Genomic DNA, 144,179 nt, shown 5'->3' on the forward strand with positions numbered 1-144,179 from the left:
AAACACACTTTCCTAAGAGTATTTTAGACATGCTTGTCATAATCAAAAAATTGAAATTGAAACCTCCATTAATTCTCACCGCACACACAAGAAATTGAAAAAATAAACCACACCAGCAACTAATGTTGGAGAAAAGTTACTACTGCAAGTAATGTGTTAGTCTTAAGTATATACAGTACACTCAATATATTTATATATCTGCATCCAAACTCAGTCAATTACTATACATCCACTACGGCAACTCAAAACTTTATTTATAACCCTCTAATAAACATAAATGGCATCTTAAACACACACTCTACAATGTTTGCAGCAGTATTTGTAAAACCAACTGTGGCTTAAACAGTTCACTACTTACTCATTTGCATTTTCACACTCACACACACACATCTAAAAATAGCAGCAGGCAGTCAGTGCATTACTGACTCGACACACAGAGATCTCTCACACCAAATTTTCTTATTCTATATTACAACGACGTCTTATATTTACAACCACTGTCAGATCTGTCAGCTTTAGCGCCTACACAATTTCGACAAATTTAAAATAACCGCCCAGCGGATAAACTCCCTGAGTTTTTTGCGACCAATTAACCAGTATCAGACTTTAACTGTTTCTGGCCTCATCTCTAAAATCCCTAACTCAATTTAAAAGCGTCAACCAACCCAAACTTTGCCTGAAGCTCTATTTTTGGCGTTTCCCAGCCAAGGCTTTCCCCGAAGTTTTAAGTTAAAGTTACACGCCCGAAGTCCAACTTCTTCTGACCAAAAAAGCGCAGACTACCGTTCCAAACGGTAAGGAGACTCTAACTCCTAGTTATTCTGGAGTGCCCCAAGCTCCACAGTGACCAACTGACTATCCCTCTTCGAGGACAATGCCTAAGCGTCCTTGGCATTGGCAAGCGTTACCTCTGAGCACTGCGCTTCCTAGCAGACTCGAACTGCCGTTCTAGAATAATTTATAATACTTTGAAACAACAATCAACACCCAAAACAAGTGTATGACTGAGGCAGATCTACCCTGATGGACAATGGGGACTCTAACCCACAAAATGACCAACCAAGGTCTGACCTAATGACCAACCGGGACTTTAACCCACAAAATGACCAAATTTCCTACCAAACTACTTGAGACTCTAACTCAATTTCTTTGGGACTTCAACCCAGTATTTAAACTTTTCCTGGCAGACTCTAACTGCTTTAGCAGACTTTACTGCTTTCATTTCTTCTTAGCAGAACTCTAACTGCTTTAGCAGACTTTACTGCTTTCATTTCTTCTTAGCAGAACTCTAACTGCTTTAGCAGACTTTACTGCTTTCATTTCTTCTTAGCAGAACTCTAACTGCTTCAACTCATGAGATTTTTCATCAAAATCAAAACAGACATCCACCAGTAACTTCAGTGAGTAGACTTAAATTTTATCATGTCCAATTTGGCACACTCTGGAAATAATTCAACAGGTAGTGCCTTACCTTTTGGATAAGCCGGCTTATGCCCACTCACTTCGACCACTGGAATTCATGTCTGCCCATCAGACCACCTCAGAGACCACCAAATTTCTCCATCTAAACCTCCAATTCTCCCTCCTCAACCACCGGACGAAGCCCCCAAATGTTAAGGTTCAAAATTGAGGAGGGAGAGTACAAACCACCCATGGTCCAGGAGCTCTTGGTCAAACAATGATTTTAATGACTACACACGTGTGGGAAGACACTCTGTATGCAGACAGCAAGTAGTCTTCAACTTAATCAAAGCATGAACAGATATTTTATAGCATCAGGGTTTGATTTACTGACGCCCCTTCATGCGTCACAGATACATTTTATACATAGATCAGATCAACACCACAATGACTTTTAACCCAGAAGATCATCTTCTATTTTCATGGCTGGTAGTTTCCGTTCTTGTCTTAAAGTGAATTGTTCCTCTTTCTTGCCGAGACATGACTAATCTCTCCTCTAAATAAATCTAACTCATGTGTGTGTGTGTGTTGACCTCACATGCTCTTTGTGTCACCTCTTCACCTACTAACTGTCTGTGTCTCGTCCTCAAATGCTCTTTCTCAATTCACCTGTTGCACTTCTGACCTTTCACCAGACCAGAGGCTCACTGAGACTATATGTATGTCTTCTACTAAATAAATGTTTTAACCAAGAACCTCTACTAAAACCTTAATATAAAATGACCTGATATAAGTGTTTTGTAAGCATGTATTGCAATTCCTTCTATGGCTCCAAGTCACTTGCACAATAGATTGTCCGGACATCGCGCCGAACAAAGCTTCCAACCCCCAATTAATTGACCGAGCTCCAACTCTTTAATAAGCACAGATATGCACTGTGTATAAAATAGTCATAACTGCACCTGAAATACAAGGTCAACATAATAACTGTATGCATAACATCTTAAGGCCTTCTTAAAGCTATCTGTTACATTGTTAAAGCCTTGTCTTAGCCTGCTGCTCAAAATAACTTCCTGCTTCTGCAAACTCTCTGCAAGCCTGTTTCCTGTCAGCCTGTGACTTTTAGCCTTTCTGAAAGACACACACTGTTCAACCCCTGAATGCAATATAAACTCCAGATTATATTATTAATGCAATGGTAATAATGATGATTATTTAACAATAGCAGTAAAATAATTTCCCTGCTCCACAATGGTAAGGCAGATCCTTATTTGGCACTACTGAGCTACAGAGCATCACCACTGGAGCATGGCAAGTCACCAGCAGAAATATTAATGGGAAGAAAACTACGGACCACTCTTCCTTACACAACAACCAGGAAACATAAACAAGTGAGAGACAAAATGAAACAGTTGCAGAAGAGACAAAAGGTCAACTTTGACAAGTCCTCAAAAAGTCTAAAACCACTCGCACCCAATGAAGCAGTCAGAGTGGAAGATGCAAACATCTGGGAAAAGAGAGCAACTGTACTGGAGGAGGTAAACCCAAGATCGTACAATGTGAAAACTGAAGATGGACTGATATTAAGGAGAAATCGGAGGAGTTTACTGTACACTCAAAAGACAATGGGACCATCGGAAGAACAGTGTGATGACAACAACACACCACCTGAACCAACAACACCCGTGAAGGACAGTGTGGAGCAAAGAGACCAGTCACCCATTGTCAGAAGATCAGCACGCTCTATCAAGCCACCTGATAGACTAAACCTTTAAGCATATATATATATGTATATGTTGGTGTATACATATATAGCTAGATATATATGCATATATCAAAAAGGAACTTTCTGCATTATTGTGTGTTCCGTAGTTTACACTGTCACAAGTGTTTGTGATGTTATTCAAGCTATGCAATGTTAGGTATGTTTCCATAGTGTTGTTCAGCAGATAACATCTAAAGAAAAGGGGATGTGTTGATAGGAGTTATGTGGGTAGTTCAGCTTCACCACTAGGGGGCTGTCTAACCAAATTGTGATATATACTGTGTCGTAGAAGCAGCGGCAGGTTATGTTTACGTACATGGATGTGAGCCACGTTAAAATAAAGAAGCTTGCTAACTACTACAGATGTTTTATTGAAAACACGACACTTTCCAAACCCTTTCAATTTCCTTATAGTATCTTCAGCGTACACACAGTCAGTCAGTGAGCTTCACCGTTCCATTTCACATATTAGATGACAGGAATTCCACCCTTGACAAACCTCACATATGTTATTGCCATTATCTTGGACAGTTCAGTGTAGATATTTCCATGGAAAAGGCTCAGTCTGGGCTAAACACTAATGAGTGCCAAGAATCTTATCTTGATGTCATCCATTACACTCTGGTGCTGCTAACCTGACTTTAAAGACTTTATGAACACATGTTCTTTTGTTTCCAAGGCTAAAAAGTTAATTCAATAAGTTTCCTAAATCCTCCCTATTTTCTTTGTTACTCATAAATTCAAATGGCACTGGTCAGGTCTTGGTTTACACAATCATACCATCACTGCTTTAACCTGTTCTGGTTTTGATGGAAACCAGAAAGCAGTCCCCTTCCATGACCAAAATTAGGCATTCCTATGTCTCATGTGTTGGATGAGCACTGTGAACCTTTGACCACCAACTTGTTAGCCTTGCTTTGAATTCCAGGACACCTCACATGCATTTGCAGAAATATAAGTGTGTCATTAAAGTCTCAGAGCCAATCCAGAGGGTGTCCTCCAAGCAGATGAGGTCATGTCACATGCTGTTTATTGAGTTGAGATGGGCCTGTGGTGAGCCAAGACGCTTGCTTCATCACTTTCTGCAGGATTGCATGGTCATGCGTACAAACAAGTGTAAGCAATAAGGGTTAGAAACCATAGCTAAAGATACAGATGTTGTGTATTTCAGCTCACGTAACAGTTCAGCCTAAGTCTGCTGTCAGGCTATTTGCTGTGAGAGTCTTTAAAGTAATTCCCTTCTCCCTCAGGGATCTTTTGGCTTTAAGCACTGTTGCACTTAATTGGGTAATTTGCATCACCTCTCTCTCAAAAATGTATTTTGTGTGGCTAAATCATGCAATTTAAAACAGAGTTTTGGTCAGGGAGCACATATGGAACAAAAAGACAAGTGTCAGGTCACTTTGCATGGCAGTAGGAGAACTTATGGTTGCCTGAGGCATAATGAGAGTACATCTATTCAGGTCTGCTGACTTGTCTAACAAGGAAAAAAACAGAAGTAATCTAATGGGGGAATGTGCAGTTTAGAGCAATCCGACAGCACTTTTTATTGCATTATGACCTATTCCTTTGAAAAAAAAAAATCAGGTGTCTATAAATCGATCCCTGTGCATCAATAGCATTAAAACAGCCTATACAGCCATAACTTTTAAAGACCTCACTGGTGCGTTCTCCTTCAATTTCGCCCTCATTTTTTATTGCTTGTTTGTTAATAGATCTGTGTTTGTCCCAAAGTCTCAGTGGCTCCCATGTCCGTCCCTGCATCTCTACCTTATCTCCGTTTGGACTCATGGGTATAGCAGTGTCTTTTGTTCTGTCGACAGTATAAACGAAATTGAAACGGCAAATTGAAATAGGAATCTTAGCTTACTGTGTTACCCAGGGAGCTTTGCACTTTGATAAGCTAATTTAGGTGCTTTTGACTGTCAGCTGGCAGTGAAACAGTGATAAGGGGTAGAGTGAGAGTCAGTCACTGACAGGCAGAGATAGGAGAAAGAGAAGACACAGGACTCTTAGATGAAAACTCGAAAAGAGAGCTGAAAACCTGAAGTTGTCCAACCAATGCACAGAGTAAAATGATTCGCTAGTTTTGCACTGCTGTAAAGAAACAACTTACCTTATATTTATGGCACCAGGTTCCAACATTTGTTAGACATTTAGAAACATATGTAGAAATGACCAAGAAAGTAGAAAGCTGTATATATTAAAAAAAAAGTAAAAGTGCTGTATTAAAGGACGTCTTTAATGTAATGCATGAATACAGACAGAGTGACTCCTGTGATGATTGCAGGTGCCTTTAAAATGATAAAGGTGACAGTGTTTTGAAGAGTACCATACAATACACACACACACACACACACACACACACACACACACACACACACACACACACACACACAGAGACACTCACAAAGCTATCATTTAGCTGTCCCGCTGCTGTGATAGAGATGGATTGAGTTTGTATTGTTTAATGGTGCGTGCCTCCATTACGGAGTTTTTTGCCCAGTGAGCTGCTCTCAGATTTGGCTTCAGCACACCCCAGGGTATTAACTTTGATTCAGGATGAGCTCTTCTGAAAAAATAATTTCCCCCCCAAAAACGCTGCATAAAGCAGCTGCCTGTGGACAAAATTAGTTTCTAAAGTGTTTCCACAGTGGATGGTGGCAGGCAAATGCAAAACAGAGGCAGACTGAACCACGTTTCACAGTTATTAAGTGTTTGGCATTTCACATTGTGTTTCGTTTGTACTCCGTACTACTGCAGCGGAAAACCAGATCTGGAAAAATCTGGAAAACCAGAGGAATGATTACACCAACTGGCAAACCAGCATGCCAACCTCTTACAACGCCTACTGACTCTTTCATTACTACAGGCAACAATTTTGCTGACAGAGCAGCAAAATAGGCGGCACAACAGGCAAACATCACATTGATGGCAGTAAACACACATCAGATTCCACTGGATGTGTTGAAAAATGAACAAAAAGCAGCAAGCACAGCAGAGCAGGCAAAATGGCTAAAACACGGTGCAGTTCTGACAAACGACTTAATGATGTGTTATGGCAAGCCAGTGTTGCCAAAATTCCTCCACAAAATGGCGGCATTAGTGACTCATGGCTGTACGCATTTGTCAACGGGGGGACTGACCAGTATTGTCAACTCTCATTTCTACACTGTAAATTCTACACTGTAAATTTTGAAACCTCAGCAAAACAATTTGTCAGAACGTGCATGACGTGTCAAAAATATAATGCTCAGGGAAACCTGAGACCACACAATTCATATGGATTTTATTGAACTAAGCGAATGTCAAGGGTCAAAATACGCCCTAGTGGTTATAGACGTGTTCTCAAAGTGGCCGGAAATCTATCCAGTGAAAAAGGCAGATGCAATTTCAGTAGCAAAGTGCCTGTGCAATCACTTCATACCCACATATGGCATCCCAGCTTTGATACGATCAGACAACGGCACTCATTTTGTAAATGATGTCATCACTAAAGTCTCTGAAGCACTCGGTTTCAGCATAAAACACCACTGTGCTTATCACCCTCAGAGCGCAGGCCTTGTAGAGAGAACTAACGGCACTATAAAACAAAGGCTCAGGAAATGCATGGCAGAAACAGGAAGGCCGTGGCCTGAATGTTTGGGTTTAGTGAAGATGTGGATGCGCTTAACACAAGGCTCCCATAAACTAACTCCATTTGAAATCATTCATGGCAGGCCGTTTCCACTGCCTATTACCAGTCAACCAATAGACAAAGCAATCAGAGAAAACACATTAGCAGAATGGATGTCTAAGCTGTTAGAAAACAAAGAGATCATTGTACATAATCAACAACCTGATGATGTTTCTCCAGTGTCTTGCAGACTAAAGCCCGGTGACTGGGTTCTGATCAAGGTGCTCCAAAGGAAAAACTGGAGCACACCCAGGTGGGAGGGGCCATACCAAGTCCTCCTCACTACACCGACCGCTTGCAAAATTGCGGAACGACCATCCTGGGTCCATCAGAGTCACTGCAGGCGAGTCAGTGAAGCCATCTAAACACAGCTGACGGCAGGCTTGCCTACTTGTTGTGATCTCGCCCGGTGGAGGGGTCAGCTTTCCTGGCCGGGGGGTCTACTCGCGACAGGAGGGTGTGTTCCGTCGTCATGAGGTGGTGGCTCTTATCAACTGCAGCGGCCCTGACCATGGCCGGGCTCTTCACCTTTGCTTCCATGAGGGACAACAAGTCACGCTATATGGAGAAAAGGCAGACACTGTATGACAAAGGAAAGTACACCAAGTTTCCCCATGGCTACGCCACTAACTTCTGGTGGCAGTTTATGAACACTACAGCTCATTTGAATAACAAAACTGACTGCTATGCATGTACCCATATGCCCCTATCCTCACAGACGTCTGGCCTATGGCCGTACAGCATACCTGAAGATCGCAGTTGGTGTCTGTTGGGCCTGGCAACACATCCAGGCTACGGTACTCTTTGGTCCAAAGCCAACTACAGCATCCCAGCAAAAGCAACCTGGAGGTCATCGTCACTCACAAATGTGAACTGTTCTGGACAGACCTACCTACTGACCTGGCCCCAAGTCTCAGACCCACTGCCTGATGTAATTCTACTGAACAAACTGAACGCATCACAACTGCCAGTATGTGTGATGAACAATGGATCGCGGGCAGTGGGGGAGCTGCCTACTCACCTATGTAAGTCCATATACACTTTCTGCCCACCAAGGAACGAGAGGAAGTGTATGACCTGTTCAATCAACGCCACCTGTGCCAGTAACACGACGCTGATGGGCCTAAACTGTCGCTCCGACTACAGCTACCGAATGCCACTACAAACAAAGACTCAGTACCAGACAGGATGTGCACGGACGGCACCCAGCAGCAGAGGAACCAGAGTTTTGGCTGACTGGTACTTCCTATGTGGCAATAAGGCTTATCTGTCACTCCCTGAAGGTTGGGGAGGTCTGTGCGCCCTGGTGGAATTATCAGATCACGTTTTCTTCATGCAAAGTGTTGCACATCACCCAAGCAGCCGGCAGAGACGTGAAGTGGACACCGCCTCCCCCAATTCTTTCGGCATTACCGTGGACACTGGAGTGCCGGGAGAGTTTCGCATCTGGGGAGGAGGAGTGAAATTCTTACAGAGCTTGATCCCCGGCATTGGAGTTGCCGAGGTGCGGGATCACGTGGAAATCAACCGATATGCTCTGCTACGACACATCAACTTAACTAAGACCCTGGGAACCGCCTTAGCAGGAGAACAGCAGGCCATCAGAACGATGGTGCTGCAGAACAGACTGACACTAGACCTGCTAACAGCATCACAAGGAGGAGTTTGCAAGCTGATCGGGGAAACATGTTGCACTTTTATCCCTGATGGATACGAAACTGGAGGAGACATTTATGAAGCTTTGCAGAATTTGACCGCTCTGCAAAAATATGTCACTGAACACACACCTGGAGCAGCTACAGCACAAAGCTGGCTGGACTGGCTGTTCAGCGGTTCATGGCTGGCTGCTGTAGCAAAGCCATTTTTCCTTCTAGGTCTCATCATGATAGCACTGCTCATATTAGTGTTGTGTGTGTTGCCATGCCTAAGAGTAATGATTTCACAGATGATAACAACTACAATGACTGCTTATGTTGCCGTGCCTGAAGAAGAACAACATCCCGTTGCAATTCTGTTAGAGGAGAACTTGTACTAGCTGCTAATAAATGACGTGGTGATTAAAAATGACTTGTCAAGTGATCATGCACTGATTAAAACATTAGTAGGTTATGCAAGTTTTCATGCTTTTATTTTTTTGAAGTCTTGAGTTTTAAACAAAGTTTTTCATTTTAAATATAAAGTTTTCATGCTTTTATTTTTTTTGAAGTCTTCAGTTTTAAACATAAAGTTTCCATTTTAAATATGAAGTTTTCATTATTTTACATATAAAGTTTTCAATTTAAGGTTTGCATCGTTTTAAGTATAAGGTTTCATGCTTGTTTTTTTGAAGTTTTCATTTTATAATATAAGGTTTCCATCCTTGTATTTTTTGAAGTTTTCATTTTACATATTAGGTTTTCATCATTTTTAAATATAAAGTTTTCATTTTACTTTTCACCCTTTTATTTTTTGTAAGTTTTCATTTTAAAATATATCCTTTATTTTTTGTAGTTTTAGTTTTATTATTTTTTCTTGTTTATTCCACTTGTTATTTCATTTACTATGTTTTTCTTTGTATTATTTTCTTTTGTTTTATTCTTTAGACCAAATGACTGCCATTTCTGCTATGCTGACATTTTGAAAAATTAAAAAAATTGTTTAAGATACTTAATAAATAACCTTCACAGACAATTGTTGTATACATTTAAAACAAGTTAAAACAGGAGGGAATGTTACAGGAAAAATGTTTCTATGTTTCTTTACCTTCTTTTAAATGTGCAAGCATGCCCTTTTGTCTATGGTTAGATTAGTTTAGAATTATCTTTTTAGACTTTCTCAGCAAAGACATACTGTTTTGGGACATATTGTTTTAGATTGTTTTATCTCTCACAGCCTTCTCCCAGCTCTCTGCTGACGAGACTAGCGCCACATATGGAGTTGTTTATTTTATTTGTTTTGTATTTTCTTATCCTGTTCTCACTGTCTTTCCTATAAAAATTACCAAGCCACTGTGCATGGTGTGAGTTGTTCTTAGCAGCTCACCCGTGTACACGTTTGATAAAGAAAGTAACTTTGTCTCATTGTGTCTTTATTTCTCCTGGGTTTTTTACAGAGTTTTCCCCCAACATTTCTTGGTCCTTCGGAGCCGGAGCGCCTCCATCGTGTCCCATCTCCGTGACCAGTCCACGTTGCTCGTCTGTCGACAGCCCACACACTAGGTGTGTGGTCAAAGACCAAGGGCGTTAAATTCGAGTCTTGGCCAACGTTCTTAGAAAGCGACCCACGGTGGTGGGGCCCGATCGAGGTGGACCAGACCCGGCGACACTGACCAGGTAGATACAGACACACTGACACAATCTTGCGTAAAATCGTATTTTAAATTCAGGGAATTTAAAATAGCGAAAGTAGCTCGTCGCGACTGGAAGCTCCCCACTTCTGTGGGTTTAAAGTAGCTCGTCGGCTGGTAGCTTGGAGCTCGTCGACTGGAAGCTCCCCACTCTTGTGGGTTAGGTTTGGAGCTCTGAGTAGCTCCCCCAGCTGGGTCAAGGGAATAAGTAGCTCGTCTACAGAAAGACTGGCAGCTCCCCTTATTATAAGGGTTCCGATCGCGCGAATAGGTGTGAATGTGAATGTGTGTGTGTGTGTATTGTTTTAATTAACGGAGCAAGCTGAATTTTCACGGTCCAATAAGAGACTGAGCTGCTCCTACTGTGTTTTTCTTTTACTGCTATTCACTGACGTGCTGGTGAGTTGAGAGAACGGTCGAGTTCCGTCTCGTAAAGTTCACACCGCTTTTGGAAATAGTCCGAAAGTAGAAGGGCGTGTGAGCAACCACTCTCGTCTCTAATACCAGCGAAGGTGATAGCAGCTGTATTGTGTATATATTACTTAAACAAAAATAAGTAAATACATAATTAAGATGGGTAATCAAGCAAGTGAAATTAAAACTCATTCCTGCTGACGAGCAGTGGTGAGAAAAGAAAAGTCCAGACGCCGGACAAAAACTGAGAGATTTAAGAAAACAAAATATAAACAGTCGGGAGAACAGAATCCAACTGCCAGTTTAGTAAAACCAGAAGACGAGACACTGTGCAGTTCCCACAATCCTTTTAGTAAACCATCACTCATTCCTGCAGCCGCATCTGCAGCAACACCCATATCAGGAAGAACATAATAATCCCTTATTAAGTGAAAACTAGAGATCAAAGTAGTTTGAAGTAGTTTAAAAGGGTTGAAAACAGACCCCACTGAGTAGATATAAATATAAAAAGTACGAAATAAAGATAAACAAAGGGAAAATTACAGTAGAAATGATCTTTAGGGTATTTGAAATTAATAATAGCAAGGATAACAACCTGTAAAGTGATATTATCAATGAAACACAGTTGGCATGATGACCATGCCCAGCATGTATAAAATGAATATAAAGCAAATAATTCACACGAAAATATTTTAATAAAATAAATAAGGTATATTAAGACTGTGTCACTGTTCAGCCAAGGACAGTGTGTGAAAAGGTAACTGTCTCCACCCTGGGAAAAGGATGATTCTGCAGGTCATCTGAAGCCCTTGATGGATACAAAATAAAATATAAATAATATATTATAATAGAACTGCCTGGTCCGCCATGCAACAGAGAGAACAAATGTGACCGCAGATTGGATGAATTCTAAATTATCTGTTTGCTGAATAAGATGATCCTAACTAACAAATTGGCTCAGGAGTAGTATAATGGTACACACTGATAAAATATTATAATATGCTATTGCTGTTATATAAGACAAAGGGTATAATATTAACAATGACATAATATTAATATGAAGAGGCACCTTAATCGGTTATGATGTAAGGTGGATAATTGTTAAGCAGTAGTCTGCATCAAGCTTAAGGTTTGCTGAAACTCAGTGTAATGACATGTGAGATGAAGACAATACAGAGAATAACTAAACTAATGAAGTGCATAGAGGCACTTGACCAGCTTGAAACCTATCATCCTAGAATGACACATTGCTGAGATATAGAGCACACCTATAATAACAACCAAAAAGCAAAACCCTGTAGACAACAGCTAAAACTACAGGATTGAGAAGCTGAATTAAATATGTAGACACTGCTAAGCTGATGAGCATGTTACACATTTTCTTTTCTTTTTATTTATTTGTTTCTTTTAGAGCAGAAGCTGCTGTAACACACCCAAAGAAAGACTCTAGGTCTGACCAACCGTCTCAGTCGTGGGCAAAAAGATGTCAGTCAATAAAATTCTAAAAGATAATTTGTTGACAAAAAATATATCAAGAGATAAAAGATAAAACAGTCCAGTGTCCCACTTATGAATTGTATAAAAAAACACAGTCCCAAGGCCAGAGCCAGCTATGCCACACAGCCAAGTTGCACTCCACATGTTGCCTTTAACAGGGTTAGAAGTTGTCCTTGGAGACCCACCACCCTGCAAGCATATAGTCAGTGGTCACTCAAGCCTCTGCAACCCTGCTGCCTTTAGGCTGTGGCATATAATAGGCCCTGGCCTGCACAGAGAGACAAAACAACACAGCAGTGTTTGTAGTGTGGGCTATAAGAAGACCGGTGTATCAGTGCAATCAAGTACACCTGCCTCTAATTAGTCCAACCCCATTCCAGCCATTGGCTCACCAAAAATGTGACACACACAAAACCACTCCCAACCCAGTGCAACTTCACACAATAATATGGAGCTGAATTAACACAGGCACATTAGTCTACCATGTTACAAGCTGCATGCTATTAAAAGCCAACATATGCAGACTTCTGCCTTGTTCGGGTGGCAGCATTTTTTCTTTTTTCTTTTGTGTCCTGACACGTTTATGTTTTTTTGTTTTTGTTTGATTATTTTGTTGGTTTTGGAAACGAATTTAAACGAACTTGTGACCATACTTGAGAATCACAGTGACACATAGTGATTAGGCATATGATTGAAAAATGCCTAGGTTTAGAGCTGTGAGCTATGAGCTGTGAGCAATGCAAAGTTAAATATATATATTTGTATAAATGGGAAACAACCCTAACTTGAAAGTTTGAAATGTGTGAGATCCATGCATTGTTTGAAGAACTAGAAATTATCTAAAACTGCCTTAAGTGAAAATGTAGAGTTGCATCTATTCTCCCAAACAAAAAAACAAAAAACAAAAAAAGGGAGAAGCATTCTGTAACTTAAAAATAAGGCTGACTGTTGACAACAGACTAAAACACTAATTCGCAGGTGGCTATCAGGAACAGAGAGGCGAGCAAAGTCACAAACACCAAGGCCGCAGACAGCCACGCAGAAACAGCAGATAACATAGAGACAACGCCTGCTAGAACCGTGGAGAGGAAGGTCACTTCACACGAGATTGTTGCGCATGTGAAATACACAAAGATAAACAAATAACCATTTATATAGACAGCCAGTATGTTTTCTCTGCTGTGCATCATTTTGCAAAAAATCCGGCTCGAAGGACCAAGAAATGTTGGGGGAAAACTCTGTAAAAAACCCAGGAGAAATAAAGACACAATGAGACAAAGTTACTTTCTTTATCAAACGTGTACACGGGTGAGCTGCTAAGAACAACTCACACCATGCACAGTGGCTTGGTAATTTTTATAGGAAAGACAGTGAGAACAGGATAAGAAAATACAAAACAAATAAAATAAACAACTCCATATGTGGCGCTAGTCTCGTCAGCAGAGAGCTGGGAGAAGGCTGTGAGAGATAAAACAATCTAAAACAATATGTCCCAAAACAGTATGTCTTTGCTGAGAAAGTCTAAAAAGATAATTCTAAACTAATCTAACCATAGACAAAAGGGCATGCTTGCACATTTAAAAGAAGGTAAAGAAACATAGAAACATTTTTCCTGTAACAGAGTGACAGGCTGAATGGTTCATTTTGTATTCACTACTTATTTGTGTTACTCGCCTCTGTCAGTGCGCCCCAGGGTGGCTGTGGCTACAATGTAGCTTGCCATCACCAGTGTGTGAATGGGTGGATGACTGGATGTGTAAAGTGCTTTGGGGTCCTTAGGGACTAGTAAAGTGCTATACAAATACAGGCCATTTACCATTTACTGATTTTCAAGGTTTTCATGGCTGATTTCTGTAAAAACTGCTAGATTTTCAAGCATTGTACTGGAATTTTACACTGTACATTCTGTAATCTAAATTAAATTATTATTAATAATAATTTTAATAGTAAACAAAATCTACAAAAGCAGTTTTCAAGGTATAGTAGTTTACCACTTAGTTGTGCTAAATGAGTGAATGAATAAGTGTGAGTGGTGCATTAGATGAGTTTGGGACAAATTCAAGCAACAGTGTGAGACTGAAAAAACCCTTTGTTACACTATAAAACTGTAAAGTAATTTGTTGTTATTCTTGAACATTTTCTTTCATTTTTTTTCAACAAGTGCAAAGTTTGCCTTTCCCTCATAAGCTGGGTCTTGATTTAATTAGACTTTTTTTTTCACACTAACCTGCGTCACTGATTCAAAAACCAGCATTTTATTAGGAATGCAGAATTCAAAACAGAGATTCAAAGCAAATATATTTGGCATTTTTAATAAAGAGACAAAGCCGCGCTGATTGATCAGACCATGAAAGTCATTACTTGCGGTTGGCTGGGCATTAACATGATTGATGGTTAATATCTTCTGCAAATCTAATTAAAGTGTCGGTCTCTGGCAAAGGAATGGTCCTGTGTTGGTCCCAAAATTCAGCAAAACTGTTGTCAAGAATTATGTCAGTGTGAGCGGTTATACGATTAGCTGGTGAGATCATTTTTAAGAAGTGACGGGTCCTTATGTTCCAGCAGTGGCTGAAAGATCATATGGATAAGTCCTGCAATCAAAATAAACAAAATGAATGAGCAAATCATATGAAGCCTTTGGACAGGCAATGTCCTAAAATGCCTCACTGTAAAAGGATAAAGTCTTAGAAACTCTGTAATAACCATCAACACAGAAGTGCTTGTTTGTGTCTTCATGCTACACTGAGCACAACTGTGCACGGAGCCAAGCAGCTTGTTTACTCCAGGTGTATTAGAACTGGTTCTGATTACCAGAGGATTTTAACTAAAACTCACTCGTGCAAAGAAACTTAATTGTAAGATTCAAGTGGAAAATACAAATGATAATGCTAGAAAGTACCTTAAAAACAACACAGGTCAGATGCTTCTCTTTCAAATGTGATTAGCTGGGCTACGTGTGCATGAAGAGTGCAAATATACACTTTTCTTGATAAGTGAAATCTAAACGAGGAGTTTCAGACACACCCTTTTCATAACCGTACTCCTCAGCTCTGGATGAGCCAAGATTCAGGAAGAACTACAAAACAACCGATGGAAGAGTATAAAACATACGCTGTCTTGGAACACAAAGCCATACATGGAAAAATCAATGCATGCCACAGCTCACACACTGTGCACACTTACTGAAGTAATGTATGCAGCCACAATAAGACATGTTTTTCTCCCGAGTGAGCTCCCATGCAGCTCTGTAACCAGTGTCTGATGAGTGTGTGTGTTTCATACTTCACACTGTGCAGAGTAAGCTCCAAACCACATGAATTCAGTGTTTGATTTAGCAGGAGTGAAAGAGGGAAGAATGGAGATGGCGGCCATCTGGCCATGGTGTGGGGAGATGAGAAGCAAAAGCGGTGGTTGGAGCAAAGGGTCCCTCGCATCATTCCATTCCTTCTGTAGTCAGATCCCTGTGTTTACCCTGCTCGCCACATGGGACTGAGGAACCTCCTTCTCCCTGATCTCACGAGTGAAGTTGCAGGCTGAAAGCGTGTTTATCTTTTCCAGGATTTTGGCGGGAGGGAAAGAGGGGGTTGGGGGGTAGTGATGGAGCCAAAGGAGAATAAGTGCCGGAGAGCCCTGACAGTAGCTTGGAATTGTATAATGTTCCTGGCTATGAGGAAATGCATTCCTCTGTGCTAACAATGAGCATAAAATGATGCACAACACATCTAAATGTCTACTTGATATAATGGTGCAGCTGAAAAGAGGGTTTCAACAGTGGTTTGAATATCACTCAGTATGACAGTAAAGCAGTTTTGAGGAAGCAATGTAAAAAAAAACTAGATGCATTTTGTGCTTCTTGTGTTTTACCATAATGTTTTACTCATAAAACTAAGCATCAGAAATTACAAAAAGTATAGATTTTACAATTATTGACTGCTGTCTTGTAACCACCTTGATAAAACAGAATGATTGCCTCATTAATGATTGAAAATTGTTCCTCTAAAGAGTGAAACAGTTAACAATTCTGCATATTTGCCACAGACCTTACTAATGTTATATCTCTTTGCTGATAGAGTCTGTTTTTCAGTGAATGGCTGTAGTTTGTTTTGTTTTTTTCCAACAGCCTTCCCTACGCAAAGATTCCACTCCTCTAACGTGTCTTGGAAACTTCAAACCACACAAGGGGAACCTGGAGGATGTGTCAGTCTCTGTGGTGTGTCATGCATCCAAAATTTAACCTCAGCATCGAATTGAGCAATGAGCATAGCCAAGGTTCCGACATTTTCGTTGGGCAATCAGTCTTGAGGCTTTTATTGAAACCTTGTCGTGGTTCAATGCTTTGCCTCTTTCATCAGAGAAATTCACTGACCAGGCTTTCCCTGGAGAGACTCAAGTGCCCCAAATCCCAAACTCAAAAGCAGGAAACTAATGCCTGCTAATGCCCTTTTCACCCTCTCAGCTTGTGTGTGTGTGTTCTCATATATATGTGTGTGTGTGTGGATCAGTTTCTCGCCCTTTGGCCACTTTCTGCTTTTTCCTCCACCTGGAAAAAGGGAGTCATTACATTAAAAAGTGTTTACTCATGTAGGAGAACACAGAGTGTGTGCAGGGCAGTGTCAAAGTACCTTCTTGTACTTGTCCCAGGGGCCTCACAGCCACAGGAGTCAACTATTCCCCTTTCAGATTACAATTTATACTCAACAGAAGGGTCTCTGTAACAAAGTGGATGGTCACAAGGTAGCCTCAGGTAGTCTCAGAGGATCAAGAGGGGTTTTTGTTGTTTTTTTTCAAATTCCACATTCCAGAAATGAACTACATGTTGTGCCAGATTGCTAAGCTACCTGCTGCAAGGAATAACAAAGCCATACAAACAGTAATACGATCCCAAGGAAGTTTTGGGAACGTTCATATTTAATTACTGCTGTGCTGTTTGCCAAGTGAAAATGTCCTCTGTTTCTGCATGAAGCAGAGTAATCTGACTATCAGCTGTACCCGTTATCAGTGGAATGATAAATAAGTTGCATTCTTGAATGAAAAACCGATTGAAATCTGCCATAAATACAGTTAGACTTATATTTCAAAAAATAGCATGTTGTAGTAGATTCCTCAGGCTCCAGAATGTAAAGCCAGGCAAACTCCTGCAAGTTGTTTTCAATGATTTTTTCCTGGACAAAACAGAAACATGAATTTCTGATTACAGCGTTGCTGTTTTTCCAGCCACAAGTGGTTTTCTTATCATGCATTTCATCTCATAAAGCTGACCTAAGGACATCTGCTATAGTACAGCGGGTCCTCTGCTTATCGTGGTAAGTAAGGATAGCTTAACCGCTCAACAGCTCCCTCCGCAACATGTTAACGATCAAATCCCCATAGGCAAAAAAACAGAAGCACATAAAATATGAGCTATCTCAGATGAAGCAGAGGTTTCCAAGTTTCTTCAAAATGAAGACAGAGCGTGTAAAAGAAGCCAGATCTATCAGGAGAGGAATTAGGGATCTGTGGGGAACATGGATGACTCACAACCAGACAAAACCATCCACTGTTTGTGTGTGTGTGTTTGTGTGTTTGTGAATTCCCATGGAGCAGATTTCTGTTGGCAAGGTTGTAGAAAAACAAAAGATGATGGTCCTGAACATTGACACCTCCCACACGTCCGGCGGGGCGTTATTGGAAAGTGTTCAGGTAGAGTAGGCCTGTCTAAACGACTAATTCAAAGAACTTGAGCTTCTTTTTTAGATGATCTTGGGAAATGCCCTAGTTAGCAGTCATAATGTGGGAAACTGCCGTATAACCACAAGTCTGTAATGTCTGCGCCACAGGCAGCGTGATGAGAATTGTTGTATAACACCATTATATGCTGTTGTTTTCTCATGAGGTGATGCTATTAGAACTCTAGTAACCTGTTTCAGGAGGGGAGACATGTCCAAACAAATGTGTAAAGGTGGATAAGCTTTTCTTTTTCTTTTTCTTTTTTTTTAAAGAGAACTTCCTTTACAAGACTTCTTGAACAGTTACTGTTCATGAACTCTTACAGGGAGATATCACATACTGTACTTAAAGTCTGAGTCATACAGACTATGCAATAAAACCTATTGGTGTCATAACTGCCAGTATATCATCAGAGGGACTGTGAGGTTTACCTCACCAGGCACTGTAATCCTGTCCAGGCTAAGACCAGGCTAAATTAGTTGTAGAAGATATTTTGTAGGCTAAATATGATAATCAGTCTTCTTCAGTGTTTGAGACATAGAAAAAACAAAAAACAATATATATAATTTCTCCACCACTACACTCACAATATCCTCAGAAGCCAGAAAGCTCTTTTTTATGAGCTCAGCAACCTTGGTAGTGCCATATTTATTTAAAGTTGTAACTTGGGGAAGTCCGAATCACTGAAGAGAAGCTACTTTCTGTTTTTTTTAACCCCTATAAACTATTAGTGTTTCATTCATTCACAGTACATTTCGGGACAATTTTGACACGGGCCACCAACTTCAGAAGCTCTCTCTCCTCTAGCTTACCTTTTGTCTCTTTTTACCCTCTTCTCTTTCCCCTCACCCCCACCTGGTTGCAGCAGATGTCTCTCCTTCCCCGAGCCTGGTCCTGCCAGAGGTTTCTTCCTGTTAAAAGGGAGTTTTTCCTTCCCACTGTTGCCAAGTGCTTGCTCACAGGGGATTGTGTATTTTTTGGGCTTTCTTTCTAATATTGTGGAGGCTTTACCTTGCAACATAGAGCACTTCCTGTTGTTGTGAATTCCATATAAATATAATTGAACTGAATTGAATAGGTGTCTACAACAAATTGACTAACTACAGATTAACTTGATTTTAACTTAATTTTAGTTTAATCTCACCTTAGAATTAAGTCGATTCTTATGTATTATAAATGTAAAAATGTAAAATCTGTTGGTGCTTGGTATGTGTTAGGGTCAAGGTTAATCCTGGTAAGTGCTTGTTGTACCGAATGATCATAGTTTGACACATTTCTATGAAGTATCCTTTTGCTTTCACTTTTGTGTTTGAATATTATACATATTATGACTTTTCAAGAGGCAATAAACATCCAGCCACCGCCTTCATTCAGCCTGGGAATTTTCTCCGTCTCGCGAAGCGTACAGACTCGAGGAGCTCACGACGTGGTGGTGTGATACTGTACGTGATTGGCGGGCGGGTGGGTTTGGTTTGTGTGTCTGGGAACCTGCTACTGGTCTCCCATCCATACACACTCACACACAGAGAGAAAGAGAGAGCCACGGTCAGACAGACTGGCTCTCCAAAACCGACAGCAGGGGGAAAAAAACTCTCCTCTCGCGGCTCAGAAACCAGCAACTATCGCAGAAGTGAAGTCGACGCGATGTTAACCTCGAAATGCTCTCTTTTATTTTGAGAGGAAGGCTAACAATAGGGAAGAAGCTGTTTAAAAGTAGGTGAAGTGTGACAGCTGGAGACATTTAACCCAAGGATTTGTTGACTGCACGTGGAAACTGCTCGCTCAGACGCATCGGTGAGTAGTCTCTGCGTCCCGCTTACTTCCCGCAAACAATCAAAAGTTGGGCAGATATTTTACACAGGCGTACGGGGGGAGTTTCTTGTTATTGATGAACGACTGGAAGACTGCGCCAACAACCTTTCAGCCACTTTGCGGTACAATCAATATAAGCGTGCGCGCGCGCTTGTTAATCATTAACTAGCGCACGCGACGGTGTGACTTACTTAAAAAAACAACTTGTGTATTTTTTAAATTATTATTATGTATCATTCTCTCGGGCTTTCTGAACGGATTTCTTTGTCAACATTGTTATTATTTGAATTGTTTTGCTGTTAGAAAATATATATATATTTGTATCCGCGGTCACGTTTTTGTGCTTTAAAGTGTACGTTTGATGCCTGTGTTGTAAATTAAAATTAAATAGCTCACATAGTTTCTGCCAAACGTTTAATATTTGAGCGCCAGCCCAGCATATACAAATATTCCAGTGAAATTCCTTTGAGCCCAACGTGAATGTGGGGAGTTGTCCAGCACGAGTATTATGATTGCAGGGTGTGCTTCTCTGTCGTTTGTTTGCTCGTCTTCATGTCACAGTGGCAAGTTAGAGTATAAAAGCCTCCAGATATTATCCACATGCTAATGCACACATGTTAAAGCTGCAAAGGGTTATAGTTTGAATTCCTTCCAGTGAACCGTACAGAGCAAGATGTTTGAAGGCTAAATATGTTCACCTCTTAAATCTAAAGCGTTCAGTGTTAATATTTGGATAATTTGTGCAATATCCAAAACCAGGTTTTTGGCATCTTTGTGCTAAAACAAAACAGTCCAAATGTGTATGGAAACTGTTTAGAGCCCCAGGGGCCACCTCAGAGCTTTTAAAAAGGGAATGATGAAATAGTGTTTTTACTTAAAATGTGTATCAACCAAATGGCCGTTTTAAAGGGAAAAAAAGACATATGCTTTGGCTTTAAATATATCTTAAAAAATCTCAGGGGTGGCTCTTTACAAAGTCCAACACATGCTTGTATTTAAATACTACTATACCAAATCCCAAAGCAATTCCCACTTTTGTATCTCCAGGACATGCTGCAGACCTTGAAGAATGTTTAGTTGGGATTAGCTGTGAGGCTCCTTATACTGCCCCTATGCTCCTGGTGGCATTAACTAACCCACTTACATTAAAATATTGCTTCTTGCTGCCTGAGTTCAGGGTTTAATTTGCTCTGGCATGCCATAAAAGATAAGCTTATACCTTTCCCCATAATTCAGTGTCCAATTACAGTCATGATGTAAACTGTTGAGCCGGCTCCCTCCCTGGCTTCTTCTTCTGCTAGACAGCAAATATCCTCGAAGGCAGACATAAAGAGATAAAGATCCTTGTTTCTGCGGTGCATCTCATATAGTGAACAAATACACTCTGCTGCCAGGGTTTCTGGTAAAATGACATTGAAGTCTGGAGTCTAAGGCTTTCCCTGAATTGCTCTGCTCTATGCTGTGTTTTAATATACTTAATGGAAAGGTAATGAAAGGAAGACACAAGAAAGATATAGGGGTGTGTCCTTTAAGTGCCTCCCCCCCCATTGCCAATTGTTAACCTGCTAAAATTTGGGTAAAATACTGGCTGTCGTCCCTGTCACTTTCCCCAGTCCAGTTAGCAGACAGCAGAGGAAGGGCGTGACAATCCTACTGACCAGCTGCCACATCCTACTTCTGCAAATCTTGAATGACTAAACAACAGTGAGCCTTATCTGCACTAGATGACATCTAGAACTAACGCTGTATTAATGTGAAAAATACTACTTAAAGAAATGTCAGCTAGAGTGAGTTAATTCCAACACATTACGTGATATTCTTTGTCATGACAACCAACTCAATTATTTTCAGAAGAGAACCTGATGTTTTTTGGCTCGCCTTCAGATTTTTAGTTTCTTTAAATTCAGAAATTTCGTCTTGATGCATGCTCAATCATCCAGGTAGGTAAATCCACAAAATTTGATTCAGTTCATCTGGACGTAGCGTTTTCAGTGGGAGAAACGTTTCAAGGAACTGACCTCACAGCCCATTGTTCCTTCAGTGGTACTAGTTTAAGTGATACTGTTTATAAGACTGGGGACACCTGCAGTCAGCTGAGACTGAAGAAGTCACTTGGGTGAGTGACGAAATGTTTCTCCCACTGAAAATGCTATGTCCAGATGAACAGAATCAACGTTTGTGGATGTAGAATTTCATGCCTAACATCTCTCTCGGCCCATCACAGTTCACTTCAACTCATTGTTGCCAACTTAGTGACTTTGTCACTAGATTTTTTTTGTTTTTTCAGCATCCTGCAAAAAAAAAAAGTACTCAAAACGAAACACCCCCGCCCAAAAAAAACTTCAGGCGGTACTCCTTCGCGAACGCTCTTGTTCTCCCGCTGCTGGCGCAGTTTTTTCACCATCTGCTCTGTTCAGCGAGTGACACCGAACAACAAGGTTTCAGCTAGTGACAGACAGCTGTGCAGCTTATGAGAGGAAAAAAACCCATCAAGTTGCATCTGTTTCTCTCAGTCATCATTTTACTTGTAAACGCAGACAAAAATCACAGCACAGCCATTATATCTAACTTTGGCTTTTGCAAGATGATGTTGAAGGGCAGGCGCTGCGTTTAAAAAAAAAAAAAAAAAAAAAAAAAAAAAAAAAAAAAAAAATCCGAATTTTGCATTGAGGGATTGTTGCTCTTATTCAGTATTTTGGCTGTATGGAGTGGCATTTTTGTCTTTTTACCTTGATGTATATTTACGTCTGTACTGTTATGCAATGTGTCATGCCATTGGTCCTCTAACAGTCATTATGCTCGTGATCTCTGCAGTGTTTGAGACATCTCTCATTAAGTGCTCTCTATCTGCTTTTCTTCTGTTTTCCCAGCCCCCTTCTCAAATGTTTTATTGCTAGAGGGCACTGGGCTCTAAAGAATGAGCTCATTTGGGGGCCTGGCATGTCATTCATTGATTCATGGTTAGCCCATGCTGCCCTGGCAATATATAACCTTCACTAACAGCTGACTTGCACAGGAAAATGGATGGGACCTTCCATATCTTTCTGTTTTAAGGGGAGAAAATAACATCCTATTCAGTCTGGTTGATCTATGGTGCTCCCTTTTAACACAAAATGGCCATTAAATGGCATGTGCACTATTCGTTCTCGTGTACATTGCTATATACACATATGCGCGCCATGTGTATTGTGACGAGAAAAAGTTTACAACTCATTGAATTAACAACAGAATTTAAAAAAAGATCCTTATGCAAAAGATGTTCCTTACCTGAGTAAGAGCCTACAGTTTGAGCTTCTCTTAGATTATGTATGCAGACACGGATGTCTCTGTTTATTTTCTCAAAATCTGTGCGATGCCTCTGCTGAGCATGAGCTTCTCAACTATAAAAATCTAGAATGTGTGTAATATAATTTCTTGCCTTGCTGGCATTGTTACCCACGCAGTAAACGGTTGTTTAGGTTTGCATTCCTCGAGTCTTACATGTGACAGCTCTTCATTTGGATTTGGTTATAAGGAATTTGGAAATTTTGCTGCGTCAAAAACAAAACAAACAAAAAAGTGATACCTCAGAAGAGAAGATATGGCAGTTCAGAGCCCAATGTGCTGGATGCAGATTGGCTTTTATTTTTACTGGGAAAGTCTGACAAAGCTTTCAAAGCCTGGTGGATATTGTTTAGTGTCATACTTTTGATTCCTTCTCAACAGTACTATTGTTTTTTCCATGTAAAGTACATTTGACTAAATAGATTATATCTAAAGTGTCTTATCTTGCACCACTTAAACAAACCCCATTGCTATTGGACTTGGTTTTTATTTGGCTTTAAATGAAACTTTTTGAAGAGAGAAAAAAAAGATTTGATATTTTAAAATCTATTTTCAAAGTGGCACTACTATAGAGAGCAAACTATTGGATTCTCCAAGCTATAAAATGAGTCCATTCTAGGATCACTGACCCTCTTTCATTTGCTTGTCTAGGTAACAGCTAGGTGCTAATAATCAAACAGAAGTTTAGGCACTGGAACATTGAGGTGGGTCATAATAACACAATACCATGATGTTCCGATCCCAACAAATTCACTCCAAGGACATAGAATTTGCAAAAAAAGGCAAAAAAACTCTACAGGCCTCAGCTAGCATGTTAAATGTTAAAGTTCATGATTGTACAATTAGGAAAGGACTAAACAAGTATGGCGTGTTATGAAGCGTTGCCAGGCGAAAGTCTCGTCTCTCTAAGAAGAATATATTAGCATTTGTAAAGAAGATTAGGCTAATATCCCTTTGGATGAAGAGAAGATGGATGAAAGTCAAATAGAAAATAATTGCTTTAAGTTACTTGAAGTTGTTCTACAAGGTACTGAATCATGGGGTCTACTTGGTTTTTTTTTTGGTTTTTTTACTGGACTGGATGGAGTTCTGAGAAAAATCTTTCGCTTTCAAATGACTGTACATGTTTTTGATATATTGTGTATGCGAAACTGATTTTATTTTTTGTATTTGTGGTGTAGTGCTGCATTAATACAACGCAGGCTGGCAGTAACACCTCAAAAACAGCAGGATCGATGTCGTAATCTCTCAGTTATTTTATGAGAAGTAACATTCACCATCTGTTCGCGTGGCAGTGTTGGATATCGCTCAGTCAGTGACACGGGTGAATGACATCACTCTCTAAAGATCTAATCTGTGAACGTAGGTGCGCTATGGAAGGTTTCTTTTTTTCCTGTTAAATCGAGGCCCTGAAAAGAACCGCGAGTCGATGTGAAAGATGTGCATGAAAGACTGCAGATGAGGGAGCGTGTTTTTATATCTTTGAGATATCTCCCACAGTGGAGTGTGGAATGAAAGAAACTATTTTGTTTCTGAACATTTCCAAAGCCAGTCAAATGTGAGTGGGAGGAGTAGATATGTACTTCTTTTGAAGGTGGACTTATTAATTAGTTATCGCGTCAGATCAATATATGCGATATTCCCAGCTGTACTTATTTCATATCAGTTCAGCTGAGGTTCAGTCTGCACTGCATTTCGTATTGTTGGCTTATCAGGAATAAAAAAAGAAAAAAGATTGTTGGCACGCCACTGCAGTGCACCTGTATGTTTAATTCTCAAATATGGCACAAGGGACTTGTTTAACAAACTGTACACTGTGTAAAAATGTTTGGAATCTTTTTCTGGATATTAGTTGTGGATTACAACTTTCCATAAAGCTGAGTAAATTCCCCAACGTTAATTAACCTAGATTCCCAAATACGGCACCAGACTATATGCTTAGATTATTAAAGCTGTCAGTCTAAAAAGAAAAGTCTTAAGAGTTGGATATACATCCAGACTATACTGCTTTATATCAGTGATAGATAATTTACTAAACTTTTTAATTACACATACAGCAGAGTAAATATATTTAGTAATAGATGGATTTCAGATGGACTTGGTTGATGTATTTTTTTAATTAATAATCTTTTTTTTTAGCCTGTGCCACCTGCTGATCTGGCTTTGAGCTTTTATGCCTCTCCAAAGGAAACTAAAGACACACCTTTAGTTTAGCTTGACAAAGCCTGTATCATCCACCTGTCTTTTGGGCCCATTTTCTCAGCTCCTGCTGTTTCTGTTGCGGTGGAAAGAAGTTGCGGTTCCTGTGTGCTTGTGAGCACAGACTGGAAAGTGGGAGGACCGTGTTGATGCTTAAAGAAGATGTGCATTGTGCAGGCTAGCTCAAAGACCGCACTCCAATGAGGTCCCAGGAGAGCACTGAGCATTGACTGAACACATTTCACATTAACACAAGAGGGGAGCAAGGGAATGAGCAGGAACAGGGCTGGTCCTTTTACTCCTTGGCAATACACAACCACAGTTAATGAAGTCTTTTTGAAAGGTTTTGCTTGAAAATGGGGTGATAAGCAGCCGTAAAGTATATGTCCGTCATTTTCACTGCTACAACAGCTCCTTGGCTGTGACTGCTCGCACAGCTCAGAATTGCATAAGACTGCTCAAAGTCAGACCATAAGCTGTGCACTGGAGCTGGCTACATTTCGCTGCCTTGAGGCTCATGTTTGCTTCCTTCTCCTATTTCTGTTCCTTATTCTCTTCCTTGCATCCCCCATCTACTTATCCCCCCCTTCCCGTCATGCTTCAGCGGACCACCTGAGGGGGGCTATGTGCTGGTGACAGCTTGAGGGGTGATGTGGGCAGCCTTCCTTTATAGCTAGAAGATAGTGTAGAAGAGGGAGAGGTGCTGTGGAATAGGGCTTTGAAAGTGAACAAGTCCACTGCACTAAAAAAAAAAAAAAAAAAGTCCACTGCACTGATTTGCTACTAGGTAGCAACGAGACCAAACAGTTGATGCATATTTTCTGTATTTGCTTTGCAGTGTGCTATCTAGTTAAACAACAAGAAAATAAAATAATTGTGAGCAACTGAAAAGGTTGAACTAATTTAGAGTGGTGCATGTGGAATTTAAAGAAAAGCTGTGACATACCCCCAGTATTGTTAGCTAAACATGCACATGCTAAAAATAGAAATACCGCATCAATATATTGAAAAAGCTTGTTATATTGGGAGGATTTGATGCATAACTCTGGAGAGCTGTACAGTTTGTGCACATTGAAGTGGGGCTTCTGTCAGTTAATGAAATTAATTTTGTGAAGATTGGGTCAGTGTATTCAAGGGGGGAGGCTAAACCGTGGCAACTACTCTGGAATTCCTGCTAATGGCCTCGAGGCTAGCTCTCAAAGCAGGTCAGTCTAAAAGGATGTTGGAATCATATTGCAGTTATCTGGCAAACATTATTTTCTGTGTGGTAACTTGCACTAACTTGTTTTGGTATCTCGTCTGTGCCATAGATATAACCAAGGTTGCTAATGCTATCTTGAATGATAACTTAGCATTTCATCCTTTCATCAAAATGTGGTCACTCCTGACTTTGAGAGATGAACATGCAACATGCAAAAATGCAGAGGCCATAAAACAGCTCTGGTCTGGTTCTGATTTTATTGCTCTAAAAGCTGTATTATGTAACAGTTGCTATCGTAATGCAGTGTATCACCACATGGCGGCGCCTCCTGTCTCACGACTGGTGTCACCCCCTTTTTTGTTCTTCTTCGCACTCCTCCTGTAATGGATGCTCCCGTGTGTACGCGGTCTAGTGTGCTCTTCAGTAATGTGTGGTAGAGGTAGCACTTATTTTTGATATTGTAAATAAATGAGTACTTTTTGGAAAGTCAGAAGCTGTTGCTCATTCGCTATCCACCTGCACACCTCCGCGGCTGGCTTCATCTCCACCGCACGTTACAACTGGCGCCCGAACTTTTTCCCCTTGGACTTCAGACGATTTTTGCATCCCGCCGAGGATTCTTCTCTTCTAGCACGTGAACTGTCTCGGAAATCCCCCAAGTTTTGCGGACGCTCGGACGTTTTCTCCAGCCATGGCCGCAGCCTCAGCTCAGGTGGGACCCGACTAATTTCTGGATACCGCGGTGTGCCGCTGCTCTGCTTGGGAGAAAGAAAAAGAGAGAAGCTGTCTCCGCAACGCGAATGGACTCCGTGGATTTGTTATTTGGACGTGCTGTTGGTTTCGTCTTCTAAGGATTAATTCTTCTGTGGAGAGCCTGGACATGAACATTTCTGCTGGCTTTCCATTCCCCTTTCCCTCTGCTGAGACTGACTGTAGCACATGTAAGTGAGAACTTGGCCGACTACAACCGTTGGTGCTGGTCTTCGGCTCAGTATAACGAAACGATTTAAAATTAATCTTTGCATTTTTGTCTTTCTAGTCTGATCTGACTCTTTTACTACTATGTCAATAACTACACTGTGCCCTGGAGCGGCTTAATTTTTTTGAAATCACAATGGCACACTGCCCAGACGACTCTGACTCAGACATGGAACTTACCTCGTTACCTATGTGCCAGATAGTTGAAAATGTGACTCCTAGCCTTAGCCAACAAGTGGTGGAGTTAAGAACTGAGGTGAATAAGCTTAGTGATTGTTTACGTGACTCACTGAACATACAGCAGAGTTTACTAAGGCAGTGGGACCAACTCACAATGGGGAGCTCTCCCCCTCCTGCAGTCCCACAGTCTCCTGTTTTCCCAATGGCCACATCGACACCTCATGTTCCTGCGAGAGACAAAACTGAACCCACCAACAGTACCAATCCGTTCCTGCCCAGCAACCCATTTCAACCTACAAATCCTTTTCTCCCATCTCACTCACTTGAGCTCAGCAGCACTTCCAGAGTGATTGCGGCAGCTTTACATCACGCAAAACTGGAGCCTCCTGTGTATGCTGGGGACGGCAAAGTGCAACCTGAGGACTGGTTAAATGCAGTTGGCACATACAAAGCCTCATTGAACCTAACCGATGGGCAATTGCTAAATGAACTGCCACACTTTCTTGCAAAAGAGCCCGGGAAATGGTTCAAGGCATTGAGCTCCCACATCACATCATGGGCTCAATTCTGTCAACTGTTTAAGACAGTTTTTCTGCCCTCCGACAACCAAGAACGCATCCTGAGAGGAATTTTGGATCGTGTTCAGGCTCAGGACGAACCACTCCCAACCTTTGTTGCCCACATGTTGAGTGAGTTTGACAAACTGAAGAGTCCTCCACCTGAAAAAGACAGAATCGACCTAATTAGTAAACATGCTCTTGAAAAATACAGAGTTGCCCTGTATGGCGCTAATGTCACTTCTGTAATGGACCTGCTGCTACGTGCTCATGAGCTTCACTCAGTGCTTGGACCACAAAGACCACAGCCTGCTTTATGTAGCAAAGACAACTATAAGCCTGAACCTTACTGCTTCAAATGCTCTCAGCCAGGGTTCACCACACGCACCTGCCCAAACTGTAACACCCAACCTCATTTGCCACAACAAGCCTCGAACACCGCTAGGCATGGCCCAGTCCAGCCATTGCCGGCACCTGGCCCCTCTGACCCTGGCCATGAAAAGGTGGAATTAAGCAGCACCACATCCCAGCCACAATACAGGCAGTCGGGAAACTACAGGGGGGGGAGGACATTTCACAGAGGCCAACCTTCCCCCAGTTACTAACGGAGCCTCACACGCCCGATTCACTACAGGGTGGACACAGTCTTGGACACTTGGAAGACAATTTTTCACAAGTCCACTGGAATACCCCACTAAGAACGAAAGTGAACTTCAATGCTTCATCTGTGGATGCTACCCTCGACACGGGTGCTTCCCTCTCGGCTGTACGAACAGATCTCATTCAAGTAAATGACTCTCACCCTAGAAACACAAGTGAGTGGAATGGTCCTGCAGTTAACCTTGCCAATAATGCTCCCTGTATCCCTGACGGTGTTATTTGGCTCAATATTGGATTCATGAACAAGAACTTTTACCAGCGTTTTGCAATAATACCAGATTTGTCCTCTCCTTTCATTCTGGGAATGGATTTTATGGCAAGAGCTTCTGTTTCTATTCACATTCCCACTAGAACCGTCTACATTGAGGACATCCCCTGCCCACTCGCAGACGATGAAGAGGACCTTCAAAATGATTACTCACATTCACCTGGAACACTGATGTCTTTGGACTTGGTTCGCTCAGACTTAACAGCCAAACTGTCTGAAGCAAGTCTCTCAGAGAACAACAAGGATGCTTTACTCAATCTGCTCAGCAAGTTTAGCTCCTTGTTTGATGGTCAACTTGGTCGAACGGCTCTCACTGAGCACGCCATAGAGACTGGCAATGCAACACCTGTCAATCTCCCACCCTATCGCACGTCACCTGCTAAGAAACGTGTGATTGAAGAACAAGTACAACAAATGTTGAAGGACAACATCATTGAACCTTCCACAAGCCCTTGGGCAGCTCCTGTAGTCATTGTAAATAGAGCGGCCACGGAACCAAGGTTTTGTGTGGACTTTCGAGGGCTCAACCAAGTTACCCGAAAAGACTCTTATCCCCTGCCTCGTGTAGATGAGTCTTTGGACTTTCTGGCAAGAGGAAAGTTTGTCTCGACATTGGACTTAGCGCGAGGCTATTGGCAGGTTGCTGTAGCAGAGGACTCGAAGCCTAAAACTGCCTTCATCTCTCACTGCGGTCTCTTCCAGTTTCGGGTGCTGCCCTTTGGGCTCTGCAACGCACCTGCAACTTTTCAGAGACTCATGAACTCTGTGCTTGCTGGCCTCATTTACAAAACGTGCGCAGTCTACCTGGATGACATTGTTATCGCCTCACCTACCTTTGAACAGCACTTAGTGGATCTTGAGGAGGTGCTGGGCAGACTCCAGGCTGCTGGCTTGTCATTGAAGCTCAAAAAGTGCCAATTCTGCCTCGATGAATTCACCTTTCTCGGGTACCGCATCACATCATCAGGTGTTAAGCCCGATCCAGACAAAGTAAAGGCGGTTAAGGAGTTTGATACCCCAACCTCAGTGAAACACGTCCGTCAGTTCCTTGGCTTGACTGGCTATTATCGACGCTTCATTCAGAATTATGCCCGCCATGCCGAACCTCTTCACGCCATCACCAGAAAGGACAATGCTTTCCACTGGGACGACAGCTGTCGAAGGGCCATGGACACTTTGAAGGATCATGTCACATCAGCCCCGATCCTGTCATTTCCAGACTTCAACCGTCCCTTTTCCATTCACGCCGATGCATGTGACATTGGTCTTGGGGCAGTGTTGATGCAAAAGGATGACAAGGGTCGTGAGTACGTTGTGGCTTTTGCTAGTCGCTCCCTTCACAAAGCTGAACTCCCCTACTGCACTTCAGAGAAGGAGTGCCTCGCTGTGATATGGGCTCTGGAACACTTCCGCCCGTATGTTGAAGGTGTTCATGTTACTATCTTCACTGACCACAACAGTCTCAGGTGGCTCATGTCTCGTCAAAACCCAACGGGCCGACTCGCCCGCTGGTCACTTCGTTTGCAGGACTTTGATTTCACAATAGTGCACAAACCTGGTGCACAGAACAAAGTTCCCGACGCACTGTCACGCAACCCTTTGCCTCTGACCTGTGACAGGCCGACTGATCTTTTACCAGATCATGCTGTTATGGGCAGCCTGGACATTCGTACTCTGCCCCCCGTCATTCTGGCTGACCGTTCACAATTGAGACAGCTGCAGTTAGACGATCATGTCACAGGTCCACTCCTCAGAGACATTGAAGCAGACTCTCTGAACAGCTCGGACAATGCCACCTTGTTACAGTATGTTGTGTATGACTCTCTTTTGTATCACAGAGAACCCAAGTCCACATGTGCTTTGCACCCTTTGAAAGAGCTGAAACTGTTTGCCCCTACTTCCATTAGAGGCACCTTGCTGGACTATTACCACGACCACCCCACAGCAGGTCACTTGGGTGTTTCTAAGACATTGGCTAGACTGCGTTTTAGGTTTTTCTGGCCCAAAATGGCAGCTGATGTGAAACACTATGTGATTTCATGCTCAGTGTGCCAACTCACCAAGCCAAGTCAAAAAAAAGCAGCCGGTCTTATGGTTCCCATTGTCCCCCAGAAACCCTGGGAGTATGTGGGTGTGGATTTTGTTGGGCCACTTCCCCGCACCCCCACTGGTAATGCTTATTTGATCGTGTTTGTTGACTATTTGACTAAATGGGTTGAAGCCAGTGCTGTCAAAGAAGCTACATCTCAGGTAGCAGCTGGTAAATTCGTCACTGACATTTTTGCTAGACATGGTACACCCACTTACCTGATTTCTGACAGAGGGTCTCCTTTTGTGAGTGAGCTTTTTGAACATGTTGTTTCTGCATTAGGCTCGGTGCACAGACTCACTACGGCATATCACCCTCAGACAAATGCTACTGAACGCGTCAACCGGACTCTGAAAACTGCAATCCGCGCTTATGTAGGTGATAAGCACACATCATGGGACAAGTTTCTCCCTCAGATTTGCTTTGCTCTGCGCACCGCCCCTCATGACAGTACAGGTTTGACTCCTGCCATGATGCTTTATGGTCGTGAGTTAGACACCCCGCTTGACCTTATCACTCAGCCTTCTACAGCAGGTGTTGATGAACCGGGTGTGCCTTACCCTGAGACTCTGAGAGCCTCCCTGCAGGAAGCTCACGACCACGCCAAAGCAGCTTTGGACTATAGCCATGACAGACAAAAACATTACTATGACTTGAGACATCGACATGCCACGTTTCGTGTTGGTGACCTTGTGAGAGTTAAGACACACCCCAGGTCAGATGCTCAGTCTAACTTTACTGCTAAACTTGCACCACTGTTTCAGGGACCATTGTGTATATCTCAGAGACTCAGTGATGTTAATTACAGGCTCACTTGGGTGGACTCCGGTGTGGATGCAGGTGTTTATCATGTTGTGAACATGCAACCGTTCCATACCTGGGACTCTCTCACTTCCAAAGAACATTCTGTTTCATCGCCTGCCGAGAGAGAGTCCGCAGAGGGTCTGAACTCTGACTCTCAGGCCCACCCTGGCCCCCCTGCAGACACTGACATTGGCTCTGAGCCATTCCCCTTTGATTTACCGGACATTGACTCTTCTTCTGGTGTGGGCGCTGTTCCAGAGAGTGTTTCACCCAGATCTGTCCAGCACCCAGCTGCTGGTGGACATTACAATCTCAGGCTCAGACGTTGCCCCAGAGTTACGTCTGGCTGGAGCAACAAAAGATGGACTAATGATTTTCACACAACCAGGCTTGATCTGAAGTGAAATGTTCTGGTTAAACCTGTTTGATGCTGTCTTGTTGCATTGCTACTTTGAGTCATGATATGTAGATGTTTCTGTTTGCTCTACTTAATCCAGTTTTATGGCTCTTTAGTGCGTTAAGGTTCATTCTTGGCATTTACTTTAAAAACAAAAAAAAGGAAAAAGTGAAAAAACTAAGAAGACTGATTTTCCACTGTACATGTTCGTCTTATTTTCACCAATTTCATTTTTAAATGGTCTTTTGCCCTGTGTGTGCACTAATCTTAGCTGTAACCTCTATGTATAGGGTACTGTTAGGTGTGGTGTGTGCTTTTCCAGCTGTGTATGGCTGAGGACAGCCTTTTTCTCACCAGGGGGGACTATGTAACAGTTGCTATCGTAATGCAGTGTATCACCACATGGCGGCGCCTCCTGTCTCACGACTGGTGTCACCCCCTTTTTTGTTCTTCTTCGCACTCCTCCTGTAATGGATGCTCCCGTGTGTACGCGGACTAGTGTGCTCTTCAGTAATGTGTGGTAGAGGTAGCACTTATTTTTGATATTGTAAATAAATGAGTACTTTTTGGAAAGTCAGAAGCTGTTGCTCATTCGCTATCCACCTGCACACCTCCGCGGCTGGCTTCATCTCCACCGCACGTTACAATTAGCAGTATAGTAAGAATTATCAGTTAATGATTTTATGAATTAATTGGCAGATCAAAGACTTTCCGAATTTCAAATGGGACATAATGAATGAACAAACAGGCTATGGATGTGCTGTCTGCATATGTAACAGTAAACCGTCACTGGGGACAGTGTCAAATCCATGAGGAACAACTGTTAATGTGTGTTACTCCTGTTGTTGTTGTTTTTCTTTTCCTTTTTTCCCCTCTTGTTCAATTTGTCTTGCTCTGTTTTCTTTAAAAGATGTCTTTTCAACCAGTCAGTGTTCTACCTACACACAGCATCACAGCTGTTCAAATACTCCCAGTTGGAATTGATTGGGTGCACACAAACACCTCTCCCTTATTGCATACCCATAATCCTTTACCCAGCCAAGACCTATGCAAATGGGCAGGATCATAAATCCTTTATTAGGAGAATTTGCAAGTCAGAAATTTTATTAAATATGTACATTTTATGTGATATGAGATTTAGAGTTAACAGGTATGTAAAGTAATAGTTAGCGCTCCTTAATGAATCAAAGGTCTGCACATTGTCAGGAATAATCTGAAGACTAAGCTCTAGCTAATTCTTTATAAATAAGGCTGCAAGTTTTTCAGTCGGTGCCGGAGCTCAGAATGGCAGTATACTGTGCATGAAAGGTCTAAATTGAAGGAGCTGTCTTATGTTGAATGCAAAATAGTCCTGTGCATATTTTGATGGGAAACTGTGCTGTCTCTTAGCCAAAGTCTGCGGTTGTTGGACATCTCCAGTTCCAAAGAGAGACACATTTATTAGCCTCTTTAATTACTCTCCTGGCTGAAGTTTTTGTTTACTTTTAAGATTTGCATTGCTGAAAGAGCACACAAGAAGATGGATAGAAAGAGAGAATGTTTAATAAGTGCTGGCTGTGAAAGATTAAGTTGGAAATGTAGAATCACTACTACTGCTCGATTGTTACTTAAGCTTTCTAATCTTCTGTGATGAAAGTAGTATGTTTACCTAAAATAAAAAACATTGTCAGCACATGGTGATTGACGTTGACATTTTAATTTTAATTTGTAGTTTTAATTTTTTCAAAGAAAAAAAGTCAAGGCCATATTACCATCTTCAGATTTTTGTGGGAGGAGAATATGGTGACCTTGGAATACATTATATCTATGCTGAACGTGTTGCATTTTTGTGGGTGAGGTGCCTGTGACAGGGAGATGATTCATCTCATTTTATAGATCTTCTGTGTGTGATGTAATTCAAATGAAACCAACATAAAAGGATATATTAGAAATCACTTGGAGTGTGATGATGGGCTCCTTCCTCCATGACTATTTATTAGATTATCTTATATTGTAACAATGCTGTTGTGCTTTTAAGTTCCACTTGTTTTGAAGTATTTCTTTTGGTATGATGTAATCCTGCTTTAACGCTTAGACCAGAGAACACTGAGGGTGCTTGGTAAAGTTTGTCCTTCTGCAGGTTTGCTTTTGTGCTAATCAGTCAAAACACCAAACTGTACTTCCACTAAGCTGCTGAGCACTAATTTCAAAGCTTGTTGCATTGTTACAAAAGACTTTACTTTGTGGGCAGTTGTTTTTATAAGCAAGTCAGTTTGATGAAAATGGTGTTTTGCAGTCTTTGCCTCGCTGTAGAGTAATTCAAGCGCTACTTGAGGCTGACAGATTAGTTCATAAGCAGCAGGGTGGCCTGTGCTGGCCTGTGATGTATGCGGTTGTAAGTGGTCTGTGTCTGAAATGAATGTGTGTGGCTGAGAAAATGATTACGTTTCAGTCCTCATGAGGGGGTTTGGGCCTAATTAACCTACTTCTTTATGACTGTTTCTTGTGCTCACTCACGGTTAGGGCAACTAAGCACACCCTCCTTTGACACCATCACACGTAATGTTGTGTTTACTGTGGTCTAGTCGCCGTCCTCCAGAAAGAGATTGACTAGTAGAAGTTGGCTTGTTGTAATGGAAATATGATTGCTGTTCTGTATCTGTGAGACTAGCAGTACTCTTAACAGCTTCAGCTGAAGTCATTTCATCTTTGTGAGTGGCAATACTTCCAAGGAGAATATTGCCAAAACATTTAGAGATATGCAATGCTAAGACTTACTGCAAGGGAAATGCAGCTATAGAGGATTTTGGAAATAACCTAATGAGCTGTGCACTGTGAGCAAATTCAGGTAGTCTTGTGTGGATTTTTCTCTGCTGGAAAACAAGATTAACTGGTCCAAGACTAGGTTTGTGCATGGACAAAAGATCTAAACAAATCTGCAATTAAGTACCTCAGCTTTGTGCTACCATGGTACAAGGAAGTGTCTCCTCTTCTTTCCGAAACCATTAGAATTTTGTGTATAGCACAAAAGATAAGAGTTCCAATATTTAAAGAGCGCTTATAAAAAGTTACTTTAGGTAATGTAAAACTAAAATGTTTAGCAGTTATTTTATACTTTCAGTTTTTAGGGAAAAAAACTACCTGGGTTCCTTTCGTGTGTACATTTGACTTGTGCTGTATATTGCCCTCTCACTGCCATTACACAATGCTGCTTGCACCTTGTTTCAGTAGATTCACACTTCAAATTAGGATCCGTGTTATTTATTAGAAAAGAAGAATGGGAAATGCCCTTAATGTACTTGCTAAATGAAAAATGTGTGTTTCAGGATATGTGAGATCTTTGCTTTTTCTAAGCACAGTCTAGTTGGTCCTACTTAATTTAATTAGCTGGTTTTCTTCACTCTCTTCTCTTCTTCAGTGAAGCCTGGATTGCTCCACTTTAACTGGTGACCAGCTGTTTACGTCTGCCTAAATCAGAGATGAGTGCCAAATCTGTAATCAACAAGGAGGTGTTCATACCTCACGATGAGAAGATGCTTGCTGCTGTACAGGTGAAGCGGAGGACAAAGAAAAAGATCCCCTTCCTGGCCACCGGTGGTCAAGGAGATTACATGACATTCATCTGCGTCTCAGGTCAGGACAAATTAAAAACCTCCTTTTGTTTGCTTATGTTTAAATGCATTTTATGCTTTTTGCCTTTCTATTTGCGAGAGCGCACCAGTTGCGCCTTTGCAACCCACAGTCACATTTCCGCATGTCTCCCATAATTCTTCCACTAATGTTCACACTGATGAGCATGTTTACGTTTTCCCCTGCCAACAGAATGACACACTAAATCAATTTGCTGCAGGGCTTCATGTCAATCTTTTTAAATAGATTAGATTTAAGCTGAAATTGATTAATTGCTTCACCAGAAATTCAGGTTTCAGTTGTTTCAGTTTGGGGTTTTTCTCCCTTATTGTTGGAACATTAGCTGATGTATTACTTGTTAATTGAATTACCCAGGCAAATTGTTCATGAGGAGAATATCTAGATCCTCCTTAATTCTCGTGCCAGAAAAACTGCTTGTGAAAATCTGATACATTTTTCATTTTCTGTCTTGAACGCTGCTCTGGCAGCAGTAGATTACATGACTGAGGGTTATAGTTAATTTAAGGATGATTATGAGGAATTTAAAGTATAACCAAGCAGCTCAAAGCCAGTAAAGCTCTGTCTATGTTGGATTCAAATTCAAGGTTGCCTTGCAGCAGGCAAGTTACTCAACAGTCAGCCTCTTTATTTACACCCTCAGATACATGTACATGAAAGGCAACTGTAGCGAGCGCAAGCCACAAATTGTCAGAGAGTGGAAACTGTTTTTCTAAAGGGTTTATAATGAGTCATTTCGCCTTTCATGTGGAAATAAGTATTGCTTGATATTCACTTCTTGTAATGCCAGTCTCGTCACGTCCCTTGCAGCAGCGTTCACCTTTGTATCTCATTTGAGCTTGGCCACTGTGAAATATTAAAATCACTTGATGTCCTAATTGCTTATTTTGCATGGCAGAAAAATGTGGTAATTATCCGATGTTGTAGCTTTTTGTTAAATTCAAAATTACTTTGTATCTGAAAATTGGGTATCTATGTTGTTCCTTTGCCTGACCTAACGTCATGTGTTTTAATCTATGTCTTAATCCTCACTGACTTTGATACTCCTTGTGTCTGCTCTACTTGTTTCACAAGAGCAAAATAAAAAAGAAATGCATGTCACCATGGGCCAAGGGAGTCCACGCGTTTGTAGAGACATTTGATTTAGGTGGTGAACATCCGTGTGTAAGCATCAAAGCCTCTTGCTGACATGTTTTCTAATGACTCCACACCTCCGATACTGTGTTGTTGTCTAAGAAAAAACATGCTTGGTGTCATTAGTTGGCTTCCATTTGATTTGCTGGAATTGCTGCAGTTGTTTGTCCTTTCTGCTTGGTAAATAATTTTAAGTTTGACTGGATATTTCTCCTCATTATCTTTTTCTGCATTCATTTGTTGCCATCATTGTGTTGCTACTACTTTATCTAAGCCAAAAAATGCCCACTACTACACATTTTACAACAGTTGCAATCGGGGCAGTTGAGTAATTGGTCAATTCACTGACCATCATATCCATAGATGACGGGCACATAGTTAATTAAACAAAAAATACCTCCAAAATTTGATTACTGGATATTTTTTTTATTCATTAGCTGAGCATTATTCTCAGATTCTCAACTCGGTGTTCCAAACATAATCTTTACCCACATGGACCTCCTAAGTAATGGTAGTCAAAGTGTATTTGGTGACTTATTTTAGCATTTTTAAACATCCTCAAGTGATTTATTAGTGGACAGTCTGCCTGTTGTTATTGCAAAAGTTTGGTGGTTTTGCATGCATGTGTCCAGGACTGGGGGAAGAAAATACTTTGGATTTATAAACCCAAGATTAATTTGTGCCACAGTGATTGCAATAGAAATCTATGGAAAAGAAAAGCATACCATATCATCTGTCAAACATGGCAGAGGCACACATACATGGTCATGTCTGGCTGCCAGTGGAAGTAGCATTATTGATGATGTGAAAACTGATAGAAGTAGCAGGATTAATTCAGTCCAAATGGGCCATCCAGGCATTTTGCAAAAGCAACCCAAGAGTTTCTCGAGGCAAAGAAATGGGATGTTATTAAATGGCCAAGTCGTACTCCCTATTCCAGCCAAGTGGAGCATGACTTGTAGTTACTGAAGACAAAACTGAATGCAGAGACCAACTGAAGATGGTTGCAGTAAAGACCTGGCAGAGCATCTCAAGGCAATGTCTGTGGCGAAGGACTTTTACTCCCAATATTAAAACCAGTTCTTATACGTAAAGCTGGTAGTTTGTTAATTCAGAACTGAAATTGGGCTGCGTATAAAAATGGTTGCAAGTACAAAACACTCAATGCAGTCATTTTGTTAAAACCTCTTGAATTACACCAGAAAGTATGCACTTCACTCTGGTTTGATTTGAAATGCACTGCAGAGATGTACTGAGATAAATATTTACAAAATCTGCCCTTATTCGACTGCCTTTGCCCCTAACTGTACTTTTATAGAGATTTTCTACAGTCATTGGCTCCAACCTTGGTCTAAGGATGGATAGGAATGCTGTTGTTGAGTATGAGTAAAAGGACTGTGAACTGTTGCATTCCCACTTCTTTTATTATTTTTTGGTAGGTTTTTGCATTGGTTTACACTAAATTTATGTGGACATAAGAAACGTTTCACATGCTGTCATCATTTTCTTGTATGTAGGAATGCATGTTGTACCAAAAGAAATCCAGAGAATACACTGTCTGAGAATTCTGCTATCACCACCATTGCACCCATTTATCTTCCCCTAGACACTCTGACTGTCTGCATTAGTGGTCTCCTGACTCGGCTGATGTTTTGTATCACATGTGGGAACAGAAGTAGTGCCTTCACTACTTCTGTTTCCACAAGTCATGTGGCTTTTAAGCCAGCACAGCATTGTTCTAGATTTTATGTGCGTTTTCCTATGAATGTGCTGCACAATAACACCACAAGTTTGAAACTAGTCAGCTCATGGCTCCCAGGGCATTTTAAACAGAGGGCAGCTTGTGTTGCTTACGTGTTCAGGATGTGTGTAACTGTAAAAGTACTGTGTGTGTGTGTGTATAAGGGTGGGGGATGGTGCTTGTTGACAGTCTCATGGCGACAGTAGCATATACTTGAAGCCTGGGGGCCAAGCAGTGGCAGAGTTATGTAATCTGTGGGATGTCATGGTTAAAGGAAGCCTAAAGTACCAGAAGCTGTACTGTAGAGACAGCCACAAGAGATTCACTCTCAAACTGAGTAAGGTAGCAGAATGAAACCACATGACTTCTGCACTCACTCCAGGATCATATGCTTTTGTGTTGTCAAAAGAGGAGTATCTGAATACGTCAACAATCAAGATGTTTTTGTAATAAATCACTAACCACTCAAGTCTTTGACTTGTGTGTTTGTTGAGCACATGGCTGTTTGTCTTAGGTAGAGAGCTACATTTATTAATGGAACAAAAAAGCCTGGACACCTGCCAGTTGGTGAGCAGTGCCGCTTACTACAAATTACATGTTGCTGGAGGAAAAACGAAACTAGTTTAGCTCACTTAGCTGGCTGTTGTTTGACTTTAGAGTGAAAGCTTGTAAATTAATCTTATGTTAGCAAAGAAGACTGATAATAATCTTAAATTCCCTGCAGCAATAAACTGATTTCTACTAGAGGAGGGGTTTTTTTTGCCCACAAGGTCTAGCAGAGAGCTCTCAAAAAACACTTGACTTTTTGGTGTGCATGATCATCTTTCTCTCCTAATTTGTTTGATGTAGTTCTCTGCATTTTTTTTTCTGTTTCAATCACAGTCTAGATTTAGTATGTGTATATACACAATGTAAAACTAAACCAGTGATATCTGTTATTCATATTACTGCCTATGCTAGTTGTTATTCAACTTAATGTGAGGTTGCATAATTTCTATTCTTTCTCACTATTTAATTTCCTAGCTCTTTCAAGCACTGTTGGGGTCAGTGCATTGTGATTGATCCCTGTTCACATGCCAAACCACAGTGTCATCACAGTTTAAGTCACTGGTGGATCATTAACTTTCATAAGGGCCTGAATGAGAACAAGGTGTGTTGTGGAAAGCTCCATTAATATGATGAACTCAGTTCTGCTCAATACTGATTTTTATCTCTTCATAAAATTCCACTTTTAATAGTTTTTATAATTAGGCCATGAATATATGCAGTGGGCATAGTAAAATGGCAACAATTTATAATTTAAGTTTTGCAAAATTTCAGACTTTTATCAGTACTGTTGGCATTTTGCTTGTAGTCCAATTGCTTCATCTTTAGTTTTTCAGTTCCCCTTTTCTTGTTCAGAGAGAAAAATGTTAAAACCCAAAACAGACTACAACTGCACAAAAGTCTGGGTCAAAGTCTGTGTGGAAAATCCAAAAGACAGAGGAGAGGAGAGAGAGAGAGGTGATTGTCATTGAGAATGGATCTGTAACTGGATTTGTTAAACTGTGGATATTTGTTCTCGTAGAACGGTGGATCCAAAGAGAACCAACATCTTTACTGTTGGCATGCGAGTAAGACTGTTGCTCTCAGGCTGGCTTGAAAGAAACTGCATTTCATCTGCAGATAGGCCTTTGTCCTGCAGTTTGGTATTTAGTTCATTAGTGCAGTCACATCAACAGCAAATGCATTTGAGGGCTCTAGAGTGTTCTTGCATTTCTTCTCACAAAACTCTTAAGTATATATGCTTTTGGGTCCCATATTTTTTTTTTTTTTTTTTTTTTCCTAAATGACATCAGAAACAGCAGTATGCGACATTACGTGATGGCAGAGCTTCAGTTCATCCTTTGTCATTTTTTTTTTTTTTTTTTTTTTTTTTTTTTTAATAAATAGGACAGGGGGAATGAAGGAGAGAAAGAAAGAAAACCAAAGGGGAGAAGAGACGGTGAGAAGGGGGGGGAAGAGAGAGAGAAAAAAAAAAGAACTCCTGGGTCACCTGTATGGAGAAAAAAAAAAACAAACAAAAAAAACAAACAGAGGAGACAGCAAACAACAAAGAGTAACATAATAATAGAGAAAACAAAGCACCATCACAATAAACTAGCTAGTCATAGATATCAATATTTACTAAATAATAAACGATATTGTGCAGCACGCAAGATAGACAGCGCACAGTGTGCTTTGAGGTAGCAGCCAAGAAAGCTTTAGTCCGCGTCTGTGAATACCCATGTGTGCATACCTGTGTGGATCAGCATGCTTGCATTCCAAAGGTTTCTCCATGTAATGATCTGCTAGGGAGTGTGGGGGGGCCACAGCCCCGTCCTCCAGGGTGTGAAGCGGGTATGGAGGAGATCAAAACTCCAGACATCCAGAGGCCCCCAGAACACAAGAGACCATGGAAGACCAACAGAGGGGCAGCCGCGCCACTGTTCCAGTAAGAGCTGAGGAGAGTCCCAGATGAGGGCTCGCCCAGCAGCCGCGGAGCAGAAGTCAGGGGGAGTTGCAGTGACGCGCCCGTGAGCTCCGCCGGCCCCCAGCTGTGCCTGAGTGACCGAGCCCCAGGCCGAGAGGCCGGGGGCACCCCACCTCCAAAGGGGCCCGAGCGAGCCCCAGGCCCCAGGCCCCGACAAGCGGCCGCCAAGGAGTGAGCCGGTGTGTACCCGGACGCCCACCCCCAGACACAAAGAACCACCAACACACCGACACCTGAGGGAGTCCGCCACCGGCAGGGGAAGTGGTGGTGGGTGGAGATAGGCCTCCAAACCTTGGAGGGCCTGAGGTGTCCCCAGAGAGGTGGCGTCTGATACCCAACCTGACATATAGACACAGACATACAGGCACACACAGACACAAACATCCATTCCCACCCTCATGCTCTCATATGCACTCACTCCACACTCAACCAACGTGGAGACAGACATAAAGAGACGCTGTACACACAATCACACTCCCCAAGCGTACTCTACAAACCGGGTCTAGGTACCCTTGCCCCTGGAGGGGGGAATTGCACCCAGACCCAGGTGGTGTTACCCTTTTCCCTGCGGTGGGGAGAGGCAGACCACCCCGACTCCGCAGCAGCAGGGAGGCCCCACACCCCAGACCGCAGTCGGACGGCCAACTCCTCCTACTAGCCCTCCCGCTCCAGCAGGCCGCAGAGAATGGGGGTGGGAGAAGACTCCAAACCTCCCTCCACCCGCTCATTGTAGTGTTGATGCATATGTGTTCTAAGGTGCAATTAAAACCCAGGAGGGCATGGAGCTACCTGCCAAGGAGCAGCAGGTAAGCGCATAGTCCCTCCTGCTAGCCCTCAATGACTAAGTGTATTTAAAATTGAGAGGTGGGCAACGACGTCAGGGGTGAGGTATACACCCTGATGGTAATTTGGACTCCGTGATTGTGCCCACCCCCAAGATCCTATATGTATGTGTAATGAGAGTGTGAATAATGTGAATGTCTAAGTTGTGGGATAAAATTGAGGCAGAGGCAGCCAGAAGGGGACGGGGGGGTAGCCTCCTCTGCACCCTGGTGACATACCCCCACTCCAAGGCCCTGCATGTGTGGGTGGTTGTGGAGGAGCGGGAAGAGGGAGGCAGCTGGAGATGGGGAGGGAAGGAAGGGAGGGGCAGGTAACCCCTCCCTGGGGCCAGCTCCCCCGCTGACCCCAGTAGGCACTCCCACCCTCCGCGACCCGCCAGGGAAGGGGGGCCCAGGCCCATCAGACCGGGGCCCAGTGCAGTAGCGCCCTCCGGCTCCACAGAGCCCTGGACAGTCCACCCAACCCCACCACAGAGAAAACTGCACCCACCCCACCATCCACACATCTTCCAGACTACATAAGACGGTAAACGCCCAGGCTGAGATCTTCCTCCACCTCTCCTGTATCTCCCCCTCCTGCAGAGAGTTCCTGAAGAGAAGAAAGCTACTGCAAGATGTGACCATCCCCCCCACCAGTTGAAGAGCCCCCCAGGCGGCTCGACGCACCGGCGGCACCCTGCTCCAGGGCCGGGCCCCCATGCACCCACCCGCCCACAACCCCGGCAACACACCAACCAGGACCCAAGCCCCCGAGGCCCGGCCCGGGCCCCAGCCCAGAGACGGAGCGCCCCCAGAACCTCACGCCCATCCCGGACCCACCCAGGGACAGCCAGGTTGCCAGGTCAGTAACCCACGTCCGTCAGCACAGACCCTCCCCTAGCCCCGCTGCACGCAGCCGCGAGGAAACAGTCACCTGAGAGCCAACAGAGCCCCCAACCGGACGTGACCGCTACCCCGGGTTGAGCCCCCCAAGGAAGATGCCTCCGGGGAACCCCCCGACGCCCTAAGCCTGTCCCTACCCCCTCACCAATCACAACAGTGAAGGCGGGACCAAACTATGACCCCCCACCCCCACTAGGTGATGGAGCTGATAAAAGGGGCCCAGAGCAATTGATCTAATGTGGTGGCAGAGGCTGTGTCAAGACTAATGTAATCTAATAGATAATTTCTATATTGGTTAGAATTAAGATTATTTTTATTTTTCCAGTTCATGAGGACTGTTTTCTTGGCTATGCATAGGGCAGTGAAGATCATATGGGCTATATTCTTTTCTGAAGTGACATTATCTAAGCTGCCCAGTAGACACACTAAGGGGGAAGTTGGAATGTTACATTTCAGACACTTTGATAAGTCTTCACATATCTCGCGCCAAAACTTTTGCACTGGTGGACAGAACCAAAGAGCGTGGATGTAATTGTCTGGTGTATTGCCTTGACAGTGTGAGCAGTTGTTGGAAGATGTAAAGCCCATCTTGAACATCCGATGACCTGTATAGTGCACTCCATGAAGTATTTTGTCCCATATTCTTTTTAACAGTTTGCCCAGGCTGAGCCACCTGACAGCTGTGTGGTAGCCTCTGTCACAACGTTTAGTCTCGTGCTCCTCCGAAACTGCGAACAGACTATCTGTGATTCAGCGCTCTTGCCTTGACCAAGTTAACTATTCATTAACAACATGGTTAATTTTTAGCACTGACTTAGATCACCTGGAGTATAATACAGTGTAAAAATACCAGTTTCTGGGTTCGTTTCAGTCTTTTCATCTTGCATCTGATTCAAAAGTCCAACATTTTTCCCTGTCACATTTGGACAACCATCGGGTAAAACGCCCACGAGTGTGTCCCATTTCAGCCCAAGCCCATCAAAGCACTTACCTTCGTGAACAAATCACTCCCTGTCGTAGTCCCTTTCACTGAGTGCATTGCTGTCAGCGCCTCCATAATCTCAAACTCTTTCATTATCCCACGTACAAAGATGAATAACTGGCTTGTGTTGCGGACATCACAGCTTTTGTTCAGAGCCAAGGATAAAAAGGAAAAAAAACAGTCTGCTCGATCTGTCTTGGTACAGTTCTTCTGAAGAAGAGTAGAGTACATTCACTCGTGTTCATTTTCTTCTTCCTCATGGCATATTAGCATGGCAGAGTCCACCAAAAAGTCTTTGATAAGATCTCCATCAGAAAATGGCTTACTTTTTAAAAAGTTTTTATGGAAAATCACAAAAATAGTCTTGACTGCTCTATCCCTGAATATGTAAAGCTTGATAAAAAAGTTCTTGTTGCTTTTCTCTGTAATTTCATTTCCCATGAAATCCCAAAACAGTAAGTCATTCTGTTGGAGTTTATCCAAAGAGAAAACACTGTTTGGTGGCTGAAAAGGGACAAACTGGGTGATGTATATTTGTAGCCTGTTTTTTGTTTTGTTTTTTTGTGCATATTAAAGTTTTCAGGAGAACATGTTTGCTGGAACGATTGCAGAACCTTAACATTGACCAAGTTGGTTGGTAACTTTTTGTCTTTAATCACTGACGAAGCCCAACCAGCTATCAGAGTCTCTGACACATCCTTTGTGCACTTGGGAGCTTTACATGAATTTCCATTAAGACATTCAATGGCATGGTTGTATTCATGAATTGCATTTATGCAGGCATCTTATTTTGTGGGTTGGATTACATGTTTAATTTCATATGTTGGCTGGCTCTTACACATGTGCTGAGGCTAATGCTGGTCTCCTGTTTGTGGTGATTGTTTTTAAAGTTTAAGCTTCTTTTTCATCACACCAACTTAATTAAATGTTGAATAATGTAATGCAGTAACACTCTAGTTAATGTTGTAACACACAGGGATCATTTACTTTGAATACTGTTAATTGGAGCCAGTGACTTACGACAAGTGTGTTTATACATTAATGTTGCTGTCATCTGTCTTGCATCCTTGTGGTGTTAAAAATGATCAAAACTCTCATTTACCACACTTTCTTGCGTATTGCATTTGTGCACTTTCAGCTTGACTCCATTCATCATCAGTGCCCTTGTGATTATTGATTCACTGGTGAGATGGGGCGAGTGGATTGTGTAGCGCAGTGGTACATTAAGCTGCTCAGACCAGCTAAAAAATCAGATCAGGTATGACCTTGGTTACCTGGTCCAGAGACATAGAAGTCTGAAATTCTCTTTTCATATACATACACCTTAGTTTCTGTCTCTATTTGCCAGGGTTTCTCTAACTTTAGCCGGAAGGGGATAGCTTAGGATAAGAAATGAATACTATCCTTAATAAATTAGTCAGCTGATTTCCAGCAATGCCTTTGTTCACTTTTTTAAAAATGTTTGCCGCGGCCTATAAAACAGACCAACAACATTAAAATGCGACAACAAGACTGCACATACCGATGATATTTTGTTATATTTAATTGCACCTTTAAAGGTGTCCCTCGAGTCCTACCTCCTATTGGTTTAACCTTTCCCCACAGAAATCACAGAAACCGGATTACTAGGATTACTAAAATGGAAAAACATTCAGCAGTTCCCCCATAAAGACTCATTTCAAATTAAATGTGTCAATTGTTTACAATTATTCAGTCCTCAAAGGAAAATGTAGTTTGACTGTATCACGTTTGAAGGACTACTTCAGGTCAGTTGAAATTTGACCACTGTTAAATCTGAAGCCTATAACTGAGGCAGTGTTAGACAATGTACAAAACATGCAGTATTTATGACCTGATTTTAAGATATTTTGGAATAGATTTGGTTTTATTTATTTAAAAAAAAAAAAAAAGCAAATTGATCTCTCCCATCAAGTATGTTATGTATAAATGACAGAGGGGAAAGTAACCATGTTAACTGCTGAAACATGTTTTTGAGACCAAAAAGGGAAAAAAAATCAATAGTATATTGAAACTGTTGTGGCCTTAATGTCGTTCTGCAGAATCAGCAAACACCTACAAGTCGCTTGACATGTCTTTCAACATAGACTAGCTGGAGGACTCCCACAGAAGCACATGTCTGAGGAAAAAGGGCGTACGAGAAGAGCTCTTCAGACAGCACAACTGAAATCAAACAGAAGAAAAAAAATGCACTGCTGTGCTTTACCTGTCCGTTCGTAGAAAAAAATAACCGAGATACTACTTTGTTCATTTTAACTTTAAAAACAAAGTCATTTCTAGCTGAAAATAAGCCATTCCTACTTATACTTTTAAGACAAGAAGACAGAAAATTGTGCCTCTGGGGATGGTGCAAAGTTCAGTTCAGTGTACTTTACAGAGTTTTCTAGTTTGCTGTAGCATTCCTGCTGTATCTGACTGATATAACTTCTTTAAACATCTTGGGGAGTCTGGACAAATGTTTTTTAACGAGGTTCAGCCAGACGTGGGTGTCTGGATGACCTGGGTTCTATTCTGAAGATTGTTACCTCTGTGGGTTGCCAGTGGAGCAGCAGTGACTGATGCTAGTCTCCCAGTATTTACTGAGAGCAGAGACATACAGCCCACTCACGCACAACAGTAGATACATCAGCATGGCACTAATAACACAATCCCTGTAAGGAATCTGTGTGGTTATGTTCATCCATTTGTGTGTGTGTGTGTGTGTCATCCATACTAGAGCCTCTTTGTGTCAGTGTGCTATTGTGGGCTTATCTAGACTAATTAGGTTCTTGTAGTTCAGCTCATTTCATGGTAGGTTGACTACTTTCTTAAACATGAACTGGCTTCACCTTTCACTTTGCACCCTTTTTAATGTCAGCTTCCCCCTTATTTCTTTGCCTCTTATCTCCCCTAGGCCCTTGATGAAGGCTTAGGGGAGATGAAAAGTTCTGGTCCTCAAGTGTCCTGAGCTGAAGGTAATAAGCAAAAGAAGTGATAGGTAGATGAGGTAAAAAGATTAAGGAGATGAAATGGCAATATTTTGTGGAATAGTGTGCATAAGTATGCATGCACACTATTTCCTTTTTTTTGTTGTTGTTGTTGTTGATCTGAAAAAAAAAATGGTTCGGTCAGATGGTCTGTAAAGAATTGCTGGATAACAGTTTTGCTCATGCAGAAAAACAGAATTTATTGGGATGGCTAAAACTCACTTGACCTTGATGCTCGATTGCTAGCAGACCTGGGGTTGTCATCCAGACTGATGAGTCTCCAGTGCAAGTTGAGCATCCAGCCATGGAGTGAGTGTGATTTGGGAAGTCTTTGTCCTCTTCTGTGACCTAAACACAAATCCTGATATCCCAACTGATTTCTTTTCTTTTTTGGGGGCCAGAGTATTTGGATAAAATGGCTTTAATCAACTTCATTTTTTTGGTATCCATCCATCTTCTTCTAGTGATGTGGTGGTTAGCTCAGCAACCTTACAGCAAAAAGGTCCTGTGTTCCAATCCTCTCCACACCTCTTTAGGGTGTGTCCTCCCTCTTGCCCTATGTCAGCTGGTATGGGATTCAACCCCTTGCATCCTGATTTATTGTTACACTTGTTGAAGTTATCACTTTTTAAACTAAATATTTCTGATAGAAACACAGGGACATAATCACGCATACCCATAATGCAGCATCCTTATGTTTTGTTGTCTAATACATCTTCTCACTCATACAGGACATACACATGGATGCAGCAGGTGTAGCTGATAGATGAAAGGCTTAGGTGCTCTGCAGGTTGACTGTGCTGTGTTTGGTGTTGTGCATACAAAGCCATCCCCTGCAGAGATGGCCAGCCTGTTTGGTCCAAGAAAAATAGGAACATAATAAGCATGGGTTGGGTGTACATCTTTTTCTAACCAGCACATACTGCTGAAGTTCTGAAAGCTGTATTTGTTGTACTTTTCTGTAACTAAACTGTTTATGAGGATTTCATCATCCAGCAGCTTCTTTTGTCCAAGATACATTTTATTTCATGTTCGTTCAGTTTATCATCCATTTATTCTTCATAAGCTTTTTTTCACAGGAATCTGATGATTTCTGTGGTGGAGGCAGTGTGTAGCTGGCTTGGAAGACTCCCTTCAGCTCCCTGTAACTCTTCTCTCTTTGGCTGCTGCTTGTGAAACTCTGCTATGTTTAGGGCTCTTTGTTTAGGACAGAGTGTGCTAACACGTAAAGCAGATAGGAGATGGGAAACGAGGCACTGTGCAGGTTTTTTTTTCTTTTTGAGGAGGGAGGTTCACTGTACCTTGCAAGCTTAGACAATACATTTGACTGCTGCAGTTTATTTTTGCTGTTTCTGAATGTTGTGGAAGTGTTGGTGGCCCAAATACGCCAGAGATGAGGTGATGTGGCAATGATGTGGCAGGTAATTATTTGTGTAGAGAACCACACAACACATGTTTTTGGCATCGTGTGCCCTGACCATATGTATTAGCTCTCTAACACAGCAAAGATGTCAGTGCAATTTCCTGTGTACATGGAAAAAGTAATCTTCATGGTGTTCTCAGCTTTTGTTTTGTGCCAACAAAGCTTGTACCCCACATCCTTCCTCTCATCTGTACAGTGTGAAATGAAGGGAGAAACGCAGAACGGAGGAAAAAAGAAGAGCTGTAGCACAGGAGTGAGCTTGCCCTCATAAAAGTCAACCATCCGTATAATTAGCTGATGTGCTGTTTTTGTTAAAATCTGAGCTTTCACAGGTATTAATAATCAACTTTAGTTACTGAATGAAATTGACTTTCCAACAAGTTTATGTGGCCAAAACCTCCATCTGAAGATACTGAAAATAGAAATGCTCAAAGGGAGAAAAATACTTTTACGGCCTGTATCTGGTCTGAATAATAAGGGTCGTTTCAGTACAATTCATTTTCATTACACAGCGTACCGACACTCTTTGATCACTAAAAAGTCTGCCAGTGCGTTATGATTCCGGACATTTCACAAAGCTGTGTTTCTCAATCTGTCACACCAATTTGTAGGTAATAACAACCCCCCTTTGGGGTAAGGAGTTGCCAGATCAAATGAAAAAGAAGCCAAGCACTGTCAGTGATGAGAATAATTGATCTTATGGAAATGTGTTATTTATTTAAAAAAACAAAACCCTTTTCATAGACGGATCAGTTCATGATTCTTTAAAATCTGCCCCGACTAAAGACGTGTAATGTAATGCATTACAATCTGTCATGTAATCGGGTTTAGAATAAGAGAAGGCAACCAGGAAATAAGCTGCTCCCGTTTTGTTTTTAATAAAGCCTGACCAATAAATCTGCCAGGTCCACATCAGTTCATTGCCGTTACATTGGTGTCAGCCTGCACAGTATATCATCATTGACATGAAATTGAAGTAGAGGAAAATCTTTTCTTTTCTATAATCGAATGTGTAAAAAAAATTCAGAATTGCATCGTGACATGTCCTTCAAGAAGATTGCTTTTCAGTTCAGGAATAGTCTATTCTTCAAGCACTATGGACCAAACAGGAGATTGTTACTATAGCCTTGACAGTTATAGACTAGTATTTTTTTCACCTTTTGAGTCCTACTGTAATGGAAGCCATCACAATGAGTACTGTGGATGGATTTATATAACCTTATTCTATAGACAGGCTTGTCATGGTATATATTTATTGTACACGTGTGTAATTAACATGAACGACTTCACTTATTGACTTCTCTTTAGTTTACTTCATGTTTACTTTGAGGTGATAAACAGTAGTTTCTTAGATATGTAGTGGCTGAATGTTAAACCAGAGTCACTGTAATTGCCAAGAAGGCCTTGAATTAACAGATCATTTTTGTAAAGAACTTTGTGGTTTTATCTTCAGGGACTCATTTGTATATAACAAGAACAGGTCAATGCACCACACACTTCTCTGCAGGGGATCTCTGCTGTTAAATCCCTGGTTGCTTGATTCTGTACAGTTCCACCTGTTCTTTGTTGGATAAAAGTCATCATATATGGACGTACTAAGGTCACTGTTGGCTGAATGCTACACTATTATCCTGGCTTTGTGCCTTCTCTAAAGTTTATCATGTGTTTGGCTGCAAACTTTGGCACATCTGCAAAAAGTATCCAGTCGTATAAAAACATATGCACATAATGCTGCCAGATGGCATATTTTAGAACTGTGGGTGTAGTTAAGCTGCTTTTACGAGTTCAGTGATGTTCTTCGATACATTTTCAAAATTAGTCATTGATCATCCTTTTTTAAATGAAGCATATTGTTCTATTTTATCCAAAATATGTCTTATGTATTTTTTTTCTGTGTTTGAAGTGTTAATGCAAATTAACACTCCCAACACTCCCTGAAATTCTTGGCAGCAGACTATGGCTTCAGTATCTGCAAAAAACAAAAACAAAGATGCTCTGCTAGGTTGAGATCAGGTGACCGACTTGGCTGTTGAATATAAGTTCTTTATCTAGAGAAACTTTTACTTTGCTTTTGCAGTGTGTCCTGCATCTTTATCCATTTGCACTGTGAAGTGGCGTCAGTTTTGCAGCAGCCGTCACACTATCAATAAACACTAGTGGCTCAGTTCTACTGGTCATACATTCCCATGCTATATTATTGGCTCGATCATTTTAGACAGAGGATGTGGTATGGTTTGGATCCGTCCAAAGAGTTAGGTCTTTTTCCCCCTAGACTCTACATCCCCTAATTGGTGTTTCCCTGCCCAAGTGTAATCTGGTTTTCCTGTTTCTGGGTGCAGACAGTGGTTTAGACCTTGTTGTTAACTGTGTTTACATTCATGAAGGCAAGGATCTCTTGATTGTATACTTTGATAATCACATGCCTAACATTCTCGACTTGATAGATGTTGGGAAGGTGTCTTTTTTTGTTTGTTTGTTTTTTCCCTTCTTCTTTCCTCTTTTAAACCAACTATGCAATCGTCCACTTTAGTTGTCTTCTGTGGTCTTTCTGGCCTTTCACTGTTGCTGAGCTGGCCAGTGCATTCCTTCCTTTAAAGATTGTTGATTTGGCCACTTCTGAAGTTTTTGTTATCTCTGCATAAGGTTTGTTTTGTTTCAGCCTAATGATGACTTCCCTCTCTTGTGCTGATATCTCTTTGGCTCTCATATTGAAAGTTTCACTTAAGGATACAAAATCAAGTTAAGCACTTGGAATAAACTGTAGATCTTTTATTTGCTTAATTTGTGATGTAATCCAGTGTGAAGAGGCCTCACCCTGCCATGAACCTGCTTTTGAGTCAGTTGTTGTGTTACTTTGGAGTATTGAAAATTTGGGACTATGGATAAAATCAACCGTAATTACCAAACAGTCGATGTAATACTTTCATTAAATCCCTCAAGTTAAAGTGTTCAATCAAAACCTGATTGTTTAATTTAAACTCCACTATAGTGGTTCACAGAGACAAAATGGTAAAACTTGTAATTGTACTTGTACTCGTAACTGCCCGGAGACTTTTGGATCTAATTGCAGATGGCTTAATTATTTCCTTGCCACAGTTGATCCTTGAGTTGTGCTTGTAGGATTCTTTGTGATTGTTTCACTTTGTCTGACTTAAGACTTCAATAAGCTGGTGATATCTTTGCATACTTAAGGTCATATAAATTGAAGTGTATTATCTGAAATTGGATGTTTCCTCCAGAATATTGTTATCTGTGGAGTCCTGGTTTTGTGGCAGTTAAGAGACTCGTTTGTTCTACTTCCTCGTGCTGCTCATGTATGTCTTCCCTTCATTTACAATTCCTTTGATGGTCAGAATAATTGCATAAATAAAACATCTGTCTGTGCCAAATGGGCTGATCAATTTGTGGATGTCCACTTGTACTTTAACCTTGTGTGCACACACAACGAAATGCATCCAATCTTCAGGGTGTCCAGTATTTTCTTTTAATTCCACCACCAGTTTGTAAACTTGCTCCAGAGACAGATAATGAGGCAACATCATGAAAAAGTTCTTAGTACATTTTTTAATTTAGTTATATTTACACAGTATAGGATATACAATTTTCTTTATATTCGACTTTTACTATTCCATTTCTGAGACATCTGTTGTCATCTTTACATAACCTTTTAAGTGGATGGGGAGTTAATAAAGCCAAAAGCATGCTGTATTCGAGCTAGCATTACAGACAAATACACACACATAAAGAGCTGTAAGAATGAAATTGCCATGCGATAACCCCGGGGGACTCGTCTGCCTGGCTGAAAAACCTTAACAAGAAGCATGATATTTCTTTTCTGCTTCAGCAGGCCCTTTCTCTGGAGCTGTCCAATTATCTTTTGTTTAAATGTCTTTACTGTATAGTAGCTTGTGTGTGTGTGTGTGTGTGTGTGTGTGTATTTAAATTGTGTAAGAAATTAGCTAAGTGTAGGATTTCTGAAAAATAAATGAAACTGGCTTATCAATGAGACATTAGAATGAAGCGTCTGGCAAGCAAAGATATTTTTATTATATAATAATACTGTTGTGTTTCCAGTTTAGATCATGTTTGAAAATACAGCTCACCTCACTCAAAACTAAGACATTAACGTATGTGATGTAAAAACGTCTACTGTTATTTAAAAACGGTAAATACAGCCAATAGTTATATATTTTTTTGGCTGTTATTCCCAAATTAATGCAATTACAAGATGAGTCCCAGATGTACTGCTGACCCCATTTTTATGCATGATATGAATATTTTAAACCCTATACTGGATATATAGCTTTTCTAGAAATTTAAACTTAATGACCACAAGAAGTGCTGTTGATCTCATTAACTTTCCATCTTTCATATAAGACAATGTTTTAATAGCCCACAGCTAACTCTGTATAACTGGGCAGATGTCATAGTACACTGTAACATCCACACATCTCTTTGCATTGTTTTTAGTCCTACTGCTTCTGTGCTGGACTTTCCCTGTTGGTGCAACTCATGCAGCTCCTTCACACACAACGACTGCAGACAAAAGTAGTAACACAAAGTTTGTCCAAATGGGATTATTTCATATTCAGTCTCAAGAGATCAGCTGTTGAATCATTAACCTTAACAAGCCATATGCTGACTTTAGTTAGGTTAGTGGCATCTAACCAAGAAGCATAATGTGCAGCCTAAGAACTAAATCACTCTACAAGCTTTTTCTTTGTTTTCTTTGCCTGTTTTCTTAACTGACAAAAGTGCAAAAGGTTGTTAATGTTTTGTGCATGGTACCAAATGTTTTAATTACTAGGACTGCAACTAACTATTATTCTTTTTTTTGTAGTCTGCCCATTTTTCATCGATTAGTTGATGATTATTTCAATAACTCTTATGTCCACTTCCTATGGGGAAAACCTCCAGTTCTAGGCTCCAGTGCCTCACCTGCTCAAGTCTGCCCATCTGTAAATATCACCCTGTTTCTCGTCAAATGAAAATGATGACCCAGGAAAAATTTTAAAGCTGCATGAGCCTCTTTACAGGACAAACTCATCTATATGCTGGTGCCTAATACTAGTTCAACAGAACACAGCAGAGGCTCTGAAAAAGATCTTGCATGATCCATGAGAAGTTTCTGACAGGCAAGCTAACTTAACTCTCTAAAACTGTTTGTGCACTACAGTAGTTGTCGTGGAAGGAAAGCTCCACTTTACACAGTCTGCAGATAACTGTTTTATTCTGTGAAATGCTTTCACATTTTTTAAAGTCTCTTTCTCCATTTTCTGCCATCCTCCTGTTTTGTCGTTTGCGCTATTTTTCTTCTTCATTAGTATTGAGTGAAGTCTTGGCAGACAATGTAGGCAATACTCTCCCCATAGCTTCCTATAGTTACAAAAGCACATTTCCGGGGTTTTAGAATAGGATGTGTCGACAATAAAATTCTGCGTTGATTAATTTTCATAGTTGACGATATCTCTTATGGTGGCAAGTTGTTGCAGCCCTTTTAATGACCTTGTGATCACGGCCTGGTCTTTAATGTATCAGCCTCTAGAGAAACAAGTAAAATCCTGGGACTTCTTTTTTTTCACACTTTGTTGTATCTTTTCTTTTTTTCCGAGAGGCCAATATGTTTATCTTATATTAGATGTTCCATTTCTTTGTACATTCCCTCACATCCATTCTGGTAGTTTTGGCCAGGAATTTGCTGACATCTGTGAATCTCTGACTGATATTGAGACTTTGAGACATACAAAAACTGCAGTGAAAAAGTAGCCAGAAAATGGGAGCCGCAAATACTTTTTGACATCTAAAATGAAGATAACACTGTATATATTGTTTTTTACCTTTTTGTGAACAACTAAGGTGTGTTGCTTATGAAAACCATGAAGTGCTACAGAGAAAATTACATTTTATTTATGTAATTAACACATTTTGAACTCTTAAAGAAATATAACAAAAGGAAAGACACCCAGCTGAACTAAAATGATCCATGTAGCAAACAAAAACTGTTGTGAGCCTCCACCCTTATATCGCCTTTGGACTTTTGGAGCCTTGACCTGACACCCGCAATCACGCCTCGCCGCCTTAACGTCTGTGCTATCTGTGCTGTTGTTGGTATATGTCGGGCTGTGCGCTGAAAAGCTACAGCCAGCTGTGTGTGTACAGCAACTGTGTGTGAAAAGTGGTCAATAAAGAGATGCTGAAAAGCATGTTGATGGAAACATCATTGGTTCTACCGTGATATCTTTATAATGGGACTTCTGCTCGTGAACCTCTGCGCACAGCGTCTGCAAATCGGGGCTGTACGAAGTCACTTTCATCTTTACGCAGGACTGTAAGCTGTCATCTGTGAGGCGTGAGCGGTGTTTGTTTTTAACATAGTTCACGGTGGAGAATAGCTGCTGACATAATGTGGATCCGAAGATCCATAACTGGCCTACCTGGGGTTGAAAGTCTCTATAAATGCACGGCGTTTCAGCGGTTACACCGGCTTCCGCGAGTGTGACGCTTGAGCGATGGAAAAAATAATAAAATATAATTTTATTTTCATATTTCAATGTCACAATAATCTTCCAATTTAGAACTACAAGTTAAAAAATAACTGACACAAATAAAATACACTTCAGCTAAATACTTCTAATTTATTTTCCCAAACCGCGCAGAGCCGCACTATAAGGACTAAAGAGCCGCATGTTGCCGACCCCTGGTGTAGGGTCTCAGAAGGGTTTGCTTTACCTAAGACTTTGGATTTATACTTCTGTGTTAAATCTATGTTAGGCAAATGCGTTACCCACTATACCTATGAAAAAATAAAATGCTGCTATCAGCGTCTTCTTCTTTTTTTCCCCCAAACTGTCGGCTGTAAAAATATGTTCTCATTGCTCATGGAGAAGAATTGGCTTGTTAACCTTCTGTAAGTGATTGAGGCTGGGACTGAAAATTATTGATTAGTTCCTTTTGCAGAAAAGCCCTTTCAGCTCTCACAGTAAATATTTGGTTGGCTCTCTCCAGCCAGCCCTGAGTTTAGAGAACAATGCATACAGCATATGCTGAATAATGCTGTGGCAAAGCAAATATTTAACATTCGGTCTCCGTCACTGCCTCTACACATAAATAAATAGACTTAAGTAGAACTGCTGAGCTATTCATTCCATCTCTGTGAACTGTAATCATTGTCTCAAGTTTTACCTTTCAATTTCCTTTCTTCTAATGCATAGCACGGTTGATACCATCAGATGTAATGAATTCGGAGGCGAATTTGATTCCATGGTCCTATGCTTGCTGAGCCTGATGTTTCTTACATAATTTTAAAGCTGCTAAGTATTGATTTTGAAGTGAGGCACGTGGAATTGCTGAGCCAGTACATTTAGAGTTAACTCTATCAATCTCTTTAAAGGGAGAATGGATTTATCTTTGGCCCCAAAATAGAAAAGAATTTTGCCTTTTAAGCACGTCCGATTGTAGCTACAGTCTTTGAGAAGATGCAAGGTTGAATTTGGAACTGTGTGGTGTTATGTATTTTTAGCCCTTGCTGCAAATTTTCTGTATGTAACAAGGAATTGCACCACTTTATATTTACAATAACGATGCACTATTTCAATCAACAAAATTTATTTTGAACATGCTTTGCTAGGGAGGTTAACATGGAGAATGATTTGTACTCCCTGAGTAATATGTGCTTAAGGCTAATTCTACGTGAGCCAGCTTTAGCTCTTAACAGTGTGCAGTGCTTATGGCGGTGATTGGGACAGTATCCAAAACAGTCTCCTAGAAATTCTAACTTAGTCCTTAGTCTTTCTAATCCTTTAACTCTCGAAGGCCACAAATGAGCTGCAGACTGAGTGAGAGAGTGTAAGCAGGAACAAATGCTGGAGAGAATGAGTGACGTTATAGAGCAGTCATGCTATGCTAGATTCAAGCAGCGCAAGAGCATGGGATTCTGAAGTACTGCAGGTCGCCAGAGGTTTTGTGCACATATATCCACTGTGCTCCTTTACTAATGTTTCTAATGCTGGAGTATTTGGGCGTTGGTACTATGTTTATTTGCTTGTTTATGAGTCTATCCTTGTGAGTTCATTGCAGTCAGCCCATTAGATGTGGATCAGCTTTGATGCAAATAGACAGCACTGAATCTACTAAGCTTGAGTAATTGGACCTTGTGGGGAACATCAGACCCACTTCTGGAAAATGCACACACTCATTACAGCACAATCACACTCATGTAAATGAACTGCTTCCCATAATATCACTCTTTGTAACGGTTATCTGACAAAAGGCTAATCTTTTGAGATTAGAATAATGGCTTTTTTGGACAAGCACTTTCTTTTTTGCAATTGCAGAAGACACAGAGATGTCAAGGTCATTGAGATTGCTTTGATACATGCTTAGGGAGTGCCATGTTGTCACAGAAGGTGAGCAGGGCATAGTCAAGTTCCTCCACTAACTTTCAACTTATTTAAACATTTTGTAATTGTAGAATTTTTATACAAGGGCTGCACAATTATGGCCAAAATAAATGCGATTGTGATTATTCAGTGATTTGATGGTAAAAAAGTTACACAAACATTACATTGCTCTCACATCCACGTGAATCCAGATGGAATGCGAACGGTTGGTTATTTCAGTGCATTTTTGTGAGCTGTGCAGCTCTATACAGTGTGCAGGCTCAGTTTTGTGGACATTTGAGTTGATGTTAGGCGATTCAAGTCTTTATTCATTAATTATACTGCAATTTGTGCTGTGTTTTCAGGTAGTTGAATTAAGTTAGCTGTGTTTCTTTTGTGGCGCTGATTTCTTCCTGGTTAATGTCCCTTCTGCTAAATCTGCTGTATTTCCAAACAACAGAACATTCTCCACTTTGAGGACCTATCTCTGTGGCTTCTGCTCTGCTGCACATTTGAGTTTTGTCTGCTTTTTAATACAGTATTACTTGTCCAAGCCAGTCCAGGAAACTTGGTGAAGCGTCATGGTGAAGGAAGCCGCTGGGATTGACTCATGCAGGCGTGTTGTTTGGTGGTGATTTTGGAAGTGCTTGAATCACTTTTGCTTTTATTTTCAGTATCACTCAAACGTGTTAATCTAATTGTGGGAAACCAAAATTTTGATCAAGATTAAAATGTGATTACTTCTACAGCTCGGCTTTGTATTATATATTCCACTCACCTCCATCATAATGGATAGGTCAGTATTTACTGGGAAGTAATTAACTAACTATTTAACATAGAAGAGAGCTAGGTTTGTGTATGTATTGTTCCATGTAGTATTGCTCTGAATGTGTCTCTTCATTATGCAGAGGCAAAGTCAAAAGCAGAAAATATGCAAAAGGTTTCAGAAACCTTATTACTGTATATTAGTGTCAGAATAATTGTGGTGGGTGCACAGTTGCAGTTTCTTAGACCCATCTGTTTAGCCACAATTTCCTTTTCTAATTCTGACTTCCAATATTAGCCCCATAATGTTTTAATCCACTCTGTTGCATCTGGAACGCTGAGTTTTTATTTAATTGGCGAATTCTAATTACATTTGAAAGTTTGAAAATAAGCTTTTAAAAAGTGTTAGCATAATCTATATGAAGTTGGGGTTACAAACTTGAAGCATATAAAGGAAAACACCTTTTTTATGCTCTCTCCTCCTAATAACTAGCACGCTTTACTGTGTCTAACATGCTCATTTTTACCTTGCTACTTTTGAACAAGAATGCTCTATAATCAAGGCATTTCGTGGTGGTTGTGAAATGACTGAAATGTAGAGTTGCCAGAGAAAAGCATGGAATTGGAATTTGGCCTTGTCTCCTGAACTTATCAGAGTTGCAAAATGAAATGGAAAATATAATCGAAACTAGGCTGTTAGTTTTCTTTTCTGCGATTATATCTAACAAAAAGGCAGAACACCTCTGGGACATTATGACACAAAGCTGGTTTTCTGTTTTCTGTTTTTTGTACATGACGATTATAACAGTTTTATTTCCAAGAAACTGTGATGGTTTCTTTCTAACTGAGCTGTCGTGCTCATACTCTAACTGAACAAGCGGGGGTAAAAGGAGATAGCTAACCCTCGTCGTGTCTTTGATCACGTCATATTGAGTTTTCCTTTTCTGTGATGGCTCTTTGATCGTCTTCTTTACTCTCCCCACCCATACCCTGACATCTTTTTTTTTTTAAATTTTTTTATCTTTGACCTTCTTCTTGTATTCAACATCTGTTGGCCTTCATCTCTCGTTTATCCTTCATTCAGAACTTTCTCACTGTGTTACTGAGGAAAATGACAAGTCTTTTGATGTAAAGCAAAAACAGGCTTCCCTTAGAAGCACAGTTAGACCACCCGTTAACTTTTGATGAATCACAGATGAATGATTAGAACATGTTTAACACTTGAATTCACTTTATGAAATGGTTTAATTGTCTCGTGATTAGTCAATGATTAATAGAAGGGGTTATAATACATTTAAATTGCTGAAGTCATTACTGAAGATGCAGAGGTTATAGGGCATGCAAAGTAACTGTCAGAAAGCTATTGTAGATTTGCTGTAGTACACCCTTACACCACTAGTTGAAGAATAGCTATTAAATGATACGGAGAACTCTTGCAGTACTCTAACTGCATCTTGATTTCTGGAGAGATTTACAAGTTTTTTTAAAATGAATCTTGAAAGGACGGTGCTCTTCTAACTAAAGTGCAGTAAGTTGGGTACACACAGCATCCTCTGAGCAACGACTAGCCTATGAAGTTGTAGCAATGAGCATATTTTAGGTGTAACAGTATATACAAGGTACTCAGTAAGCTAATAGGGTTTTTTTTTTTTTTTTTTTTAAAGGTAACAAGCTTCCAAGTCCAGTGTAATGTTGAAGGTTGTTTGACTGAAATTGCATCTCCACTTCAGCCAGTTGGTTATGGGTGAAAACAGCTCTGTTTCTTAGCTCCTAGTTAAATAAACTGGCGACAGTGAACCCTGTGAGCTCTCTCTTTGTCTTGTGTTTCTTATTGTAAACAAAAGCTGGTATGCACATGATATTAATTTATTATATGTTGAAATGATGAGAGACTCAGAATCTACCAGTGCACACTTGCCTATATTTGTATGATTTCTTGGTGTAAAACTGTATCAACTGAATAACTACTACTGAGGAACAGAGCCTCATGACCAAAGCAATACAACGACTTCCACCATGATATTGGTTTTCCATTCTAATGAGACATTGAATCCAGCTTGGTATGTGTATAGCTCCTGACATTAGCAGACACTGCCAGAATAACAAAAACAGAAGAAAATAATAGCAATAATAGCAATCAATCAATCAATTATTCAGCTTTCCACATTAGCAGCAGAGCTAATGTGGAAAGCTGAATAATTGATTTCTACAGCCAAAAAATATACATTTCTGTCACAACAGGATAAAGAAGGAAAAAGTTTCTCTGTGCCTGGTTCTGCTTACCAGTCACAGGTTTATTAAAACCTTAGCGTAAAGCTGTGAAAATTCCTTGCATTTCTATATAGTGATGGTCTGCTGTAGGGAAATATCTGAGACATGCTCATCCCAAAGTTGGAGTGACTTGGTTAATACAGGCTCAGAGCTTGGTGCCACCTGTTTTTCTTATCTAACTATACTAATACTGAACACTGGCCTTACTCCAATTACACATTCTGCTAACAAAATAGAAGCAAAACTGCCGACCAGCTTCAGAAATGCTTAAAATTTTAAGTATTTCACATCAAAAGTTATTTTGTGTGCAAGCTTTCTTGATCTTCAGGATTTATGATTGATGCCTAAATGTTGGTTTCACCTGAGGTGCTAGTTCATGTGTCTGTTACACATGAACTAGCAGCCAGTTGCATGTCAATGAAAGCTTATAGGTCTAGTGTGGAGACAGTTAATGTAAACCAGAGATTTGTTTGGCATCTGACCTTGTGCTGCTACTTATTGCAAGCCAGCTTTAAACAAACTGACACTGAAACAGTATCCTGTAAATAAGCAATTTTTTCAGTACGAAAGTATGTGAAAATATACAGTGTATACAATGTAGGGCTGCAACAATTCAAGTAATTTGACTCTAAAAGATTTGCAACACAAATGCTTGCTTTTGAAACATTGCTCGCCATGGAAACGCAAGCCACATTTGTGACTAAAACCAGACATGCAATACAAACGTATTTAGGAGCAGCATGTGAATAAAAAGTTTGGCAACATTAAGCCCACGCACACTGATAACTCAACAGCAGCAGTGACCATGACACTAGCACAGTTCAACTTGGAGTTGGTTTACAAACACATTGCGAAGAAGCGGCACCATTACTGAGAAGGTGAGCTCAGACTGAGTGATAGAAAATGTGTTTCTCATGTCCAAAACAACAGTGCTGTACTGGGAAAAGCCTGGCTTCATCAAATCACCCGATCGACCAACGCTGATGTGAAGAAAAGCAAACTTTGTCGTGTGATTGTGTGGTGACCACTTACAGAGCCAGTCCTAAAATTGCCCCTTTATAATGTCTTAAGAGTTAGCTGGCCAAATCAATACACGTGAGAAGTTGGCTGCTGCAACAACAAAGGAGCCTAGCATTGCTCTGTTCTTGTATCATTAGAAATGTGACACTATCACTGACCAATTAAGCTTTGTTTTTGTTTGCCTTTTCCCTGGAACATGAGAGCTGATGAGGCATGTAAATGAACAAGTCTGTTGAGAAGGCAGTGAAAATTGGAAGGTAATGGTCTCTGTTTTCACTTTGCTTTGATCGATTAGCTTTAGAATAACAAACAAAAGTTCCTGAATAAAGTGCCCGTTAGCTGTTGTGCAATAAGCTGACTGTTTTCTCAAATTGATTTTTTTAACATCCAGGATTTTTGACAACAACCAAAATGATTTGTAAATAAGATTGTAGCGCTCTCAGATGACCTTCAGCTCTAGACACAGAATGATGATGGCAGATTTGCATCAAGACGTTAAAGCCAATGCCAGAAAAATCAGTGCATATGTATAATGGCTTTGCAGCTCCATAAATATAGTTCATTATTCATTTATTTTAATGACTAATATAGACTGAGTGGTTTTGAGTGATACACATAGGCAGTGATAGGCAATATAAGACCTGCACCACCTTGCAATCTTAACCTTTAAGAAGATTCACCAGACACAACTTTATTATTCTCAGAAAGATATTTTTCATTCACAAACATTAAGGATGAATTTGATTAATAGCATTGTTGTTGAATCCCACCATATTTATTGGTAGCCTGATTTTATCAGCAGTTTTCATCTGTTTTTATCAATGTTTATAATGGCCATAAAATGAGAATTCAAAAAGTAAGAGATGAGAGAACCACCCTTGAACTATGTTATAAGTGCTGACGTTACCTAGTGCACTTCCAATGTTTGCAGCTCGTGTTTGGAAAGCCACAGATGCAACAACTAGTTGACCCAAGTATAATCAGACAGGCTGTAAATGAGTAAAGACATTTATTATACATAACAAATGTTAGGAAAATCTGTTTGTTTTGTTGTTTCATATGTCTGATAATGGCATATATTCAAATAATATAGATTATTTATCTGTTATTTGAATACTGGTGTAGCATTTTTTCCTGTTATCCACCCAGTTTTTACATCTAGAAAATATGCAGCTTAAAAGGTGATGTAGACTACAGTTATGTCAAGTAAAAATGAGCTGACTTGAAAAACAGTGGAAATTCCCGATCAGCACAAATTTTTTATTTTGTGTATGTGACATAAAATAAAACATTTTATGTCAGTAGCTTCATTATAAAGTTAAGCTTGTAACAGCCTATATTTAAATGCTGCTCATTTTGTCTTGATTTCACTGATATAAAGAAAGGTATTGCTTGTTTGTCAGTGACGGCTAAATTAGTAAGATTGTTGGACTTCATTGCATCTCTAATTCAGCAGCTGGAGGGGGACTCCAGCTTTATGAATGCTTTCATTTATATGATTGTCTTTTGCAGTGTTTTATTGTGGAAATAAATATTGCAATAACGCTTAAAGAGACAATACAGTTTTGTCTTCTTGGGATTTCAAAGTTTATGCAGCAGAACACCGGTGAGAGATCTTAATAAAACTAATGACACACTTACCCTGAAAGCTCAAGTATCTAATTTGACAATATAGTTCACTCTCTTAAAGATTAATGGGAGATGAGCCTGATCTATTATACAGTTTCCATTTGCACTGTGGCTCATTACCATAATATAATCTAAGGAATACACAGGGTATAACCAAATAATGTTAAGCACTGAATGATACCACAGTTTCAATTGTTTGAATAAATACAGTATAATGTAGTATTAGTTCCCATTTCATGAAAATGCTTTTTGATTGTGTTCTGTGTTTTTCTTAGTAATTCAGTAAAGCAAACACATTTACATTTTTGAGATGGCCTCTGTGGAACCTGCTAAAACTACTTGTATAATTATATGCTTACAGAAAGAATGATTTGCAATGTATTTTAAGTTCAAACACAAAAAGGTGTTCAATATGATGTTTATTGTATATACAGTTCTTTATGTAACATCTTAAAAAACAACTACAGAAGTAGAAATTGTTCGAAACACGCTTTTCTATTCTACCTGAACACTGAAAATTCTTTATCCTTCCAAGAAGAAACGCCCAACTTTAGAGCAGAAACAAGCAAATAAAAGAGCATGGTACAAAATAATCTGAATTACAGCATCTGTCTCAAATCTACTTTGGGTTGACTTCACAGTCCACAATGTCCATCTTTTATGTACAGTATATGGAACAGGCATGTCATCTTGTTCCAAAGGTTTCTTTGTTTTTTTTTTTAAAGATCTTTTTATCAGTTTTGATTTCCTCCCATTTCGATTGACCCACTTCTTAAACTTTTTTTGGCTCTCCACTGCCCAGCTGTGTCAGGCCTTTCGGCAATCCCTTCTCTCACTGTGATTACAGTGCAGATTTGACTGCAGTATAGTGTGCTTGTGAGTGGCATGCATGTTAATTGTGATAATGAAGGTCACCTAGAGGAGCAACTGGAGTCGCTCTCTGAATTTACAGTACTCCCTGTAGGGAAGTCGCTGCCCAGTGTGAACCTCACCAGGATATCGAAAAACACCATATGCTCCCCACCCACCACCTCACACCTTTTCCAGGCCTGCCACTGAGAAATTCAATCATAGAGCCAAGAGCCTTTTGAGATATGTGTGATATTGTGAGCTCTACTGTCCAAACTTGCATCAATTGAAACAAAGAACAAATTGAACTAAAATAAGCTCTAGAAAGCTTGCCCTAGTCAAAGTTGCAGTCATTCCATTTAATCATGATTTTGCCAAGTAGGAATAGAAATGAATCAAAGAAACGCCACCTTGAAATCAAGCTGCAGGAGATGTGGCAGAAATGATCTCGGCATTTAATTTGTACCTAGCAAACACAATCAAAATAGCTCAGAGTAATCCAGATTGTACACCTGCAACAAACAAGTTAATATTGATGTTGGTGGAGCTCAATAGCTAGGTTTCATTTGACGTAGACGTGACGTCGACGTAAAGCGCGAAATTTGACTGGCGGTCGGAAGTGAAAAAGATAAGCGCAAAATCACAGACAGACAGTACGCAAAATGCCTATGTCCTGTTGTGTTTACGGATGCTCCAGTAGGTCGACCAGAGAAACTGATAAACGGTATTTTAGGGTACCAAAAATAGCCCAACGAAGAGGAGAAAAATGGAAAATTCTAACCGAAAAACGTAGGAAAAAATGGATTTTAAATTTACGTTTACAGTCGGGAGGAGCAGAGTCTGCCAATGCCCGTGTCTGCAGCGACCACTTCGTCAGAGGTAATGTTATGTTTGCAAACGAACTTATTAGCATTAGGTAGTCGTTAAATTCTCGTTTACTTAGTGCTTTTAAGTTAGTAGTCTAATATTGACTTGATTGGGACTATAGGCTGCCCAAGTGCTTTGGATGACGAAGAGTCGGAGGACTGGGCTCCGACGGTCAATCTCGGCTACGAACGAAAACCCAGATCGGAATCCGTTCTCAAACGAGAGAAAAGAATGAAGCTTAAGGCAGAACAGCATCGATGTGCAGAGGCGATTTTGGATATGCAACAGACGGCTGAGAGCCCGGATTTGAGCCTAGTGACAGTGGAGAACAGGCTACTAACCCTGCCATACAATTGCAATGAGCTGCAATCACTTCTCCATCCTCCTTTGCAATTACCCAAGTCTTCAGAGGTGTCTCGTTAGACCGCTGAGAATGGTTTACCTTGAAACAAACAACTGTCACTCTAACGAAGTCCTAAGGATGTGGCATGTTTGTTGACGTTAAAGCCGCTACCGCTAACTGTTAGCGTGTTTAAGATAAAGCAATATAAGAACAAACACTCACCCTTGCAAACACCAAACTGTATCCATCACGGAGACGTTTTGTTCCAAGGTTGTGGACCCACCCGCTGACAAAAAAAATTGTACGCCTCCAGACTCTTGAAAGCTTTCATTTGCTGCCTAGTGTAGTAAGAAGTCTGGAGGACCAAGTAGTTGGTGATATCCACAGCCTCGATAGTAGGCAAATCCTTTACTTCTGTGGTGTATTCGGACATTTTCAAAGAATACGGATCACGTCCGATATATTTTTTTAACTATCTGTTTATATCTCTCCCGAGAAACGGGGTCTAAAGTTGCACAATAGCTGCTCTCCTGACTCTCCACAGTGTCCTCCATGTTTACTTCCGCCCTCCACTCAAAAATCGCGCTGCCTCCGCACGTCATCAGAACCACGTGACCGCAACCCAACTATACAGACTCGTGCTGACATTCTTGCCATAATCACCGTTTTTGATGTGGATCCAAGTATGTGGGAGGGTTTTTTGTTGTTGTTGTTTTTCTTGACTTCTTTTTTCATTTATTTTCTCTGGCGGAAGAATCCTCTCTGTATATGATGGAAAAACTCCTGGGATGAATTTGTATCTAATTTTTTGTTTTCTCAGATCCAAAAGTAGGCAAGAATACCTTAGTATGCACACAATGGGCATGCAATATTGAGATAATTCACCCCCCCCCCCCCCCCCCCCCAAAAAAAAACAAACAAAAAAACAAAACAAAAACAAAAACATTGTACTAAAATTCAAATAACAATGGATATACTAGCTGGTATATTGGCTGCATTGAAACAGATTTGACTTTTTCTTCCCAGCGAGGGGAAAGATCAATGTTTGTCATGAAAAGAAAAGTATAATAAAATGCATGGATGTAATAATGTTAATGACTTGTAATGAGAATACTATTGTACATTCTTTGGATTTGCCTTCTGTTTAAATCTATAAATGTTACTTTCATTTAAAACAGTATTTGCTTAACACGAGAGATTTGGTATACTAATAATATATAGTGAGATATCTTCTGTACATCAAGTTTTCATTGCATGTGTTAAGGCCAACACCTGGCAGTTAGACAACTTGATGTTTAGTGCTTGTCATGAGTCAAAGGTTAAACAGGATATGGACTGGCACTTTGTGTCCTGTCACCAGGCCAGAGATGCCAGTCTTCTGTTCAGACTTCCTTTGTCAGCCCTGGGTGGTCTTTACTGTGGTATTTCACATTAAGGGCATGGCATAGCACCCCTGCAGGCTCCCTGACAATGCGGTATCAATACACACTGTGTCAGTAGTGGGATGCCAAGCACACACACATACAAACAGGAGAAAATGCACATTTGTTTGGTTTCTCATATGTTTCTTAAGTAGAATGTGAGAACACCTGAGGTTACTTTAAAGACATGTTTCTTTTTAGTTGTTAGGGTTATAAGATTCTCTCTTTTTTTCCTGCATGACTCCATGCTAAACATGGAAGGAATGATCTCATACTTTAATACCAATCTCACAACCCCCAGCTGTTTTCCTACTGCATGGAACATCATTCATGGGAAGACCAGATGGAAAGCCATTGACTGCGGAAACAAATGAAACTTTTTCCTGCATGCTCACGCAATCTGTGCCCTTCAGTAACACCATTTACATGTGTGGGTGTTTGTGACAAACCCTCCTCCCCCCCCAGGGTTCATATTCACTGTGTCCTTTCACTCAGTGCTCTGGAGTGCAGCGTCAGCCTTTGCTCTACAACTGCTATTCAATTGGAGATGAGTTTCAGCTCAAGATGCGGTACAATGTCATAACACTCCGATTTACTCTTACAACCTGAGTCATACTATAAAACTATCAGTTTCAATTAGATGTGTGTTTGGTTTGAGACTGTGAGCTGGAGGAAAGCTGTTTTCTACGTTGGACTGAAAGTCAAAATAAATATCCAGCGTGTGTCGTCAAGCCTAATGGATACTTTGTATTTCAGGTCTGCTGTTGTTGATAATGTCCCAGTATTCACCCTGTTAAGGGTCTCCGATTGATTGATTTGTAATGTCTTTATTACACTTGTGGTAAAACAGTATGCTGCTTGACTTGAATTTACTATTATTTTTTTTAAATAACTCAGAGTACAGACTCTTTTACCTTGGTGTTTTCATTTTCTTTAGATTTACAGCACTCTCCAGTAAAGCTGTGCACCTAATTTATTCTTTGGGTATATCTCATACAGATCTAGACTGTATTACAGAGCTGTGTGTCAAGCTGAAACCTGGTTTAATGTATCACTGCACACATGTTCACAGTGTACTGTTGTATGTGTTTATGTGGCCAGATCACCCTCTGTTTCCTCCCTTGACACCTCTGTTATGAATCCTGCATTATTAATCTTTTTCTCCACTCCTCCTTTGTTCCTGAGAACAGGGATGATGAATTTAAACGGAATGAAGGGAAAAGCAATTAATTTCCTCACCCATGTAATTTGAATAAACTTTCCCTTTTCAATTGACTTTAACTACCGAACAAATGGGCGAATTATTTTATCATTTTGAGACTCCTGTAGTTAATTGTCTATTTCCATTTTCAATTTGGTGGTCAGATTTTGGGTCAATTAGAAAGGAGCATTTGTTTTTTTGTGTTTTGCATGCCCATTTCCAACAATGGTCTGCAATTACTTGCAGTGAGGGCCTATATTTAAGTGGAAAAAAAAGTACTTTGCAAGCATTTGGGAACTGAGAAAAGCCGTTGTAGTTCTGACAGAAAAATTCTTTCTCATATTTGCTTGATACAGAATTTTAGCTGCTCAACAGTCTGGGGCCTCCTTTGTCATATTTTTCTTTTCATAATGCACCAAATGTTTTCATAGGATGATGGATCTGGACTGGGAGACTAGTTTAGCACAGGGGTTCTTTATCAGTGGAGCCATGCTATTGAAAATTCTTTGTAATATGATGTTGGAAAGTGTTATTGCTATACTCTGCTTCTGAAATGCTGCTTCTGTAACATGTCACTTTGGACACAATTGTGTTACTAATTAACCTCATTAGATGTTTTGTTGCCACCGTCCTAACTTTTCATTATAAATGACAATATGTTATCAGATTAATAATAATTTTTTAATGACTATCAACATACTGAATGTGTTACAATATCATGTTCCAAGCACTACAAACTGCGTGGTGACTGTAGCCATATCTTTTTATTGGAGACTAACTTCCTTTTAGTACTCAAAAAAAAAAAAAAAACAGAAGCTTTGATCCATTTGCTTCTTTTGGACTGCTCGATTATGGCAATTTTTTTTCTTTGTTATTTGTCCTTAAATTTCAGCATCTTTAAACTTTATATTAAACGGGGGCAATAAAATTGGTGGAGGTGGAGGACATGGGTGGGGGCACAGGGTTGTCTAGTCGGTGGTTAGGCACAGACAAGGCGTAGTTTTTGATCATTAAGCTTGTCTCACAAGGGCAACCACCAGTTCCTGTCAGTCACAGTGTCCACCACCTGAGGTGTATGGGAGCATAAAGGCGTAATGGAGGCTGCCGCAGACTTGCACGCCATGGGAAACCAGTGTGAAAGCCATGGGAAGTGTGACATGGAGCTAGGCTCCCACAGAAACCTTGTTAAACTTATTGACTTTCTTTAGATAAATCTCATTTCATCACCACATAAGGTGAACTAAACAGTAAGTAAGTCTGGACTTTTAAGAGGGCCAAAAGCATGTGACTGAAGACAAAATGAATTCTTCTCTTCTTGGAGGCCAAAACCATAACTGAAAATAAAATCTGATAAATTAGGCAAACTTACTTTTACCATTATGGAACAATGAAAATTGACTTTAATGAATAAGAAAGAGAACAAGAAGCATGATTGAGCAATATTTTAAGAATATGTGACATAATAAAAATACAATTATAAAAATGTAATTAAATTATTTAAAATAATATTTACTACTCCAGGTTGCCTTAATTTAAAAATGCCATTTTAATAACTCATGAGCTTTGTTGTACATACATAATGGAGCCTTCTGTTCTGCGCAAAGTGCATTATTTGCTAATTGTTTAGTTTCTTTAGCTGTGTTTATGACAGTTGTGGTTACTACAATTTTCAAAATTCATCTATGGTATTCATGCAGTATAATAAGCCCCACTAAAATATATTTGACAGTGAAAATATTACATGTAGATTTACATTTTCGACTTTGTGGACATGTACTGACCTTACTCTGTAAAACCTGTAGCCACATAATTAGCAAGGATCCTGTCTGCATCAGTACAAGCCAAATCTAAACTCCTGATGTATTGAACCGCATAAATTCATGCACACACACACAGATCCAGGTGTCACACCACATCCGGATTCACATACAACTTGTAGATATGCTTGTACATAAGATTTATACTTTTGAACAAAAGCCTACACACCCTTTTTAAATGGGAACATCAAACAAATGCCAATCCCTTTTTTGTTAGCTTTAATCTTATAACAAGTAAACGGTGTATCAAAGCAGAAAGAAATAACCTTGTGGCATTGTACTTGGCATACTTGTACTTTAGATTTAAAAAAAAAAAATAAAAAAAAAATCAGACAAAAATCATCTTTTGAATGTTGTCTTTTCCTCTCCTTTTTCTCCTTATAGCTTTTTTAAAAGTGTACGAAGAGTGAACAGTATGGGTTCTTGGATATTTGGAGGAAGTGCAGTAATGTGTACACCTGCTTTTCAATGTTGCACACAGTCAGTGCTTTACTAAACCTTGTCTGAAAGAGAACAGATGGGCTGGGAAATGAAATCTGGCAACAAGCTTGAAAAACACTATTTTGATTCATTTGATTTCACTTTTTAGTGCCAAAGGTAGAATACACTTGCTTGACTCACTCATATTTAATCCAAATCAAACTGTCATTTCAGCTGTGAGCAACTTAAGGAGCTGATGGACAATCACAGAATAGAAAGTCAGACTACCCAGACAAGTAATAAATACTCTAGTATTTCTAAAATCAGTGGATAAAATTATAGCAAGCTGGACTTGCTATAAGAGGACGATTTACATAATAAAACTGGTGGTTTTACAGCATTTCCTCAAGAGGTGTCTCAGGATCATAAACAACATATTTGATTTCAGCTGAACGCACCGTTCATCTGGGCTCACAACCCGGTTATTACTAAATAAAGAATTTTGTCAGATCTTATTGAACCCAAGTTTGACACAAGATGTTTTTACTTTGAGCGCATATTTTCCAGGGAAATCATTTTAGGCAATCCTGAAGGAGTAAGTGTGGAGGAATGTGCCTTGTTTTGACTGTTTGATATACCGGTTCTTGCTATTGTGTGACGATATGCAGATTGGGTTGCGATGAGGTCTTTGCCTATTAATGTGCACCAGAAGGTTTGGCACATGCAACTCATTTCGTATGCGTTTTATCTTTTTCTACACAGAGATATGAGAATGTATTACAAAACCTGACGACCTTACTTTATGATCTCCCTCACTCTCGCTGCGCACTTCTTACTTTTTCAGCAAAGTGGAATAATGTGGAATAATTTTTTTTTTTAAATCCCATAACATCACCACTGTAGGTAAGGCCTCATTGTAATAAAATGTTTCCTTGTATCCCTGGTTTCTGGCTCCAGAGGAATGTCTGCTATGTGGATTGGAGCCTAGCCTGAATAGCGGAGTCCTTGGAGCAGTGGGTGGTGGATGAGCTCAAGGGAATACAGACCTCACAAGAGGCTTTGGTTTTTTCCCTGGATGTGTTCAGGAGTAGGAGAGAAGATGAAAAAGACAACTGCTCTGATCTGTCGCTATGGAAAGTAAAATGGGTTTCTTTTACTTAATATTTTTTGATAATGTTTTTCTTTTTCAGTTACTTTATTGGAAAGTAGTACACAGAAAGTACACTGTGTACTACTTTCCTGAAATTGCTTCTGGAACAACATGGTCTTCATGGTCTTTGGTGCTCTTTTGCGATCATTTTGAAGCATCCTCTCTGCAGACACAAGTGCATTCAAGGCATGGCAGCAAAATGCTCTCACAGCATAGCAAATGCACTGAATCGCTTCACTATTAAGTATCATTTCCCCAAAATGTGTTCATCTGCGTTCGGTTTTCATTTTTCTCCATCCATGCAGTTGACAAATGGCTCGGTTACAGCGTAGTTCACCCGGAATGGAAGAAGTGTGGTAAAAAAAAAAAAAATCAAAGATTAAAAATACAACATGAAACGTACAGACAGTGTCTGCAGTGGAAACTCCTGATTTCACTCTAGGTTTTGTATGTTTGATGCTGCTTCCATTGACGGCAAGGACACTGCAGGTAGGCGGGATGTCCATGAATGCATGGACTGCCTTTGCTCTACTGCCGGCCAAGCATAAAACAATCTGGTCAAATGTTTGTTTTTGTTTCGTTTGTCACCTGCCTGTATATCTTTGCGTGAACAGAAAAAAACTGGCATATATTACACACAGAAGATGATCAATTTCTGTAGTCTTGCAAAACAAAAGGGGAGCCTAAAGTTCAGCCATACTCATGAAAACGTCTTCAGTGGCTTTGATTTGAACTGAACTAAAGAAGTTTTGGTGCTTCTGAAGAGAGTTTGAGGTTTGAATAGCTGACACACGATTTGTTAAGCCTCCGGAATCCTTTTAATGTGTTGTCCTTGGGTAAGTGTTATAACTGGCTGGATAACAGATGCGACTCCAGGCAAGAAGCATCTACAACAATGTGCATTTTTTAAAAAGCTCATTTGGCTTTGAAATTCTTAGCTCAAATGAAAGAACAAGTTGACTTTCAGAAGCTCCTTCTAACAAGGACACTTGTTTTATTTCAAACATATTGTTTGAACATGATGGATGCACACATTTTTATATAAATGCTATCCATTCATTCTCTAGTTAACATTCAGTTTAAGCAGACCTGAAAGTGGTGCGCTGTTGTATTTTTTTCCCCAATATAAATGCTGGTCTCCTGTTTGCTGTTTTAGACAGCAAGGGACCCGACACTAGCAGGTATAGACATATCAGATACCTATTCAGAGTTGTTTAAAAAAAAAAAAAAACAAAAAAAAACATGTTATTGCATTTCTGCTATTGTAACATCCCAAGCAATAAAATATTTTCAGTCATACAAGTTGCTTTGTCACTTAAAACTGAATCTGTGTTGTGATTAAGGGCATTATTGTAATACTATTGTCATGGGATGAACTGCTTTATTGTTTGTGCGATGTTAATCTAATGGTGTCTGTATCTGTTGTGTGAGAAACTTGTCACTGATAAGAGTCGAAAGCTAATCTGTATAGCCGATATTCATCATATGGTCTCCCTTTTACTGTTGGTGCCTTGTCACTGCTATGGCACCGTCATGACTGAGAAGAACTTGTAAACAGCACTGACTTTGTTTTCAAAGCCATGAATAGACTATAGAGGCCTTTGTTTCAGGCTGGTGTTGCCAGTCTAGCCTGTGCAGTGGTTCACTGGCGTGACAGCTTCTTTCTCAAGATCACAGTGTGTTCCAACTCGAGCAAAGTGGGGGCAGCTTTAAAATAGACCTGTAATCACGGACCCAGATGGAGAAAAAAGTCTTAGACATGCCCTCAGACGACAGCTCTAACAAAAAACAACAAAACTGAACCTGTTGACCAAACTGCTTAAATGTTTACCTTTCATTCTTGATACCAAGAAAGAGGATGGTCCAGTATTTGAAACCCCTAATCTGCAAATATAGATCTTCTTGTTATGAAATATGTAGTTCACGTACACTCATGAGTCACTTTATTAGTCACAACTATTAACGGCTTGTTAACGCATTTATAAACGAATCGCATGGCAGGAACGTGGTGAATTTGCATGGTCACGATGGACTGCTGAAGTACACACCATGAGTACACACCAAAAGTGTAGAGAATGAAGTGAGAGGAGCTTGGTCGGAGAGCTTCAAGCTGATAGGCAATACCTGAAATAACTGGTCATTACAACCAAGGTATGCAAAAGACCATCTCTAAACAGACAACACATGAAACTCTGCAGCAGATAGGCAACAACAGCAGAATGTGGTCTGAATTGGAAATTCACATCATGAATGTGCAGCCAACAAGTCTGCAGCAACGTCAACCTTTTCCAGAATCTTTGGGGAATGTTTCAGATACTTCATTAAATCGCTGCCATGAAGAATTAACGAAGTTCTGAAGGCAGAAGAGGGGAATGAGCAGGGTGTATTGTAATAGACAGTTTAAAGGTGAAATGAGCTAAACACCCAGCTGAAAAATGCCAAAGGTTAATTGCTGAGATAAATGAAAACTATGCGTTTAAACAGTGATAAACAAGTTTTGAACTTTTTCCCAATGTTTTTTTTTTTTTCTTAGTTGCCTTGGGGTTTAATAATGACTAATGTGGCGTCATATGTTTAGTATATCATCTATCCCTGGAGAGCACTCTTTTGTTACAAACAGAAAAGCCCCAAGCCAAGACAAACAAACTGCTGCGCTGTATTTCTTTGTAGTCCAGCAATTAGCATCCATTAGCTTTTCTTACTGTATCAATGACTGTGTCAAAAACTTGCACATGGACATCTAGAGTGTCTTTTCTTTCTTTCTGCCATATAAATGTAAATCGCTATGGCAACTGCATGTGCCTAACGCTGGAGTAAATAGACAATTGACTGCTGATGGAAAGAGCCTCATTTTCAAGAGGTCTTTAGCCGACCTGTTTGAGATGGATGCTGCAATGGGTTTCTTTGAAGAAGGGAAACAAAGAAGTGAAATAATTAAAAACATCATGACATTGATATAACAACTATATAACAAGATGACTACAGCCTCTCAGTACAAAGTGAAGTAGACAGAATTTTGTTTATGGACGAAGCTGAGTGTCTCATCTAGCTACACTTTAGATTCTTCTTGGTGGGTGAGTGATGAAACACTCGACTACAACACAGCGTTTCCCAGACTGTGCACATTATCTTCCATATCTGATGTGATCTTTTGTTATTCTCAGATTTTTTAGTTTTCAAAGCTTTGCTGTGCTGGGCCAAACTGTTGATGCTCTTTGCCTTTGGCTGCACGCTTTTGATAAGTGTCAGTGTTGACATGAAGATGATGCTGTGTTTTTATAAGGGAAGGAAGGTTTTAATTTTATGCCTATGTGGGTGGCACTTCGTTGTCTGCTCTTTTCATTTTCTCCAGCTGTTATAATGTTGTTAGTTTACCAAAATATTTCTGGATAACATTTGTTTTCATAGTACTCTATTTGATATTTCCAACAATGCCAATATGCAATCGGTAATGCACACAATCATTGCATGATCTGTTATGTCGTTTACAGCCTGTGCCAGAACACCACCTCATGCTCACATTTCTATTAACAACCACAGCTGGGGTCATGTTTCCTTGAAGTTAAGTTGATTCCAGGAATTTTTCCTCTGATCTCTGCAGTCGGTGAAATGTACAGTACGGGTTTCCCTTCAGGCAGCACTACTTGCACATAGCCAAACACAACAAGGGATCCACTGGAGGAAGTGAAAGCATGTCACCATCAGAGCATGAGAAAATAGTCAGACAGGAACCTCAGCATGGCCTTCCTCTGATAGCCAGCCCACATAGAAACAATGTGTTTGGCTGCTTTTCAGTGGTTGTGGTCATCTCTTGGCTTTTACTTGCACTAGTTAGTCAGGTGTTATTTGTTCGGTCTCAGCTTGTGATACAAATAATGTTTTAAGGGTGTGACTCCTGCAGTAAAATTGAGAGAAATGGATCACATTACAGATTGTTCATTTTATGTTCAGGAAGGGATAATGTATTCATCCATCTTTGTATTATCACAATAACTCAAACTCAGTGAACAGAATAATTGAGAAACCCAACATAACCACTCATCTAAAAAATTCATTTTTTTAGTTTTATAATCAGCAGAACAGTGATACATGATACTGTACAAAAAGACAAGCTTACTGACACTGGATATTAAGTATTGATAAAATGGGTTCAACATGCTTCATAAATTCCTTACTTTTTTTACTTTGCTAAAGTGTGCTGTTCTCCAGACTTGGTGTCTAAGTGAATATATTTATTATGAGAGCAGTTTAAAGTTCATTTATTACAAGAGCTTCAGTATAGGTTTTCTCGTCCTTGATTGCTATTTCAATAACGCCAGCTCTTCGAACTTTCAGTAATTGTTTTAATATTCCAGGGAGCCACTCAGACAAGGTGGGAGTCAACAGCTGAATATGAAATTGATTTGAGAGGCTCAAAGGTGTCTGGCAGTTTGATTAAGATCTCTGTGTTGATGCCTTGACAATTTAGCTCCATGGCCTTGAGACAGCGGCTCTCTTTCACACATTTCAGTAGTTCAGTCACATTGCAATGTCATCGTACAGTGCCACCCAATTAAATTTGCTGTAATTTTTCTCCCCTCTTCATGTGAACCAGGGATGATTAAGTATGCATTTGGTGTGCATTTCTCATGTGACATATAATTTTTTTTTCTGCGTTATTCTAATCCTGGAGTCAGTGTGATTACTTTGAAAGCAGCCTGACTAGAAAAGCCAGTGATTTGTCAGTGTATATGCAAGAATGTGTCAGTCAGAGCTGCTCAGGCTTGAGGGGTCGTACTCATTCATATACATGATTTTATTTTTATCATCGTTTGTGTTCTACACAGTATGCTGTGGGTGCAGAAATTTACAATCAATGAGCCTTGACATCAGTGGCTGCTTCAGTATATTGTAAAGCTACTGTTGGTGTATGTGTTTGGTGTCTTTTCAGCATGTTGCATTCTCCTGCTGTGACTGACTGTTCAGCTTTGAGTCAGAATACATTTTGTGAAAAGGATTTCTAGTCACATTTCATTGTGGAGCTTGGCATCTTCAGCCAAATAAAGAGACAGATCATGCTTAACATTTGATAGATTAGTAATTTATCAATCTTGAGCCAACCTTAATTTCTTTGTATTTGCATCTAAAATTCAAGTTTAATAAAAAAATCTTTTGAACATTGGCTCAATTTTAGTCCAGTCCTTGTAACTCCACTTAACACTGACCTGTGAACCATCCATCCATCCATCCATTCGCTTCCGCTTCTCCTTTTCAGGGTCGCGGGGGGCGCTGGAGCCTATGACCTGTGAACCATTCAAGCATAAAAAAGGCACCTAACTCAAGGGAAATGGACCAGTGTTGTGTTCACATAACAGAAAACTTGACCAATTTTGAACTGTATCTATTGCAAAATCACATTCGTTCACATTTCTTTGGTTAAATCTATTGAAAATGCCAATAACAACAAAGAATGTTTGCACTAACAAATTGATTCTGAAAGACCTGTTGACCTGTGTCTCAGCAGGGTGTGCATTGTGTCCTTAAACAAAATAAAAAAAGAGAAAGAGAAATGAAAGGGAACAGAAGAGGTGGCAGGCCTGAAAAACTATTTACAGCAGGTGAACAGGATTTTAAAAGTCATACCCTTGAGAAATAAGAAAAATATAACAAAGACCTGACCCAGGACTTGAGAAGATGCATGTGACGCTACATGGGGAAATAACGAAATTGATTAAATTAGAAACACAGAAGAGATTTTTATTGTTATGCAATGCTATCTGTAAAATATCTGCTTGGCTTCATTTTTCATCATGGCAATGAGCCCAAACACACTGCCAATGCAGTAAGTGAGTACCTGGATAGAAAAACGCACAGTGGAACACTAAGTAATGCATTGACCTCCCCATTGACCCTGTTGACCTCCCCAGACTTCAACATTATCGACTCATTGTGGGATCATCTAGAGAGAGAACAGAACAAAAAGTAGCCAACATCCAAAAAGGAGCTTTGTCCGTCACGAGGTTCGGAGAACTATTCCTGAAGACTCCCTGAAGAAATTAAAAGAACACTTTCCTAAGACAGTTCAGGCTGCGTTGAAGGCATTTAAACCAAATACTGACTTTCAAATTCATTGCCATTGAATCTTTGCCCAATACACTGGATTTCAGTGTATGTTTCACATTTCAATATATCATTGCACCATTCCCATTTTCCAGCAGAGCACAGAGAAATGAAGAGTGGCTTAAGATTTTTGCACCGTATTAATCAAAATGCTGAAAAGATAAGGATAACCCACTTTTCCCCATTTTAAGATGGATATAAATTTGAAATTACATTTTTTTTAGAAAGGACATTTGAATTAATTCGGGGGGAAAAAATGACATTCATTGATAATAGAAAATAAGGATTAATTCCTGCGCCATGACGAGTAGGCCATTTTCTACAATTTCTACTTGATAATTTTGAGGAGAGTAGTGGCTCTGTATTATAGCCTATCATCTGCCACCAGTGTAAGTAAAAGATAAATTATTCTCGCTGGGAAGTGAATGACCTTAGGTTCTGCATTTCTACCCTTCAGCACATTGGTTCATTACACCGAGCCTGTCGTCTGCTTTATGAAATTTTCTGCTTTCAAGAGCTCCTATTAGCCTTCACTGTGACACAAGACAGATGTGATCATTCTGTTCATCTGTTAATCATGGTTGTGATTCTTTATCTGATTGAAATTCTCAAAGAAAAGATGAGGAAGGTGTTGTAGGAAAGAAGAAGAAATGCTTGTCTTCATCTATCTGTCTGTTCCACCCGGGCCAGCAACTCAAGTATGAACTGCAGCTGTCTAAATGGATACACAAAACGTATCCAAAGATCTCTCATCTCATGGGAGTTTGCTTACTGGCCTGACATTCAGCCCTACCTTTATTTTCCATTTCCAGAAACAGGTGTGGAAAGTCTTTCAAAAAGTGAACCAGAACAACAGGGAAAATGGAACAGCATAGTCTTGGGGTTTTTTGTTTTTTTTAAAAGAAGTGTAGGGTAAAAAACTGGAGAGAATGCAGAGAAAGTGACCCACACACTTCCATCTCTCTGACATGACACAATGGAGGATATGAGAGAGCGGAAGCAGACCTTTGCTGCCTGGGTTAAAAAAGCAGCGCAGGACCAATTGTCCCTGAGAATGACACAGAGCTCCAAAATACAGTCTTTTAGTTTGAACATTTTGTCCAAACTAAAAGCCTTGACGCGCTACAGAAATCTGGTGGTCTTATTCTCAAATGCCAACCTACAGTTAAACACAGAAGTGCAATATAAACATATGTTCTGCAATGCTTGGATAACTGGAGGGGAAGCTGAGGACAGGAGTTTGAGTGAAGCCTTAGTCATATATACTAAACTACACATAAAATACCTGAAAGAATATGCTATCAACCAGCTGGGCAATTAACTCTGATTTGTAGATACTAAAGTTACTGATTAAAAAATCCCCAGCACCTAATAAGCACTTTTAGATTATATTTTATTCATTTGTTTTTGGCGAGTTGTTTAAATGCCCCTCACCCCACCCCCACCGAGCTCATATTATGTCTTTCAATTAGTTTTAGTCAGCAGTGCAGAAGAAATACATCACATCAGTGCAGAGACCGGAGCTGTGTCCCACACTGTTTTCTGGTGACAGAAACAATATAGCCAAGACTTTATGTTTTTCAAAGTAGTGTAGTAAAAAATATGGCATTATGTTGTTAGAGCACAACAGAAATTTATAGCGCAGTTTACTGTATATAAGATTACTGCACACAGATTGGTATGAATAATAAAAAAGCCATGTTTACAGGGCGTATCTGTTCAGGGTTAGGCTGTGTCTTCTAATAGGAAATGTTTATCATGGTCTCTGTTGCTGTTGGCTCTAGAAGCGAAGTAATCATTGTTAATGGATCCCTTTGTTTCTGCCGCCTACAGAAAGGAAGCTCGTGACTTTTGCTTGACTAATATTCCACATGTGATGACCTGAGCTGTCCAATTTTCCTAATCAAAACTTGTCTGGGAATCATGTGCATGGGGTCTACAGGTTACACAGAAACCTCGTACTCTGAAATTTAATGTTGTTTTAATTATTGCTCCATTAGGCCTTACTCTTGTTTGGCTTTTGTTTCTACAGTGACGAACAAGAAACCATCCCATGTTTCAATCACAAAGGTGAAGCAGTTCCAAGGATCATCTGCCTTTGTAAAAAGGTCACAGTGGACAATTGACCAGCTACGGCAGGTCAACGGCATTGACCCCAACAAAGTATGTAATTTCCCTTCTCCTTTCCCAGTGAACACAAGTATTGCTAATTCAAAGCATGTTGCTATGTACTCCGTTCTCAATTTTCTTATAGTTACTTCTTGTTCCTTTTCCCTTACTACACACTCTCACTTCTTATTGGTGTCTCCCTTTCACTGCTGTTCCAAGGACTGTCCGGAGTTTGACCTGATGTTTGATACCGCTTTCGATCAGTGGGTTGCTGGTTCATCAGGGGAGAAGTGCACCTTTATCCAGATTCTCCACCACACCTGCCAGCGTTACAGCTCAGCACGGAAGCCAGAGTTTGTCAACTGTCAGTCCAAACTGCTAGGGGGTAAGACGAAAAAAAAAAAAACTTTTCAAAATCCACTGGCTCTACAGCGCCAGACTCGCTGCTATCATGCTGTGCTGTAAGCCAGTCTGAATCTAATTACGTATGATGACAAACAGCACCTGGTGTGTATGAAAATGCATGCTTATTCCTCGTACACAGCATCTGTTGGGCGCTCTGCTGACGTGAGGTCAAAGAGGATGTCCAACGAAATATATCAGTTGTGACTCAAAGCGTCTGGCACAGATCAGCTGGTTATACAGCACATATAAACACACACTAGAACACTAAATAATAATTTTTCCTATTTTAACACATTTTGCTGTGTGCCTGATGAGAATCATTGTTTTTGAATGATTTTTACCCTTTAAAATAACTCTGACACTGGTATTGAATCAGTGAGCAAACACTCAACTGAACACTAACCTCTGTTTTTTTTTTTTTGTTTGTTTTTTTTAAAAAAGTGTATTTCATGCCCAACTAACAAGCAAGGAGGTGCTGATCAAACGAGTCATTGCATAATCAGCTGCCAAATGTTTTCACCATACTTGGTAATTTCTCTGCCGTAAGAGGTTTGTTTACTGTAGGTGGGTTGTGGTGATGGTAACAATGCAGCATCCTGGGTGGCTTAATCAGATATTGATCTGTTTTTGCCTCCAAGTTTCATCTTTGAGAACTGCTCAGCCTATTGTATTATTCATAGAAATATTTATGAAAACGCATTCCCCAGCTGACCCATGTGTTGTGTCCTCCTGCACAACCCATAAAGAAATCTGCTACCGGAAATAGATATTTCTGAAAAACAGGACTTTTTGATTGTGAATCTTATGAAAAATCTATAAATAATAATGACTGAGAGTTCCTGTGATTTGTGGTATTCCTTATGTACGTCGCCTCATGATATGAAAGGGCCAGTTTTGTGAATTTGTAGGTTAAAAGTTAAAAAGTGTTATCGGACATATAGTAGAATGTAGGGACTAATGACTGAAATATAAATTATGTGTATAATGACACTGTAGTTAATTTCAGATTTGTATTGTTCCCATTTTTCTTACTGTGCGTGGGAGCCCATCATCTATTCATTGATGACAAACCTGCCAGTTCTTCTCAGCATTGTTATATTGCCATGACTTTCCTCCTACTCTGAAATATATGCTCATATTTAGCTCTCTTCAAATGAACTTGGGATGTACTTTGTATGTGTAGGTGGGAAGGTAGTGGTGTACCAAAGAGCATTAACCCAGGGTTCATAGAGTAGGATGCATTATGTACTGCAAATGTTGTATATCAAATACATGCCTGCGGTGTTTTAGAAAATTACAATGCACTGTAGCATTGATTTTACCATACAAAGTTTAATAAATCTGAGGAGTGTAGCTCTGATATAAATAGTATAGTATTCATGATATAAATACTTGTAATAAAGTTTTATTTCAAATACAGTTTTGTACATGCCAAACTGGTAGTTGTAAAAGAAGCTATTGACCATGAAGCAATCTGATATGTAACCATCATCTGTAGAGGAAGCTTTAGCGTGATGGATCAAAAACTTCACCATAACAGAATGAACAAAGAGGATACTGCCAGTCCTGTCCACTCCAGTTTAAGTCTCACACCAGTGCAAAACAAAAATCATGACGCTGCTCAGGTGTGGGACCATAACTGTGGGAGACTAACTACAGCAATACCTGAGATGGCAGAGTCCTATAAAGACAAAGGTAGAAATGTGAGGCAGATAATTCCAGTGTTGCTAGTAGTTAGTAGCAATCAAGCTCCAAAGCAGTGCATATGCAAATATATTGATTTGCATTCCTGCAGATGGTGTGATGTGCTGTCATTAAAGATGGCAAAGGTAAAGCATGATATTAATGCACAGTAAAAAGTGTTTTCTCATGCATACCCCAAATGTAAAAGGTAATGTCAGGTTGCATTTGAGCATTGTTTAACATCTTCTTGATGATGATTACATGACACTACAAAAGTTCATTGAAAGTAACAAACGGATGTAAATACTGCTTATCCATGCAGTGCCTTTTAACACAACCATCATTTCAAATGATGTTTAGTCTGATAATGATGTAGTGACGAATTAAAGTGATTGAAAGATTTCATATCATGATTCATTTACATTTGCATTTTTTTTATTTGTTATTTAGATCTTGAGCAACTTTGAACCTTAGCCTGTATGTATATTTATATTTTTGTTAGATGTTTTATATTCTTTTTTCGTTTCTTCCTATCTTTTTTAAAAGCCTTCTCTCAGAACATTACGGTTCAGATGCATGGGCATATGTTTTTGATCCTTGATGAGGCATGTAATCAGTGCAGAAATAAAAGCAGCCAGTGTGCTAATTGAGTTGTTATCAGTGCCGAGTTGGGCTGTTGCCCACATTGTTATACGATGTTGGACTCCAATTCCCACCTGTCTAACTGGCATGTATTCGTGAGTTGATTCTGAATTAATTTTGCTTCTCCTGTTTTTCCACTTAATGTTTAATGATTTCCCTTAATGAGAAATGATGGGTTAAGACTTTTCTAGAGAGACGCGAACACCTGGTGCCATTATGTGCAATTTCTAAGAATGTTTTCACCTCAAAAACCAAGCATATTTTCATGAGAATGAATGGAAATCTTTTGCAGTTAGCCTAATGCAGTTTCGGCGTCAGTGTTTCTTCAACATTTGCAGAGTTCAAACCTAATGCTTCCTCTAACATGACCTTTGCAACTCGAACAGTGTTAGGTATTCATGCATAAAAAGGTTCAGTGTCAGAGCTGTTGTGTTGCACAGGGTGAACATGCAAGTTCCATACAGAAGAGCTTTAGCCATTCATCTGAAACTGTTCACAGAGATGCATGAAACTGTCAGTGTTTCTTTGTCTTTTGTTTGCCCTGTGTCAGTATTTTATGACTGAGCCATGATTTACACAAACAGTTTTTCCTCGAAAAAACCAGACTGACAGTAATTTGAATTTTTACGCCTTAATTGTAGCCGGGGGCACTGAATTTTTCCAGCTTGGGCTGCTAATAATTATGAAGTACAAATGTTTGTGTGTCATTAGTTTAGGCAAATTTGTGTTAGTCTATAATTGTGACTTGGACAAACATCAGACCACATTTTATGGCTCATTAATGATCAGTGCTGAAAATATTTGTAATTCCAAAGTGTTTCCAAACCTTTTCGTTAAACTTTATTTCTTCAACACTAAATACATTTTATACAGGATTAATTGTGTGACCCATTTATACATAACCAAACTCTAACTGCATTAGTTTATTAAAAAAAGAACTGAACACTTGTGTGCTTAACACAATAATCCAGTCCCTCTCATCCAATTCCAACCTGCGTGTTTTAACAAAGCTGATCATGACTTTTGATATTCTCTTGTCACAGAAGGCCAAGATGTAGGTTCAGTCATTTTCCGTTGCAAGGTCTTTTTGAACAGAAGGAGGAAAGAATTTGTTTCACATCAAGGTCATCTGCTAAGACGAGGTAAGCGCTAAATTAAAAGTCCCGCCCCCTTATAGTTGAATAACTTGCTCCACCCAATTCTAGATATGACCTAGACCTCAGAAAAGATATCTTCTATTAATCAGTGATGAGTTCCACTTATCACCAGGCTTGAGGAACTACAGTATCTTGTCTTCCTCCCATCACTTCCAACCGGTCATGGCTGATGGCTGCTCAGGAAGGAGCAGGAGGTTTCATGAAGTGGGGAGTTTTTCCTTCCCACCATTGCCAAGTGATTGATCAAAAGGGGGTCGTTACCTTACCATATAAAGGCTCCTGTTGGTCTCCTTGGTCTCATGTCGACACAATAGGAGTGTGTTTTCATTTTCTTGCTAATAACTGAACAAATGGGCACAAATTGAAGTAAAAGCCAGCAACGCAGTCTCTTAGTAAGGTGCTGCACCACTAGATGAGTAAAGTGATTCAGCATGTTTTTACAAGTCTTACAATTCTGTCCAATTTTTTTGTAATGGTGGAGATACAATTTAAGGCTTGTGGTTTTAATTTACCATATGTACAGTGTAAGTATTGATTAATGTGATAGAAAACATTTTCATGCTCATTAAACCGCACAGTTTTACATTTAAAAACACAAAAAAACACACCCAGTCAGGAAAGAGATGTGTTGATTTGCAAAAACTATTCCCTCCTAGGGGAGGGTTATTGGAAGTTGGGCCTAACCACGCCAGCAAATTGCTTCTTAAAGCACAGCAGTGCTACTAAATTAACTCAAGAGTCAAGGATTCAGTTTTTTCTGTAATTTATCATCCCTCTGCTGTAGTTACACTTTGAAATCTGACCACAATAAACTGTTCATTCAGACAGGAATGAGCAAACTTGTAACTCGTACTTGCTATTTTTTTCCCTGAAAGCCGTACAGAGAGCCATGTTTTATACATTTCAAGTGAGTACAAAGACATTGCTTTCAGTGGCATGTGTCCCTGTATGGAGATGTACATTGCTGGAAGGGATTTTGAGTTTATATCCAAAGGTTATATGAGTTATGTTCGCTGTCCTTGGCCCCTCTAACAAACTGTGTACATGGTCACTAATGAAATCTGTGCAGAGGTGCAGTATGTGTATTTAAAAAATCATTACAAAATGTTGGCTTTTTTAAATTTGTTTGAAATTGTTTTTCTTTGAAACAGGGCTCACTGATGAGGTGATATACTTGAACAGCATATAGAAAACATGAGCTTTTGGAAGTTGAACAAAATATTAACATTTTTTATGAAAAAAGAAAGCAGACCCCCTGGCCTCAGCCCCTTTACCAGAAAACGCCTTGCAGGTGTTATTGCCTGCAAGGTGTTTTCTGGTAAAGGGGTTCTTTAACTTTCAATTGATAAAACTTTGATAGTGCTGATAATGAAATGTTTGAAGCGTTCCTTGCATACACTGCCCACAACATTGCAGTCTGAGCATTTGTGTAAGCCATTCTATAACACATTTCATCTTTTCATAGTCTTAATGATGTATTAATAACTCACTGCCATAATTTGATTCAGTGAAGTAATCCCAAACCCTGATACTTGAGTTGGTATGAGGTTCTGCTGAAAAGTTGTCTTTGGTCAGCTCCAAGCTGTGACCAGTATATTTAAATTAAAGGTCCTTGCCTGCACTTGTAATTTTATTCAGACTTTCGTTTTAGACTACAAAGACTTTTCCCTTGCAGATCTCGTAATGAAATTTGGGAGTTCTTTAGAGACAAGTAGTCTGTTTTTTGGCATACACAGCCCCTTTTTGCCTTAGAGATTCCTTTAGATCACAGTATGATGACACCAGTCACGTTGGTAGCAAAGATAACAGCACACTCTGGATGTCAAAGGTTGAAATAAGACATGTTCCCTAGGTTGGTCCCTATTGAGATACTAATCTTTTGCCCTTAATCTTAAAACCCTTGGATTGAAGGATTTGGTTGTGATAAATGGCAGTGGTTTCGTCAATTTTCCCGTTTGTTTGTTTTTTGTAATCACTTAAATGATAAAAATGTAAAATCTCAGATTACAGTGTTTTGTTGGAGAATGTCAGAAAAGCCAACAGTTTTCATATGATGTATTTCTTTTCTTCAAGAGTGTAAATAACAATCTGGGGTTCAAAGGTAGCACAATGACAAAGTGCTTCTTCCCTAATTGTTTCCTCAGTATAGTCTCCACTCCTGTGAAGCATATTACAAATTAGCATTTAAGCTTAGTAAAGACTGTAATCATGGAAATTATGGCTGGTAATGCATTGTGTGATGCTAACATTAATCTGCTGATTAATGCTGCTGCGAGTAGGCAGTTCATGAATACCTAGTAGCTGTTTTTCTGTCAGTGCTGGCGCAGCTCTGTGTTACATTTAGGATTTAGTACTTTGCTGAAGACTTTTTAAACAGCTTAACTGTGACTAACCTAAAGGCCAACTGTTCAAAGGTCTGTCCTTTGCCTTCATGAAAACAAGTTGTGGCATCATTCAGGGTTCACGTCCCAGAATTAATGCACACATCTGTAGGATGCATACATACTGGTAATAAGATCATTTTTTAAACTCATGGACTTGAAAATTAGGAGAACGTAATTGAGTTTACGTAGGTTGAAATAAATATTGTGTGACTCTAAACAACTTAAGGTTCTGAATTCTGGAGAATAAATAAAAAGCAGAAAATTTTGGAACTTGAAATAAAGTGATGTTATTTGATATGCAGGGTATCCAGTATGTATTTTATTGTAAGTAAGTGCTGCCTGAGGTGGGTGGGAAGTCGGGTACAGATACTTAAAGGAGCTGGAGGGAGTGAGTATGCTTGATTAAATGGAGATTTGGGGGTGAAAATTTAATAGAAGAAAGTAATTTGACCATGGGGAAAAGGTGCAGGATGAATGTGTGGAACAGTGATTGGATTAAAAAAGAAACTGGATAACTGGCTATAGAGAAATAATAAGTGTACATCTGGAGCCAAGGGGATGTGCCCTTCTTGTTTGAACCTCAGCTATATTTTCATTATGTTGCGGTGGGTAATGTCAAGATTTGCATTAATTAAACTGCAGCGGGGGGTTGGTTATCTTGGAGTAGGAGCAGCATAGCTGTGCCTTTAGGCTCCTAGGAAGTCTGTTTTATGATTTTAATCCATCATTTTGTACATCATTCTTTTGTGTCTAAATCATTTGGTATGAGGGCTTTACCTGCCATGCTCATTTTCTACACAACAAATGTAACCTTTGGGGAAAACATTGACAGGTATTAAGACATTGTTTGACTGATCCACATATAGAAGAATGTAAAGTATTTAATTTTTGGAGCATTTTTCTATTTCTTGGAAGCTTTACTTACTCTGTTTAAAGCTTCTTTTGGCCTTTATAATGTATTTAGCTCTTTGATTTAGTTCTCTCCACTGGTACACACACAGACACACAGACACACACACACACACACACACACACACACACACACACACACACACACACACACACACACACACACACACATCCGCAATACTCTTTTTAATCCAAAAAAATAAATTGAAAGGTGTCCTTTTATCACAAAAACATTAAAATTGTTAATACATTCAGTTTAAGATAAACTATTATCAGAAAATTGCAGTTACAATAGAAAAATGCATTTTATACTCATAGCATCCTTCACACACATCCTTGTTTACCTTGTTTTACCTTTTTGCTTTAATTTTTAAAAACAGGAGTATAGGATAATATTGGTATCGGAGTTAGTTTTTTGTATTATCAAAATGGTTGTATTTGTATTTTTTAGTTGTTCTCATTTTTTTCTCAGTCTAATTCCAGGTACTTTCTACAAAGGGTTTGCTCATTTCAGTTTGAAGATGTTTCACCTTAGTTTAGTTTCAGTGCTACTTTGAATGTTTTGTGGTATTTTTAGATTTGGGCAAATTTAAGAAGTTTAGAATGAATGCTGTATTACAATACAAATGTAAAACATTTTGAAGATTCAGTCATGAACATCCCTAATGCCAAGGATCTTCTTCAAGCAGGTGTGATGCAAACATGACCAAATTAACAGAGTAAAACTGAAGGTATTTGCTGTTTTTATTCTTATTTTAATGTTGTGAGTACACAGTATTGTTTAAGTTTTTGTTAATCTGCTTTTTACTTTTCTTTGAATTAGTGAAAATTTTTTTTCACATATTACTTTGTTTTGGTAATTGTGATTAACACAATAGAAAAATGCAAAGAAGCTCTATGCAAGATGAAAATGGGCTATTCTGTACTTCAGAGTCAAAATGCTGGTGATAGAGGTGAAACTGAGCATTAAGCATTGGCTGTACTTACCAACATCCTTGACAGTACATTTTATATTTGCATGAATAACACCAGCCTCATTCATAATATCTCATTGGAGCTGTTATGCGCACGCTAATGCGTAACAAATGACTGCAAAACATTCTCTCCCCTAAATCACCCGCACACACATTATACCCTACAGCTTTATTCTAACAGACTGACAGCCTGAAATATTAAAAGCACTCCAGCATGGATCTTTTGTGTCCAATCTTATCAATCCCATGTATTGTAATAGTAAATGTGACTTGGCTGTCAGCATCTTGTGAAGTGTATCTGACATGCTCTTGTTGATAACTATCAGGTTATTTTCTTTGCCTCACAGCAGCGCAGGCTGTAATCTGCTGCTTACAGACAAAGTGGAAAAGGAAGGGTTGACTTTGAATTATCCCACCACCCCACACCCCACTTCCTTGTTATGTTTGCCTTTGCTTGTAGTTTTTATTTTTCTAGAATATTTTGCCAGCAAACAGCTTGCCTTTTTTAGCCTCCATTGTTTGAGAAACCCTGGCTGATCATGTTGATTTCTGTGAGTAAAATAACCAAATGCCTTTGACATTGTCGAGACAGGCGCGTCATGGGTTTAGCAGATTCAGCGCTGTCACAGATTGACAAATCTTTACAAAAAGCTCCTCTTTAAGATTTACTAGTGCGACATCAGTGTCATAATAGGAGATACTTTAAACTTCAGCTTGAATTAAAACCCATATAAGTTATCTTTTTTGATAACAGTGGCTGATCAGCTTCCACTTCAAGTGCAGACACTAGGCTCAGAGCAGCACAACGATGGCACCACATAACATAATCTACTCCTACACATTTCATTTGGCTTCTGATACTGCACCTCCTATCAAAAACCCTCCAGAATATCTCCACCCTGTCTTTTATCTGAGTACTTTCTACAGCCTGTGTTGCAGCCTGCAACACATCTCTGGGAACAGAGGAAAAAAAGGGACGTGATATTGGTGGGGAGACAAATAAATAGATATATTTATTGAGTCTGCATGGTGTTGGGTGGTTGCGAGTGTTGGGGTTATATTGAGGATGAAGGGAGTATTAGTCCCAGGGCTTCCCTGGAGGAGGAGAGGATTAAGAAGAATCTGTCTGAAGGTGAAAAGGTCTCATCCTTTCTAGTGAAGAGAATATATTTCCTAGGAGAAAGTATATTTTCAGCAAAGTTTTTTTTTAACTTAAAAAAAAAAAAGGAAATCAAATGGGGAGTGCATGATAATGACAAAGTGTAGAAATGCACTCTGGCAGTGGACAGAATTTAAAATGTAGACATTATACTAAATAGAAAAAGAAGAGGTATGCGGCTCTTTTCTTCCAAGGTCCAGATGTGTTTGCCACATTGACTGTGCTTCATTTACTGTAATTTAAAGAAAATTGAAGGGAAAACTTGTGTGTGTTTCCATTTCATTTAGTGTGCACACGAATGGGTGTAAACATCTATACTCACATCCATCTGTGTGCTGCAGTACTGATACATCTCTACATAAATTGCTTTGACTGTCAAGTTAACTTCTTTTGAAGGAGCACCAGCTGGCCTCACTGTCTGCTTTTGGGCTCTCATATAATCACTGAAGTAGGTGACTACCTGCCTTGATGCCAGAGGATGTACACTACCTATATTGCACTTTCCTGTGAAAAAGATAGAATCAGGCTTATCAGAGCCTAATTACATTCAGTACTTCCAAGCTTTACTCTGTGCTGTTGGCTCAACCTGATTATATGCATATTTTTTAATATTATATATTATCATTTTATATCTGTTTTTAATTAAGTTCACTCACCTGACCTTTTTGATGGTTGCTAACAGATCAATGCCCAAAAAAGACAGAATGATCCAAAGTTGTGTTATATGTTATGCTACAGTAAAGCTGCCTTTATTGTCGTTTCCTATTTTCTTATTGTTCAATGATGTTTGGTAGTGGACTGTCTCACCACAGAGTGGAAAGTTCCATTTTAACTCCAGGAGAATTGGGACAAAGCAGTATGAGGTGAAAATGTTAAAAAAAAAAGTGCAGACATTTCCCTTAAATTACATCAGTATAAAATGACAAATTATATAGCAGTGCAACTGTTCCACAAAAAGAAAACAGCAGGAAGATTGCTGTTCCCAGTCTAGTTGTTATAGTAGTGCATAATGGCAGCACTCCCAATGTGTGGTAGATTAATGTCTTGTCAGAGGAAACATCCGCAGGGCTGCCACAGCTATCTGAAGATGTGCTCTGTGTCTTATATCCACTACGGGTCTCCGGGGTAGCCCATGCCGCCGAGCACATATCTGTTCGTTATTATATTGTAGTTTAGGGGGGAAAAAAAGGCAGCGCAATCACAAAGCTGTCCACGAAAGTTTCAAATTGAAGAAAAGTAGTGCTGAATGTCCCCAAGAATAACCCGCTTTCCTGAAGGAAACATTACATTCGGAGTTACTTGTGTTGCAGTTGCATTCTTTCAAGTTGGGGAAAGGTTAATTTCCCTTGATCCTACCTTGAAGTAAATCAGCTTTGAAGAAAATTCATTAGGCACCTTCCCACACTGCACCTGTTTGAAGCCATTTTGTTTTTCATGGTTTTGTCTTCCACAATTAACACTGAGGCTTAGGGTCACTGATTGCACAGCCCTGAGCTGATGTCGCCAGTTCTTTCATGACAGCTAATCTGTTTACATTATTTTTTCTTCTCTTTTCCCCTTGTCTTTTCACTCCTTTTTTGTTGTTGTTGCATTTGCTTGTCTTTTTCCTCCCTTGCCTACGTCTTGGCTTGCTTCTTCTCTCCTACCCTTATCTGCAGGTAACAGTATACTACACTCAGCTGCAGACAGTGTGACGAGTGCTGTACAGAAGGCCAGCCAGGCTCTGAACGAGCGTGGTGAGCGATTAGGCCGGGCTGAGGAGAGGACTGCAGACATGATGAACAGTGCTGAACAGTTTGCTGTCACTGCACACAAGGTGAGTCCATTTGTTACTAAGATGCATTACAATATGTAACCGCAAGGTGGGATTACTATTTTAATGTAGTACGCTGGAATTCTGACTTTGAGATGTTGCAGAATTACCAGTCATTATTGATGAAGATGAAACCTTTTCCAAAACCTGAGCATGTCTGCTCTGTGAAGATAATCATTTTTTCCCCCCTTCACTGACTCCATTTCATAGTTCTCTATAGGGTGTTCCCTCACTCTGCCTCAATCCCACATCTCTTCGTCGTCAGGAAAACTAATTGCATGCTGTTTAATGAGGCTATTAGTGCATGATCTTTTATTTTTATTACTTCAAAACAAGAGCAAATATTGTATTGCTTTGTAACGAGCACACCTGATTGTGATCATCATATATCTAACAACATCGTAAATCAGACGCCTCGGGTTTGCAGCTTGCTGTTCAACAACACCATTCACTGACAGGCATATGATTTCTGGCCATAGTGGGATATCATTGACTTTAATAGTAAAGCCATCTGCTACCTTTTGAAGTTGAATGATGCATTGCGCCTTGTAAGCCACGGTGAGATAATTGAAAGACATTTGAAGAGTATTGCATGGCCCTCTCACAGCTAAAAGACGTGTTTCCCTGCTGTGAGAAATTACAAAAACTGTAATAACCACAGGGGAAAAGCAGGGAAATAGCTTTGGTGGTTTTAGAGCATGACTGCACAACCCCCACGAAGAATTTTTCATTTTTGTTTCCCATTTCACTTGATGCCATGAGCATCGAGTAAAATGTGTTATGAAATATGTTTGAAATATGACATGTTTCAAACTTGTCATTTGTCTTGCACGTTATCAAGATTCATGCCGTTCCCTGCCTGAAATCCTCAGTTGAAAGCGCTTTGGTAACCTTAGAGACGGATAAAAAGTCTTGTCTTATTCTGTTTGAGGATGACTTTGAGAATGGATTGGCTGGCTGGAATGTGAAGGATTTGGGTTTTTTCTTCCTACATTTTAACATTAAGCATCTGTACTGCTGCGAGTAGGTCACCTTGACTCTTCGTCTGAGTCCACTTCTGCAATCCCTTGTTGACAGCTACATAGCTGCACTCTTCAGCTTTAATCCGAACCCCTCATTTTTGTGTGCTACTTTACTGCCCCCACTTGATGGATGTGTAGAATTCTCCTCATTATTTAGCACCAACCTGTAGTCTTTCTGTGTGTGCGTCTTCCACACTTTTCTTGCATTCTCTCACTTTATTGTCTTTCAACCCTACCCAAATGTTTCTACAGCTTGCCATGAAGCACAAGTGTTAGACCACTGCCAAAACCAACTGGGCTAAGGGAGGGTCAGCAATCGCCAGTTGCTGTACAGGAGAAGGATTCCAGATTTTATTCTTTGTAAAAGTTTCAATATGATTAAAATTTGTTAACAATGTTAACATTTTAATGTTTTGGGTTACTGTACTCCGGTGCTTCTCGTTCCTAAAGACGGATCGTGCAGGGGACCGAAGAGAGGTAAACAAAACTGCTTGACACTGTCAACTGAATGTTTCATGCTTCTGTTTGCCAAAAAAAAGTTACAAGCCACAGCTATGACTCTACTTGATAATGACAGTCACTCAAGACACTTCCTCTTTTCGTTCGCTCACACACAAATGAGAGCGTACACGTGTTGCCAAATCATCATCGGCAATTACTCCCTCCTAAGGAACAGCTTGGCTCCCATTTATACTGGTTATTTATGAGAGCTGCGGTAATTATGAAGTCTTAATTTATGAGTGAGGGCGCCCTCTGATTGCTCGGCTTTGGATTGGCTGCCAGTATATAACATATAAATAAGACACATATGTAAAAATAGCCTAGATTTGATGCCTAAGTTGTATTTTAATAGATATTTGTGGGAGTGGGAAGTCGAATGAAAGGGATGATCACATTTCTGTTTGACATTTAATGTTTCCTTTTCTGCTCTGATTTCTGGACATTAAACTCGGACCATAATTTCAAAATCTATCAAAACAGTATTAGTTAAAAAAAAGTTTAAGATATGATTTCATAAACTGCTGATGAGACTGAGTGATGAGTGGTTTGGGTGACAAGATATAAAAATGTTGAAATATTTTTCCCTCTTGTTATGTGTCCGTCATTGAAAAACAACCTAAACTACATGGAATAGATTTTGGGAAGTGTACTTGAAGATTTCATTTAAAGAATAAGCTTTTAAAGTATATGAATTACTCTGTCTAATACTTTATGTTAACAGGGGTAATTCAGTAAGCCAGCTTCTGCACTGTAAAAAGCAACATGTAATTCTTCTTCTACTATTATCTTGGTGTCTGTAGAGCTAATTTGTCCCTGAACATGGGGATGCTTTGAAACTGATCCTGGCTGTATTTCAACTCTAAACTCTTCAGTAGTCATACACAGCAAAATCTCCAGTGTTAAATTAACACTGGAGAGTGTCTATATGGGTCCACACCTCTGAGTGTTAAATACAACACTGTTGAGTGTTAAATTAACACTTTTGACAGTGTTATATGTTTAAAAGTAACCTAGTCAGTTTTGAAGATTAACAATGGCTAACACTGAGCAGTGCTTAATTTTCTAACACTGGAAAATAACTCAAAATGTTAGAAATATTCCAGTGTTAGAAAATCAGCACTGCTCAGTGTTAGTCTTTGTTAATCTTCAAAACTGACTAGGTTACTTTTAAGCATATAACACTGTCAAAAGTGTTAATTTAACACTCAACAGTGTTGTATTTAACACTCAGAGGTGTGGACCCATATAGACACTCTCCAGTGTTAATTTAACACTGGAGATTTTGCTGTGTACCTTGTGCTTATTGTGTAACTTGGGTTGGTCATTATAATATGTATGCTGATAAAGGAGAAAATGTCTTCAATAACAGCAGTGGCGTGTGGTAGTTTTCTTCTTTTAGTTTTTTCTTTTTCGTTTGTTTCTTTTTTTGTTGTTGTTGTTCAATCCGCTCACTGTTCGTAACGTTGGCTTCTTTGATGGCAGGACACCGCCCTCACGCTTGAGATGTATTTGATTCTTTTATATTTTCAGTTTTGTAATTCATGATGTTACAATGCACTGACGAACCTTATCTTGCAGAACACAGAGTTCACTAATGAAATGTGTGCACTTGTGTGCTTTTATTCCTCTAACACTTTTGATGTTACTTGTTTTAATAAAAAAAATAGATATAAAGACAAATTTATATTATTCTGTGTCCTTTTTATAGCCAACTCGAGCAGTTCAGTCAAACAGTGGAATCAAAGTCCATGATTTTATGGACTGCTGTTTACCGTTTTGGATTTAGCTCACATTGTTGTTTCCGGCTTATAAACAGAACACTGCTACAAAGTTTAGTGTCTCAGAGGTCTTTATGCCATTTTCGCTGATGTTCACAGTTCCACCTCATCTTTCATCATCTATAATACTGTAAGATATGAAATAAAGTCCACTCCACAATCACAGTAAAATGCTTCCTTTTTTCCTTTTGTGGCCTCTTTTTATGTCTCTCACCTCAGTCTGCTGAGGTTAAACTCCAAACCCTATAAGCACATTGCAAGCACTGAAGAAAAAAAAAATGCATATTTTTATATTGTCTTTGCATTATATTTACTTAAATATAGACTTTAAGTCAAACTATTGCATTCTGTAACAACCCACCTCTTTGGAAACAGAGTTGTGTGGTTGTTTTGCTACACGTTCCCAATTAGGTAGCTTCCTTTGAAGGTGACTGAAGAAGATGTTTGTAGCTTTTATTACAACTGAATGAAATAATCTGTATTACAAGTCATGAGGAGGTATTTTAAAATTTTAAACAAATGCAGTGATGCTCCAAAAGTTTAAAATAATTGATTGGAGGTGAAGACGATGCTTCCGTGAGTAGGGAAACTTTTGGCATTCATTGGTGTTTGCCGTCACTTTAAAACTAATAAATATAATTTTTACATTTGATTCATTTCTCTTGTTTCAGTTGCAAAGGGTAAGTTGACCATAATGGCAGAAAGTCTAGACAGTCTAAGGCTGATAGAACTAATCTTTAAAATTCACTGACCCCAGTCTGGAACATGGGGTCAGAAAAATGTGATGGAAATAAATGCACCGCACTAATAAATACATCAGAGGATGTATTTAGACATTTTTCACTGCAGCCATTTTAACATAAAACAGTTGACATGGGTCTAATCAAGTGGTTTTCAAGCAAACTGCTAATAGTAAGTTTTTATAATTCTTATTTTAGAATTCTTAAGCATTACTGATGTTCTGTTTGGACTCTAAGGTCCCCCTATTGGAACTGCTAAGCATATTTTAATGACCTTTAAAAAATAAGTACATATATATATTTTTCTTTGGGTGGCAGTTTGGGAATAAGTTTTGAGTTTTGGGAGGACATTTCCAGGATAAAACCATGAGGGAGATGAGAACTTCAGAAAGAAACATTCAGCTAAACAGGTGGAGGTGGTTCTCCGAAAAGGAAGAAAGGAATTACACTAGGCAGGTGGTGATGATGGATGTAAGGTAGAACTGTAAGGGGGTGGATGTGGAATGGAAAGGGGAGAAAACAGGTGAACATGTGGGTAGAGAACAAATTAAAGGTACAGAAGCGATAGAGGTGGTGTGGAAAAAAATTTGGTGGGAGTAGAGGAAAGGATAGATAGATAGATAGATATATGCACAGCAGAAGGACAGATGACAGTTAGTGACAGAACAAATACCTGATCTATAGCTTTAGAGAGAGCAGTAAGTGTAAGACTCACTGAAATCTGTGCACAGGACTATTACTCACTCTGACAGCACTGTGCATCAGCCCAGATTTTTGTCTTGAAACCCACCATCTCTCCTCTCTCTCCCTCTGAGCTCTAGAAACAGTGAAGTTCTTGGAATTGTCTACTGTTTTAGCTAAGATTACAACCCGGTTCATTTGAATACTGTTTTGGATTCCATACTAATTGACAAAACATTAGGACCCTGTTACTTTTTCCACATGTTGTTTTTATATGTTGAAGTTTTATATCTACAAAATTGGCATTATGCTCTTTGAAAAAGATTTTTTTTTTTTTAGTTCTTTTTACCTCTTTGTCAAATCCAGGAAAAAAAATCAAATACTTAGAAATTGTGAAGACATTTTACGTTTGATTAATACACCAAGCACAGCTGAATTTCCTCTGTACACCACTAGATGGTGTGCCAGCCTTGTTGAAAAACATCAACTCTTATTGGTTAGCATTGGAAGGGGATCAGGTGGTGAGATGGAAGAAATGACTGAGACGTGTTCAGTATCTGTAAATGCTGGTTACTGACAAATCAGAGCAAATCACTAACCTGAAGATGGGTCGTGATTCATTTCCAGTAACAGATACATTATCAATGTAATTATGTAGGAGGTTTGTAGTGTAAAATATTGTCTTGCTTTTTTCTTTTATTAAAAAATATAATCCATATGCTGTTTTGTAATAACTGCTTATTACAAGCAGTAATAGAATAGAATAAACCTTTATTATCCCACGAATGAGAAATTTCAGTGTTACACAGCTCCTGTAGCAAGGGGAATACAAGATATACAAGGAAGACACAAAGTGGTCCTATACATAAGCAACTGAGGTTTGTATATACAGGTAACGATGTACAGAAATATGTATAGAAAAAACTGTACGGAGATACAGTATGTGTAAAATGTACAGTGAACAAACAAGCTGGTGAGTAAGATGACCAAAGGATGTTAAACTGTGTTATAATGGACTGTTAGCAATGGTAGAAGTATGCGTAGATGCTGCAGTGCCACGTTATAAAAAAATACCCCCTTGCAAAATTGTGTTTACAGCATAGGTGTAAAAGTATGAGTAACATTTATTTAATTTATTTGGTGTATTTCCTCAAATATAAAACCTCTGTGTGTATGTTACATGTTTAATATACATACATATAATGCTGAAGAGTTTAACTGAGGTCAGAGTGAACACATGTGCTACTTAGAAAGGCTGTAGACTCTTAAAAAATCCTAAATTTTCCTTATATATATTGTAGATGAAAGAAATCATAGAATTTATTTTAAAATATTAACTGAGACTCATCTCAGTTAACTTTTTTTTTCACATGTAGTGAACACTGGTGTGCATGTAACACTTTAGTAATGTATTTCTTTAGTGATCTTGGCACAAGACGGGAGAGTTTGTGCAGTCAGGTGTCACCTTGAGAGCTGCATTGACATTCCTGTCAGCCAGGGAATTTGTGTCACTTCAGCAGAGCCTTGGTGGCTGTCTGACTCTTTAACTGGCTGGCCAACCACCCTCAGGGCAACTTCTTTTTAATCTGCCAACCACCCCATAGCCGCACTGGAGTAATTACAAGTTACACCCAGAGGTTAGAAGGATGAATGAATTGGGACTGCACCTCTACTTCTCATTATCGCATACAAATCTCTGCAACGATTCCTGAGTAGACCCATTAGCCAGGACAGGATTTTACCTCAAAGTTAAAGTTTAAAATTGACATTAACTGCAGCTTTAAGGTATTCAGGATAGTGAGATGCAAAGCCATGTGTCTGGAAAGGACTTTTACCAACTGAGTACACCAAAAGAAAAGTGCAATAAAAACTTTTGCATTGCTTTCCTGACCTAATTAGTATAATTAATATGAGTAATTAGTTTGTAATGTATTTTTGGTTATAGTTTACTTAAAAGGATTAATAACAATAATCTACAGACTTTATCAGTATGTACGCAGATATAATGAAGAGTTCTAAATCCGTTATTACAAAATACAAAAATTAAGCACAGAAGTAGCATTAAACTAATGAGCTAATATTATTTGAAACTAAACTTTAAGTTTGTGTTTTCTTTTTATCTTTAGAGGAGGGATGAAAGCCAATTTTATACTGGCCTCCAAAGCCCAATATATTAATATTAATCTGTGTTGCACCTGGTTGGTGAACATGGCACCCCAATAGTTATTTCCAGTTAATTGATCTGACATACTGTTATGGCAGAACCTACTGTTACAGTGGCCTTTTAGCTGTTGATTGGCATATGTGTTATGATGGCTTTTTGCTATAGTGCTTATTTTTTGTTTGTTGTTTAAGTTAATATTTACATCAATCCAACTGCCAGGTATCCAGATGATAAGTCATGTTCCTTGTTCTTTAGGGTCTGTATTTCAAAACAGTCAATGTAAATTAAAATAAAATGCACTGTGCATTGTTAAAGTATGTATTGCTAATATTTAATTGCAGTAGTTTAGTAGTAGTCTAAGTCTAGTAGTCTAATAGTAGTAGCAGCAGCAGTAGTAGTTTAATGATGAACACCATCATCATCTGCCATTATTTTAGGTAATGAAGTAGATGGTGCATAACTGTTTGCTGTCTCTGACCTGTTGACATAACCACATGCTTTATGCCTTCCTCTGTTATTTTATCCCATACCCTTAATAGAGCAGCCCTCAGCTCTTCCTTGTCGGAACCAATGCAGCTGTTCAAGCTGCCTTAGCTTTCCTGCTGTTGCTGTGCTGCTGCAAGCTGCTTTGCAACCCATCTCCACCCCAGCCCCTCCTTTCATGCTGTATCTGACTTAAGTGGGCGATCGTGGCTCAAGAGTGGGCAGTTTGTCTTGTAATCGGAAGGTTGCCGATTCGAGTCCCGGCTCGGACAGTCTCGGTCGTTGTGTCCTGGGGCAAGACACTTCACCTACCGCCTACTGGTGTTGGATAAAGGGGCCGATGGCGCGATATGGCAGCCTTGCTTCTGTCAGTCTGCCCCAGGGCAGATGTGGCTACAACTGTAGCTTGCCTCCACCAGTGTGTGAATGTGAGAGTGAATGAATAGTGGAATTTGAGGGTCTCGAAAAGCGCTATATAAATGCAATCCATTATTATTAATCCTCATTTGCTGTCACTGATTTCTGCCCCGTTTAAGTGTACAGATGAGGAAATACCAATTGTTTCACTTAATACAGTTACTTTCAACACTAAGATATGAGAACAGATACATACGGCAAAGCAGCTAAAAATAGACAAAAGGTTAAATAGCAGCAAAATAAGATGATCTTACGCCATGAAGCAGTCAGTCAGAATACACTGTTTACCTTGGCTGTGCTGAGATATTCATAGTCACTTGTCTCCAACAAGGAGCTGCATCTCACAGACACCGAGTCAGCACATCTGATGGAGAGGAGGAGGAGGAGGGAGTTCACAGCTACAGTCCCACCACTACTGCTGTCCAGACCCGTTAATTATTAGTGCTCCTTGTCACATGCAATTAACTGCAGTACTGTGTGTCCTGTTCGACTGGGGAGTAAAAGTGGGAGAATAAAGATTATGTTAATTGGCAGAATTAGGATTTTATGTAAGGAAACGTCAGAGACCGGTGCAGCTTGGGTCACTTCAATGATTGCCCACAGTGACTTGGCAGATATGTAGCGAAGTAAAGTGCACAACAGCTGCTTGCTCTAAATCAAGCAGCCTATCCTCCCAATTCTCCTCTCTGCCTCAGAGTTCCTGTGGAGTGCAATGTCAGCTATGCTGGAATCATCATTCATTATGCGGACATGCATTCACCTCAACCACCCCTTTCTTCCTTTTTAAAGATCAGTACTTTTATTGTTCATACGAGTTTGTCCTCACTTTACTCCTTATGTCTCCTGGATTGCCAAATACTTGGATTTGTGTCGGCTTAAGTCAAATTCTGCATTACTCTAGCAAAAGACACCTAATATAGTTTGTCGTGTTTATTAATAAACTCAAAGGGATATTTTTGAGCTGAATGGATAGACTGAAACACGTGCCTTCTGAGTAAAAATATCACCTAAAGCCCCTGAATAAATGAGTTTCAAAAGACAAATGGGAGTGGAAGGAAAAAAGATCTGCAGTGACCCACTTCCTTGTGGACCTTTTCATGCTGTTTATATTCACAATGCAGTGTACGCAGGAATATTGTTGCTACGCAAGGCACATGGCATTAGGATATTTAGTGTTTTTGTGAAATAAAAAAAGAGAAAATAAATGAAAATATGTGACCATGTGCATGTAATATACAACAAATAATGTATTTTGTATTAGCTGCTTTAGTGTTTATGTATTTATAACAACCCTACAAGGGATCTGATAGTATACTACTGTATGTGACATCAATATTGATTCAACAGCACTCCTTTCTAGTGTATCCAGCTGTTACCGTATTGACTTGACTGAAGAAACGGATTGGCTTTAAACAAGCGGTGACGTGCAATCTTTTCCTGCTTCGGGAGAAGTCACCTGATTCATCATAGGAATGAGGCGATCACATGAAGGAATCAGCTGTTAAATACAATCAGCATCAAAATGAAGTGTTTCAAATACAGGGAAGATAGACTGTACAATGTGCAGGAAAATTGTGTACATGTTTGAGGTTCACTTAATTAGATTTGCCATGCATTTGAATGTAAACTTAGTCTGAGATAGATTTGAGTTTAAATGTATGTACCATGAATATCATTCACTCAGGATAAATATCATAGATTTGCTCAAATGAATGAAATATGCTAAACTACCTCTTAACTCACTTTAATCATGCATATGTTATACAAATTGTTTAAAAATGTACCATGTTTTTTTAAGTAACCTTGTTCTGAATGACAATTTTGAATAATAATGACATGCAAAACACGCACACCACAAATCACAGAGGGATCGTGTGGCATTAATCACTCTTGCATATCAGTTCGATTATGTTTACGCGTCTGTTATCAGAGCAGAGAGATTGTAACACAGGCACTGCGTATGCTTTGAAATGCACGCACGTGCATCACTTAAGATATGGACCACCTCACTTTTTATTTGCCTGAATCCTCTGTTATCAAGCTTAGTTGCTGTTTGAAGGATGTCTTCAGAAGTGCAAAGTCTTCACAGATTTTTTGACATTTCTGTTTTCCTCTGTGAAGCATCGCCATCCTATTACAATCTAGGGAGGTGTCCCATCCTATGAGCCCCTCTTGAGAACGAACAGGACATCAGTATGCAGACAACGCCCTACAGTTTGGCAGTGCATGCAGCGTGAAGCCACTAAATTATGGTGGAATATGCAGAGGGGAGAATTCATAACATTCTGTCATTTTCTGTTTGTTTATGATCCATCATCACAACCTGGTTGATATTCACTAAATTCCACAGGAGGACTGGGGTAGGCGACGGAGAGTTTTGTGTGTGTCTTTTTGCATGTGACTGCAGTGTGAAGTTGTGCATCAGCAGAAGCGTGTGTCTTCCTCTTTATCGACTTAAGAGATTTATCTTGTGGACAAAGGGGCGGTGCCCAAAACCGTGTATATCAGCAAAGTAACGACAACCGTGGCACCAGCGCCAGAGGGCAGCAATTAACATGAATTAATCACACTGATTTAGGCTCTCATCTGGTTAGAGCCCCGCCTTTCTCTCCTGCGTGCACACATACATGAAGAGGCACACTCACCTAACCTGTTATCCATAAATCAAATTAGTTTTGCCCAGAATACTGGGATGATAATGGCTTCTTATCATTTGGCTCTCTGAACAAATAGAGGTCAAGTTTAATATATGTAGAGATCCTCAGATATGTGTCATCATCTTCTCATCAAGATACAATAAGCTGGTGAAGAGAACGGTGTGTAAATCTCCATATTAATGAAATGACTTGAATTCAAAGCTTCATATCCTGTAAACAGAAGACAGTAGTGACAAAATTCTGACTGTCAAGCCTAAAGGAGGTTCAATGGCTGTTTCCTTATTCATATTCTGAAAAGTAATTATTGTTTTTTTTTTCAGCCTACCACACATTTCTATTCATTCATGTAATATAATACAATTTGTCCTTTCAAAGGAAAAATGATCATCTTGTAGCATAGTGATGTGCTCCGGTGTCTCTTTTCCTGACCGTCTCTACTAAGATCTCTAGTCTCTACTACTTCGACCACTGAGGGGCACTGCAGCTTCAGTTGAGTCCAGTGGAGCTCGAGAACCCGAATGAACTTTGAGCAGCGCGCACCAGCCGAGGCAGCGTCAGATCCTCACTTCAGTGCCAGCCCCTAAAACTTACCGAGGATGCCTAAATCTGCTGAGCTGTCTCCTCCTCCCGCTCCTCTACCGCAATATGACTTTTCCACCAACTCCCGAAGAAACTTCTTTATATCTCACTCTTCTGGTTATCCTCCTTTCCCCCCGTTCGCTTTCCCTGTCATGTTCTTACTCTATCGTCCTCTTTTCTTAGAGGCATCAGGTCCATTCCAGCTGTAGTCAATCTAATCCCTCTAATTCAGTTAATCTAATTTTCTGGATATGGTCACACTGCTGATCTCCACCACTGGTTCTGTATAATCTCTCTCTCCACTCAGATTTGGTGCCCAAATCCCCTGGAGCCTGCTCTTTCTCACTCCATCTCTACATTACTTATAAAAAAAGTAACAGATTGGCACCAGTTTGGTGAAGGTTGACAAAATATAACAACTACCAACAGCTTGCTTTAAGACATTCATTAAAAATACAGTATAGAATGATTTAATCTATGTAGCTTTTAGTGTTTGCTATATTGGGTGCTGCTTGTTTAAATATCGGTGGCATTATGCATGACTTTAAACTCAATGATTGGCATCAAGGCTTGGATGATTCATCTTTCATAATATCACTATTTTGCAAGTCAGATCACTTGTTAGGGGCAGTCCAAGCAACAAAAATAATGATTTCTTTAATTCATTTAAATCAGATTCAGGCTTGCAGTAATATAGATATGAGTAAGTATTTTAGTTTTTTCAGAATTGGGTTTAATAGATCTAATAATTTTTGGATATTTGTCACATTACAAGGAAGGCAAGTTTGCTAATTGCTCATCTTTATAGTTTTCTGAAGATTATGCACAGGAAGTATACTATAGTGTTGAGAACACATCTAGAAATTTTAGTGGTGGAGAATCTATGAATTACTGGTTTCTAGCAAACTAGTCTCTCTCATTCATTAGAAGCAGTCAGTGTTCGGTACATGCGTGTTTGAGGGATTACCAAGGTCTATTAGCAGATAAGAGGGACTTTCTCAGTGGAAATCACTGGAGATACGTTATGTGGGTTAAACACTGTGTGCCCTGCCATTCACTTTTTAATCACATTGCTTGATAAGCTCAGTGTTATTTGCATCTTGCGGACCATTTTAATGCACAGCATCGCAGCATTAAAATACCACTTGTTCCATGATGCACTCACGCTGCCGCTCTTTACTTTGTCTCCCTCACTTTGCCTCATCTATCCGTGGCTCCTGACTGCAGCAAATCTCTGCAGTTATTGTGAAAAAAATGAATGCGTTTTATCCGCATGGAAAATCATTTTCTTTACACGCCCTCCTTTAAACTGTTATCATGTAAAAGTACAAAAGGGGGGGAGGAAAAAAATCCAGTTTGCGTAGGGGGACAGGAATGGTGTCAGTCTCCGAGAGAGGATTAGGGCCAGGCTAACCAGAACCAGGAGACACCCTTGTGTTGTTTGTCCTGCCTGACGGCTGAAGGGAGACAGCACATAATATCCCTGTGTGTCTGTCTCTTTCTATTTTTTCCTCCCATCTCTTTGGACTTCTCTTTTGATCAAAGCTCTCTAAGTCACACTTCTTTCATCTGTGTCTCTCTGTCCTTTCCCCTTGCCCCCTGCGGCCCACTTGTAGATTTATAGGTCAACCGTCTGGCGATTTCAGGTCTATCTTATTTAATTCCCTCCCAGTGGGTGAGATATCTGCTGCAGTTCAGTTTTCAGAAATACAGCAAGTAACCGTCCGGTGTCAGCTAAACTGATAGACTGCAGGAATGCAATCTGTGCTGCACACGACGAGTAAAATAGAAGTGTCCAGGATGAGTCTAATCAAATGTGAGAGTGAATAAGTGAGTGGTAGAGATATTTTTGTTCACAAATGATTTCATTCGTGAGGGCTGATTAGAGTTGATTGGAGCAACATGTGGCTTTGTCCTGTGACCTTCTGTGTCTAATGGAAAATTCAGACAAGTTTTGTCTTGCTAATAAAACAGGGATGTGTCAGACATGCTGAAAAGTTTTCTTTTTTCTTTGTTGTCACTTTTTATTATATATTTATTACACTTCCTTGCGTACATCTTTTTTCCCCCATCTCGCATTAGTTCTGACATTGTCCTAAGCTGCCTTTTCTTCGATCTGTCTTCTTTTCCCCAGTGAAATATGGACGTATTCAGGATGACTGCAATGCAGTTGAAACAACAGCAATGGTCTTACTCTCACATCAGACAAAAGGGAGGGTGGCCTGTCATCCCGGCTTGCGTAAAGGTTTAAAGAGCCCATGTGCTTTCAGGATCTGGATTGGACTGGGCCGGCTGACCTGCCTCGCCAACAGATCCTAGAAGAAGAAGAGAAATGCGTTGCTCTTGTCTCAGCATGGGCATGCCACTACAGAGAGGGAGAGATAAAAGAAACAGACACAGAGAGATAGAGACTGAGAAATAACAAGACAGACTTAAAAAAATGGAGAAAAAAAAGAGAGAAAGTTAGAAAGCATAGTCACAGCCCACTCTAAAGTTCAACTTCCATGCATTCACAAAGGGAAACAGTCATGAAACGAAAGGCAAATATAACATATTTTTCATACGCAGCACAGAACCTGCTATCATTATCATGATGCAGTATTTTCAGAAACCGACCCGAGAGTCTCTCAACGTCGACTCAGCCTCCTGCGGTCCGTGTAGGCAAGCCAGACAGGTGTTTTCCATTCTGCATTATCCTTTTGTTCAGTATTGCTGTCACACCTTAGCCAGGCCCCACGCCAACACAGCAGGTGACTCAGTGGCAGCCAGTGCTCACCATGCGTCAGCAAGTGTAAATATAACACTGACTTTGGGGCTTTGGAGTTAATTTGAATGCCATATGCAGCTCACCGTTTCCTTTCACTGATGTTGTATACAGTCCTGATTGTGAAAACAGTGGACAGGAATAACTAGAAACCAATAATTATTGCTAATCAGCTGTACAGATTTAACTGCCATGAGACACGAGATAACACATCAGCTGCACTTGGGGGCTGTTGTGTCAATTTGCTTGGATTTCTTACAGGATTGTAAAGTATAAATTATATATTTGTTTAAAAGTATGGTCTTTTTTTTTCTTTTTTTTTTTGTGGAAAAAACAATGAAAGGAACCATAATCGTATTTTTAACCCTGTAACACCAAGTGTATCATACTCCTGTACAATCTGATGCATTCAATCAGACACCTGCAGTACTACTGTGAACAATAAATCACACAAAAATAATGAATGTACATGTAAACAGCATGTCTTGTGTCCCATGTGAATGATCAGGACTGTCTGTCAGTGTCCTCCTGCCTGTCAACCTGGGATGACAGACAATTAGTGGCAGTAAGAATGGCTTTTGAAGCAGACCCATTTCCCCCAAATTCCCTTGTCACAGCTCAGTGTAATAAGACTATGACTGTAGAAGCACTGCAAGCAGGATAGCGGGGCAGTTACACTGTGCATTTATATTTCAACATCCACTTGGGTTGGGATTCATTTAGAAAGGCACACACACACACACACACACACACACACACACACACACACACACACACACATAAATACTCACCATAGCACTTAGAAAACAGGTCCTGCTCCATCAAGCACAAGCACGGTGTTTCACTCAAGAGTCTGATTATGCCTTCATGTGGTGCACTGAGCCCCAACATCGCTCACCGCAGATGTATTTAATCCACTCGATGAGGGAAAAATTTTTTTTAATGTGATATTCAGAATTTAAATGCACTCCGCCACTGCGTGCTTAAAAACTACTAACTTATTCAGTGCACAAAAGCAATTAGGAGAAGAAATGTCTGCATTTGTGAGCACAGTTGATGTTTGCTGCTGTAGCTGTGGAGTGAATTAATTTTCAGATGTGCCAGAGAGAGAAATAGGGGGGGAAAAGTTGAAAATGTCAAATATAATCAGGAAATAATCTGTTAATGTGTTTTTCTTTCTCTGGTATCGGTGAACTGAGGCGTTATGTTGTTGGCTGTCTTTAGTTAAGAGAAAATGAGCGCATGCCATTTTTTCCCGTGCTAAACGTTAGCAGGGATTAACATCACTACGTTGATGCAGCATGTTCAGCTTGTTACTTTCATTAATCGTCAGCCACGTGCTGCTCGAAATTAGTCAGAGTAAAACTCCTAGAGTTGTGACTCATGCTGTCATCTGTAAGTGTGTGTGTCTCTGTTACTCATCAGTTTGGGTAGATTTGCACAGAGAATTTTGCTGTGAATTAAGTTTCAGAATAATTGCTCTGTTTTTGTGAGTTTGCAGAAACGTGTATTAACTTATTAGTGCCAGGTTATACTTAATAAAAGTTATTTAAGTTAAAACTTTAATCTGAACTTTTTGTATTTATATCACTTGATATGCAGAGAAATTGCTCACATTCGTTTCAAAGAGGAGGCATAAAAATCAGTAATTTTGCTATGAATTATAAACATTGACCTGAATGACCCTCATATTAGAGATCTATTTAAACCTCATAAACAGGATATACAAATTGGTACTTTAATATATAACTTATGTGAAAACAAATTAGCAAAATGTTAATTTGTTTGTGCATAAAGAAGCTATTATTTGAAAGTGTTACACAATAATTTAGATTTCATATATTAGCAATTAAATAGGTAATTACATTTGTGAGAAAAACATAGGTGATCATTAGGCATACAGATTAAAGTGCATAAATGTGATTGATAGCTAATTAGTGGCACATAAAGGATGCAATTATATATACATTTATATACTCATATGTGAAGTTATATAAAATTTCATGTAGCAGATTACATAGTAGTTTAAATGATCTGCATGTTAAATCCTTCAAACAAGCTTTACCAATTTACGCAGATTTTTCAACATATCAAGGGAGGAACGTTACACTCTGCATGCTAGCTCGTATCAAGGTGGATGATTGAACACTACTCATTTACAGTGATGGATTTATTTTTACATAAATCAGATAAGCTTAGAGTACTCTTTTTATTTAACCTTGCCAGATTAATCCTAAGCATTATACATGACCAGTAATGCCTGACAGCATACATTGCAAAGTGAGTGATCCAGTCTCCAGATGTTAAGTTGTATGTGTATGTAGTGTAGCTTGATATATGTATTCCAGCGTGGTTACAGAACTCCAATTTTAAAAAGAAGTTGGGGCATAAAAACATTATGCAATGACTTGCAAATTGCATAAACGTATTGTATTTATACTTTATTCACTGTAAAACAGAGTAAACATATCAAACGTTCAAACTCCTATTTGAAAATTTCCCATTTGAAAACCCCCCCAAGAAAGGTCATTTTGAATTGTATCATAGCAACATGTCTCGAAACAGCTGGGACAGGGCCACTGTGTTGTATCCCTTCTTTAGCAACAGTACATAAAAGTCTGGGAAATGAAGATACACTTCCTGGAGTTTTGGAGGAGGAATGCGGTCCAAGTCTTATCATCCAAGATTCTAGCTGCTCAACAGTCCTGGATCTTCTTTGCTGTAGTTTTCATTTCACGATGCTCCAAATGTTTTACATTTGTGAAAGGTACTGTATGAGCTAAAGTCCACTTCAGCAGCTGGACTCTTCTGTGCAGTATGTGGTTTAGCATTGTCTTGCTGAAATATTTAAGGTATTGTCTGAAAAAGATGTCGTCTGCATATGTTAGCAGTGATGGTGCCTTTCCAGATGTGCAAGTTGCCTATTTCATAGGCACTAATGCAGAGATGCAGACTTTTGAATTGAGTGCTAATAATAATGGGTGGTTCCTCTCCTCTTTAGTCTGGAGGCATCCACGTTACCCAACAAGAATTTCAAATTTTGATTCGTCTCATTACAAAACAGTTCATAGCTTGGCTTCAGTTGCGTGAGGGCCCAAAGATCATGGGCATGCATTCATTTCCAGCCTTGTTCCTTGAGATTTCTCCAGATTCTTGGAGTCTTTTGGTGATATTATGCACTGCAGATTCGATTTTCATATTCAAAGTCTCCACGGTTTTATGTTGAGGAACCTTATTCTAAAATTGTTCCCCAATTAGTAGATTTTTTTATTGCAGATTGATGGACCTCTGCACATCTTTACTTCTAAGAAACTCCACCTCTCTAAGATTCTCTATTTATACCCAGTCAGGTTGCTGACCTGTTTCAAAATAACCTAATTAGTTGCAAAAATGGGTTATTTCCCCCCCAGCTAGTACTACTTATTTTTCTATCCAATTTTGTGACATTTTGCTGCCATCAAATTCAAAATGAACAAATCTTTTTCATGAAATAGTACAATCTCTTACTTCTAACATTTGATGTGTTTTATATTATTGTCTTTATATATTTTCTTTCTTTTTGTGGAATTGGGGCTTTAATTCAGAGATGGTGAAATCATTCTCTGTAGAATGTCCGTAGAAAAAACTAATAGCTGTTTGCATGTATTAATATGTGTGATTGGTTGGAAGCATAACAGCTTCACATACACTTTACAGCTCAAACTGAGTTTATACTAAGAACAAGAACAAATGCAGGGAGCTGGTGATTTGGCATGGAAATCTAGTAGACCTAGTAGTAACTCTGTAGAAGAAACTTATGTCATATGTAAATTGCAGGGGTTTGAGATTTAAAGCTGACCTTTGTGCCCTGACCTTTTGCATCTATCTCTGAGTCAGCAAAGCTGAATAGTGGGCACTCAGCATCCCACTGCTGGATAGAGCGGGAGCTGAAGGGGAAAAATATACAGGACGAGCTGGGACTCTTTAAGCAGAGCTCCATAGGTTGGCGGGTCAGAGGGAGGCACCAGGCCTCTGAGACCTGCTTTGATCTCCTGGTCATGGCTTTATTTTTGCCTCACTTTGGGATTTAACACATGTGCTCCTCTGGTCAGCAGTTTGACTTAACATTAGCATTATTACAACGTGCTGGGCTGTGACATGGATTGCAGGTTTAAACCATTCCCCATGTGAGTCGGATTTTATGCGGCACTGTTCGCCTGTTGCATACTGAGATGCACAGATCACTATCTTAAACACCTGCTCATTATGTTCTACAGTCAGTAATATTAAAACCAGTAGCTGCAAAGCCTGTTATATATAGTAACTAAACCTGGCAGCTATATTAATCTTTTCTAATAAGCATTCATATTTCTTGTATTTGCTGAAAGAACATTTTCCTCAGGTCTGATGAGATCCATTATTAAACATTATGTATTTCACTTCTTGTATATATTGAGCCAAGCGTTATGATAAAGAATGCAGATTAAGTTTTTTACAAGGTAGACCCAAAAGGCACCATCTCTTGCAACATTAATGTACCATTATACGACAGTTAAAGCTGAATATTACATTCACTAACATCGGACATTATGTGCTTTTGCTCTTTGAATGTCATTTACCCTGAGAGCAGCGGCATGTCCAAGTTTGTATTGTCTTAGTATTTTCTGAAGGCACCGTATTTGGGAACATTGAATAATTTATGACCCCTATCAGCCACCAGGAGGAGGAAATTACATAACATCACACCACTCGCTCCAATTTACACCTTACTCGTCTACAAGCACGGCGCTCATGCCCTATCAGCTCTAACCAGCTGCAGGGGTCTAAAATTGTCATATCAAATATGATCTGAAGATGAGCAGCTAATAAAATTAATTTAGCCACTGAAACCCAACAGTGATATTTGTTCTTTGGGTAGTGGATTTGCTTTTTAGCTGTTGTACCCCAGGTGAAAGGTTTCCCTCTTGTTTCATCTCTGCTATCAACACTCATACCAAACCCCTTTTCTTTCAGTGTATTATTCGTATCAAACATTGAGCCCTTTAAAGCATTCCGAACATCATTTTTCTTACGTGGGTAGTTAGGTTTTATTTTTACAAAATTTTGGTTTATTTAACACACAACGGTGACTTCTGCTGCTGTAATTTGTATTTAATATAAAACACTAAACACAATCCACCTTGGCCCCTGTGTCACAAATGTCTCTGTTGGTCTGTTTATCTCTCTTCTGTTCAATGAATCTGTCAATCCTCAGTCATGGCAGGTTCAGCCTTGACCCTGACAGCATTTTAAAAAGCCAACACATGTTTCCGTCCCTCTCTTTTCTTTGTGCTCAGCTGGTTTCCTATGTTCTTTATGTTGTAGGTGTATTTGATAATCACTTGAGTATGTTTGCATTGCCTGTGCATCGCTAACAGTTTTAGACCTCTAGGATTTAGGATGGCTTATCTTCATTTTGTTGTTGTAAATGGTTCTGGTCAGAACTGATGTGAAGCTAGAAAATGTTAGCTTGTATCCTCAACTGTTGAAGAATTCATACCTCTGCTGTCCTGTAGTATCAGCTTCTGGTGTGTCTCTATCAGACTCAGCCCTCCATCGTTGCCCCTCCCCTTCTCCATTCCTCCCCCTTGTCTCAACCCCCTAGGGAGGAGTGATACTGCTGATGCATCACCACCCAAGATAATTTGTTTAAATGACAGATTAGGACTATAACTCGATTTGTGTCCAATGCAGTATGTAGTGTCTGTTACCAATCTAATAAAGTTAAACTCCCCACCCCCTTTGCTCCTTCCTCTCAACCCATTCTCCTGTCTATATACCCTGCCCCCTTTGCTTGTATCTGCCGCAATAAACTCCTAGTTCAATGAGAAGGGAAGAGGAGGCGGGGGGCAGGAGAGGTTTGTCTCCAGTGTTTGCAACATGATTGTAGGCAGGGGCCACCAAGGCTTCCAGGTAATTGAATTGCAAGGCCGGGAAGCTGTGAGGTTTGGCGAGGCGCTCATTGACTCATTGATCGGCGCAGAGGGGCTTCAGAAATACGCCTCGCAGTCGTGACCAATCAATCAAACAATTAAGCCTCGTCTCTGCTGCCGCCTGTGCTCCATTTAAGTCTAAACTCTTCGCTCCCGGTGCAGCACATTCCAAATTAATTGCTTCTTTCCACAGAATAAGCCCACCTTACCCCACCCCCTCATTTTTTTACCTGTGGGGGAAAAAAAGGTAAGTGTGAGTCTGCATTTCTATAGAGCTTATGTTAAAAAGTAGAAAAAAAATCCAAAATTCCTGCTCTGCAGTATGTTTGCATAAGGGATGCTCGTGGGAGGGGGGTTGTGGGTTGGAGTAGCGCGGCCTTTCCTGCGGCATGCCCCTCCTCCTCCTTCCGTTACCACCACCTTCATCCCCTTCTCTTTTCCTCTTGCCTCCTTCCAGTCTTACAGGGCAGTAAAACCATGTCCTACAACAGCAGCAGGAGGATTATTCCTCGTTCATGGCTTCGTGACTGGAATCCACAGCTGCCTTCTTCTAGCCATATGGCATTATCTTTTTTTCACTGTGGCACTGCCTATCACCTTAAGATTGCGCCTCCCTGGCATGCCGCCCTAGCTAGCATCTGTCATACGGGACTAGTGAGGGTTTGATGTCTCTCTGTCTTGCTTACACTCTGCCTTTTTTCCTCGCTTTCTTCCCTTTCCCTCTCCCAGTTTTCCCTCAAATGCCCTCCTTCCATTTCATTACAGTCATCGTGGGGTGTAACATTTAGAAGGGTTTAGGAGAGATTGCGGGTCTAGTCTGAAACCTCATGGGTATCTGCAGAAAGCCTAGCTCCCCAGCCCTTTACTGATGCCCTTTTATAGCAGAGATATGATAAATCAGATGTGTCCATTTTTTAGGAACGTGTCCTTAATCTTTCCATTGGCCACCTGGCCTGATTTGTGACCTTGAGGATATGTGTCTGATGCTGCGAGGAGCAGCAGGATGTCACAATTGCACGCACTGGCACACACTACATATGCTCATGCATTCAGTGCACACACACGCACACATGCTCACATACATTCAGGCACATGACAAGAAGCCCACTTGTCACATGGATGTCCTTGAGCTGTAAACACAGTCAGCCTGAGAAGTGAAGGACCTGGGATGTCACGAAAAAAGGTGTGAGGATTAATTCTGTCATCAAGGAGACATCTGATGTAAACCACCAAAGACAGGCAGAGACAGAGTGTTCATATATAAATATATGTGCATATATATATCTATATATATATAGATATATATATAGATATATAGATATATATATGCATGTATTGAGACAGACAAGTGGGAGTGTATAATTTAGGCTAAATTATACACTCCCACTGCTGTGTTTTATCATTAATGCAATCATATATGTGTGCACACATATTTAATGCTTCTAATGAAGTGCAGTTTCTTAAGATATGTAATCCCTCTGTCTGTGTGTGTGTGTGTGTGTGTGTGTGTGCGTGTATGTGTTTTATCATGCAGTCTTGTTTTGTTGTGTGTAGAAATAGTGGGTTTTATGATGAAATAATCCTGCCACAACAGATTGTTTATGAACATCCTTAAATCTGATGCTTTGTGAAGCTCTGCTCCTACTTTTTGTGCATCTGTCGATGTATTTAGTGCTTCTTACGTAGTGTTTTTCAGGGTTCAGTCCTCAGCTTTTTTCTCCTTCATTTTTTATGCCAATAAGCTGAGGTTACATTATCCAGCATGACCCACAAATTGAATCAATAATATTACACATTCTGCGTGTTATTTTAGACACGTTTTGGTTCAAACAGCCAATCACAAAATGTAATTCATTCACAAACTAGCCTCTGTTTGTTGGGTATATGGTCAGATGCAGGACAGACGAGCTCTACAGAGGGTTGTGCGGTCAGCTGAGCGCACCATCCGCTCCGAGCTCCCTGACCTGCACTCAATCTACAGCAGGCGGTGCTGGACTAAGGCCAGGAAGATCGTGAAGGACCTCAGCCATCCCAACAATGGACTGTTCTCTCTGTTGAGGTCAGGAAAGCGATTCCGCTCCCTGAAGACCAACACAGAGAGACTGAGGAGGAGCTTCTTCCCGCAGGCGATACGGTCTCTCAATCACACCACCACACAGTACTGACCCACACATATGGTTCTTACACACACACTGGACATTCTGGACATTGTTTTTGCACAACACTGGTCACTATATTCTTCATTTCCAGTTAATACTTGTACAGCTGCTGTTATTGTGTATATATTTATTTATATTTAGATTTCTTCATACATTCTTATATAGTTCTATATTGTGTATTGTGTATTTTGTTGTACAGTTATTTTATTTTCAACTTTAATTTATATATTTTATCTTATTCTTCCCAGTTAAATTTACCCTTCATTCTAATTTGTGTTGTACAGTTATTTCATTTTTAACCTTAATTTATATTTTATTCCTTCCTAGTTAAATTTACCCTTTTTAATTTTTCATATTTATTTCCTATCTTATTCATAGCCTTTTCCTTTTTTGTTTTCTTTAGGTCACGAGCAGTTGTCCAAGCATTTCACTACATATCGTACTGTGTATGACTGTGTACGTGACAAATAAAAAAATTTGAAATTTGAATTTGAATTTGAGATTTATCAAGGGCTCACCAGTATTTAAGGTACAAAATCTCTCTTGTCTGGTTTTATTGTATTATTTTATTCTAGTCTTTGATTTTATTTCTTTCTTTTTTCATTTTTTTTTTAAACACAGTTAATAGTGTTAACACCAAAATAAAATCAGGGAAGCGAGAGAGAGGAAGACAGACAGCAGCAGGAGGCTTGTGTTAACATTTACTTCTAAGCAGCTCCAGCCTGTCTTCAGTAGAACATTTACACTGTATTGAAATCATCCCAAACGCTGTGGCAGCTTATTTTAGCTTGGCAGCACTTATCTCATAGAAGGTAATTTTTAGTAAGATGATGTGTCTCTTATCTGTACGTTTGGAGCACTGGATTCTCAGAGTCCTGTGATTTAATATTCACAACACAGACGGGCATAAATGCTTCTAATCCGACCCGGGAGTTCTCTTTGCTTTCAGAAAATGAACATAAATATTCAGGTCGCTGATTCAGTGATTAAGAAATATTAGAGTGGCTGACAAAAACACTGGAGCACTATATGTTTTCAGGATTGCAAAAACCAGCCTCGAACTTGCTTCTTATTTGTGGGAGTTGATCTTTTTCATGGCTAGTCCCTCTTACAGAGATGTTATTTCCCCATATCTTCTATTCAGGTTTTGAATGTATGCTTGGAAAAAGCTAGCCTATCTAAGACAGGCATCTCGGAAGAAAGACAGCATATATTATATCCTCTAAATTTGCCCCTTTATATTCACATCTTCTCTTAGCTCTTTGCATATGCCTTCATTAAGGGTTCACTCTTTCTCTTTCTCTTGTACTGTGTAACCATGACAAGAAAATGTTCGCTGTTAATGACTATCACACTTCCAATCACTAATTAGCTTAAGAGAGGAGCTCGTTAATTACTTTTTATACAGTTCACCAGTCACTTCTTTGAGGTTTTGAATACTGGGAAGGTGTTTTTTTTTTCCAGCTAATATTTCTGTTTTCACTGTATAGCCCAAAGAGAAAATGCTGCTTTATCTTCATTTTACTTTGTGTTATTACATTTCCAGTGAAGAGGTGGTTAACATCTTTGTCAGCTGTCTTGTAAAAACATGACAGCTAGCTAGCACATACCAATCATGTAATAATAACAAATACTAAGCGACTTATGGGCTTTCTGTTTTCCTCACCGCTGCTTTGAAAATCTCACTACTTCTGACAGCGTGTTACCTGTCAAGGTAACACAGACACACACATACACACAAGCTGTTGTGAATTACAGAGCTTGTTAAATAGCTGTCTGTTCCCATGTTTGTGTCAGAGGAAAAATGAGACAGCAACTGGGGAAACGGGGAGGTAGGCACATCCAATTATTCTGGAGGGTAGGCAAAATTGTAAACATTTTGGCAAGTCGCAGTAATTATGACTGCCTGGCTCACCACTCCAAAGCACTCATCTGGAAACTGAAACGCATTTGATGACAGATTCTTGTGTGTTTCTGTAACACTGAATGCAAGCTTTTGTATGCACGGGGAGGAGGGAAAAAGACAGAGACTAGTATGTCCCCTTATTTAGTTTTAAGCTCCGGCTCTGTCCGCTCTGACTGCTGACAGTGTGCAGGTTCGCGGTGAAAAGCTGCTGAGGAATCCCACAGGGATCCTATTAGGGACACTTCATCTAGATGCTGAGACTGCATTGCAGACATACAGGGCACACTCGCTCTCTCTCACACATGCACACACAGATCATTTTTATTGGGCCACAGATTGTAAAATTATACTATCATTTTGGTGTATTTACTTCTGTTATTGATGTTGAGTGACAGTTACCCAGGCTGTTAATACTCAGTTAGTGGACATTTATATTCCTTGAAAAAATACACTAAAAATGGAATTCACCTCAACATTTTAGACCGATTTCCCCACCCAAGCATTTTGACCAAACATCCCATCCCCTTTTTTGATTTTGGTACAGCAACTATGTTGAACAGGTGCAGAGAGCTGAAGCAATGTACTATTGAACCGTTTAAAGGGCGTAGATTGATCTTGGTTGGAAGCCATCAATAAATGACCATCATGATAATCAAAGGCCGATCAATACGTGACCTTGTTATCGAAATACAAGTCAATACACAACCATGTTATTATCATTTAATGATTTAACCGGCCATAAAATACACATCTGTAGAGTGCTCAAGCAACAGTGACGGCTGCAATGGGGATAAAGAGCAGAGCTGAAGTAATTATAGTCAGTATATATTGCATCTTAGTGATAAGTGTTTAGAAACAAGCAGATACTTTACTTTTATTGTGGTATCAGTTTCAATGCACCAGTGTCTATTTGATGTGTCAGCAGATGCTTGTTTTATAAACCAAGAAACCATGAAGGAAAAAAAACACAAAAGACAAATGTGTGGGATGGTATCCGATTTTCAGAATGTGACAGGGAAAATCACTTTGCAAGGCTGCATTGTTCAGACCTTTGGGAGAAGCCAGAGAACATGTAGAAAGTCAGTGTCAGAACAGGGTTACAGTGCATCCTGTTGGGATCACATGTACCATTTGATGCTCTGTAGAAATATATGAAATATGAGACTGATTCTGAAAGTGAATGAACACATACAATGAGCACTGTATCTGCTAAGTCTTCCCTAGGGTCCTCTCTTACATTACTTGAGAGCATTAAGGAGAGGGTGAAATAAAAACCTGTCTGGTTGACTGATTGGAGGCTCATTTTCTTTATTGGTGGATTTAGGCTCATTAAGACTGTTTTGCCCCATTACTTTTATTTCCAGTAGCCAAAGCAAAGATGTCCAACAGCTAAAACATGGGAGGGTGGACATACAGAAACTGTAATGCATAGGAATGAAAGAATTATTCACTGTACTAGCAACTGGAGATTTATTTAATACAGTTCTATTATAGTAATTGCTGAAAGGGAAAATTGTGGCTGGTAAGCTTTACTTTCGTGCTAGTTCATTAATTCCTCAGTTTTTGCTTTTTTTTTTTCCATAGGAACTATGTGAGACACCTTACCAATGTGCATGCCCCACTGTTGATCAATAACTGAAGTGCTATGCTTTAGCCACTAGCACATTTTTGATGGCTTTAACCTCTAAGCAGCGAATTATAATTGCCCCAATGCAACGGCAAGTTTCTGCAGCTTACACCACTGATGCACATTGTAAATATATACATTATATGCACCTACATGCAAATTTGCCCACCTGCACGCACTTGTCACGTTGATGTTGTTTGTCCACACAGCTGTACACATAGCTTAAGCAGAGATAACAGAGCCCGTATTTGAATTGCTGAGAAGGACTAGCAGTACGTTTGGCTCTTAGTCAGCGGCAAGATGACCTTCATTCACATCTTTCTAGACAGCATAGATCCCTGTGAAGAGGATGAAGGGGATGGAGGGAGAGGCAGGTGGGGTGATGGTGGGGGATGGTGGTGTTGATGTTTCAGTTCTGTTCACTGGCTGCATTTCTATGTGTTTCTGGCTCTGAAACAGATACTCTCTCAAACAGGAGGAAGTGAGTTGGGGAGGATGGAAGACCTCTCAAGGTGAACAAGGCAAAGATATTCACAGATGGAAATATTGGTAGTTGTGGTGGTGGTAAATATTCTTTGCATATCTTTGCAAAAGATATGCAAAGAATACAAATGAAGGCTCAAACCAGGTAGCTGCAGTGTGGAAGACTGAGGAGGAAACTTCAGGGTAAGGTGGAATTGTAAATGTATTTCTCCTGGATTATTAGACAGAATTCATAAAGTTCCTCAGTGAAATTTATGCACGAAACATCCAGAGCCTCACACTACGACACCCATGTTTTATTTCTAATTAAGAAAAATGAGGTAGGTGCTACGTAAAATAGCACTTTCCAACTCGTTCATGAACATTAAAACTATACTGCATGCATAAATTAAACAAACATGCAAAAAAGGGGGGAAAAAAAGACAAATGGTGAGATTCTACTGCGCTCTCTACGGATGTTTTAAATTGCAAATGCATACTGCCATACATTCATCTGGCACATCCGGCACCCTCCCAGGCACATAAAGTGTGAAACATGCATGATAGATAAGCCACGGAAGAGCATCCTATGTCCCTTTTAATCAAAGTAGCAGGTGTAGTGAAGTGAGAAAACTACGCTGCTAAGAAGCAGAGATTGTTGGATTCCCAGCACACAAACTGATTGTACAGGTGGGGGAGAGGGACCAGCAGAGAAAGAATACAGTTATACAAGGATAATGTAGGTAAGAGTGTCCAGATTAATGTGCTTACACGGATAGATAAGACGAACACATACTCTTTTGTCCTGGAAGGTCACCAGGTGAAGTATATGTATCTGGGAGTAGTATAAGGTCAGTGTCTTCAGCCAGTGAATCATTATGATAATCGTTCAAGGACATCATCCTTGCTCCTGTGGACTATCCACAGAGCAGGTGGCTCAGTGGGTGTGACAGGGAGAAGCTGTTGGGGAGACACCCTCAGCTCCTCCAATAATAAGCGAGCTACAGTGATGACGCTGACTTACTCTGCACCTGCGGCATACGTTTTTGTCTTTGTCTGTGAAAAAGAGCAGCACTTCATCTTGGAAGAAGTTTTCAAAAAAGAAAAAAAAAGATTTTGAAGTTCTGAAAAATGTTTTTTGTGTGTGGTCTCTATCTTGCGGAGACCTCAGCTTATTCATTTATGTCTCCTGTCATGGATATTTGTTTTTGGTCTATATCTTACGACTTATTTGAGCTACGCTACTAAGTCCTAATGTGCTTACAAACCGTGCTGGGAAGGTTACTTTTAAAATGTAGGAAATGCAGGAAATCACAAAAAAATTTAACTGAAATAAGCTTTTTTTCATCACTTTGTCACATTAAACAAATGTCTAGATTAGTGGTTGAAACTGATCATTTTAACATGGCTGTAGTGTAAGAACTTTTTAAAAAATTGTTTGTTTGAACCTATTTCACTAAACTTCCAAATTGCATTTAGGTGTTCTAAATTAAACATGTGCAAGAGTTTCCTCTTCAAAGTAAGCTTAGACTCAAGTATTCAAGACTCAAGGTAAATTCAATAAATTACTTCAAATAATTAAAATCCAGCGTACACTTGAATTAGTGCTTAGATTTCTGCAAAAGAGATTTGTCTTGCAAATGGATACGATGCCAGAATTTGTACCATATACATAAAAAGTATACTGTCATGTTTGTTTAGTTTTGGGGGGTAAAATAATTGCCCCTGTGATGACTGCTAATTAAATTCTTAGTTTTGTCCTTTGACGTGAAAATGTATCAATTGCACTGCTGCTTTGTGCAGATATACCCTCACCAGTCACTGTATTAGGTACACCTGTTCAACTGATCAGCATGATGAATCACATGGTCAAGACCACCTACTGAAGTTCAAACGGAGCATGGCTGTTGGTGCCAGAGGAGCTGTCTGGAATTTTCCCACACAACCATCCCATGTGTTTACAGAGAAAGGTCTGAAAAAAGTGGAAACCTCACAACAAATTATAACAGTTGTGATAGCAATAGAGGTCTAAACTGGCATCAGCAAGGCGTACTTGTGAGTGTGAAAGAAGTATAAATGTGTTTCTATAGTTACCCCAGTTCAGTTCTTTGGCTTAGTGTAGTAACAGTTTACAGTTTATGAGTTACATTAAACATTCTTGCTGAGCCAGTGTTGCTGTTGTTGCATTATTAAAAACTGTGTTCTTTGTACGTAAGCCCAGGTAATGCAGACTTGTGTATAAGCTGATTGTCCCTCATTAGATGTCTGGATTAAGATCAGGATTGTTAACCTGCTCAAGGACTCTCTGACCCTCTACTTTTAGATTTCCACTTTAAAACTTAGTATTTTAAAGTGTTTTAAACCATTGCCATTTTCACCCACCAATCTAGCATTTATAACAAAACTGATTATTACCTCCACTCAGTTGTTTTCCCTTTTTTAATATCTGAATCTTTTATCAACACGCACTTTGTAGAAACACTTAAGCAGCAGATTTAAGTACGGCACTTTTCTCAGACAAAGGTCACAAAAGAGTTTCACATTGAGAAGGTACGTAGTACGTATTGAAACATAATAAAACATAGAAGGAGGTAATTATCTAAAAGCCTGTGTCAAAAACAATATCTTTATCTGTTTTCTAAACATGCCCTCAGAGCTAGCAGAACAAACAGTAACAGGAAGCCATTCCAATGTAGGTGTTACCTGCAAACCTGGAATGAATGGACTTAATGGGTTTTTAATCAAGTATGATTTACTTTACATTATCAACAACCTTCGGTTTACTGAAGAGTAGACTAGTGTGTAGTAACTCATGAGTGGATGAACTACTTAAGAGTCCAGTGTCTTAAACTTAAGTGCAGCTTTTCCCCACTTAAAAGAAAAATGCATTCACTTTTAACTTTCTGAAGTATTTTTTAAAGGATAATTTTCTCTTGTTGGCAGTAGTGGAGCACTTAGCATCTCCTCTTCATAACAAATAGGTCCTGGGTTTGAACCTGCCGGCCAGCCTGTGCCTGCGTGGCTTCTCTAAGGAGGTCCCACTATCTTCCCAAAGATATGTTGTCAGGTTAACTCATGAATCTAAACTGGTCATAGATGTAGATGTGAGTGTGATGTGTTGTCTGATTCTCTGTGTGATGGACTGACAATCTGTCCAACCTGTACACCCTGCCTTTTGCCCTATAACAGCTACAGGGGTGGGCAATCTCAGTCCACGAGGGCCGGTGTCCCTGCAGGTTTTAGATGTGTCCTCGAACCAACACAGCTGATTTAAATGGCTAAATTAGCTCCTCAACATGTCCTGAAGTTCTCCAGAGGCCTGGTAACAAACTAATCATGTGATTCAGGTGTGTTGACCCAAGGTGAGATCTAAAACCTGCAGGGACACCGGCCCTCGTGGACTGAGATTGCCTACCCCTGAGCTAGGATAAGCTCATGTTCCTCACTGGATAAGTGGTTAAGAGAATGGATGGATGGATAAATTTTTTAGTGTTCATGGCATTATTTTTTAAAGAATGACTACTGCACCTGCTGTTGGCAGGTATAGCTACTACCCACCGTTTTGGTTCAGTTGCCTTGGATACTCTCAATAGCCTCTCATTTTTATTTTAAGCCCTAAAATGTTATTTTATTTTTCATTTGTTCAGTCAGTTTCTTACCATGTGCAGCTGTGGTGTTTTAGACACAACCCAGGAGAGGTGAGATCACGGTGTGGTGTTAACAGATTACTTTATCATCTTGTTCATTCAGTTAGCTCTATTTAAACGTTATACCTCTGTTGACACAGATGTACTTATTTCTATAGTGCTGAGGTTGTTTTTTGGGCCCTGTATTTTCTAGGTAGACTATTTAACCTGTTTGTTTTGAATTAAACAACATAAAAACTATAGTGTATAAAAATGTATATAGTATACATGCGGTTGTCGTATGGTGATGCATTTCTGAATCTGGATCCCTCTTAGAGGTATCTGTTTGAGCCCTTTTTGTTCATCAGATTTAGTTAAGCAAGAAGGTCAGAGAAGAATCATCTGATTCAGATGTGACGTAATCCAGCTCCCCAAGCTGACAAAGCAGGGGAAAGGCGGGCTTTGTGTGCCTATAGTGACTAATGTGCCTGTAAGCACTAAGCTGTGGGGTCATGGGTTTCTGGACACGTGTCATCCAAAGAAAAACTCCAATCCCCCAGACACAGTTACCACTGGTTTTCAGTGTCACATCCCTTGTCAGATGGATGCATTTTTGATATGGTTATGTGGCAAGACACTGGCACGAAACTGAATTAAAATCAAAATAATCTCAGGTTTTTTTTGGTGACAAAAGAAAAGAAGGAAGAAGGAAGTGTAGACACAGAAAACCAAGCGGATTGCTTGATTTTCGTTGTGCCTTAAGGTTCAACTCTGACTTCAGCTCTGCTTTGACGCTGGATCCAAATGACAGCCTCTGTTTCAGCTGCAAGACACCAACACTGACAGCTGTGTGTATGTGGTTTTGTCTGTGCTCAACATAACTGGACTGTCTAACATGTTTCACAAACTTACGCATGATAAAACTTTTATGCTCCTAAAATAACGCTAAAGGTAGTATGAAGACACACAGAGAGAAAACACATGAGACAGCACACACAAACACCCAACATGTGCTTTGATCTGTTTACACTGATGAAGAGAGAGGGAATCGGGGGGAAAAAGTAAACGTTTGTCCACCCATTTGCCATGCCAGCAAGGCTTAATTACTCGCTGAATCACACTGGCAGACTTGAAGCTCTCTTGTGATTACTGTAACTCAGAGGAGCTTTTGATGTGTCACTTTGCTCGCTGTGTGCACGCCTTCACCACAAATCTTTGCCACCGAGCTCCGGGCACAATCTGATTTAAAAAACAAACAAAAAAACTGTCCGATTAGGTCATTTGTAACTTCATTTTCATATTTTTAACTTAAAAAAATGCAGCAGCTTGATTGTCTGACAAATTAAATTAGATATTAAGATTGTGCAGCTATGTAAGGCTGTGTTTATGCAGTACTTTGAAGCATTTTGAACTAAGCAAAATCATTTTTGCCTTCTTTGTTTAATTTGTGAGCATCCTCTGATTTTCTGATCAAGCCTAACTGTAGCTCAGGATAATGGGAAGCCATTATTTTGCCCATGTAGGCATTCACAAATCTACATATTGCTTACATAATGTTCTTTTTTTTTTTAAATCTCATAAAACTGTTATATGGTAAATTAAAGGATTACAGTTCTTCCACTAAATCTACCAATGGAAGACTCTTGGTAGCACATGAACAAAGTCATCTGGATTCATTGTTGTAAGTCCACAAAAGTCTGTGCAATCCTTGTTTAGACATTACAGTAAAAACCAAACATTTTAACCTCACAGAGGTTAAAATGAGTAAGTCAGGAGATCAATGAAATCAATAGGATCCATCTTCAAAATAACATGATTTGTTAAGATTTGCTGGTGTGATGGACTGCCCCTCACAACAACATTACCAAACTTGAAGAATGTTTTGTGTACCCTGAACGTAGCACAATGATCACGGCTTTTAATTAATCTTAAACCATCTATGTACCTCCTGTAATCCGTGACATTGTTACTAATGTTCTGTAGCATAGAAAATAATCTGCAGTTCATCATCGAGAGCTACTAATTCTTGCATGCCCACTCAGGCGTCTGCCTGTCTGTCTGTATCTCGTTCTTCTATGATAGGCCATCAGTCAAATTTAATGACAGGTCATTTACGCCCAATCTGTCACAGGACTATGACTGCTCTGCATGTCTTTCTATTCACCGGGAGGAGAAAGGGAGAGATTAACAGGAAGGAAGCAGGAAAGAAGACAGTAGGTGGGCAAAGATGGAAACAGAGATGCATTTTTATGGTTTTAATGCGAGTGTCACTAGGAACCTAAGCCTCTGTCAGCCCTGATTCTCCAGAGACCTCTTAAATCTCTCCAGAGAAGTATGACTAGCTTGTCCCAACATCTTACCCAGAGGGGTAATGGATGTTAGATGAGGTTAGAGGTTTACCACCTCAGTGTGTAAAATGTTGCATGTATAGATGTGCATGTATAGGTGATTATTCAAGTGTTTATCCAAGCTTGTGGTCTTGTCAGTGTATGCATTTATACATTATATGTTTGAGGGTATGTGAATTGCACATGTTTTTTGGCTTAAACTGCGGTCACATATGTTAAAACTGCTTGTTGGGCATTCATGTAAAAGCTATTGATTTTTTCCCTTCGTTTCTCAGTGGATCAATATCTGTCCGGGACAATGCATGCAAATGCTGAGCTGAAAATCAGGGAACAACTCCATTGATGCCTTTGCTCTCAGGGTTTCACAAAAAACCAAAGATACTTAGATGGTGTCTGAGATTAAGAGCGCTGTTTCACATTGGCTTTGCTGTTTTTAGTGGAAGGATGTACCATTGTCTTGTCACCAAAAGCTCCTTCACTGACCTTATGAGGTATATAACTGCCACTGTGGATGGCTGTCATTGCATTGTTATTGCTAACATTATTTTTTCAAATTTTTAATCACTATTCACATTAAAATGGTCTCACTGTGCGATGGCCCGTGTAGTTTAATAATTACAGTTTTACTCAACATAGTTATTTAGCCCCATGCTGCTACATTTATTTATGGACAATTTCATTACTGTGTGTCATTAAATATTCATAGAATCCGAATAAAATCCAGTTGGGGGTAATTATGTGTTTGTTAATGTGCAAACTAATCCTTTGTGGTGCATGAAATACTGACTGGCAGCTGTCAGCCTAATTTTAACTGTTTGCTATTATTTCTCATAGAATTGTTCTACCACAAATAACATTTTCTCTTCATTTAGTATGTATTTAAATAAATATTATTTAGAGTTCTTTATGCCTTTTGTATAGTCATATTTACTGAAATGGTTCTCACTGGGAAAAAAGGCTAACATATGTTTTATTTCTTTCTAATTTATTGATTATTTTTCTTTTGGTTTGGATGCAGTGAAAATTCTGATCTCATAAATGTTCCACTTCCAGTTGTTGAAAATATCAATGCCTTCAACTGTGCCGGGTTTCATGATTGATTTTTTTTTAATTGTTCATCTGTTGATATAGCTATGAGTACAGCACGCATAGTGTCCAAGAAAATGAGAAGTATGGAGCAAAAAAGACTGACAGCACCTGCTGTATTCTGAAAGACCGCTGTCTCCACTCCTATCCCATAACCCCTCTCTGCCTGTCAACACCAGAGGAACACAGCAATATGCAGTAGCAGGTGACACTTCCATGGCTCATCACAGTATGAATAAACACACGCACATACAGCGGATCAAGCTGTTAGTGTATGTGGAGGTCTTTGTAGGAGCATCATGTCTTAGACATCTTGAAAAATCAGTTCGCCTCCTGCATGTGACACATAACTCACAACGAATATTTTTAAAGATTTGTGCCCTTTTGTTCAAAAGGTTTTCAGAACTTTTTTGCTGGTTGTTGCATGTCACCTTTGAATCTGTGATAGCATCTTGCTGGTGCCATAAAAAATGACAGCAGCTTTTTCACCTCTAGTATCTTTGCTTTATGTGCTGCAGTGGGAACAAGAGAGGGCCAGATTTACTAATAGAAACCCTCTTTTGGAATTCAAAAGCCACTCTCCAGTGACCAAAGATGCACCGTGTATATTTTGTGACAGAAAGGAGCAGACAGAGTTTGGTTGTTTTTGTTTCACATTTATCAAGAATACAGCTGTTTCTAGTATCTAAGAACAGACACAATCCCCAGCATTTCTAATACAGAGATCCAACTCACCCATTACTATCACTGGGGTAGTTAAGCAACTCCTTGCAGCTGGGCTTCTGGGGTGACCTGTGTTCCTTGGGACCCTTGATGTTGTAAGCCTGTCTTGTTGAAACACTTATGAAATATCACATTGAGATCTCTGGATTGGTGCCTCTGGATTGCCTACTGGGGTGTTGGTTGCCATATAGTTTGCCCCACCAGTCTATATGTTTTTCTGTGAAATTGGAGAAGGCATTCTACCACGTGTCTCTGGGGATTCTGTGGGATGCGCTTCGAGAGTATGGGGTATCTGGTCAGTTGCTATGAGCCCTTATATTCCTGTACAGCAGCAGTGAGAGCTTGGTCCTCATTGCCAGCAGTAAGTTGGATTCATTATTACCAGTGGGTGTTGTACTTTGTTAGGACTGCCCTTTGTCACTGATTCTCTTTATAGTTTTTATGAATTAAAAACTATGAATTTTGAGGTGGAGCAAAGAGGTAGAAAACTTCCAATTTGGTAGCCTCAAGATCTCATCTGAGTTTTTTTTGCAGATGATACAGTTCTTTTGGCTTCATCAGGTGGTGGCCACCAGCTTGCTCTGGAATAATTTAGAACCAAGTGTGAAGCAGCCTGAATAAGAACTCTCAACCAAATCAATTAGGGGTCAGGGACGAGTTGAACAACAACTAACCAAATCAAGAACATTTTCAAGGAGGTAGGTGTCGTGGGGTCTTGGCCACAAGTGAGGGGAGAGCTCGCTGTCCATCTCCCACCCATCTGCAGTGATATGGATCCTGATCCAGATCTATGTTCCTACCTTTGCCTATAGTCACGAGCTCTGGGTAGTGACCAAAAGAGTGAGACTGTGGATACAAGTGGCAGAAATGAGCTCCCTTCAATGGGTAGCTGGGCTTTCCCTTAGAGATACAGTGAGGAGTTCATTCATTTCAGAGGTACTGATGGGAGAGCCACTACTCCTCGACATTGAACAATTGAACAATCTGAGGCGGTTCAAGCATCTAACTAGGATGCCTCCTGGGCACATCTTGGTTGAGGTGTTGATAGCAGCTAACAGAAGGCTTCAGGGTAGACCCAGGGCATGCTGGATAGAATACATCTATTGGCTCACCTGAAAATTCCCCCAGATGAGCTGTAAGAGGTGGGGCTGGTGAATAGGAAGTCTGGGCTTCTCTGGCTAGGCTGCCGCCTGATGACCAAGCACTAGATATGTTACAAAAAATGGATGGATGGATGTTTATGCCCCTCTCACACGAACTGTACTCAAATAAGTACAGCTAAACTTTTGATTGATACGGTATTTTGAAACTAAAAACATAGAAAGGAACAGCAAAAATATGCAAATAAAAAAATGGAGGCAGTGAACATGATATACATAATACTAAATAAAATTAAAGAAAAGTAAAATCTGATTAGTGTTTAAGTTATTGCTCTTTATAAATATAAGAAGAATTTTTTCAATCCTTATAAAATGTTGACAGTGAAACATGCCTGTATACAAATGTAACTGGGCCAGATTCAGCTATCCTGTCAGTTTTGCATACACACACATACACACAAAGCTGTCCAAAGCTGACAAGCTCAGCAGGACAGGGCCTTCTTCCTCTTCATCATTTATTCACCAACACAGCACACTGTGGGCAACACATCCCATAGAGCAAACATTTATTCTCAGCATTCTTCAATTTCCCTCACAAAGCTCTTTTCAAGCTTGGTGCTTAGCCGTTTCACTATGCAATGTGCTGGCAATATTGGTTGTGATCCGGTCAAATACTGCTGAGAGGTGATATCGGGGTAACTGAATACATGCATGCATGGACAGTATTATATGTGAATGGACAGGATGGAGTCATGTTTTTCACAATGTGTCGCCTGAAGGTCTTAATTTGTCAGCCTAAGACAAAGCACTGAACCAATGGCAGCTCTGGGAAATGATACATATCACCTGAAGTCTATTTGAAGTCCAGTTTGAAGCTACACTTGGTTCCATAAGTTTTTGGACAGTGACACAATCTTTGCAATTTTCAAATATCTGGATCGCAGATATCTGTATATCAGTTCAGCAACACCAAAAGGTCTGAAAGACCACAGAAAAAATTAAAGTGCATGATCCCAAATTATTAAGAGCAACTAACCACATCAAGAACATTTTCAAGAAGGTAGATGTATCATTGTCAAAGTCTACAATTAACACACCCTTTCATTAGTGTCAATTCAGTTACATAGGACAAAACTGAAGGCAAAAAGACCCACAATGTCATTAGCAGTATTTTGGGGATTTTTACATTTACCACCTGTATACCTCTCTCCATCTAGGTTGTTTTATAAATATATCGTACTTTATGCCACCATTTACAGCTGGAGATGGAGAGTTTACAGTGTTCAGTGATACAGTTCCCAAAATGAAGCACATAAAATGTGAAATGGCATGCGCGGTTTTTTTTTATTCACATTCCTCGCTTGCCAGAGCTATTCTATGCCGTTTCTGCATAGGTTGTGTCTCATAAGTCATACCCTAATGGTATTTGTGCTTGTGTGCCTGATAGATAGTTTCCCCATTGCAAATGGAGTTAAAGCAACAGCAGAATCATTAGCAATACCCCATTAGCACTGTAGTGGCAGGCACAAAGATTGGATGATTTAACTCACGTGTTTGTTTGTAATTCTTTTCGGGTACTATTTACTGTTTTTTTTCTACTTCATATATTGTGCACAGAGAGGCAATTATATGAAATGACTTAAATTAGCTGCATTTAAATATTCTCACTATGACAACAGTATTAGAGCAACACAAGCATTTTTAAAAGCCTTCATGACATGTCATGTTATTGCATCAGTGAATATGTGAGGGAAAATGTAGAGTAGATCATGAAAATTTAAAAATGTGGATGGTAATTACAAGCTTCCATTTTCTAAACTCTGTTGTTGGTATGGCATGCATCTTATTGAGTTTTTCTTTCATACAGTGCCATGATGGAAGTCTTAGCTAAAGGTCTGTACTTTTGGGTCTAAACACACACTAGGAAACATTTAGCAAAAATCACCCAAAACAGGATGTTTTACAGCCGCTCAAACCAGGAGGGAATAGCATTGGAGGGCACTGATAAACTAGACGCTGTGCAGTGTCTATACAACACAATATAATTCAGTTTCACACAGGCATGTTTAAATAAGCTTGAAGAGTAATGGCCAAATTTATACTTTTCTATTGAAATATCAACAGCAGCTGAGAAGCATCATAAATCAACATGGGGAAAAACGGGAAATGGCTACAGTAAAATAACATGAATCCTACAGGATACTAAGAACACGTAAGTGTATAGTGAGGAAAGTCAGGCATATACAGTACTGAGATTCTTTGCACATTAAGTATTTACCCTGTTTTCGTCATCTTTTCAGTCACAACAATCCTTATTATAAGACAGTGTTATTGCAGCTATACCTTTAGCTATTTCAAATTGAGGCTGTATAAGAAATAAAGAGATAATAATGTCTCTTTATGAAAGTCAAATCTGGAGACGTTGCCAGGTTGACTCACAGATTGACAGTCATAGGAGATGCTCCAGAGCAACATGAGTAAGATGGTGAAATGAAGCGCCTTAGACTACAGGGGGTTTATGAGCTCTGTGTCATTCACCCACCCAGTGCCTGTCCAACCCTCAGGGGAGCGGAGGAAGTCCCTTACTCGAAGCTTGAAGCTGAATACATCATGACATTGTCCCCCAGTTTGAATCCTGCTGCTCTCCCTGCTAACCTCTGACATGAGCAGCTCACTTATGCACAAAGGCCACAAAGTTCTATTAGAGGCGCGATGACTCTGCAGACTTTTGCTCACAGCTCAACTGAAAACTTTGCTGCCTAAGTCACAATGTACCAGGCGGGCATGTGTGGTAAGTGCTCAGAAGCACCAAGTTTCGTAATATTAGTCATTTCAGCTACAGAGGGATATAGCAACCTTGAGGCTGCAGTTCTGGCATTTGGAAAATAGAGTTGGAAGATTTAGAAAGGCATGAGTGAGAATAGGCAAAGGCTGTTGGGCTTTTCCCTCACTAATTTTCCGTCATAAACATTCCACCACCCTCTCATTTAAGGATGTCACCTGACTTAATTGCACCCATCTTACCTGTGATTTAGATATCAAATCTGGCATCTGGAGCTATAAAGCACTGGAATTTGTGCTATTCAGTCTACCAACAGCATCATTTACTTTCAAAGGATCGTCTAATTTTGATGTTACCCCTGTGTCACTTTCCATAGAGGAGCACATTGTTTTACTGGGTTTATTAACTGTGCTGCCTCTCTTGGACAACACTTCAAAGACGTCTCCTTGTGGTTTAGCAAGGTTTGCCAGTGTTTCCAATAAGAAAACCCAGGCCTACTATGGTTCTGCATCAGATCATCTGGGATGCCCAATGGTATACCCGCGTCTAAGCAGGACAAGCAGAAATACTCCCAGTCTCTGCACACATGCGCAAATTCCTCCTCTTATAGCTGTTTGTGTATACAGCTCACCAGAAGCAGCTTAGCTCCTTGTCGACCTTGAGGGATAGATGCAGAGGTGGTAGAGCAGAGCTGAGTGGCCATGTGGAAGCTCATAAATAAGAATGAAGGATGGCCCCAGGGGCCTGGAGTGAGGAAGGTTTGGGGGCCATCAAGAAACACCCTGGTATACAGAAGCATGATATAGACACTTGGCTGTCCAGCACCCCCTCACTCATCTGGAGATTCATTACGCCCGTTTCAACATTACTATCCAGTACCCCCATCCTTGACTCCTTCAACCTCATATGCACTCGTCATCCATGAAAATCTATCAGGCTACAAATTGCAGTATTTATGTTACTGTTAGGCTGCCTTAGAGGCTGAGCATTCCTATTCTTGTCATCAAATATCATTTAATATAACCTCTTTTCCCCACTGCATATCTGTAATCATATATGCAATGCAGGAGTAGGTGACGGGACTCTTTTTCCATTGGCCTTTCCCTGCATGATGACAGTGCTGCACTCATCACTCACCACATTGCCCTCAGAGCTTAAGCTGTCATTGGATATTGATAAGGCCTTTGAAAAATCACCCTCATAGAAAGCATTCTGCCAACAAGACCTATAAAGTAAGCTGTGGATCTATAAGGAGGGATAATGATGCTTAAAACCTGCCACACCGTACATGCTAATATATCAGTTGCCAATTATGTGGTAATTGTGGATTTCTGCAACAGTGTGCTGTCATTTAGGGGAAACCTTCAGTTTTACAGGAAATTCTGTTTTCTTTTTTTTTCTTGAAGCTTTCAGTAAAATCTTTTGTAGCTTTCAAGTAGCAGGTATGCTAAAGGAGACATGCAATTAAAGCTTAGCTTAATAACAACACACAACATACAATTATTTCAATCCACCCTGAGCCTTTAGTCAGTAATTATGATTTGTGATTGATATAAAGCTAAGGTCTTAATTCCTTTTATTTATCTCACATACCCATCTATTCATGAGTCTGTGTAGATAAAATACTGAATTAAGTCCATTTCTGCAGTGTGGCTATAAAAGTGAATGTCACGGCAATGAGAAAAGCTGACATTTCTGCTAACTTTGTTTTAAAGTATGATGTGACAAGAACGCTGACGTAGAATTGATTTTTCACTTTACACTGGTGTGATATGAGAAGCATGTTATTCCGTTAATTGGGAAGTATTTAGCAACCACGTCAAGGATTAAATACGACTTTAGAGATTTTTGCTTTAGATCCAGTTAAACTCTTTTTAAAATAAAGCCTGCTGTTAATAAGGATAGAAAAAAGTATTCCCTTGTAATTTGTAATATAGTGTAGTATCATAGCTGCTCTAAATATAACGTTCTTTTCCTTTCTTAACCCTCCTGCCATCCTTTAAAAAACTCACACCCATTACCCTAGGGACCATTCTCAGCCACGCCCAAAAACGCCATAAAAAGACCATATATCCATATTTTATTCCACTTTAAATTAGCCAACCTTGTAAAACTACTTCTCCCTGAAATATTCATGTAAAGTTTTAATTATATTTTCGTTGTTTTAACCCTTCAAATCCCAGTGTTATTACATGAGCGCCCTGTGTTATAAGCCCCAAAAAACAAAAAACGAAACTAAATATTTCCACAAAAAACCAGTTGAAGTAATATGTGATTGTCATTATAAGTAGGCCTTTAGATGGACCAAAGATTGGCACCAACATACATTTTGACCTGCCATTATTTTTTTGCATTTTTTTTGCAATTTAAAAATTAAAACTTCAAGGCCCTGAGTCTTCATTGACATCCAAGAAAAGAAGAAAAAATAAAATCATATGATGATAATTTGGGGTTGAAAAATAGCGTTTATAATGGAAGTCAATGGGCAGGAAATGGTCCCCAGGGTGATGGGTGTGGGGATTTCTGCTGCTCAGCCATTTTAGGCTGATTTAAGGAATTCACACTGGAATATTAACATTGACAGGTAAAAACTATCCTGTGGCAAGTTTGGTTATATTCCACTGAACACAGTGGAAATGGCAGCCATTTAACACATAGCAGTGGCACAAAAAGGTCCCAAGAAGGCAGGAAGGTTAAACTCACAGTGGCACATAAATGTTTTTATGTCTTTATCTTTTTCTTCTACAATATAAAAAATTCATAACTGAAGTGGAATATGTGAGCAAGGGGGCGCTTCATGGCTCGTTTAAAAATAATATATCACTTTTAATTGGATCACTTAAACGTGAACGGCTTACCAAACACGGTGAAATCTAAACACAAAACGCCATTTATTAAAAGTCGTGTCCCATGGCCCACAAGTACTTCAGTTTTTCCTACAAGACAAAAGACCATATAAAAAGATAAATGTGGAGTTGTTTATTTGTAGGAAGCGCTATATTTTGATCAACCTACCTTTTTGAAAAATCTACAATAAACCCAAAATGCTGTGAGGTTATATCATAAACTAATCTGCAATTTAAAAGTACAACAAAAAATTAATCAAAAGAAAATCTAAGAAAAAAGATTTGCAGATAGATTTATAATGAAGTTATTAAATATTATATTAAATATTTTTAATATATCACAGCAGGGTTTTGCAACGCTTTGAAATCATGAGCCTTTTATGTTGTTTTGCAGCTAAATCTCATGTCAGCAGCTTAAGAGAGATGGATAGCTTCTATTTACAGCCTAATTATATGCCAGCAAAATTGCTAAACTTGTCTGTAGATCATGTTTTAGTAATCATTAAATGGTTTCTGGTTTGCAGGTGTTTTCCCTGGAGGAGCCAGGGTAATGAAACACATTTTTACTGATCCTAAACTAGACCTAGAAAATATAAAACTGTGGAAGATTAAAAACTGGCTCCCCAAGCCTGATTGGATTGTCTCTTGTCATGAATATAATAATGTAAGTCAGTTTTTAATTCAAACTTCCAGATTGATGTGCGAATAAAGGATATGGTTTGATAAGAGGATTCAATCTGATTTTCTGTTCAGCTCTAAATTCTACCAAAACCACCAAAACCTGATGTGATCAGGGGTTATCTTTTCTTCCTACCCAAGCCCAACGAGAATGTGCTGCTTCAACAAAAACTTCTACTGTAACTTTGTACTTGTGCTGATGCTTGAACATTTACTAGCTTTATCTACACATTCTTGCATGACTCAGAACTTTTTAAAAATGATTTTGTTCCCTTTTTTTGTTCTGCTCATACCCTTCGGTCTTTGCTTTTGTATCTCTGTTTCCATCTCTCTATATATCTGTCCATCTGACTTGCTCCCTCTGTTTTTGAATCTAAGCTTCAGAAACCCATACGGGGGAAGATAGCTGACAGGCTATCTAGGTTCTCAGTGAGAACATGACAGATATCCTCTACTCTCGCCTCCCTATGCATGTCGAGCCTGAGTCTGAGCAGTGCGGCTGTTCAGATTGCATTGTGACTGCTCTGTGTCAAAAAAGAAACCTCTCCATTATCTTTATTTATTCCTCAGGGAGCCCTGTCACTTGCATATCACCCTTACCCTCTGAAATAAAATAAAGTTTACAGGTAAGAAGAGAACAAACAGAATTCTTAGTCTGTATATTTACCATTAAAACACCTGCCAGATTCACTGTCCCAAACATGGAAACATCAACAGTTTGAAACAATATGTCCCAGTACACTATAGATTGGACTTTGCACACCTTTCACCCACCGTCTGCACTGCAGTAGGAGGCGTAGATGCTCAGTAATTTTATTTTGCTTAGGGTATCTATTGATCCAGCCACAGGCATAGTGCTCTAGAAATAGAACCAAAAGAGACAGAAGAGGGAGGGAGGGAGGGGCAAACACCTTTCAGGAGCCTAAAGTAAAACAGCCGCTGTTATGTCATGCTGCACCCCTCCACTCTCCCCTCTCTACTTTCTGTTTGTGTCCCTGTCCATCTCCTGATCCAGAATGAGATGACCTCTCTGAAAACAAACCTTGACTTTGCACTACGGGGACTTTGGTTTACCCACTGCTGGTCAGGCCTGTGTTGTGAACCCCTGGATCCGCTCTTAAGTACCGAGACCATGCAATAAATCAAAAGGGGTAATGGCTGTTCTCTCCTCTTCTGAGGTTATTAATGATGTGTGCTGAGAGAGGACAAAGCTGGAAGCTTGCTGCTCCTGCTGGGAGTATGAGCGTCGCCTTATATTTAAAAGCCCTATTTCCATATTGTTGCATGTATGTGCACATGTCTGGATCAACTGTGCACGTGCATGCACATTGTTTTTCACTTTGAAATTCCAAATAATTCACCACACAGCCTTCTTTATGTGATAGCAATGCAAATGGGATGATCAAAATGGGATTTGGGAGCAAAAACAGATAGCAGTAACACTTCCTGTCCCCCCAACCAAAAAAGAAATCTAAAATTTCTGTTTAAAGGAACCTCCTCAGACAGCAACAGTCACTGAGACCATCCAAGGTCAACACTGACTAGACTACTTGTAGAGCAGAATTGTCATGGTCCTGAGTCTGAGGACTCAGTGTTTTGTGTTTCCTTATGCTTTTGTTCATTCCGAGTGTGTATTCTGTTGTTATTTTGCCATTTGTTAGGTTTCTGTTCTTTGCCTGCCTGCTCCCACTTCTCTGTGTTCCCTCTGTCTGTCCATGGTGTTTTTGTGTCTGCTCATGAGTCTGCCTGTCAAGTTCAGTGTCCTGTCTGGTTCTCTGTCTGTTAATTTCCTGTTTTATTCTGAAGGTTCATGTCTGATGTGAGTGTGTTCAGTTTACATTTCCCCTGTCCCGTCAGCTCTGATTTCTCCCAGCTGTGTTGCCCTCCTGTCTCTTATCCCCTGATTACTGGTGTGTGTATTTAAGCCCTGTGTGTTCTCCTGCCTGTTGCCGGTTCGTCTGTATTACTCCATGTAAGTCCGCGCTTTTCTGCATTCATCTGTGTCTCTCTGCGTTTTTGTATCCTCCGTCAGTCTGCGTCTCTCTGCCTTTCTCCCCGTGTCCTGTGGATTTCTAGTTGCTCTTTAGTTTTCCCAGTTTAGGTTTCCGTTAGTTTGTCTCATTATTCGTTTTCTGTTCCTGCCACTGACACCTTGTAAATAAACTCCACTAATCTTTTCATACACTGCTTGCTCTTGGGTCCTTTTTCCAACTCCACACGGCTCGCCTCGGCAGCCGTGACAAGAATGTCTTCCTGTGCTTTATGAAGTAGGGTTGTAGTCAAAGTGCCAAAACAATGACAGCATACTAATATGAATATTTTATTTACATAACCATCTAAGTGTAAACTCATTTAATAGTAACTGATGTGAGGATCAGTTTAGTTATCGAAGTAAATAAGATGTTAAAGGAAGGTTATGTTAGTCTGAAAAGGTTATGAATATCGTTGAATTATTGATTCATGGCTTTTACGCATAAGAATAAATCATTCTGACAGTTTATTGCCTCAAGGGGCGAAAATGTTTTTATCACTGCTCTTTGATTCTTTTTTATATGAATAACCCAGAAAACAAAAGGAAGATTATGAAAAATAAATAGAATGCAATCTTTACCAGCAATATTTAAATGAGTCAAGTGTTTTGTTTTAAGTTTTCAAATACTCTCATATTCACAGCAGGTAGCTTCACATTTTTAAAGGGTTTCTGTCTTCATCCAGGAGCAAACTACTCTTAATAAACGAAATATTGAGTCTTTATTACTACAGGGAAACACGCTGTATGCTATAATTGTGCTTTTCTGTTCCATTTATGATCAGTTTTCAGTCATCGTATACACTTGCAGAAGCAAAAGGTAGAAGCTGTCCTGTGGTGCAGTAAAAGTACATCAACTTTTTTGTCCCTGCAGAAAGTTTAGCGAGTGCAACAAGTCATTTAGAAACAGAAGAACAGTGCTGGGTTTTGATCGTAGCGTGGGGGTTCAGGTAAAGAGTTGAACTGGCAAGATTGGAGTCATTATTCAGAAAAAGTAAAGTACATTACTCATTACTTTGTAGTAATGTATTATATTACTTGCTCCCCAGAAAAGCACTTTTTATACTACTTGTTAAATAACTGTCACATTTCTCCATAACATGTCCTGAAATGCATTATCACCTAATTATACAAACAGTCTACTGTCCCACACACTGACACAAATTCCCATTTTAATGAGGGTATGTATGTAATCTTACTTTTTATTGTTTAAGTATGAACACAAAGCGAAGCTGAAAAGCTCAAAGAGCCTTCAACTCAATCTCGTTTCCGATTCTACAGTACAAACATGTGCAGGTAGAAATGGAGGCTACGGTGCTATAACCCAGACAACATTGCTGCCATTATTTCTTGTTGAAGATCAGGCTATGTCTCCTCGGTCAGGTCGGCATATAGTAGTTTCGCTCTGAGTTCTTCACCAGCTTTGTGTTAGCATGGTGTCTGTGCAAGTTTTCGCAACAAGTAGATGTTGTGTTAGCACAATAATGCAGTTTTTGCACTTTACCATCACGCTCTTATCCTTTTGTGCAATAAAAATAAAAGTAATGTCCACATCACCACTCCTTAAAAGTTCTAGGCTGCTCCAACAAGTGAAGACTGTAGAAAGTGTATAATACAATAATTTAACTGAAATAATAACATAATTCTGACTGGAATGATTACTGAATATATTGCGTTTAAGTATTGCTGTGCAAAAGCAGATAGAAAATCATGCTTTTAATGTAGTGGAGTTTGAGTTAACTACTGCAGTACCATTAACCCTTTATACAAACTGTAAGGCACATACAGAAAAGAAAGACTATGTTGTCCTAGGAGCATCTCTGCAGCTATAGTCGGTGACAAGAGAAAATATAACACCAGGGAGCTTATTTCCCACTTTCCAGCCTTTATTATGAGAAAGCACTGAATAATGTCATATATGGCAGAAAGATTTAGCCTACAATAGTCCATAATTAGTTGCCATAAGAAGACGAATATAAGCTGATCATGTGAAAAAGTATTATGTCAACATTGTGTTTTTATTACTTTTCATTATAATTTTAAAAACCTCTTAATAGGTTTTTTCAAGCTCTTTCTACATATATATAAATGGCTAATGACAACAGAAAACTAATAATACACATTAGCTAACTCAAGAGTTAAATCATGCACTTAAATATGAGTGTACAAGAAATTTTAGATACCTGATATGGCACTCCTTTTGTTGTTGTAATTTGGGTCTATGTTCATTCAGTGTCAAAAATGAGAAAACTTGAGAAAACTTTTGTCATAAAAAAAATGAAAGAATGAAATGACAAGCTCAGGTATGGAAATTCTTTATCTTTAACTAAATCTGAAACTCTCAGATGAGGGTTCCACTTTTTTCTTTTGGATAAAAGGAAAACAAAGGAAGAAGGGAAAGTGAAGAACCAAGTAGAACAACAAAACAGGTGACACGGGAACACTATCCAATGGAAAATGAAGTTGCTGATGTCTGCTACGTAATACAAGTTGACATCTGCTTGTGTCAGCAGAATTTTTTATGGAATGCTCCACCCCCTCTCAAGAGAGTGTCACGGCAAATATTTCATGTCATCACCAGGATGCAGAGAGTCTCCCAGGTTCTGTCATGCTCTAACCTCGGAAAAAGGCCGATATCAGCAGAGCAACCTGTCTTTGTATCCGGGCATGATGTGGCCTGTACTTTTAGGGGCAGCACACATCATCAAACCAAATCCATATTTAGATATGCCACAGCAAAAACAGAAACATTTAAAAACACCTGTATGATTAATTATCCTCAGAACAGTGCTAACAGAGATTAAATCTCACCCATTTTGCTTTTGGAAGTGTTACATGGGCGGTAAAAACAACAAGCATAGTGTGACAGGAAGTAATGCCTGTAGCTGTAAAAATTAGAGCCCGCAATGCAAAAGTCTCATGACCTAAATAAATCAGCACAGACTTGCTTTCAGCTCCTTAGACTGTAATCTATGAAATGCAGGGAAACTTAACGTATTCTACAGCTACCCAAACATATCATGTCCCATTGCATTTGCTGAATGGATTGCATCGCTGTAGATTTAGATTTTTATTTGCTGTAACTGCCAGCTGTGGCAAATTTGCAGCCAGTCTGCTGACAGTTTGTTGCCATGTCTTTAGTTCTTTTCTGTAATCGTCGGTGTCAGAAATGACTGAAACCTCTGACTCAGAGTCACAAGTCAGAGGCAGAAGTGAATAATTCTTTCACTCTACTGTTTGTAATTATGACTTAATCGATATGACGTGAACATGGCATTAATCCCTAGCATTGATTCACCCCAGGTGCTTTAAGGTGGTCTGCAACTGTCTAATTTGCTTCCTTTTTTCTCACTCGTCTTCTTGTCTACTCTGCACATCCTCCTGTGTCAATCCTTTCATGAAGTGTACACGAGTTTGGAAGCTTTGATCATTCCACGGATGCCTCCTGGTGTGAGAGTGGGAAGCTCATTAGCTGTACCTTTCACCTTTCTGTATGAGACAACAGGACTAACCAATCACTAATTAAGTGGCACATGGATATTACATCCTGTTGTTTATTGGACACATATTTAATATGTTACATGTATCCATGAAGTATCTAGAGTTTACTGAAAAATGCTACACTTTAAACATATATACTCGTAATCTATACATAAAATTAGGACAATTATGTAATTCATAGTTTGATATGTTGTTGATTACCAAACCACCAACTGATTTTTCCACAATCAGCAATTACAAATGGCACAAATGTAACTGCTCTTTATGCTTGTTCCAAATAACCACTTTATGTTGGACATAAAACACATCCAGCATACACTCGAGCAGCCACCCACAGGTATACCTGTTCAATTCCTTGTTAAGATAAATATCTAATCATAGACAAAGACTGGTCCAAAAAGAGGAAATAGCCAGAAAAGTTCTCTGTGTGAAAATGCCCTGTTCATGCTAGAGGTCAGAGAAAAAATGAAGGCAACAGTAACTCTAATAACCACGACTAAAACATGCTGTGGTTATTAGAGTTACTGTTACTGCTGTTGTGATGGAAGACCACACCCATCAGATAAGAACAGTAAACTGAGGCTATAATTTGGCTCACCAAAACTGTAAAAAAAGAAGACAGGAAAATTGTTTCCTTGTCATGTGAGTTTTAAATTCTGATGCAACATTAGGTCAGAATTTTACTAGAGCAATATGAAAGCACTGATCGAGTGGTTTAGGCTGCTGATGGTGGTGTAATGTGTGAGTGATATTCTAATATTTATATCTTTTAGTACCATCATTTAAACTGTCACTGACTGTGTCCATTTATTACCACCCATTTTTTGATGGCTGCTTTGAGCACAATAACAATCATGTCACAAAAACCAGAGCATTCCAAACATCATCTGTTTTCTTAAACATGTCAATTAGTACTCAAATAGCCTCCACAGTCAACAACTCCCAATCCAATAGAGCACCTTTGGAATATGGAGGAATAGGAAATTTGTATTTTGGATATGCAGCTGACCAATTTGCAGCACTGTGTGATGCTATCATGTGTCAATACGGACCAAGATCTCAGAGCAATGTTTCCAGCACTTTACTGAATATAATGCACAAAGAATTAAGCCGGTCCCAAAGGCCGAAGAAGGTCGCACCCTACCAGCAAGCTGTAACTAACAAGATAACCTTAATGTACAACATCCGGCATCAGAAATATATGAAATGTTAGTCCCTTAGGTCTATTCAAATATATCACAGCAAACAAAATGCTTTCCTTTTTCTTAATTTATGACTTTGCAGAAAGTTGCACAATAGGTAAAGCCTGATTTTGATGTGAGTTTGCATTTGTTATAGCACCACTGGGCCAGTCTATTGTTTTCATGGCCTTTGGAGCTCTGCAGAAATGAGTAAAAGTGCATAAAAAAGCTTTTCAGGGCACTGCAGTGGTATCCTATTGTATTTATCACCTGCTTGTCCTTCCTCTGTTCTTCTACTGAACTATATGAGTCACCAGCATTTATTGGCTTTGCTCCCTTTTATTTATACCAATTAATTTGTTTATTTCTTTTAAAATAAACTTTTGACCCATCTATCTCAATCTTTTCTTTCTGTCCTTTGAAAAGTGTCAGTTCACAATGGATGAGCTAAGTTTGAAAACCCTTCACTGGGATAAATTAGTGTAGTTTTAGATTTTTTTCAAGCCTCCTAGGAGGTGCTAAATCAGGTCTTAAAGGAGGCAGAGGGAGTGGAACACAAATGAAGCAGTCAGAAGTGAAAGGAAAGACAGAAAAGAGAAGCACAGTGAGCATGAGGAGGCTCTTTGTACTTTATTAGGTCGATATTGCAATCTGAGTGTCGGCGATGCAGTTCAGTTCATACTTTATCAGCCTCTTCTCCTCCCTTTCCGCAGAGAAAATCTCTCAGAAACCATTTACTCTCTTTCTTTGATGTAAAGAACTTAATGTCATTCTGAGGGCTTTCTCTTTGTATTAAAAAAAGAGTTTCCTGAGCTTTCAGATAGCTGTGATAATAGCAGAGTTGTCACTGAGAACTAAGGCAACAATTGTCCTGTGGCTACTAAAGTGAACTTGAGCTCATTCCTATTAATATTTTGTGGTCAAGTGTGGGACATCACCTGAGAGAAATGTGCTTTATCCTTGAGGAAAGAGAGAAGGGGTGAAGGAAAGATTAATTTCAGTGTATTTCGTAGTATCTCCAGAAGCGACTAATTAATTATAGCCATAACGAGCCAAGAGAGCGAGCGCAAATTCCCCCTCTAACCAATGGCCACATGGTGGTGGATTTGATCTTGTACTGTTTGTTTTAGCTGCCGTTAGTTTCCCACCATGTGTAAATTAGACTAACTAGAACTTCTGTTTTTTAGGCATTTTATATGAAAGCATTGTTTTTATTTATATGTATCGTAAGAAGCACATATTTTTGCACCTGTCCAAATTTGTCTAAAATGTAGAACTTCCTTACCTTTGCTAATTTGTAATTTCACACACGTGGATAAAAGAACTACAGCTTTGGAACTATGTAACCAGACCGGCTCAGGTCTCTGGTGTATGGCAACATAAATATAATTTTTGTCACTGACTATTTCACTCTGTTTATGTACTTTGATCCTCAGGATGGAATTGCATAAAGATAAGTAGCAGAGAAAATGTTTTAATCAGCATGCCTTTATCTTGACATTGTAAGCTAAATGTTTCAGAAACTAATGCATTTCAAAGTTATGAAGCACAGTGTGGCTGTCAGAGCAGAATTTGAAAAAACAAAAACAATGATATGATATGCTTTACATCAGGTTATTATTCAACTACTGCAAATAGCTTTGTATCCATGTAGGTCTGATGGTTGAGATAGTTAATGTGTTTCAAAAAGTCTGACACTGGGATTTGGAAAGAAGGCCCCTCTTAGATTCCTCCCCATATTAACAACTAGTTCAACTGATCAGTGTTAGTCAGTGATACCTCAGTTCAAGTTGAGGACAAAATGAGACTGTACTTTTTAGGCTGTGGCTCTAAGATTGCAGGACTTTCATGGGACTTAACATCTACAGTATCAGTCAGTATCAGTATCAGACCTCTTGTTGATACCTTTAAAAAGCAGATTAAAATCTTTCTTTTATTTCAATTAATCTATTTAAGTTTTTTTGTCCTATATTATATTGTCCTTGTACTTTTGTGACTTTTGTTCTTAAAAGAACTATATAAAAATATACTATTACTACACAAATGTCAGATTTTTTGGAATAAATGTCCCATCTTACACAAATTTTGCTAATGTAGTTTTCATCAAAGCTCCGAATTTAATATTTAATAGCATAATAAGAAAAAAAAATCTCCTGTATAATTTAAAACTCAATGTCAAATCTGTCAGTGAAAGTAGACAGTGAACTTTTTGATAAAGAAAAGCTATCTAACAAAGTTATGCTAATGTAATCAGGATACATTTATTAGATAGATATGCTGCTAATGTATTTCATCTGCTTTGTAGAGGAATATATACAATCTACAAACTAAACAAGTTGTAAATATATCTTTTTTTAATCTTTAGTGAAATTATTTTTCTTAAGAGTGAATCCTGCAGATTTTAAAAACATAATTATGCAGTCATTAAAACTGAATTGAATGGTATCAACCTTTAATTTGAATTAGTTTTCTCTTCTCCTTATTGTAATTCTTTTATTATTATTATTATTATTATTATTATTATTATTATTATTATTATTATTATTATTATATTATTTCTTATTTTGAGGACTTTTCCCAAGACCTCTGACAGACGTCTGGGCCATAGGAATTAAATTATAGTCTAGTTATAGTTAAATTATCCTCAACAGTGCTGATTTAGTACCTGTGACTCCTGCAGTCCTCCATCAGCTTTGATTTGTTGATTCAATCGATCTTCCCCTTCCAAGATGAGCAGCACAGTGATCAATTAGAATACTCGGCTTTGGGAAGAGTCGCTCCTTGATATGGTTTGGTTGTTTTAGTCTCAGAGTACTTTAAATTTCCTCCTAATAAAGTAATTTTCTAAACATCCTATTGAAAATATAACTTTTTCTGTATTTTAAACTTGTATTAACCCCCAGGATCTAATACATCATACTTTTTTTATTCTTATTGGTTAATGGTTTAAATGTTTAACACTTTATAGTTTGAAAGCTGAAACAATTGATCCATGGGTTGTTTTTTTTTTGTTGTTGTTGTTGTTTTTATCTATATACTTAATCATTTCAAAACTTTGCAGGTCTTTAGTGTTTATGTGTTTTTGTTTAGCACTAACTGTGATGCATGGTAAAATAGGTTCTGCGTGAGATGCAATCAACTTTCATTGGGTGTTAACTGTTCTCCACGCTCTGCTTTTCAGTTCAGATAGAAGCAGGTTGGGTTGCGATAAGCCAGGATTGATGAGACACCCAGATCCCATCATGCCACGGATCATCCTAGGCTTGCAAACCAGTGAATTACAATCCTGACTGCCCTTTCAGTTCTTATTTGCTTATTGATCACAGATTGTCATCAGTCTTAAGTATTGAACTACTGCTGCGAGGACGGTCATGAATCTTATACCAAATAGCAGCACAAGCCATAAGTTATAGCCAAAATCAGGAGCTACTTGCCCAGTGGAAGCCCAACTCTCAGACTGAGGTTAACGTTGTAAATCCAGATCCAAGGCTTGTGATGGATATGTGGGGGCTGAAGGCTACCCCTGGGCACATCTGCAGGTTAATAACAATGTGAGTTTTGCATCAACAGCAATACACCTAAGAACAGCTATACATTATGTTGCACATACCAGACCACACCATGCACGCTTGGTGCAAGCACATGTATTTGTGCAAACATCAGCTGCATCTCTTATGCACTTCTGTCTGCATTGTTTGTCACTGTATCTCACAGCCATACAGCATGCACTATATTCACTGCTTCTCATGGTTTTCCCAGAAAACGGGGAGGGTCTCACTGACCTTTCAATTATACTGAATTATCATGTCAGTCCTGGAGTAACTACCAAGAGGATCATTAAACACTGCACCTTTATGTTCCGGTAAAGACTTTCTAATTCATTTCAAAGTTGTAAAATACTTTCAGTATATTAAATGAACTTATCCTTGCTTTTTCACATATTTTCCCAAATGCATCCTTCTGATGATGCAGAAAATGCTTCTCTACTTAGTCACTGACATGTCTGAAAAATATTTTAAAATCTGTTATTCTTTGGCTGAATTAGAATCATTCATAGTTAGCTTGTGTCTGTCTGTGCAGAACATAATCTCTTAAACTGCACTGACTACACATGCAAATCATTGCTTCCTTGTGAGAAGGCTTTTGCTGCATTCCCATTAACTGGAATGAATATGCTGACTGGACATGCATAATACATGAGAAAATGCATGCTTTTGCAATGCGTGTTTTTCAGTGGCAGTACCCTCACGGAGACAAAACGGACACTTACATCCAGTAAAAGGGACATCACAATACTGGAGGCCCATTGCCTTGATGCAATGCTAAGAAAGAAGAAGGGAGGAAAAAGAAAGAAAAAGAAGGAAAAACTCAGAAGCCCAGAGCTGCTTCTTATTATTGTTGGACTCTCTTTCTTTCTCCCTCCATTTTTCCTGCCTCTCCCATCCTTTCTTCCATCAGCCTCTGGCCCTTTAGCCACCATCCTCCTCTTTCCCCACTGGGCTACCACCAGTAAGTGGATATGGCCTGGATGTTGGCACTAAGCGCTAATTACACTGTCTATCTCACCACAGTGACAGTCATGGCCACGAAGATCTCTGCTCCCTTTTTTGCTAATCCACAGCTGGGGAAAGAACACTTCCATGAGCACTTGCTCCCAACTGATGTGTTTAAGTTGACATTTAGCAGCATACAAAAATGATGGGAATTCTTGCACCACAAGAAAGCATCCGTTGTCCGTTGGCATCACTCCAGCAAATGAAATGGCTTCAGAGGAATTATGACATGCTAATTATCATGTGTATGTACTGCATATACCATAGATAATTAGATTTGATGTAGTGTCTTGTGTGGTATGGTTAATGTGAATGATGTGATGCTGAAATCAGTGGTCATGCAGTCCATTCAAATGCTTGATTTTCCATGTTGCATAACATGTTGCATGTCAAGTTGAGGATGTCTGAGGAGACATGGGGTGGCACCACTGCAGACAAAAAAAGATCTTGGATCATTTACATTGTAATACACTTTAGCATCCCATGTTTAGATGGTAAACTCCCCTAATCCTGTTACTTTAAGCCTTCTTTCAAACCTGAGGCTGCAGGCTGCCAAGCCTATTGCAGTGCCCACTATGTGTCCCAAAACGAATGATATCTCGAGAGAGGCACCTGTGTGGTTGTGGCTAATCATGTTGATCGTGCGCTTGGTCATGCTACCTCATCTCTTGCCATAAGCAGGATAAAGGATAAGCTAACAAAAACAAGCCGAAGCAATGTTGCAGTTAGTGTGCTCGCCAGTGCAGTCGTCTTTTCAAAAGACAATCATGTTTGTTTTTGTTCAGTAGAGAGTTGCATGAGAGACAAAAGACAATAGAGATTCCAGCCCACACTGACTTGAACAAATTCTGCCTTGACCCATTTAATCAAAAAAGGAATTTATGTTTACTGGAACAATGTCTCTAAAATTTGAGCTTTGATTACGGCTTTATTTTTTTGCATCACTGGTATTTTTGCAGCATCAAAAGTGGTGATAAGTTGATAAGATGCTGCCTACTTACCCAAAATTAGTAATTATGCGACATGTGCGACACAGCAGTTTTCGACACTTCCTCTTCTTTTTAGCCCTCCTCCAAAAACTGTGGTAAATACATGGGGGTGGGCTTATATTACTGATGATGATGTCTATGACTTCCCTTGCTAAGTGCTGTAGGTAGCGTTACAAAATACTTTGATTGTTAAATGTGTTTTTGATGCATAGCATAGCTGGAATCCTCTGACAGGACAGTTTCAGGCAAATCCTCAAAGCTTGACGGAATGTGTCCACAACAGGCCATTCTTATTTTATCTGCTAAGCCTATTTAGTTGCAACACTAAGGACATCAGTGTTTTCTCATTGTCATGTTTACTTTTCCCAAACCCCATCTCCTGATACCACACAACAAGGTCAGGCCAATTAAATGAGCTTTAATGAGACTCTAGCAGTGTACTGCATATGCGATTGTTGTCTGAGGGAACAAAGGTAATGAATAGCAGCTTGAAGACATTGCAACAGGTTCTATTTATACTTTATGTGAGTCAATAGTGATATACATATATATATATATATATATATATATATATATATATATATATATATATATATATATGAAAGTTATCCAAGTAGCATTTGCAATCCCCAAACATTTCTAGTAAGCTGTAGCTTTCAAATATCTGCTGATTTATTTAAATAATTTTCTTCTAGTCATGTTACAGCACACAAAGACTGAGGGTCACTGGGTTTGACAACCTGTCACCTCACTGTCCTTGTAAGGTCTTGCATATGTGTGTGTGTGTGTGTGTGTGTGTGTGTGTGTGTGTGTGTGTGTGTGTGTGCAGTTCAGTATATTACTTCCCCTGCAGGATAACCTTTCAGGGACATATACCTTCACAGTGACCGGAGTGCTGATCAGCAAACAGGGATGAGGTAAAAAAAAAAGTGGACCACATCAGTCCAGCTCTGAGGTATTTACATTGGCTGCCTGTCCGTCAGAGGATAGACTTTAAAGTT

General features: G+C 39.6%; 2 protein-coding genes across 3 annotated transcripts; both read left to right on the forward strand.

Moving 5' to 3' along the window:
• Positions 1-6,456: 6,456 nt before the first annotated feature.
• Positions 6,457-8,921, forward strand: LOC146612315 (uncharacterized). The gene has a single exon (XM_085342577.1). The coding sequence runs from the start codon at positions 7,315-7,317 to the stop codon at positions 8,875-8,877; it is 1,563 nt and encodes a 520-aa protein (XP_085198703.1). The 5' UTR covers positions 6,457-7,314; the 3' UTR covers positions 8,878-8,921.
• A 10,386-nt stretch (positions 8,922-19,307) lies between these two features.
• stxbp6 (syntaxin binding protein 6 (amisyn)) lies at positions 19,308-92,241 on the forward strand. 2 transcript variants are annotated; one of them, XM_085343110.1, is made up of 7 exons: positions 19,308-19,578; positions 35,651-35,865; positions 78,643-78,773; positions 78,939-79,104; positions 82,493-82,591; positions 89,691-89,848; positions 91,120-92,241. In XM_085343110.1, exons 2-7 carry the CDS (start codon positions 35,712-35,714, stop codon positions 91,141-91,143), a joined length of 732 nt encoding a protein of 243 aa, XP_085199236.1. In that variant the 5' UTR covers positions 19,308-19,578; positions 35,651-35,711; the 3' UTR covers positions 91,144-92,241. The 2 variants fall into 2 exon arrangements, with proteins under 2 accessions (XP_085199236.1, XP_085199235.1); XM_085343109.1 differs by lacking the exon at positions 82,493-82,591.
• Positions 92,242-144,179: the final 51,938 nt, after the last annotated feature.

Source organism: Diplotaxodon limnothrissa, linkage group LG19 (assembly GCF_057381915.1).
Source record: "Diplotaxodon limnothrissa isolate DT_005_m linkage group LG19, D_limnothrissa_male_GT1.1, whole genome shotgun sequence".
Lineage (NCBI taxonomy): Eukaryota > Metazoa > Chordata > Actinopteri > Cichliformes > Cichlidae > Diplotaxodon > Diplotaxodon limnothrissa.

Excerpts from the sequence above, each read along its gene's own strand:
- LOC146612315 (XM_085342577.1), top strand. The coding sequence starts at position 7,315 with ATGAGGTGGTGGCTCTTATCAACTGCAGCGGCCCTGACCATGGCCGGG.
- stxbp6 (XM_085343110.1), top strand. The coding sequence starts at position 35,712 with ATGAGTGCCAAATCTGTAATCAACAAGGAGGTGTTCATACCTCACGAT. Across the intron at positions 78,774-78,938 it reads ACGGCATTGACCCCAACAAA|GACTGTCCGGAGTTTGACCT; the intron begins GTATGTAATTTC and ends TGCTGTTCCAAG. Across the intron at positions 89,849-91,119 it reads TTGCTGTCACTGCACACAAG|CTTGCCATGAAGCACAAGTG; the intron begins GTGAGTCCATTT and ends ATGTTTCTACAG.